Source organism: Athene noctua, chromosome 16 (genome assembly GCF_965140245.1).
Source record: "Athene noctua chromosome 16, bAthNoc1.hap1.1, whole genome shotgun sequence".
Taxonomy (NCBI): domain Eukaryota; kingdom Metazoa; phylum Chordata; class Aves; order Strigiformes; family Strigidae; genus Athene; species Athene noctua.
The window spans coordinates 14176957-14319325 of record NC_134052.1 but is presented as its reverse complement, the minus strand read 5'-3'; the positions used below and the strand labels follow the sequence as shown (position 1 = coordinate 14319325).

General features: G+C 41.2%; 5 protein-coding genes and 1 long non-coding RNA gene across 8 annotated transcripts; 3 read left to right on the top strand and 3 right to left on the bottom strand.

Annotated features, from left to right (window-relative positions):
* Positions 1–3033: 3033 nt before the first annotated feature.
* Positions 3034–58411, top strand: DIDO1 (death inducer-obliterator 1). Its single transcript, XM_074920133.1, has 17 exons — positions 3034–3130; positions 16840–17041; positions 19157–19267; positions 19591–20488; positions 20806–21124; positions 23977–24189; positions 24927–25152; positions 38984–39446; positions 40357–40516; positions 41076–41192; positions 41418–41525; positions 41992–42127; positions 42249–42792; positions 43659–43812; positions 44851–44940; positions 45608–45803; positions 53264–58411. Exons 2-17 carry the CDS (start codon positions 16945–16947, stop codon positions 56653–56655), a joined length of 7224 nt encoding a protein of 2407 aa, XP_074776234.1. The 5' UTR covers positions 3034–3130; positions 16840–16944; the 3' UTR covers positions 56656–58411.
* Positions 58412–61579: 3168 nt separating this feature from the next.
* On the top strand, positions 61580–66648 carry TCFL5 (transcription factor like 5). 2 transcript variants are annotated; one of them, XM_074920368.1, is made up of 6 exons: positions 61580–62397; positions 63096–63282; positions 63849–64008; positions 64583–64823; positions 65221–65362; positions 66043–66648. In XM_074920368.1, exons 1-6 carry the CDS (start codon positions 61664–61666, stop codon positions 66160–66162), a joined length of 1584 nt encoding a protein of 527 aa, XP_074776469.1. In that variant the 5' UTR covers positions 61580–61663; the 3' UTR covers positions 66163–66648. The 2 variants fall into 2 exon arrangements, with proteins under 2 accessions (XP_074776469.1, XP_074776468.1); XM_074920367.1 differs by having other exon boundaries at positions 64580–64823.
* Positions 66649–66794: 146 nt separating this feature from the next.
* Positions 66795–107689, bottom strand: COL9A3 (collagen type IX alpha 3 chain). The gene is made up of 32 exons (XM_074920366.1): positions 107504–107689; positions 106177–106245; positions 101669–101704; positions 100991–101062; positions 100170–100223; positions 94741–94776; positions 94100–94123; positions 93532–93585; positions 92814–92867; positions 92012–92053; positions 90613–90669; positions 88880–88933; positions 88357–88410; positions 87783–87836; positions 86976–87029; positions 85804–85857; positions 85317–85370; positions 84983–85036; positions 84325–84378; positions 83530–83574; positions 82528–82581; positions 82071–82124; positions 79075–79128; positions 78248–78319; positions 74739–74774; positions 73365–73409; positions 72801–72833; positions 72283–72429; positions 71457–71511; positions 70540–70722; positions 70198–70275; positions 66795–68202 (listed from the first exon to the last, which is right to left on the bottom strand). Exons 1-32 carry the CDS (start codon positions 107567–107569, stop codon positions 68027–68029), a joined length of 2028 nt encoding a protein of 675 aa, XP_074776467.1. The 5' UTR covers positions 107570–107689; the 3' UTR covers positions 66795–68026.
* A 1949-nt stretch (positions 107690–109638) lies between these two features.
* Positions 109639–121601, bottom strand: OGFR (opioid growth factor receptor). 2 transcript variants are annotated; one of them, XM_074920390.1, is made up of 10 exons: positions 121320–121601; positions 119204–119257; positions 116673–116717; positions 115877–115939; positions 115475–115559; positions 114986–115064; positions 114420–114486; positions 113968–114116; positions 112816–113239; positions 109639–112752 (listed from the first exon to the last, which is right to left on the bottom strand). In XM_074920390.1, exons 1-10 carry the CDS (start codon positions 121536–121538, stop codon positions 111799–111801), a joined length of 2139 nt encoding a protein of 712 aa, XP_074776491.1. In that variant the 5' UTR covers positions 121539–121601; the 3' UTR covers positions 109639–111798. The 2 variants fall into 2 exon arrangements, with proteins under 2 accessions (XP_074776491.1, XP_074776490.1); XM_074920389.1 differs by lacking the exon at positions 119204–119257 and having other exon boundaries at positions 109639–113239.
* Positions 121602–123423: 1822 nt separating this feature from the next.
* Positions 123424–129170, bottom strand: MRGBP (MRG domain binding protein). Its single transcript, XM_074920454.1, has 5 exons — positions 128948–129170; positions 128242–128363; positions 127544–127625; positions 125795–125869; positions 123424–124728 (listed from the first exon to the last, which is right to left on the bottom strand). The coding sequence occupies exons 1-5, from the start codon at positions 129168–129170 to the stop codon at positions 124538–124540; spliced, it is 693 nt and encodes a 230-aa protein (XP_074776555.1). The 3' UTR covers positions 123424–124537.
* A 2846-nt stretch (positions 129171–132016) lies between these two features.
* On the top strand, positions 132017–137405 carry LOC141967085 (uncharacterized). The gene is made up of 3 exons (XR_012634652.1): positions 132017–132169; positions 136401–136489; positions 136582–137405. It is a non-coding gene; the product is annotated as an uncharacterized LOC141967085 (long non-coding RNA).
* The last annotated feature ends 4964 nt before the right edge of the window (positions 137406–142369 follow it).

Below are 142369 nucleotides of genomic sequence, written 5' to 3'. Positions count from 1 at the left end.
GGGGATTGCTTTATTTATGTGAATATAATTAACTTTCAGTAAAGTATTTTTCTGTGTTCATCTAGTCTTTATGAAAAATGAAGTATCAGGAGCCTTGGAGAATCAGGGACCCAGAAGATACACTACGTTGACACCTGATGTATCTGTTCTGAGTGATGTGCTGACCTCTGAGGACGGAGGCCTTTTTCCACAAAAGAAGGTAAAACTGGAGCACAGCCAACACAAATGAATCTCTTCTGACTTAAAAGGATTAATTACCTGTTAAAAAAAAAGAAACACCAGACACAGAGGAGGAGAAAGAACTTGCTCAATTGCTTTCATCCTTAATCTTTTCATAGGCTAACTCTGTCTCTAATTTTTCCCCGGTTGCTGAAACTGGGTCACCAGAACATCAGTGAGGAAGAACTGAGAGAAAGGGTGATCGTAAAGTAAGTATTATATTTAAGAGCTTTGCATCTTCAAACACTGGAAGAGGTTGCTATCTTGGTGAAGGGAAGGGTGGGTGAGAGAGCAGAAGAGACATCCCAGATCTGGGAAGACCATCTCAGTGCAACACAAAGCTGATGCCTTAGTGCCTGTCACAAACAGCAGTTTTATGGGTCACAGCCTTGGGTGAGACACTGCAAATATAAGGGCAGGCAATTTGTTGACACTCAAAGTTTAAAAAGGACTAATTAGGGGAACCCAAGGGATAAACAAATAAAGATGTGTCAGCTGCAGGCGAAAGTCTCGGTGTAGTGACTGCCTAATAGCGGAAAAGGTTTTGGGAAGTAGTGGAAAAAAGTTTTAAGGAGGGTTAGTGCTAAGGGATTTGTAGATAGCTCAGCATAAGCTTCTCTGGTGTTTAAGAGGGAGAGATAAATAAGGTGCTTATTAGACTGTTTTAGAAGCTGATTGATAGTCATTAATCTCTGCTTGGATTTCCCAGCAGTTTTCAGGTCAAACCAGTTAGAAACTATCATCATGTTATATGAGAGAAAGCCTCAACTGAAACAAAACTGCCATTATATAGATCACCAAAAAAGCTCCTTCTGCTTGCTGCCAGGGCAATGCAGATTCAGACAAGTAACCCAGGAGGAAATTTCCCAAATTAAGAGAAATTAGCCTCTAACAGGAAAAGAATTCGGAAGGGAATGAGGTAGGGCAAGAACTGAGGTGCTGAGGGTACTGTTTCAGTGAAGGTGATGCAGGTGTTTTGTCAGCAAAGGTGGATACTCTGACTTGGGCTTTAGCACAAAGGTGTAGGGTTTTTTGTGGGTTGAAAGTGTAATGCGCTTTAGACAGTATTCACTGGGTGTGCAAAGCGAATCAGTATTACCTTAAGATGGTGTAAGCCTCTTACCAAACGTATGTAAGAGGAATTTAATAGTTTCACTGCTGATACCCTGTTGTGGGCATCCCCTGTTCGCTGTTGGTGTGCAATTCCTTGTTTTGCATGTTCCCTTTGTCTTGGTGTGTAATTCCTGGGTTTGAGCACTCCCTAAATGCTCAATTTGTCCATTAACATGTTGTTAGTTTTTCCCAGGGCATAAATCACAGTGGAACTTGATCTACAAAATCATTAGGTATTTCCCCTCCATATGCTTTTAATTTATTGTAGCTACAGAACAAAAACTTCTGTTTGTCTTGAACTGTGGTGTCTTGTACTTTTGCACAGGAATCTGTTGGTTTTGGTTTTTTTTTACCTCTGGGTGTTCCTCTGTGAAGTAAGTATTAATACTGCTCAGTTTTACAGGTGGAGAAAGAGGCTGGCCATGCTATCAGGCAAAAAGCTAATAGTAGCTTCTCCAACACTATCCTGAGCTTTTACCCCCAGAATTCTCATACAGAATGTAGACTTCTAAGAGATGTAATCAAATTACTTGATAGAATCCTGCAATTCTGAGGAATTGATGCTAAATATGTTTTTATGTTTCCTCATGTTTTCATTCCTTAATCCACTTTAGTAAACACCACACTTGTCCGGAATCCGGCTGAAATCAGTGTTGCCAACCCATGAGGGCAAATGTGCAGCATCAGGGTCAGTCAAAGAGCCAAACCTCACACCTCCAGCTGCCTAAAAGGTTCTCCAGATGTGCGGGTCAGGAGCGTGCATGGCCTCAGGTCCTGTAAACTTTGGGACCCCTCAGGGATTGTGAGATGTAGGTGTTTCTGTTACTAATATTGCAAATAACAAAACGTGAGTAGGGGTTAGCCCTCTGTTTATCGCAGCTTGGATCCTGGAGAGTTGTTTTGAGTAGCCTAACCATTTTTAAAGGGCGGTTACTGGGAAGCCTTCCTGCAGGGCATGAGCTGATCCAGTAAACGCTTCCGCAGCATTTCTGCAGCAATTGCTATTTGATTTTTTTCTTATAAAACAGGTGAAGCTGAATAGGAAAAACAAAACAAAACCCCGATGGAGTAAGCGCGGGTGGGGAGCATAGCTGATGTGAGCAGCTGGGTCTACAAGCAGTGGACGAGCTCCTCTGCCATTTTAATCCTGTGACAAAGCTGCGCTTGTCCTGGGAGAGAAGTCCCTGTAAGCAAAACAGTATTTAGCACTGCTACTGTGCGGTTTTGCTTTGGCACTCGCTGCTTCACGAATAATGAATAAAACTGCAGTTCCTGTGAGGTAAGATCGCGCTGTATTTTTAATAAGAAAACCGGGAGCAGGCGTTGTCGATCCCGCAGAACTCGTCTGCAGAGGAAGCCCTGAGGTGACCGGGCCGGCCCGCCTCCCGTTTTCCTCAGCGGCTGCAGAGGGGCGGCGTGCAGCGGCCGAGAGCCGACGGGACAGGGACTCGGCGGGCAGCCGCGCCGCTGCGGCTTGTGCGGGGCAGGGCTGAGGCTCCCCTCGAGCGGCCGGAGCTGAGGGACGGGACCGGCCCCGCCGCCGCTTTCCCGCCCAGCGCCCGGCCGCGAGGGAGCGCGCGCCGCCGGGCCGGGAGGCGGAGCCAGCGGCAGCCACCGGGAGCCGTGCGCAAAGCGAAGCGCTCTAGGCTGCTGTTGGGCGCCATGTTGGTCTCTATGGTAACGGGGGCGGAGCGTCCCCGCCCAGCGCTCTGGAGCGGTTGCGAGGAGGAAATGGCGGCTCGGCTCGGCTGAGACCCTCGGCGGTGGCGGCGAGATCTCCCCCCAACCCCTCCCCGCGGTGAGTGAGGGAGGCAGCCGGAGGAGCACCGGGACGGGAGGAGAGAGCGAGCGGGGCCGCCGCTGCGGCGGAGGGGTCGCGGGAAAGGGGCGGCCGCCTCCTCCGGCCTGGACGCCTTTGGGCTCGGCTAGAAAATGGAGGCGGGCGGGTGGTTGCGGGTCAGGGCGGCCGGAGGGACCCCGGGGGGTGGCGGCGCGGCCTGTTTTCAGGGGACCGTCGGTGCGGCTGCAGGGCGCGGGCACGCCGGAGGCCTGGCCCGGTTCCAGAGGAGGTCGGCGACTCAATGCGGGGGCCCCGGAGGAAGCTAAAAGCCGCCGCCCCATAAGCTCATAACGTGGTTGGGCCGGAGCGGAGAGGACGCCTTTCCCGGGCGGAGCGGGCTAGAAGGCGGGCTCCTCCATTTTGGGGGGAAAGGAGAGGACGGTTTTTGCTCGGAGGCGATCGACGTCATACCCAAGCTGACGCCGGCAAGCTTCTCCGTGACGTCACGACCGACTCTAAGCGTCTTTCTCGTTGAGTTCCACCGTTGCCCTGGTACCGCCGAGGCGGCCGCGATCGGTGGTCGGGTGCGGAGGTAGCTCCCTTCCTTCCCCGGCGCGGTGCTCTTGGCAGCTGGGGACTCCAGAAACCCAACCGAAAACTCATTCTGGGGCTGGGAGGGGAGTCTTGGGAGGGTGGGACTGAAATTTCCCTGCCTTGAGGTGCCGTTTGTTTTCTGTGGCCGATGGATGTGGTCTCCTTATTGGTGAGTTAAACAAGAAAAGTTGAAGTTTATCATGTTCTGGTGACTTGTCGGGGACAAGAGGAGGGGTTGAATTTTTAGACAGTAGTAATTCTTCGTTGGCTTTAAATATTCAGTAAATTCCGTGTCAATAACTATTCCCCATCCATTGCACTAATGTACTTAAATACTGTCTCTTGGAGGTGATGGTAGTTTGGAGCTGCTTATTTGGCTTGCAAAAGCCATTCTTTGATGGTGACCAAATTTCGTTTCATACAGTTAAGTAGTTTTCAGTTTGTACCTCCAAGTGATAGCTCTATTTTAGCAGTGAGCTAAGGAAATCTTTATCGTTTTAGCGTCTCCTTTTTAATTCGGAACATTACAATCTTTTAAACGTCTTACAAAATGTATGTGTTACACTGTTTGTACGTTCAGTACTTCGAAACAGCGAGACATGCTGTTTCTCTTGCATGGTATTTGATGTTTTCCTTCTAGGAACTTCAGGGAAGACAAAAAATGCTGATTCCTTTTATTTAACTCAAAAATGTATGTAGCATTCCTAACTTACTTTTTCCCCCCCCCCCCGGATAATCTGTTTGAGATTTTTTGCAGAAAGAGTTCTTTTGAATATTTAATCATCACAGCCTTGTTTAAGTAAATTCTTTGGCAGCTGATATTCAGCTATAGTTTGCTTTTATTTTATGAGAACTTTTTCACTGTTAGCTTTTTTTGTCTTTCTGTTTTACCACAGTAAGTGGTAATCTGAACTGGTCTAGCTTCAACTGTCTCGTTGCTGCTTCTACAAACAAAATTTACTAGCTGTTTAAGCAATTTAATTGCTAGTCAATGAAAAAATGATAATGTGTAGTTACTGTACAAGTGTAGCATATGCTGTGTTAATTGTAATAGATATTTTGGGTTGTGCTCCACTTTTATGTATGCCAGCTGCTTGTTACCATTCTTTGACATTTGGAACTTTCTATAGGAATAAATATAGAAATGCTCAAAATAGCTGTTCAGTTAGGCCTTAATTTTTTTTCCCTTGATAGTTCCAGAAACATATTGCACATGAAGGTTTTCTAATGCACTTTGGTGGAAGAATGAAGGCTCATGTTAGCTAACTTCAGCCTACTTTGAGACTGCATGACTCCAGTGATTTGCAAATCGAGTAATTGTTGATTTCAAGACTAGCTATTAAATATTTTTTTAATAAGTTTGTGGGTTTTTTTAAGGGCTATTTTAGTTGATTTCTATTGCTATTCAAATGAAGTTTTTGCTCTGCTGCAAATTTATGTACCCTGCAAAATATTTATAGATTTTAAAACTGTTCAAATATAAAATAATACATATAATTTACACAGTGCTTCAGAGGGTGCTTTTCATATAACTAAGAGATGTCTTTTGAGTTTAAAAAAAACTCCAAAAGCAATGCTAATAGAATTGTATGAGTCCAGATTAATAAATAAAATTGAATAAATATTTTTCAGTGGACTCATCAAAAGGCAGGGTTTGCTCTACTTAATCCTGCTTCACTACTAAAATTTTCTGGCAGTAGATTATGTTATTTGTTTCTGGTTTAAGATAGTAATTGTCTTTATAGTTGTAATTTACAACTGTGGGATTTTAATTCTTTACAGCCTGAATCTTCAGCTAGAAATAATAAGTGGGGAGAGGAAGGGCAAGGGTTACAGGGTTTAGGCTGAGAGTTTATAGAATTTAACTGATAAAAATGAAAGAAGGGACTGAACTCAGGAATAGTAAGATTAGATGGGTTTTAGTTGACAGAAGTGGTAGTGTCTATCTGCACTAGTTTTATTCTCTGGTGCAGTTTTTCTGTCTAGTGTATCTCGTAGTGCTACAAGTAGTAGGACAGTGGTACGAGATAAGGAGAGAGGTTTAATATAAGTAAGATTTATGTAGTTCATGCAAGAACTGGTTGCTTTTTTATGTGCTGTCAAGCCTCTCTGCTCACTAGGAGAATCTTCAGTCAACTGTCAGTTAATGCTTGGAGGGTTGTCCTGCTATTAAGTTTTTATCTAATACAGCTTCTGAAATAAGTGGACACTTCACAGTTTTTAATGGTGATAGTCTCAAAAGCATTGATGGACTTTGAGGTTAAGAAAAATCTTAAATTTCCAGTTAGGGAGCTAACACACAAAGGTTTAAATGTGTATTATGTGTGTTCTCACAGTAAACCCTAATCAAAATTGGGAACTGAACTGTGTTTGCTCCATTTTTAATACCATAATCAGTGTGCTGTTAATTACTGTGTTTCACTAAATTCTGAAGGAGAAATTCGTTTCTGTTTTACTTCATTTAATGGAGCCTTTTTGATGGAATAAGAATGAAAATGATAGCTGGTTTAAAATGTATTTTACTTTTTACATATGAAATAAGGGAAAAGAAGCATAAAACCACAGTATTTATTTTTCTTCAACAGCTGTGCTGGTAGGGTCAGAAATTATAATCCTGCAGTTTGAGTCGGTTTCTGTATACACAGTTTGACTGACAACAATAAGTAGACAAGCCAGAGGATATAGTTTAATTATAATGTAAAACTAACATTTTTTTTACAGATAATTAGGATGTGTAGCTAGTTTATGTACTGTTATAACGGCAGCTTGACAAAAGTTGACATACAGCTTTACTAGTTTGTGTAAATCTGAGAAGAGAGATTTTTTTAACTGTTTTGCAGTTGTAGAGTTATAATCTTGTAGATTTTAAAAATAAACATGCTGTGGGATGTTGAAGAGTTAACAGCCAAGTAACTGGTGCTCTTCAGTTAACAGCCCAGTGTTCCTAAGAGCCATGATAGAGAACTAATGTCTTTGGTACTTGAGCAGAGGACTGCCAGATTGTGTGAATCCCCTTTACAAAAAGTGCATCGTTTCCTGTTCAGTTGCTGAAAAATGTATTTTCAGTGCTGCTGAAGAGGTCAAGTTCAGTAGCACACGCTGAACATTAGACAAATTAGTAGTATGTGTTTGCAAAAAGTTTTAATTCAGGGTGATGGAATAGGAATGGTAAAAGTCTTGTATATTGAGTAACACCCAATAACAATTAAAGTTTGTAATTGATATTTCTGTGCCTAAACTTAGGACCATGGCTTGTAAAATTAGCTTGTGCTGGGGCCTTTAGAAGGTTTCTTGTACAGAGATAGTTGTTTGGGTTTTTTAATCTTTTGACCACAGAAAGCTGCCTTTTTTTTCTTAATCTGTATAAAAGGGAAAAAGAAAAAAAGCTGTCTACACCGCTTGTGATTCTGCTCACAACTGTTCGTAATGAGCAAAATCTAGTTGCTGTCTTTATTTTTGCTCATACTGTTCAGACCCGGAGAGCAGCAGTAAAGCTGACCAAAAAATTAAATTTTGTTGTCTTTGGGTAAATTTTCATTGTTAGGGCAGATACAGGATTAGTTTACACAGAAGAACCGTGAGTAAAGGCTTCAGAAGGTATTACAGGAGTAGTAAAAAAGCCAAACGTCAGTCTGTTAGTAAGCTAGTAGAGTGTATCTGCCTAGTCCTTTAAGCACCCGTGAAGCTCTGCACTAGAAAATACCAATGGCATGTGTATAATGCTTTTCTTTCCTCTTAAAACACTAAACTGAATATGAATTTTGTTTATCAGACACAATTATGGGCCTACAAGTTGGAGGATGTGCATAGTGTAAGTGCCTTACGTTAAGGTTTGACCTTCACTAAAGCTCCGTCAGTACAGTTGACAGTTACAGTTCTTTCCTCAGCCACTAACAGAGCTGTGCTGGCAGAAGCTCTGTGTGCACAAATACCCTGTTCACTAATGTAGATTTTTCGTTTGGGGAATTTGAGTGAACTTTCAAAGTATTGTTTCCTCCTGAGATAAACTGCTTCCCTCCTTGGAAAGGCCTTTACTCGTGTGTTGACAGAGCGGTTGTAGGACATGTGCAGCCACGCTGATAAAGCTCGGCTGCACCAGGGTGGTGCACGCCTGCTGCCCCACCATGCAAACAGAACGACTCGTACAGGTGAAAGTACAGTTTTGCAGGTGTAATTACACCAGTATGAGGTGCTTATGCCGGCACAGCTCTTGATTAGAGATTGTACCCCTTAACATTCCTGACTTGTGCAATTGTGAGAGTGAACCTCTGTAGTATAGGTATGATCCACAGTCTTGTCTGTTATTAAATAAATTTTTCATGTTTGCCAGATCTCTGGTGGGCCTGCTGCTAAAGTGCCTCGAATGTTTCTATGAGACATTGCTCTTTAGCTGTGGGAACTTCACTCTGGTCCAAAGAAGCACTTTTTTGCTACTTATCCAGAATAAAATATACTTGAAATACTTGGTGCTGTTCTCATTCTGTTGCTCTGCCTACTGAGCGGTCCATCTTGCCTTTCCTTGATTTTTTTCTGACTGTTCTGACCCTCTGTGATGCAATCTGAAATAAGAATTTTTTAAAAATGTTTTTCTTGGGAAGATGATCTTTTAGGCTGAAAGACATCAAAATAAACTTCAGCGTGTGTGTGTTTTGTTTTGCATAAATGAGGGAGTTACTCTATGCTTTTTTGCTTGGAGTAGTCAAGCCATCCTGTGGAGTTACTCATTGTATTCTTTAACTGCTACTGTGCACTAGGCTGCTGTGTGTGCCTGGTAATCTGATTCTGTGCATGCACATTAAATTCAACACTTCCAGGAGATCCCACTTGTGCTGCAAATGTGCAGGATTGCTGTCCTGTGTGTGTGCAGTTTTCCATCATGTGAGGCAGTGGCCTTCTTAGGAGGCTTATGTAAGGTAAGTGAGTTGCCTGACAGAAATTGTGGGAAGGATAATGGTGTATTTATTAGTGTTGGACATAGAGAGAGGTTATAATAATGGGTGACTGAAGAAATTTTAATTTGGAAAGGTTCATTTCAAGTACAGAGACTAAGTAAATATATTTATTATTTTTAAGGGAAGCTATTTCTTTAACTTCTTTGAATGAATCCATTTGCTTAATCATTTTGAACTAAACTGTCAGTTTGGTTTGCTATGAAGTTTATTGTCAATTTAGAATATTTCTTTAATACCTTTCTCAAGTGGAAAAAAGTAATCTTGTGAAATTTGTAAATGTATTGAGTCATCTCTGTTTATGAGAAAAAAATCTGGAGGAATTGAATACTTGTTTCTCCATCTTTGGAAATTAAAAAAAAAAAAAGTTGTTAATGTTTACTACATCTTAAATCTCATTAATTGATCGGCATCAGCACTCTATATTGGTAGTACTTGGTATCATGTAAATGTGCACTTAATGGGCTCTCCTGTACCAAGACAGGACAAGTATTTTGCACTACTCCCTGTATCTTTGAAATAATTTTTCAATGCAAAACAAAAAAATGCTGCATTCAAAGTCAGAAAGCCTGCAAACTTCATTGAAATGATCTGAGTTTCCAGGGGTGTCTTGACAGTAGAAAGGTGGTAGGTGATGGATATTACTGAACTATTTGTGATACCACATCATGACACCATGAGGTCTTATAGTACCTTCAAAGATTTCTTGATAGAATGTCAGTAAGATTGAGGAAGGGGTCTCAACAGAGGTGCAGAAGCCTCTGAACTAATTCTTTTTCTCTCTTTACTTCCCCTCGTCTGGGAGATCTGGTCACACTGGTGTGCTAAGGTGTCCCTGGGGAGCTTTTCCATCGCATTGGAGACCACAGTGGGTACCATCACACACTTTTCTACCATCTTCAAAGAGTGCAGATTCTCTATCCTTCAGTGCAACCATCTTTATCCTGGGGCAGCCTGACCTCCCATGCTAATCACATCAGTTCTTTTCCACTACTTTTGGTAGGAGCTTACAGGGGGTACTACCCAACACTGAAGAACGAGGCTGTACAAGTACTAGAACCTGTCTTTGTACAGGGAGATGGGGTGGTGAGGCAAGAAGTGTCAGGTCTGAGTGGAAGGGTGGGATGTGAGAATACTGTGGATGTCAGTGGTGCCACCCCTGACTAAAACCATGTTGTGTTACCTGTATCTGGGATTAAAATACTGTTCTGATAATAAAAGCAACCTTAAAACTAGATCTTGATGATATTTTGTCCTGATTTGGCCATATAGCACTGTTCCTATTTGCCTGGAATTATTACAGCTTCATGCAGTATTTCAGAATTAGAGTAGACATTTCTTAAACTAGGATGGGGTATTTCTGAGGAACATGGCTGTACTACTGAATCTACATCATGCAGATTTAAAAGCTAGTTAATGTGTTATTTTTTTAAAATGAGAATAATATATTGACTCTAGTATAGGAAGTAATTAACTTCCACTTTTAAGTTGTTAGTATTGCAGCTATATGCGATAGTAGGTTTCTCTATAATTAGTGTGTTTAATGATAGCCAGAAAAGCCTTTACAGATAAGTGTTACAGTTTTTTGTAGTATTATTTGTCTTTGTTTTTATTCCAGGTCCAACTACATAGATTTTATGCAAATTTTACTTTTAACATGATCTTTCAATTGTAAACTGGTATAAAATCTTTGTATTTATCAGGGATGTTTGGACTTTTGACCTTGAACTGCAGCTTATCTACAGCAGTCAAATAGTGAGATACTAAATTGTTTGGGGTGCAGGGGAGGTGTTCAGGATCACAATTTCCTTATATATTCCCCATCTAAACTTGAGCCTTACAACTGCTGCCTCTCTCTCTGCAATTCTCATTGCACCTCATCACAACTTTCCCATTTCACAGCTTTTGAAAGGTGTTTTCCTTCTCTCAGAAAGAAGGCAAATCAGGAAGCAGTGGATATGTTTTCTATGAAAATAAAAGACCGTATACTAGATGTAATTGGTCATCTGATTTTCTGTTGCTTCTCGTGAAAGTAGCCTGCTCTTGCATCTTCCATGAACGAGCAGGAGGAGGGAACTGCACTGCAGCCCTGGGTGTACGTGGCTTTCTCCAGTGCTAGTGCAGAACCCGTTTCCTGCTGTTCTTAGGGGTCAGTGGATTGTACCTTTTGTCCATGGTTTGAATGGAACAGCTCATTTCTGTACAAAGTAGGTTTTGCCCAACTGACTTCCCTAGAGCTGCTTTTGTAATGCTTGTTGATGCAAGGGATTCATTTTGCTGCTGTTTAATAGAAAGAGTGCAGGTTTCCCAGATGTCATCTTTGACAAATAGGGATGCAAAGCAGTTTTCAGTGGAATCAGTGTTCTGAGTAGGAGTGGCATCAACGAAGCCATACCAACATTTATTTGTATCAGGAATGATGTCCTTATAGTGTCTTAATATATTTTTTTCCTCCTCTGATATTAATATTTTTGCTTAGGAATTTTTTAACACTCAAAGGAGACATAAGCCAAGCCCAGTGCCTCTTTAACATGGAATAAAATGAGCGAACAATGTGACTTGTGATTGGAATCACTGTGACCTCCTTCTGGAAAGGATGCTTTCTGTCCTGTTCATAACATCCTGCAGTTGCTTGATAACCTATCCTGGATGTCTTGGTTCAAGCCAGATACCTTTGTTACAGTAGAAGTGAACTTTTCTTAGGTAACAAGTCACACTGAAACAACTCCTGCAGGTACTAGAGACTTATCACAAGTCTTAAATACGAGGTGAACCTTGCTTTCCTGGATGGTTATGCAGGGGTTAGTATGTGTGAGGCCTTTCAAAATCAAGGACATCATTCTGTAGGGTTCTTGGGTTGAGTAGGGAATAAGAGAACTAATACACGCCAGATATTAATCATTTGGACTAAAGTATTCATGTAAGGTGCTTCTATAACCTCTAAATAATGAGATATGAGAATTTGTGCAGATTACAGCAAATTGGAAGAGTGCTGACATCCAAGAACCACAGAAAAAGCAGCAGCAGATTTTGTCATCTAGCTGTTGACAGTGAGGATTAGCATAAATGAGAGGATGAAAATCACTAGTCTTTCATATATACTCCTCAAAAAACTAAGTGAAATAGTTAGTAAGCTGAAATTGAAGAATTTACCCTGAGTTCTGACAAATTTTTTCTTGTACACTAAGACCTCAGATAAAGTAGAAATTAAGTTACTTCTTTTGGTTGCTTTTAGCTCTTGTTAAAAGTTTTATTACTAAGCTGTCTTTCAAGATTCTTTTTTAGAGTGAAGTCTTCTCAGTTAACTGAGGCAGGGAATTCTTAATGCAGTTAACGATCAGAGAAGACAAAATCTTTATGCAGTCAGTGGACCCATTGAATGTTTTATTACCTCTTCAGGGAAATACGAGGGAAAAAAAAAAAGTGGAGATACTGATCTGAATGTATGTTGGTAATTTGTTGCATTGGCCTTTGTCTAAAAATATAAGCACAAAAAGATGGGAAAACGTTGGTGTTCTTTAAAAGCTTTGCTCTGTCATCATCAGATTAAGGTGTTATATTGAGGCATCTTTAAAAGGGTTTAACAAAGTCAGTATCAGCAGATCCAGGTGTCTTCAAGCTGCCTGTCCTGCAGTTAACATCTCTCAGCTCTGTGTTACTGACACAGATAATTGCTCTTCCTTTTTGCCTGAGATTTATAAACTGTTGGGTTACAAAGATGGCAGTAGATAACGCTATACTTTTCTTGAGGTTTTGTCTGAATGTGAGAGGAATAATTACAGAAGAGTAGAGTAAGATTAGAAGCTTTCTCTTTTTTCTTATTTAATGAAGGCATATTGGAGAGTAGATTTTTAATATGTATTGCGTGTTTGTAAACAAGTGGTATTGCAGCAGCAGCTTTTGGAATTTGGGAATATCTTTTCTGTCTCTTGTTAAATTGGCTGCTGATACTGCTCTGGAATTTCTTTGAAGCCATGTATAATGAAAACCCCACAGGCTTGCAGTAGTACAGAATCCACAGGGATGCTGAATGTGAGCGATGGCCGCTGTAGTCTTAAGAGTGAGCAGCCCTGTGATTTTGGGTTTGTCACTGTTTGAGAATAGTTGGCTGAATTGAAATTAAAAGCTTGTGACGGTTTTGTGATTTTTTTTTTTTTTATTTTATTTTTTTTTCTCTAGGATAGGATGCTTTTGTGCTTTGTTAGCTTCTGAAATTTAGGTCCAGAATAATTCAAGTGCCAAACTTGTTTGGGGAAAACTGGAGAATTTTACCTGCAAGCTAAGGGGAGGAAAAACTTAGAATATTCAGCCAAGAAAATATTTTTCTCAAGCATTGTGCATCAGTTTTATGTTCCACTTTTAGAGAAGTGACTGTTGCGTTTCACTGGAATGCTCACATTATCGCAGCTGGCAAACTTCAAACAGTCTTGACTGAGGGGACAGTTAATGAAATCCTGCTGGCTAAGATCCGATGAGCGCTTGCTGCGTGGATGACAGCGTGCTCGTGTTGAATGAGGTAGCAGCAAGGTGCTACCCCAGCTCAGCCTGCTTAAGAGGGTCTTGTTCTCCATCCATGGTCTTGCACATCTTTACACCAGTTCTGATGTTGGGTTTTTTGGATCACTCTTTGAGGCAGGTTCATTTTCTGCTGAATTCATAAGCTGAGTGTTTACTAAGGAGTCGGGTGATGATTTCGGTGGCAGGGGTATGTGGGCAGGTGTGGTGTAGACTGTGTGACTGGGCATGTGAGACAGCAGCAGAACAGTAGCACCCAAGTAGCGTTAGGGTTGTACTTTGTTCTTCGTAGTCCATAAACTTGGATTTAGTAAGCATTGTGAATCCTTTGTTTCATAAGGACCTGATATGTAACCATTAAAATCAGCCTAGGGTTTGTATTGGCAAAACTGACTTCATCTGTGAAAGGAGAAGAGATTTTTACCTTTAAGAAACTCTTAATTTTTGTTTCTAACTTTAATTATAATTGGTCTTTAAAGCTTATACATTTTCATAGTGGAAATTGCTTCTCACAGAAGTTGTTAACCTAAGCAAAACCAGAGGACCTTTGAATAAGCAACACTATATATGTTTATTGTTTACATTTGTCATGTTTCTGTCCCATCATTTATAGAGATTCTTGCCTCAAATTTTTTCAGAGGTACATAATGCCCTTTCTGAAGGAACATACTTTCTAAAGGAAATGTGGCAGAAAGGCGAGGTGATGCTGATGGGAATTGTCTATTAGGGGAACTACAATAATTTTCAGTTTCCAGCTAGAATTTCCAGTTTCAGAAATGTGATTAATGTACTGTATCAGGAGGAATAAGATTAAACTGATCACAGATGTTCAGTTCCTTTAAAGCACAATAAACAGTTTGCTGCTTCCGCTTATGTTTCTGTTAGTATCTCAGCTGCAATTGAATAGTTAACTTGGGAACAAACAGAATAAAATGAACAAAAAATCATACTTAATTGGGAAGAGAAACAGATATTTGAAGACTTCCAAAGTTGCCTTATGTTGTAGTAAGTATTTTTGCAGGCAGTTAGTAGAATGTTTGCTTAAAAGTGGCAGCAAGCTTGCAATGTTTAAAAGTATAATTGTGAGTTAAGGCTCTGTGCTTTTTTGTTTGGATAATATTTGATTTTTCAGCTGCTTTTAGGCATTTAACTTTAACCTGTATTAAGATGCAGTTCTGCATCAAGAGCAGATACATGAAAAATAAGCTTGAAACTTAATCTGTTTTTCATGAAAAATAATTTGGATCAGATGGGAAGAGGAGAAAATGGAGATACTAAATAGTGATAAGAAACAACCAGACATTCTACAGCAAATGTAGGGGGTCTGCAGTTTTAGTTTGTGTACTGAATTTTTATACATCTCATATTTGAAATTATTTTAAAATTGCAGTTCTGTTACAGTTTTCTCCTGTAGGTAATATAGATAATAATAATGAATAACATCTACTAATGAAAAAAGAATTGTAATTCCTTCATAGAATCTTGTAATTTTCAATTATTTGTGTTAAAAATGCTGTTTTATGTTAAATCAGAGCTGCATATTGTGCACTGTGCAGCCTTTCCACTGGGTGGGGTATGACCAGTATAGTAAAATATTATGTTCAACGAGCCAGAATGTCTCCTAAGAAGAGGAGAGGACACAGATTCTGTTTTTTGAATGCCTCAACAGTGTTGGCTCTGTGACTCACACATAACTGTAAAGAGCATGTTGCACACAGGGCCTTGAACTCACAGAATTGTGCACTGTGAAAACAATCTTTTAGACAATTCTTTCTCTAGTATGTTACTGGATACATTATAGAAACAGGATCCACTTTTCGCATGTTCTAGAGACATAGTTTGTTTCATAGTTTAATATTGGAGTTGAACAAGAAGTGATTAGCTGACTTTCCCTCTTCCTTTAGGAGTATCACTAAAAAATTGCAGGATGTGTGATCAGTTGGAGATTCTGAACAGAGAGATTGAAAGGTTATTGCAGAACAACAGCATGGAGGAAGGCACTTTAAGCTCAGACAGTCTTCAGCCATCAGTGACTGACCTGGATATAATCACTGATTCAGACAATGGAGCCAAATGCGTATTAGAGCAGGTATTCAATGACATGAGATATAGCACTAGGGTCTTTAGTTTATTGTACTGTCTTTTTTTGTTGTTTAATATTTTCCTTCTCTTTTTGGAGTGGGAATAGTTAGTTGTGGGAAAGAATGTAGATAATTATGTAATTTCCTATGCAGAAGGTACAGGGGAAGGAAATCCTGATGTGGATCTCGCTACGTGCTCATGGTTTCTTTCCTAATTCTGCTTTGTCACAGTCATGCAAATTTTGAGATTTATTGTTCATGAATTAATAGTGATCCATAGGTGAAAGCCAGATTTGAGGAGGGGTTTGTCTTTTCCCCTCTCCTTATTTTTAGGATGGTGACATGGCATAGGAGAACACCTAGAGATGATGATTGTTCAGGAAGTAAAAAGTGTTTCTAAACAGCAAAGATGCAGGGGCTTCAGAGACTTGGAAAAATACGACTTATTCTTTAAAAAGAAAATTCAGACTATGTATTGACATGTTTATGAAGGATTACCTAATCTGTGTTTAAATTTGTCCTCACAATTGGAGTGTAACAGCCAGTTTTTACTCCTTTGAAAGAATTGTTTTAGTTAGTTCCTACACCTACTGGGGCAGTTCCCCTGCATCTTTAATTGCAGAATGCTGACATGCAGAGTCCGGGTCCAGTGTTGTTCTTTTGTCTTCACTAATTTATTTTATAGGCCAGTTCAGAAGTGACTTTTTCTGTCCTGTCTGTCTGGTTCTACTTTTCCTCTGAAATTCTTTTCCAGCATTCTTGTAGTTTGGTAGACTATTTTGGGTTAAATGCAGGCATTTTCTCATGATTTTCAAGCTCATGTGCAGATTGGAAGCAAGCAGTGTTGATGTTCCATTGCCATTCCGCATGTGAATTGGGACACCCGGATTAAACAGTTGTTCAGATGCCTTGTGATTTTTTTGAAATGTTTTCCAAGGGTTAATTTTTGGGAAATGGTGGTGTTATTGATATAGTTTGCTGTCCTTGAAATAAATAAATCTGAAATTTTCTCTATTGCAAACCTTATTAGCGAAAGGGACTGTGATAAGGAATATGTCTTAATTCTGAAGCTGAACTACGGATCTTTATTATCCCACCTTGCAAAACCACTGAGTAGCCAATTGGATTTAAATCCTCAATGCTGCAGATGTCTTCTGTGATGAAATTTAGTACAAACTGCTAAATCTTCCCTTGGGCACACTGATGGAGTTTAAAAGCATTTCTACATTTTCATTGCACAATATATGCTTATTAAATTTCACACTCGGAATGCTTTTAAATACTGTAAATGGAGTAGACTTGTTGATAACAGTTTGTTAGTGTTCTGGAAGTCCTTAATGGGATCTAAATGAATTGATGAGAGTACAATTGTATTTCGTACTTATTTCAAAGGTCTCAACTGTTGGTAAGTGGTGGAGGGTGGACTTTTCTTTCCAGTTTCAGTGTCTTTCTGAAAGTAGAAAACTGTCAGAAGGCAAAATAATGAAATTTGCTTTATAAGGTAATAAAGGTAAAACAATTCTAAATTTTGTAAACAATAAAAAGTTCATAAATATACTGGTGCCTTATTTTGTCTCTTCTCTTGCAGGAGCCAGCAGAAAAAGAAGGATTGATAGGATTTGGTCCTGCTGACAGCTCCAAGACTCAATCTGGCACTTCTGAATCAAGAAATTCAACATGTGCTGGAAGGATAATGCTCAATGACTCTGATCCTTTGCTGCCCTCCTCTGGCTCTCCGTTTCATTCAGCCGTTCAGGGAGAAACCATTCGAACCTCTAATGCTGTGTCAGGTAAAGCATATAGAGGACATAGAAGTGAATTCTTATTTCTTTACATTTTATCTGGAATTTAAATCTCAGAACTTGGATTACCTCTGTAGTTCTTCAAAGGTAAACAGGGATGTTAACTTTTAACTGTTTTGACTTGTTCCCTTACTGCCACTGCAGCCTTTTTCTTGTGTAAATATAATTTTAGTGTTGTTTTTTTAAAAAATAATAAAAATTATAGTTAGTAATTTTTTATGGGGGAACTTAATGGAGTTTCATATTCGATTGAAGCAGTTTCAACTTTTTACCTGCCTACTATAGGCTTAAAATTAAATTAAAATTACAGCCTGTAATGTTGGAAGTTATCAGTTACTATTTAAACTGATGTTCTGGAGTCTGCTGTTTTTGCAGTATCTCCCTGAGGTGATTTTCAAGTTACGACTTCAGTGTTAATATTTTTAACATATCTGCATCGATGTTTATGTTTCCATAGCTTTAAGAGTTACCTTTCTGTGGTAGCATTGTTAAATACAGTACTGGAAAGCAGAGGAGTTGCACTATAAAGAGATGGTGTTTGATAAGGCAGAACAGTAATGCAGCTGGTGCAATATATGAAATAAGGAGGCATTTATCAGTGTACGCTGCAAAATTTCTGAAAACTTGTAGCTGTAATACGTGCAGCCGTTTAGAAATATCTCTGATTCTTTCAGGAAGTACTCTTATTTAGAAATTCTGTTAATGTTCCCTTTTGTCTTACCTGTGCAATTCTTAAGCCAGGAATATGCATATGACTATTCCAAAAACATTCCTGGGGGAGAGCTGGGGGGTGTTTCTTCTTATTGTACTGTTTCTGTTTACCCAGTTCATTGAGGTATATTTACTATTTCATGTTACAGTTTCACGTGAGCAATGTAATTGCAGTGACTGCAAAACATAGTTTCTGCATTGATTTAGGAGAGCATTTACGTAGCATGCAACCCATTTAAAATGTTGCTCCCTGGCGTAAGCGTCTGTAATACTTGTTGAAACCAGGTTATTCTTGAATTACTCACAGTGCAGTTTCAGGTCTTATTTATTTCTCTCATGTGCTTCTGTCTTCTCAAATAAGTGAGTCTCTAGTATGCTGGAAAAGACTTGAGAAAAAAGGGATCCTGGTTGTCAGCACAGATTTATTTTTTACTGTGGCTTCATCTGTGATAATTGGGGGTTCTTTGACTTTTTTTTTTGGTCATTTTGGTAGATCATATAGACTGAAAACCTTTTTGTAAATAACCATGTCAAGGAGCAGCCTTTCTCAAATTTCATTCAGTGCAGAGGGTTTTTTTCCAAAGAGACATTAAAAAAGATTTTTATTTTGTTCTTTTCTGTGTAATTTCTTCTATCCAATAAAACTTATTGGAGAAATAAGGAAGTGTGTTGCTTTATCTGGAATACCCACCAGTGCTTATGAAACAACTTAAAAATAGCAGCTAAAGTATTTAATAGACAAGATACAGACCTAGTTTATTTTAACAAGGAAGATGAGAGTATTTCTCTGGTTCTACATTTATTTAGAATCCAAAACCTCATTATTCTTTGAATAACCCTGTATTATCTAAAGAACAGTAGCTCTGAATTTCTTTAAACTGGCTGTTGTTTTTACCTTGTTTCTTATCCTGCTGCAGGTTATCAGTAGTCCTTTCTACAAGAGAATGTTATTGATATCAAGCACCATCCTCATCTTTAAAACAATAACTGTCTGGACAGTATGTCTGGATGAGCCCGTGTTCTTCTCTATGGTCTTTTATACTGTGCATTCATGGGTCTTGTGTCCCTGTAAGGAGTGGAACTGCTTTAGGTTTTTTCCCCAGAGAAAACCCAGGGAATAAGTTGCCATGAAATTATTTTTTTGAGAAATACAGAAATCCTAATGCTATTTAATAGAATATGTCAGCATAGTGTCCAAACCCATATATTTAACTTAGTACTTTGGAAGAATTCAGTCACCTTTTTGTTCATATTCAGTGACTACTAGCAACTTTGAAATTCTAGTTAAGTATTTGTTACAATAACATAATGAGATTACATCGGAATATTAAATAATTACTTAGGCTATGAATTTTTTTGAATCTGAGTTTTGAGCCTTATGTTTCTGTTCAGCGTTTCAGGGTGGGGACAGTGGTGTCCGTACTATGGAACAAGCTGTAAATTCACAGCCAGTGCCATTAGAATCTGAATCTAATACTGACAACATGGAAAATAGTTCTCCTGGTAAGATTTCTTTCTTTTAAATTGAGCAGAAAATGCGCGTATTTGTCCAGTGTGTGTATGTGTGTGTATATACATATATTTTTAAATCATGGAAGAATTTGTAACAGCTGGATTATGTTGGCACAGTGCCTAGTGATGTACTTAATTGCTACTGCTATTGGATTACATTCACAGAAAGCATTTTCTCTGTCTTCAGGGTCATAAAATGAGGTGGAGATAATATATTATCACAGAGAAAATAATACTATGTTAAAAAAAAAAAAGTAATTAAGAAAAACAGTCTCCCTTCACCACCAGTTTAATAACTATTTCCTTGTTTTTAGCATCAGTTTTGGATGATAAAGGTGAGCAAAGCAATGAGGAGGAACAGAAAACTATCAAGCCTACAAGTAAAGAGTTCAGGAAAACTTGGGGCTTTCGAAGGACTACAATTGCTAAACGAGAAGGTGTAGGAGATGCTGATGTGGACTCTAGTGAGCAGCCACAACAGCAGCAGCAGAGCTTAAACCTCAGGCGTAGTGGACGGCAACCAAAGCGAACGGAAAGAGTGGAAGAATTTCTGACAACAGTAAGACGCAGAGGAAGGAGGAGTGTTCCTACTGCTCTGGAAGATTCAGGTGAACCAGCATCCTGCCCAGCTACAGATGCTGAAACTGCTTCAGAAGATAGTATTGAAAGCACTCCAGATATAAAACCTGTAACTCGGAGGATTGGCACTAGGAGTAGTAAGGACCAGAAAGCCTCTAAAAGCAGACACACAAAAGAGGAAGAAGGAGAGGAGGAGGAAGAGGAAGATGATACTTCCGATAGCGATAGCGATGGGTTAACACTAAAAGAACTGCAGAATCGACTAAGAAAGAAACGGGTTGAACAGAAACCTGTGCAGCTGACACTGAAGGATATACAGAACCGCCTGAGGAAAAGAAATCCAGAACAAGATCCTCCAGAAACAGGTGATGTCCAGTCTGAAAAACAAGATGAGTCTGAGCTGCCTGTCAAACAAGAGCCTGAGACCACAGACAGCACTGAGATTGCAAGTCAAGTGGTTGTGTCCGAGGAAGACACTGAAGATCTTCAGGCTCAGAAGGAGGCAAAGCCTGCCCTTGGCACAAAAGGGATCACAGAGGAAGAGCCTGAAGAACTGCCCAAAAGCAAACCTGAGTCTGAGATTTATGACCCGAATGCACTTTATTGTATTTGTCGTCAGCCTCATAACAACAGGTAGGCAAAGGTTTCAGCTAAAAATGCAGTGCAAGTAGTTGGGATTTTTCTGTGATGAAACATCAAACCAAATGCTAATGTTTACTTTTTGAGTATATGTAAATAACCTGTTGGGTTTGTTTGGAGTTTGGGGGGGAGTTTATAACAAATATTTAAAAGGGGATAAACAAATAAATACAGAAATGAACAGTGAGGCAAAACAGTATATTGGTACGTTAGCAGGGTATTAATAAGATCTGTTGTTGCTTGAAATATGTGTTGAGCATTAATTGTCTTTTCATTTCACAATGTTTTACTGTTCCTTGGCTTTTTTTCAGGTTTATGATCTGTTGTGACAGATGTGAGGAATGGTTTCATGGTGACTGCGTGGGTATTTCAGAGGCTCGAGGGCGATTGTTGGAAAGGAATGGTGAGGACTATATCTGTCCAAACTGCACCATTCTACAGGGACAGGATGAGCCTGTTTCAGAAATAGACCAGCAGGAAGCTAAAGCGGGGCAAATAAATGTGGATGGCACAGAATTCACAAGCATAGGAACTGTTGAACAAAAATCTGTTGAGGACCAAGGAATCAAGGGTAGGATTGAAAAAGCTGCAAATCCAAGTGGGAAGAAAAAACTAAAGATATTTCAACCTGTAAGTATTTTAATTTCTTCTTTTTTGTGTTTTACCGAGTACATTGAGAAATGGCTTACTTGTATGGATATAAATCTCACTTGTTTTTTTAAAGCTAAATATAAAGCTGAACAACCCCCAAAATATTACTGTTCAACAGAAGTTTAGCCATAGTACAGGAACTAAAACTAAGAAAGTGTTATTTTGAAGTGAGGGATTTAAAATCTTTATGTAGGTGTAAGGAAATGCTTTATGCTCTTCTGCCCTTTCTAAATACTGTTTTGGAAGTCTTTGAATAAAAATATTAAAATTCTGGACTAGTTTATACTAGCTTTGAAATAATCTCAAACAATTTTGGACATTTTCAATGATAGTGAAACTTTTCACTTAACACTGACATGTATCTGGAGTTAATTCCAGCTGTACTTCCTCTGTACTTCCAATTAGTCTTTGAGGTTCTGATTTTTGTCCTGCTGCTTCTTCAGTTTAGTGGTATTAGAGAATTGCTTTATACTGACTTTTTTAACATAAAAGTGTGTATTTCAAATTATTGCCAATTCTGGCATAAAATAGAAGTTTAAATTTTGTAATGGCAAGTTCCATGCTCAATTCAAAATACAGGCAAAATGTACAGTTTTAAAAACTTCATGCTACAGTGGTTGTCTCTGTACTGCTTAGCCACTGTAGTATTGCCAATGTCTTGAATATTTTCCTTCTTACTATGCCTTGAAGAGCATGTTTTAGTGTATTTGCTCTTAGAATGCTTCAGCTATTTGTATTTTTTCTGTATGGATTTGTTCTTCCTCACCTAATCTTTAAACTTGGAAATCATCCCTAAAACAAGTATTACAAGTTTGAATATAAGCATTTCTCTGGAGGAATCTTTGTTGTACATTTTCAACAAAATGTTTATGGAATGTCCACCCCCACACCCCCCAACTTCTAGTCAGTTTAAATAGCAGAGCTGTCCTTATAAGCATAGTGAGTTTAACTTACAGATCAGAACAGTTCGAACTTAATATATAAATATTTATTATTTTAAGATAAATGTGTAAAAAAAACTATACAGTTCCAAATACGTTTGTACTTCTTTGTACGCAAAAACATTTTTGAGAGTCTGGTTCTGTTGGCATTGGTCTGCATTTCAGTGACAGTGTTAGTATTAATTTTAAGTTCTTCTTTGACTGTCACCGATTACTCTTTGATATTAGCATGTTAACAAGTTACTTGAACGTATTAGGCATCTCTCCTTTAGTGAAAGAAAAACATAATTATCATTAACTTATTTCCTCTTGTGGATGAACTGCTTATATTTTAGGTGGTATTTTGGCACTTGGAAATGGAATGGTACAGCTCTACTTGTGTTTGCCAGGTGGTACCATGTTTTGGGAACTGAACAGTCAAGTCTGTTTTAGCCCCCGCTGTCCCTAATCCCTCGGTTAAGATCCCTCTATGGCTTGTATAAACGAGCACCACTCTCTCTGCAGAATTCCCTGCTCGTTCTAGGCAAAAAAATCACTGCTATTTCATATGGTGATGTGCTGAAATCACGTGGCTGAGCAATCTCATCAATTTATCTGTTCTCCTACACCAATATTCTAAGGCCTTTGAGAAAGATTCCTTTTTGTTGCTGTCTGAAAGCACCTCTAGCTGTTGAGTTTTGGTTTGGGATTAAAACTCCTAGAAACTGTGTAAGTACAGATACCAATACTGAAAGCTTTGTCATCATCTGAGTCAATGCCCTAAAATTCAGCTCAGTTAACCTGGAGTTTGAGGTGCTTCTTAGGGAACATGAATTGATAACTTCTTTCTTGTAACTTCAGTTAAGTGTGTACACGATAGAAGAGTATTTTAAAGCATAAACTTAAATTTTATGGGAATATTTCCAAACCCAGGTTTTATCAGACTGCAGCAGATAATGCTGTCTTACTGACTAGACTGGGGAAAAGTAAGACACACTATGCAATTAAAAAAAAATATTTTTTTTTTACTAGAAGTATTCCTGAAAAACTTACTTTTGGTAATTACAAATTGCATTTATTGGTAGGGGAGAGGCTGTCTAGAACTGCAGTAGCTGTGAGGGTCAGGTCAGTTGTGTAGCATTTTTAGGAGTAATCTAGAAGAGTGAGACTAAAGGCATAATACCTAGCAGGGATGTGTTGGAGCCTAAAGAGCTTTCAGATATTTCTAGACTTGGACCTAACATAGGAAGATTTGAAGGAACGTGCTATTTTCTAAATCTTAACATTTGAGGAGAAAGTGCTTTGTAACATTTGGAGATAACATGGAGAATCATTATGAAGCAGAGGAAAAAAACAGATTGTGTATGCAAAGTTCTCACTGTGTGTGGCAGAATTGTTGAGGAGAAGGGTTGGGTTTAAGTTGAAGACTTCTAAAATTGAAATTGTTAAACCTCTAGAGGAAGAATTATTGTAGGCCTGAATCCGAGTGCTTCCTTTTGCATGGTCAAGGACAGCAGCTGATGGTGATAGATAAGTAAAATGTGTGTTAAACCTTAGTCTTGAGAAACCAGGTCTGCATTATTAAGGAGATTTCTCACATGATGTAGAGGATCAGAAAAAAAGCATTTGTGTGCTTATGGGATCTGAAAATATAGGAAACCAGCCTTCCTTAGTTCGCTGCTAGCAGACCAACATTCTGAAAATAATGTGTTGCAATAGTGAAATTCTTACATCTGTATAGGTTGTTCCTGTTCTATCACGAAAGTTGTTTTCACGCTGGTGACTGTGCAAGTCACTAACAGTCATAGCTGTGGTCTGCACGTGTGATGTGTAAGCATTTCTTCATGTTATAAAGCTGTGTTTCTCTTGCTTCCTCTTTGAAGCTTGAACTCGCTCCATTTCAATCTATAGGTAATTGAAGCTCCTGGCGCATCGAAGTGCATTGGCCCTGGCTGTTTCAATTTGGCTCAGCCTGATTCTGTGTATTGCAGCAATGACTGCATTCTCAAGCACGCTGCAGCCACTATGAAGTTTTTAAGTGCTGGCAAAGATGCAAAACCGAAACCTAAAGAGAAGATCAAACCAAAATCTGAAAAACCTGGCGCGCCAAAATCTCAACTGCAGGTAAGTGTTTATGTTCAGGGTCCAAAACAGTTGTCCTGAAGCACAGTGGCTTATTTCTGTGCTCTCATTTTGAGTCAACTAATATTGCTAAGTCCTGCTTTGAAGAGGAGCTTTCTATTACATTTTTTTGTTCTCTTTCTGTGGTAAAAGCATTGTTTAATTCATAAAATCTTAATAACTGCCTCCTAGATAGTTTCTTGCAAGGGACTTCTAGGTGGCAGTGCACTTTTTTTAAAAAAAAATCCAAATTAATTTACCTTTAAAAAAAAAAGTGTAAGCAATACCTATTTTTTATTTGAATTTCATTCCAAATGAATTTTACCTTTTTTTAAACTCCAGATTACTGGGTTTGGGGTAGTAACTTGGAATTGCTGTGAATTGTGAACTAATGTTGACTGCATTGTGTCTGTGCTTTGGGAAGCAAAAAGTTGATATCAAAGCCTCTAGTTTTCCTTTTGAAACCGCTATAAGATGGGTAATAGTTTTTCAAACAAAACCCACAACTTGATGATAAATACTGTTGTTTTGAGGTGGTTTCTTTACCATTTTCTTTTCCTGAAGTTACGATGTATATTACCTTTGCTTTACAGACCTGAGTGTGAAACTGCATCATTTCAAGTGTATTTACATGAGCTTTCCTTAAAAGAAACTGGTGTACATGTATGTAACTACATCCCTGCTTGTTTGTGAAATATATTTTGCGATTATTAGTAATTAAGCTTCTTTTAATGATACAGGCAGGTAATAAGCCTCTTTCAAACCAAAAGAGACCACTTCCTGAGAAAAGAGAGATGAATATGAAGAAGACTGTTTTGACAACTGCCAAGACTGAGGCAAACACTCAACCTATTGCTAAAGAGCCAGCAGCAGAAAACAGCACACCATCCTGGGCAAGCGATCATAATTACAATGCTGTAAAGCCTGAAAGGACTGCTGCCATTTCATCTTCACTGTTGTTCAAATGTATGTATCGCATAGGGATATTCCTGAATAATCATTTACATTTTCTTTGAATACCCATCCATTCTTGGCTCTGCAAGACTAGGGAGATTAGGGTTTGGGTTTTTGTTTTTTTTTTTTTTTTCTTAATATGGCACCAAACTACTTTTCTCCACCTTCAAAGATTCGTACAGAGATACACACAAATGGGAGACACTTTTAGAAGTTTCACTTGTATCATATGACAGTTTTATGATTAAGAGCCTATCAATCTACCCAGCTGATTTCTGGATGAAACTACATGATTAAGCTTTAAATTTTTCCCATAAAGACAATAAGTGTTGCTAATCTAGATAAGGTGAGTATTGATATGTTTGTGTTAAGTTTTACAAAAAGGTTGCACAGTGTGCACCGTGAATCAGCAATTGATTGTACTAATTTGAATTGTATTTTTGTAATTTAGATTTGGCACCTGTCTCTCAGGTCTTGCATTTTCAGTGCTAGTGGCAAGAATGAAATCTTCAGCGTGGTATCCAACGATACTTTACACTTCTGCAAACAGCTTTTAACTGTCAAGTTATATCCAAGTTCTTCTGCTGCTTTTCTTCTTTACATGAAATAATTTAAGGACCATTCTTTACTTTTAAGTTTGGGGGGAGGCAGTACTCTGTTTTGTTTGGTTTTTTTTTTTTACTTTCTATTTATATGTTCATACTTCACACATTATCCACACACACAAGAACACATCTTAAGTGGATATTAGGCAGAGATATTGCCTTGCATATTTTTGCAGGTTTTTGAATAGCATCCTTGTAACTCATGTAAAGGTAAGTAAATCCTGCTTTGTAGCCTGAACAAGTCTTTCTGCTAATGACGTTTTTTTGATTGACTCCAGCTAACTAGTTTTATAATGCAGTGGTGGAACTTCAGATAAAATCCTACATTTCACATTTACAAAACACATGACCTGGTGTCTAAGCTTACTCACTTGAAGATTCAGAAACTCAGTTCTCACAGCTTTCTTAACCACACTTTAGCCAATTTACATTTTATTTTCAGAAATAAACTTAGTTGTTAAATGAATTATATGTAAAGTAACTGATAACTTAAGATGAGATTTTTTTTAGATGTAATTTTTAGAGGGAACACCAGCAATCCTAAATTACTGTTTATTATTATTATAGGAAATAGTAGACTTAGTAGGTGTATTTTAATTGTATTTACCACTCAGATGTGTAAATGGTTGTCATTTTTCTCTGCATATTTTTCTTGCATATTTTGTTACTTGGGCCCTGTGCCTTTTTTATAGTGAACTCTTAGGACACATACTTTGATAAAACTGCCATTTTTTAAGCTGCTTCTAAAGAAACTGTAGCTTTTTTTGTCAGAAATAGTAGTATTTTAAACAACTAAAATTAGGCGAGAAAGATGTAAACAAAACTATAAGGGTTTATTTTACATGTCAAATATTTATGACACTTTCTATCTCAGTATAATTGTAAATGTCCATGTAACTACATCACTTAAAATGTCCTTATTGCTACAGGTTTTTTCTAGGGGACAAGAATGAAGGTTTTGAGGCAGCAAGTTTGGGTTATTTTTAAGGGGGGGGTTGCTCTTAAATTTTACCACACTGGAGATGATGCGGATTTAACCAATTCAGTAGAAAAATTGGATTCCTGCAGCTAAATTGTTAAATTTGTTCAAAAATATGTGTATATACCAGACTTAAATAATGAATAGAAAACAACTTAGTTCGTGTGGTGAAGAACTCTCATATCAAATGCAAGAGCTTCAGATTGCTGTTACTAAGGTAAGTTGTACTAATATGTCGGGTCTCTGTGCCATTACTAAATTCCCAGGTAAATTGTTTGTGTATTTGAAAAAATTTGTCCTGCTTTTTGATGGATGGGTTTGATCCATAACCTTCCTGAGAAGCTGCCATTGCATCATCTTTAACAGTATTCTACAAGATTTTATTCATATAACAAATCTTTATATCCTGTTCAAAGCATAGAAGTTACTGCATTAAGGAGATCTGTGAGAGTCATCTCACTTCAGGTATCTAAAGTTAGAACTCTGAGTCTGAGCTAGTCTGTCAGGAAAACCACCTTCAATGGACAAAACATATAATCTGTTTTTAGACACTAATCTTAGAACCAAGTGACTCACTGTTTAGAAATGCGTGTTTCTGAACACTGATTATGAAAGAAGTTTAAGACGACTACTTCAGACATCTGGGTGTCCAGTATTTGGACTTCAGGCCGCCTAGAGAAGGCTGAGGGTGGGATTCTTCCATATACAGCATTTCAGAAATAACTGCTCGTGTTCTCCCAGAGCTTGAAGCCGTGTTCTGCAGATTCTTATTTGTGACCTGGGTGCATGAGGCCCTTTAGGAATTAAGGAAAGTTAACATGATTAGCAGAATTTCTCTCCGTAATACTCTTCCCATCAGTCGGTTTATCATATTTCAGACATGGATTTACTTTAAACATTTACTCTGTACTTGTCAGACAGAAGATTTTGTTGTTACATATGACAGTAGTTTTATTAAGCAGTAGCAAGAAGAAAATCCATCTGCTTTTACAGATGTACTGGGTGATAGGGGCATATAGTATATTTACATCTAACCCTGCCACCAAGCCTCTTTTTCTCCTCTAACTTGTTCTGCATTTAAAAAAGAAAAAAAAGAACATATTTTTTTATGCTAGTAGTATGCAGTTGTATAGAGCAGTAATTTCTTTTCTATGTCATTGTTTTGTGTTTCTTCACTTCCTAACTTTTTTCTTTAGCTTTTTTTGGGGATGAAGTAGGACTGTCCTTGGAAGTGACTTTGTACACCAAAATCTGGAGCCTGATTATGACGCTGTCTAACATCTTGATGTTCCCAGTGAATATAATCCTATTTATTTGTTTAATAACTAGAGTGGGACATACCTTGAACTTACTTTGATAAGTGCATATTAAGTACAAGTACTTGTAAAATTGCAGGCTGTATTTGAACTACACATATAAGAGGAAATTAGGTATGCGTCACATCCTTTTTCAGAAGTGTTGCTTTTCATTTAGTTAGGAAAATTGGTATTAATTTAATATGCAGTGCTCAACTTTTATATTGAATTTTGAAAGTAATCCTAGCTTCCAAATTGGAACAAATATAGGGATTGTTAAGATTTAGGAACGTTGTTGTTCAGAGATTCAGGTTGTGATAGAAATCCTGAATTTGTCATGTGAGCTAGTGTTAACTATCAATATTTAGGTCATATCAGAGGAGAATACAAAGTCCGTAATGAAACCAAAAAACCGAAGCCAACTCTTGTTTATCTAGTGAGATCATCTAGGTGTTTGTGGGGAAGCACCACCCAAAATAATTGCTGAAATGTTTGGGTTTTGTTAGCAGACTAACATACATCTTACAATAATAGGAAGCATTATTTTGAATTATATTGGAGGAGGACAGCCTTTAAACAGCATAATATAAGCACTCTGTTTCCGGAGGAAACCACAAAAGCAGTTTGTGTCCACTGCTTATTTGACTCTGCTGAGAACTTTTATACATACATGTATTGCATTTGTAACAATATTTGTCCATTATATTCGCTGCTGCCCTGTAAAAAGCGGGTAAAGGAACACCTCAAACATGAAGTTTGCTGATGCAAAGGTTTATCAGCAGGAACAGTGTATATGTCTGTAGCACCTGAACTCGGGTTTTCTGCTTGATAGAGCAAAACTTTTTTTAAGAGACTTTTTTTTCTGTATTCTGCTTTTAATTGCCAAATAGAAGTCAGCAGTTTTAAAATAGAAAATTAATCCAGAAGGAGGGGAAGAAGATAGACGTTTGCAGTATCCGAGTTCTTAAACTGCCCAGTCATAAGTTTTACTAAAAACTCATCAGTGCTTCAAATCTCTGTTGAAGTCCAGCAAAGAAATACATGAACCAATTTACTAAACTCAGGTGCTAAAGCTACTTAAGCATCTTAACTGCATTTATTGATAAAAGTAACTAAGCACAGAGGAAAGTGAAGAGGGTTTATTAGATAAATAATAAACATTAAATGTGTGGCTTATTATTGTTCTTGTGGTAGAACTTCCTGAGTAAAAAGCACTCATTCTGTCACACCAAGCCACTAAACCTCTGTTTACTTAACTGCAGGCAGATAAATACTATGAGTTTATAGCAATCTATTATAATACCTTTTTTGATAATAGCATTTCATAGAAGTTGTTAGTGGGTGGCACTTGCAGGGGAAGTGTTTCACTAAGAGAAAAGCACAATGTTTGTGGTACCTCTCCTGCTTTACAGCAGTGAATTATGGAGAGCAACTTAACACTGCCACCTCCTGGAAGAGGGAGACCAGCTTTGAGGAGCCCTGGCTCTGGTGATACAAATTTCCTTTTATTATCCTTTCAGTTTTCTTTCATTTCTTCTGCAGCTAAACTCTTCTACACCCACAACCTAGTCACAAAGTGAATAATGTTTGCTTATGTAGTTAAATATCCCACATACAAAGGACACTTGGACTGCTTTGTTCCTGTACGCCTCTAACAAAATATGGAGACTTTGGAAAGGGAATACAGTGATACTGGGAGCCCATGAGCAGAAAAAGTGATGTGCATACCAAAATGCTTAGATTACAGAAACTTACATATTCTTTTTCTATGTCCTTTTTTTTTCTTTCTGTAATGACAGTATGAATGCAGGAAAAAAACAGCAAACATACCACTATAAAGAAAGCAAGGGGAAAATGTAGTACACTCCAGACATAGAAATTATGGCTCAGGAGGTAAAAGTGATGTAGGAAGCTGTAAGTACCATTGTGAAAAGAACCAAGTAAGGCCCTGTCTGTACACAGACTGGTGCCAGTTCAATACCTTAGGCAAGATTGCAACAGCTTAAGTTGTGACTCAGTTAACTGAGTGCAGTGTATGTGGATATACTGCTGTTGGTTTAGCTTAACTATTAAAAAATGTTTTACTTAAACTGAGGAGCTGTTCTTAAGTCCATAAGTGTGTTTGTCTGCAAGGACTGATTGTAGTTAAACTTGATGCCTTTATTTTGGTGTGAGTGCTTCCCCATAGGGAAAACTAGCCTCTGCTAAGTTCCATACTGTTATAACTAAACTGCTTCTGGCATCTGAATTTAACTCCTTGAAAGCTAAGGTGTCTGCTTAATGCTGTACTCTGCATCGTAGACCCATACTAGGAGGCACTAAGTATTGAGTAGTACCAAAAGAATAAAAAGAATTATTTATTTCATGTTACTGGCCATTTTTCTGGGACATGTGGCTGCTGTATATGTAGGTCTAGCCTTAAACCTTTGTAACTAGAGTAGTTTTCAGAGAGGCTGCTGACAGACCAAATAATGCTCAGAATACCTAAGATGAGTCTGCCAGAACTTGTGAAAAAAGTGATGTTGGCGATCTGGCTTTGGAAGGATTATAGTACAGGAGTGGCTGGTGTAATGCAGCTCCAGTGCTGGACTTGCATCCTGAGAATGGCAGGGGCTGTGCTGGCCCAGCGGCTGGCACGTGGTCTGTGGAGGGAGGCAGACCAGGAGTGGCTGCTGAAGCCAACGTCCCCTGGGACCCAGCTAATTAAAAGGAGCAGTGGGATCCTTGGGGAGCCATTATCATCTCCTGCCTGTGACCTTCTGGAGCTCCCCTTCTCTGCTCTACAAGGTATGTTACATCTGTCCTGTGGCTGTCAGCCACATGAAGATTTTTGCCGTGACTCTTTAAGTTAGGAAGGCGGGTCCCTGCTGCTGGCATGTTTCCTGTTTGGTTTTTCAAGCAGCTAGCCACCCCCAAGGCACTTGGACAACAGAACGCCAGCACTCCTGCCGTAATGGGTGCTTGGCTTCAGTGTGAGGAACCATTGCTGAGGGGAAGGGTTGGGGGCAGAAGCCTGGTACAACTTCTGAATGCACTATGAATATTAGGGTGGTTTATCTCTTGTCATCAACACTGAAAGTGATGAAAGTTTGATTAAAAAAACTCACCACCCTCTATTGCTGTTTTGCTTTCTTTTACTAATAATTAGTTCTTTGAACTTGCTCACTTGACTGCATAGCCAGTGGAAAAGGTCTTTCTCTGCTAGTCCCCAAATAAAAGGGGTTTTGTGAGGTGATCACTTGCACTTTGGAGTCAAGTTTTGCTGCTGATCTTGGTGATGATGATTCGCTGTGTCTGGTCTGTACTGGCCTTGGAACCTGAAGATGGTCTGTCCCTGCAAGGAGTGATGATACCAATCCCTGAACAGTCTGGAAAATAAGGAGCCTTTTTTTTTTTTTTCAGCAGATAGTGCCTCTCACTCAGGAGTGGTGTAGTTGTGAAAATGCAGTCAACTAGGGTAGATCAGATAAACCACTGTAATTTCATGTAGATTAAAACAAACAAAGCTTTGTGTATGTAAGCTACACAGAAAAGGCCTTTGTCTCAGTTTCCTAAATTAAAGACAGGTTTACTTAGTGTGCCTGAATGTAAAGGCTTGGCACACAGGCAGCTTAATTACGAGCTTCTTATTGTGGTGCAGATTAGAATTGATAGAGGCTTTTGAAGAAAAACAGCAGGGTAGGAGGCACACCTCTGAAACACTGGTGCTTGATAATAAAGTTTGATTTGGTCTTGAAAGTGGAAGAAGACACGTCGTTCCGTAGGCAGTTATCAGTGAAAACTAACACTATTTAAGACTAGTTCAACACTTCTGAATTACTTAGAACTAACTAAGCTATCTTTGAGGGAAATGACAAAAAGTCTAGCAAAAACAGGTTTCAGGAAAGCAACAGTTGAACGTCCCTGGAACCGAAGCGGTTACAAACTACACCTCACCTTCACAGCCTTGGGCACTGAATGTGCAGTGCCACCAGAGGGTGCTTGTGGCACCTCGCAGGAGTGGCTCTTCGGCAAGGTTCTGAGGCTCTGAGATGTCAGGCATGCATCCCAGCAGTGTGACTGCAAAGGCTGCTCTTGAGGAACGGCTTCTACCTGGTAAGTAACTTCCCATTGTCGAGTGCTTTATAACTGACATCTAAAGCACCAGCTCACCCGTGTGTATTTTTGTTCAATTTTTTTAAAGTCGGATAATGCATCGAAAGGTTTCACTTCGGAAGAACTCGCAGATTAAAGTTTGGTACCGGCCACTGCATTGGGGTGGAGGGGTTTAAATTCTGCTCTGTTAGGATTATTTCTATCACGAGTCCTGTAGAATGGTCATACCACAGCCGCATCGGAGAAGTCCATTTAGGACCCAGGCTGAGTGGCAAAGGAAAGCTGTTGGAACAGCACCAGTTTTAAATTGGAGAAATCCTGCCCGTCCTCTGTTGCAACAGTTTTACAAAGGGGAAAAAAAAAAATGCAGTTCTTAAATTTTCTGATAGTGGCAAATAAGGGTGAGATAATTCATCTGTGAGCCAAGAGCCCGGCCTTTTCTACTGTGATACGTGCCAGGACGGGTTGCCCTCACCTTTCCTAACGTCCAGACCGGGCAGCTGCAGCACGCTGGGACGACCGCAGAGAGACGGATGGTGCAGCTACCTGCATCCGAGCCACAAGGACCTGCGGGACCGTACAGAGCCTCACAGTACAGTTTCACAGGCCAGTTTTTGAGTGACACTCAAAATACTGGCTGGAGTTTTTTGGTGAATTCCTAAAAAGATGATTGCTTCTGGCCGGTGTTTTCACATCTGCGTTCCTATCGGATGTTTAAGGTGGTGTAAAGGCCAGTGCTGTTGCCTGTGGTGAGAGATTAGCTCTTCTCAAAATACATAATTACTCAACTCTGGCCAGCCTTCACGCAGGCTGTTGGAGAATACCTTCTAATTTTTTTTTTTCTTTTTTAACAAGTGCGAAGCTGCCTTGGTGTGAATGATCTTCCCTCTAATTTGACATTAGGGTTGTTTTATTTTTTAAAGGATAAAAAAAACCATAAGTGTAGTAAAGGATCCACTCTAAAAGGTGGATCACAAGTAGCTGTATTTTGCTTCTTAGCTTTTATTATTCACATTGTAGAACTTTACAGAATTTATTTTATTTTTTTTTACAGAAAAATGTTATCAACCAGCTTTCTCACTGTTGGTGCTACACAAACTTGTATGCTGTGCATACAATTGAAACTTAGTTGTGGGTTGGTTTTGCCTTTTTTTTTTTTTTTTTTCCTAAAACTGTTTTAGTGACAGAAGAGCATGAAAAGTAGCTGTAGAACTCACACGTGCTTCAGCAGCCTCTGTGCTGTGGGCTCACGAAGGCTGGCTGATGGGCAAGGCAGCACCTTCTGAAGGGTTGGATTGCTGACGTCCTGCTCCCACGGTGGAAAGTTCTGTACAAGCTGGACAAGACAATGCAGCCATCAGCCTGTGCTCCCTACACGCTGCCATGGGGAATTCCATACTGGGGGGAAAAAAATTAGTGTAAATGGAGAACATGGGGAAACATTAAGACAATACCATACATATCAGACACCGGAGGCAATAGTTATGGTGTATGAACAGCCTTATGCCAGACTTTTATTTCTGTAGGAAAACTTCTCATAATTAGTACTACGTAACAGCTTCTATGGCTGCAGGATATTTTTCACAAAAGTTTTCAGTGTGCTGTAGTAATAGCTGTGAGGTTTTGTTTTTTGGTTTTTCCCCAAAAGATTTTACAAAGACAAAAATCTGAGCCTTACAGACTCATTACAAAACAGACTCTTCAAGTATAACTGCCAATGCTTTATCTGTAGCATTGTTTAAAATTTTTAACATTAGCTAGAGCAAGAACTTGAAGATCATCGAAATGTGATTTAAATAATTTTAAAACTAGAAAAGTAATAGCATATTTCTTCAGGTATTTAAAAGTTGGGAAAACTAGATAATGTCTCCAGCAAAATAACCTGTCACAAGTGAGATAATTTAAACTAAGGGGGGTGGTGGTGGTGTATTTTTGAAATGGCTTTCTGAAGCTGCTATTCCCAAGAAAGATTGGAGAGGAAAAGGGGGAAGAACCAGCACAGGCTTGACTGCTGTACATAAATATTTTTAAGAGATCAGAGGATGAGCAAAGTTTCATTTGGCTAATTTCTGTGCTGGTGTAAAACACAGCTTTCCAGTGTAGGTGAGGAATTATATTACGAGTGCATCCTGCAAATCCTTCACGCAAAATTAAACAGTGCTACGCTGTGGAAATCAAACTGGGCCTGAGCAACCACATTACAGTGCTGAAACATCAACGCTGAGATGCACAAAAGTGAAGGACACGTAACCATCAGGCTTTCGACAGGCTCATCTGTAGCACAGTAGATAATGTGGCAGTTGTGCCCTCCACCACGTACAGAAGTTTCGTTCTTAACTGCATGTTGCAATATTTGGCTTAGCTTCACGGGGAATTTCCTTAGGGGGAGGCGTTCTGTATCTGATGGCTTCTAGTGGGAGAGTTTATAGTTAGGTCTGGAGTGAACATAGTATAGTAAATCTATTTCTTAAGCCTTGCACGGAATTCACTTTTTTTTTTCTGCCAAAGGATTCATTGGATTTCACTCTGGAAACGAGCTGCTCCTTAGCTCCATCTGAACCTCTCAGCCTCTTCAGCCCATGCCTCTTCAGTCAGTAGGAATCCTGTTGCTGTCCTAAAAAGCGGCTCACGGGACAAAACGGGAAAAACAGGAATTAATGTTTTGCTTTCGTTTAAATACATTTTCTAACATTAAGCCAAGGGAGGTACACCTGTGTGTTCGGAAGTGCCGAACAGAAGAACCACTAACTGCCTTATTCTGGCACTAATCTGTGGTGGAAGTCCCCGTTACTCTCTTCGGCTGGGTAGGTTAGTGTGCAGTAGACATCTCTCATTTTACTTTAAATTTGTTTAAGAGCATTTATTGTAGGTACGCTGGAGCTACTGATGGAAAGGGCCAGCAACACCACAGTATAAAATACAGTAACCAGCACGTATAGTGGGCACTGACTGCATCTTCTCCTCCTTGTTCACGGGCTGCAAGGCCAAGCCATTTGAAACTCGTGGTCTGAGAGAATACCTGTTCTGTTACACATCCCGTCAGTGTGCTGAGCCACTGTGGCATCTGTTCAGAAGTGAAATTCCACATATGCTGGCGTACTGCTCTCCGGGGAGAGTACATATTTCTGTTAACTCTTCCAAACATACACTTGCCGTAGTTTCATACCCATCAGAAGATAGTGTAAGCTTTGGGGCGTGCTCGTGTTGCAGCTAAGGCGATAGAAGAGCGAGCTGCTGCCAGAAGAGGCAGTCCTGCTCCTTCCTCAGCTCAGCTGGGTGCTCCTGTGCGCTGGATCCAAGACCCATGTAATGACACAGTGAGTTGGTTCAGCTGAATTATGTGGCAGCACATGAATCTTGTTGCTAAAACTCAAAACTTGATAGGACAAAAAAATCTGGTTTCTCATAGACAAAATAGGATAAGAGGTTTTTTAGATTAGGTTCATCTCCAGCCACTGTAGGTTATTTACAGAGGTAGGATTTAAGTAGTCTTGATTCTTTGTGGAAATGTGCACACGATTTGAGTGCTCTTCAGACATAGTGATGTGTCCTGTAAATTTGAGAAAATAGTTGGTAATGTTCTGAAGCATTGAATGACCTACATGTGGCTGAATTAGTACATACAAAATCTGTACCATCAGTTTCTCTGATCAAGTACTGCTAGGTTAGACAGTTTTAATTGGTATAAAGTATTGTAGTTTTAAACTGTTAAACTTTCATGAAATATCTGCACATTTTCTGTTGACAAAGCACAGAATTACATGCCTTTGGAAACCTTTCTAAATAGTCATCATGTCAACTTGCAGAATAAAGGATGCTTCTGCATCTTTCTTCTTGGACACATTGATTCTGCTGCCCTTCAACCCTGGGAACATCAATCTACCTTTGTACTAGTACCTTTTATTTATTTTACAAATACATATTTTTATTATGATATAGCTGTTTGTAACATAGAAAGGTTTGTGGTGTGGATGTAGTTCTCACATGTACATCATCTCATTGACACAGAACATCATGCTTGTGCTATTTTTAGTTTTATCCATGCAGTTCTTGTTAACTAATTTCAACTAATCATTAAAAAGATAGCATATAGAGGATGAAATACAAATTTAGAATTTCACATTTTGTACTCTTGCTGTAAACCGAAAGAACTAAATGTCTTAGCACCGAGGACTGAATTTTGCTGTCGTCATTTTGAAACCCAAGCTGTGCTGTCCTGCCTTTCCATGATGAGTCACAGAAACGTGCTTCTGTCCTACCTGCCTCAGAAAGGTACAATTCTGTTCAGAGGATGCAATAAACCAGGAAAAAGAGAATGGAAGTAGAATAATTCCTACAGCCTTATCAGCGTGCACATTTTGGATATTTGCCTTCTCTCTATTCAAGACTATTAACTCCAAAGAGGTTGGCTTTTTACCTCTCAAGTTCTGGGTGGTGAATTTGACCAAACAAAAACCATCAACAGTTCCTGATCCCCTTCCTTCCTCCCTCCCTCCCTCCCGGGATTGCCAAAGCCCACCTGACAACTAGAATAACTAGAATAAGTGTTAGTGGGGTAGGGGAGGGCAGAGACATGAGGAGAGACAGGGTGGGTCATGTGGAAGGGCTCCCCAGCTCAGTCTCTGACAGTAACCAAGACCAAGCTCTAGGGAAAATGGGGGGGGGGGGGGAGGGGGAGGCAGAGTAATCATTTAAATCTATTTTATAGCAAAATCTTCACATTTTAAAAAATTATTTAATAGGGCAGGTGTTTTCATTTTACACTTTAAATAGTTAAATCTCACTCAGAAAAATTCCTCAAGGTGCCTACTTGCAAAATACTTCTAAGAAAAAAAACCAAACAGGGTCATAGGGATCCTCTGGTGGCTTCTTGTGTTCCAGCAGGAGTTCAGTGCACACCCTTATACTTAGCCTTGCAAAAGTTCAAGTCCAGTATAATTTCTTGGGTCATCTTAACCACCAGTTTCTGTATTTGTGGTGAAACTGCCAGCAGCAAGAGCCCATTTAAAGAAATGAGGGTTAGAAGCATCTTCTGCTGGAAGCATACGCCGACCTTCAGGGGGTGCCTGAACCTGAAGGGTGTGGACAAAGGCTGCAAGGCTCTTTCCTCCCAAAATGAGGGAATATTACATTGATGTCTCCTAACCATTCCAAAGCTTCCCCAATTTGAGGGATATTTCCAGTGGAAGCTTGTGCTGGTTTATAGGGTTTCTTTGAACCAGACTTCACCATGGGTGCTTTGTCCCCTTCAAGTTCACCTCAGAACAGATAGATTGGACCGTTTAGACCCTTCCTGATCACTTCTGCTCTCATTTTAGCAGATCTGGAAGGTGAAGAGAGTCCATTTGGTCATAGAATCACTGAAGGGTTTGGGTTGGAAAGGACCTTAAAGATCAGCTAGTTCCAACCCCCTGCCACAGTCCTTGGTAAAGTTATCAAAAGTTCAATTCCTGGATCTTTCCCAGGAAGTGTCCTGCATTTTGCAATTAGGGCTTCTGGGCTAATTTGTCTACAAACCTTCACTAGTTAAAAACATCAGATTTAAAATTTTGTTAACTGATTGGTGGTTATCTACAGATTTGTGAGGAAAAGGGTTTTTCAGGAGAAAACTTGGCTTTTCTAATTGAAACAATTGTATTTCAGGAGTTGTTTTTCAGTAGTTTCCCTCCTTGTTTGAGCTGTCAGGATAAATGTGCTAGTGTGAGCCCCCTGTAACTTTGATGTCTTGTAAGTGATGTTTTGTTTGCTGGGAGTGTGTGTGGTTTTTGTTTTTTTTTTTTTTTTTTTTTTGCTATGCTGAATTGTTCCTGTCAATGCCAGAAGGTGGACAGGTGAAATGCAGTTTAAAGAAATGCTTGTTTTTAAAGTCCCAGGCAAGTATAACTTCAGTACGTGTGAAAACCGGAGCCTTTACTTACAATTTGTAAACTTTCTTGTGTATCGATTGTTATATTATCGTTAAGGGAAAAAAAAAAAAAAAAAGAAAATGGAAAATCTGAATATTGTGAATGGGATAGTTTGAGAATGGTGGGAATTAGATGGCTACTGCCTGAGCAGCAATATTAATGTTTAATTATTTTATAAACCTAGAATTTAGCTAAGAACTGAATAGGAAGATCTACTGATAGTTTATGGCAGTGTCATCAGTATGATATTCATGCTAGCAATCAAATAGATATGTATTTTTTATTAAGCAGTCTCTGTGCTACATAATTTGTCTGTCTTTGCTCTTTAAAATAAAAAATCTGGGTGAAAGGGTTTATTAATTTTCAGTAATATTAAACAAGGTAATATTAATGCAGTTTCAAATTCATGAGCTCTGTCATCAGGTCAGCTTCTGTAATAAACCAGTGTTCTAAGGTGCCATGAGAATTTTTCTGGTGAAATCTAAAATGTGGGAATATAAATTGTATTGTGGGGTTTTTTTCTGTGTGGTTTTTTTTTTTTTTTTTAATATGTGGAAGTTTGGGATGTTTTTGAAGCTTGACCATAAAATCCCATTCAGGAATCTTTGAAGGTGGTGCCTTTTTTTTTTTTTTTTTTTTTTTTTTTGTCCTTAGCTTACATGAGTAGATTGCAAATAAAATTTTCAACCTTTACAGCCAAAGTGGAACCCTTAAACTCTGGTTGGCCTCAGAAGGATCAAACACAAATTTATTTTAAAAACCCCTATGTCAACTTCTGCATGCTTTAACTTTTTAAAAATTACTTCTTAAAAGTCTAGTGAAAGTAAATAGCTTTAATTGCCTACCAGATAGTTCTTCTCTGGAGATGTCGTTTTACAGATTTTTCTTTATAGATTGGTACCTGGTCTTTATGAATAGGAAGTTATGAAGTTTAATATTGTGTTTTCTTTTTTGTTTTAACAGCTCAAAGGGAAGAGAAAAGGAATGAAGATAGAGCAGAGCCGGCATCGAAGAAAGCTGTTGCATCTGTAATGGAGAAACAGACACCTTCTCTCACCAAAAATCTTCCTTCAAAGAAGTCCCCATCCTTCTCTAACGCATCACTAACCAAACAACCACTTAAACCTTCTGCTGGAAGTTTCAAAGGTGTCATTCCCAAGAAACCTTGGCCTTCATCGGGCACTGCTCCTTCATCAGGCACTGCTCCTCCAAAACATTCATCTCTTTCTCACGGCTCATCAGTTTCCAAAAAACCAGCCACATCTTCCAGTGTGGGTGGAGGACTCAAAAAGCCTTCACTGTCTTCCATTCCTACCGCATCTGGAAGTAGTCAAGCAAAAGTATCAATTAGCCCTATCCAGTCACAACCCAACTCTCAGATTCGACAAAATATTCGACGATCCCTAAAAGAAATTTTATGGAAGAGGTGGGAATTCAAAGCACTTATTTTATATAGGAAGCTACAACTAGAAGTAAATGTTTAGCCTGCAGAGTTTTGTTTACATCTTTATAAGAGATGTTGAGGCATTGAATTTATACTGTGGAATACTACAAGTATAATTGTAATTTCAGGTTTATATTAAAAAAAAAAGAATTTAAAATCCTGATATAAATGTGCATGTGAAAAAGCTTTTTCTTTTAAAAAAAAGAAATCTTACTATTCCATTTATATTGAGGCATTTAGAGTTGAAGAATTAAATTACAGCACAGAAGCTTTTATAATGCAGGTTATCTGAAGTTTTAAAATCTGGTGATGGCAATGTTTGGAGATGTAGAGGTTGTAGGGAACATTTATAGGAGATATCACAGTGGAGGGTTAAAGGCTTACAGAAGCAGAGACTCCCTCCCATCCCAACATCAAAATCAACAACAGCAAACCCTCGTCTGTGAACAGAAAGAAAAAAAAAAAAAGGCAAATTGTCCCACATTGGTTATTAACCAATAGTTATTACAGATAGAGCACTCTGGTGTTGTCTCTGAAATGGAAGTGCTGTTCACAGTGGAGAATCTAGGACTAAAACTCAAGCACTTGGGCTCCCTGTGTCGTTCCTGACAGAGAAGCTCCTGACTTCAGTGCCGTGAGCAGGAGTAGTTGTAAAGGCTGACTTGATTTCCCAAAGGTCATCCTCCCTGGCTGCCTGCAGACACTGATGAGGGGTTGCTGTAGTCCACAGCTGGAAGTCCTGATAGCCTTTGGCTTTGCGGTGTCATTTGAAGGAGTCTTGAGCCCTCACTGTGTGTGGAGGATCTAGGTTAGCTCTGAAAAGTTTTTATGAATGCTACCTGAAGATTCCTGCCTAACATAAATGCACGTACCCTTTTTTGTTTTTTAACAGAGTCAATGATAGTGATGATCTGGTCATGACAGAGAGTGAAGTAGGGAAAGTAGCACTCAATATTGAAAAGGAGATGTTTAATTTGTTCCAAGTTACAGACAACAGATACAAGAGTAAATACCGCAGCATCATGTTCAATCTCAAGGACCCCAAAAACCAGGTTTGGAATTTCCTTAAACAGTTCAAAATCTACTTTAATTGGTCATGTGTCTTTATGAAGTTTGGGTATTAGTTGTGAATTTTTTATTTACAGAATGGCTTTCTTAAAATAAACACAGACTTTATTAATTCCTCCTCTTGTGGCATTCTGTAGCGTGTGTTGGATACTGCCCATGTATGTGATCATATTTATGCTTTAAAACAAAGAAACAGATACTGGTGGAGATCAAAATATTCACTAGAGAACACCTGAAGCTTCTTTTTTCTTTTTTAAATTTCTACAATAGATATGAAACAGGAGAGTGGCTGTTCAAGTTCTGACATCCCTCTTCAGTTAATATTGACAGTTAGTGATGATAATGAGGAAAATTTGTACTTAGTGTTTATTTCATCTTTATTTTCTGGTTGCCGCACCTTTCCAAATTTGCTTATAAGTAGACTCTATTTTTAATAGAAGGTTAAGAAACTGGAACAGGTTTTGCCTGTTAAGCACTGCAAATCTCGTTAGTTACCCAAGCAGGTTCTCTTCATCATGGCAACAAAGTCTGTTCTGTTTTCAGGGACTTTTTCATCGTGTCCTTCGTGAGGAAATCTCACTGTCTAAACTAGTGAGAATGAAACCAGAAGAACTTTTATCTAAAGAACTGTCTGTGTGGAAGGAGAAACCAGCTAAAGCAGTAAGTAACATAATTTCCCCTTATCTCCTTCGATATGAATTAAGAGTGAGTTCACTAACCCTTACCACCCATATTAGGTAATGCACCATTTTCTTCCTAATGAAACACTAATGTTAAATTTCAATATACTTTTTCTCTACCACCAGTCAAATGATAACAAAATATGGAATAAAATTACAAAATAAATATGTGAACTTCTTTCCAAAATGTTTTTGTTTCTTTCAGATGGTAGAGTCAAGAAGCAAATCTCATGAAATCAAGAAAACAGCTGTAAAACGGGAACATGTGCCAGTTGTAAATATGGAGGATTCTCCACCAGTGTCTGATTCTGATGTAAGTATTGGCCGTTGCTTCAGCGTGAAGACATCAAGGGAGATACATGGTAACTAGGGTCTCAAAGTTTTCATCAGAAGTGCAGATTGTTTCAATGAACCATGAGGATATTATTACCAAGCAGGTGTGCTATGAGAATTTTTCCTTTTAGTTTGAAGGAGTGCAACAACCAAATGGTAGGCATATTTTGCATGCAGTTCTAAAATGCTGCATATTTTTCATCCCTTGCTGTCAATGTACAGAGAAATCTTTTATTTCTGAAGGTTAGCTATCTACTTCAGAACTTTAGAATGGAATGAGGACAAATAGTATTTGAGAACTCTGACATAATATACGTTAAACAAGGCCTTTAGTATTTTTTTTAAAGAACTGAAGTTCATTAATGGCTTCCAAAGTTGTTGGGTTTTTTTTATGGTTGAAATTAATGATCAATTGGAATATTTTTTTTGTGTTTATTTACTTTTAGGAACAGCAAGAGTCAGTCCGAACTGCACCAAATTTACACAGTGCTCCTTCTTTAGATGTTTTTAGCAGTATGTTGAAGGATACAACAAGTCAACACCGAGCCCATCTTTTTGACCTGAACTGCAAAATCTGTACAGGTATCTACAGTGCTGACTTTGTGCAGAGTAAAAGAAGTGTTATGTTAAAGAGTGTCATTTGTTTATTTGCTCCAAACTATTTGTTAAATAGTAATCAAAAGCTTTTGAAATAAATTTATAGGTCAGATTTCATCATCTGAAGATGAAGTACCACCTAAGAAGATGAAGCCAGGGGCTCCTGTTAAAAAGGTGGAGTCGAAATCAAAACCAGAAGTTCAGCCAAAGTGTGAAAGTTCTGCACCAACCCCAGCAGCAGAGCCTGCCAAAGAGGCCGCCTCCGAAATCCCCATGGAAACTGAAGTTGTACCAGTAGCAGAAACAGTTTCTCAGTCAAGCGTAGAAAGTACTTACATTTCTACAACCCAGGGCCATAACAACACAGATTCTGCTGTACCTGAAGAGGCTTCAGCTTTTCCTGCCTCTTGTGCTGGCGGAGTTGTCACAACCGTGACGGTTTCTGGCCGAGACCCCAGGACAGCGATGAGCAGCTCTGGTACCGCGGCGCCAGCCCTGCGTTCTGGTCCTGCAGCTGACAAGATTTCAACAGGGGAAACAAGACAGGAACCTTCAAAACCAATTATGACTGTCCCCAAATCAATATTAACAAAACCATCATCCTCACCAGATCCGAGATACTTAGCAGTTCATCACTCACCCAATATCAAGTGCGTATATTTAATAGTAAGCCAAGCTAACGAATCTCTGATGGGGTTGGTTATCTTCAGTCCTATGAGTCCTGTGCCTCATTCTCCTCCCCCCCAGTCACAGGACACGTTCCACTTTAAAACAGCCTGATTCAGAGTTTTAGTTTACCATCTCATTTACCTTCTCTAGTTGGTAAAATTTTCAGAGCATCCATGTATGTTGGCAGCAAAGATTTTACAATGTGTTTCAGCAAATAAATAAAATTTGAAGGTATTGTGTAGACTTAGAAGTCTGCATGTACATGAATATATAGGAAGTGTATGTGAGAGATGGTTTAAAAGCATTTCCAGATTTTCATCCTGTATTATAATACAGTTACATCTGAATTTATGAATTAAAATTAACCAGTTGATCAGTTTGAAAGGAAGTGGAATTCTTTCATGTTCTGAGTATATACAACAGCAAAAAAATGTTGCAAAGTAAATTCTTGTGCAGCTGCAGCTAAAAGATTTTTGTTCATAACAAATTCTATAACTTGGGAATAGCTTTCAGATGCATATTGTTGACTCCATTAGTGGGAAATATATAATTCAGATTAGTTAGTTATAGAGTCAGGATTACAACAGTTAGTGCTAAGCTAATTTTATAAAGTCGTATCTTTTGGCATCTTCTTGCCTCTGCAGCTACAAGTTTATTTTTTGTTAGTCCTTGCTTCTTCCACTAATACCGACCTAGCGGAAAACATTAAACGAAGCATTTAGTAAAAATTCTGTTGTTCGTTTAAGATAAAGTATTTGATCAATAGGAGGAGGGAAGAAAAGAAAAAAAAGAAGGGACCATTCTCGTTTGTGTTCTGTAACCATTCTGTTTTGGATTTGTTTTACAGTGTTGCAGAGCCACGCTCACCTCAAGACAGCGACACCTCCCTCTTTCTCTCTCGTCTCAACACCATTTGGAAAGGATTTATTAACATGCAAAGTGTGGCCAAATTTGTCACTAAAGCATATCCTGTCTCCGGGTGCTTTGATTATCTTAGTGAGGTTAGCACTGACATGTTTATGTGTTTAGACTAAATCTGTACTGTAGTTCCTGTTGCTAGAAAGGCTGGGGTCACTGTGTATATTGTTATATTAGAACTGTAGCAGTGGTAAACGGCATCCCTTTAGTAACAGGAAAAGTAGCTCCAGGGGAAAAAAAAAAAAAAAAAAAAAGGCGTTCTAAAAATTCCTCACAAAATTGTGAAGAATTGTCATGTCTTTAACCATGTTTATACATATGTTAGGATCTGTCGTGGAATAATTGCTTTATTTCAGCTTCAGAAAAGAAGTTTTAGAGCCAGTGTTCTAAAGCAGATGTTCTGTTCTCAAACTACATGGGTCACTGATGTGATCTCTTACAAAATTTTGTTTGGCCTTTTATGAAAAATATCATCCTTTTTACTTATTTTCAAATAAAACCAGTTGGATGATATTATTCTGGGAGGGTATACATTCAAATAATGAGACAGTATAAAGGTTTGTGTTAAAACAAAGAAGCTTTTTTTTTTTTTTTTTTCTCTGAAGTGCATTTTGTGTGACCGGTAGGAAGTTTCAAACACAAATGTGTGGTTTAGGACTTTTACTACTAGGCTTGGTGGTTCTTTTTGGTATTGCTTTTGCAAAAAAGAGTTTTACTGTCTTCATGAAAGGAAGCTCACTAGAATTCATGTGATTTGCAGTCACGAGGGCAGCATTTCCTGAGAAACTGAAAGTGTGGAGAAAATCTATTTCAAATAGCAGCTTCCCTACAAAAACAAAGCCAGTAACGGGCATACAGACTATTTGACATTTTGCTGCTATCCTTGTTTGGGTGTGCCTTTCCTATTTAATGTCTGCTGTTAGGCTTTAGGTAACATGCCGTAATTAAGCACCTTGAAATCGAGCAATAGCCTGTCTGAAATTAGAAATGTGTGTATGAAATTCACTAAAATATAATAATGCATTATCCACTGGGCTGCTGGGATGGGGCAACCTGCACTGTTTTTAAACATTAGTCTCTTTTGGTTTTTCTCATACTACCATGTAATACTTCTTGTTTAGGATTTACCAGATACAATTCATATTGGTGGGAGGATCTCACCGAAGACAGTCTGGGATTATGTTGGCAAACTCAAATCTTCGCTTTCTAAGGTATTCACTTAAAATCCTTTGCTAAACCCAGAAGAAAAATACAGCAATATAAAATGACAACTTTTTATAATATAAATTAGTAAACAGCAAATACTGACATAGCTCGCAGCTGGAAAACCACCACCATCACTTATTCCTTTGAAATTCCTTTGGAATTTATTGAAGGAACATGTTTGTTGAGCTGCAGCTCCTCTTGATCTCTCTTTCTTGCATAATAGTTAAATCATCATACTGTTTATTAATCGTTAATGATTGAACATAAACTATTTATTCAGTATTGAAGATTGAAATTCAAATTTTAAAGAAATGTATTTAATTATGTAATAGATTTTGCTATTAAAACACTTCAGAAGTGAAAAAATGATGCATAGTTAAACAGATACAATCATGAAACTAAGAATTTTCCATTTCATGTTAATTTGAGCCTCAGGTGTTTGGTTTGATGTAAGATACACAAGTAATTTGTATTTCTGAAAATGAGAAACCTAATTCTGTTTTAATATTACCAATTGAACAACAGTACTCTCTTAAAGCTAGAGCACTGCCTTGAAAACATAGTTGGAGAGATAAACATACATTTTATTTTTACCCCTGGAATTTGCCCTTTACCATTTTATTTGCAGGTATGTTGCAGGTTGAATTTTTCCACTTTGCTTTTGTATTTCAGGAATTGTGTTTGATTCGTTTCCATCCTGCAACAGAAGAAGAAGAAGTTGCCTATATCTCTCTCTACTCCTATTTTAGCAGTCGTGGTCGTTTTGGTGTTGTAGCTAATAACAACAGACATATCAAGGATCTCTACCTGATCCCCCTGAGTTCTAAGGACCCAATTCCTTCCAAACTCTTGCCCTTTGAGGGACCAGGTAAGCACAAAACAGGGGAGGTTAAATGCTAGGTAAAACCACAAACCAAAAGTCAATCTGAGACAAATCGTTATTGAATGTTTAAGCATTATTAAATTCTTTTACATAAAACCAATTTTAAAGTATGTAAATAGGGAAAAATCGGAAATCAAACTCAGTACAAGATAAAATGGTCTGAAGTTTACATAGCCTTTTCAACAAGATGCTTATATGCTATTAGGAGGATGAGTTTACCTGTAAAATCAAATATGTGGAACAGCCACAATATTGAAAAAACCCCAAAACAAACCAACAAAAAACCCCACCTTCTCTTCACAAACCCATCAATTCACAAAAACTAGGCCCTTACAAGCCATTCACCATCACTTAAATCAAGCAGGAAACAGCCCACAGAGGAGTCAAGAAATCTATGAAGACAAAGGTAATATTTATAGTGGTTTCACTACATTATGCTGTGTATGAATCTGTACGTGCAATAAGGTGCACAAGGTGTTTGAAATGTTTTGTTCTAGGTGGTGCAAACTCTAGCCAAACCACTGACTTGTGAGGATTGGTTTGTTGTGGGGGGTTAGTAGATAGCAGACAGCAGTCGATATTGGCAGGCTACATTATAATCTTTTATTTTTAGATAAAATTACCAGTAGTAATGTTTGGCTTGAGTTTGCCCCATGTTTGTGTGTTGAACATGGTAACAGAAGAACTGAGAATTCAACCATGAAACATTCTTCTATTAAAAAATTTGAAGTCATCTGAGGATGGAGGAGGTGCATATGCTTAGTTTCCAAATAAGTATCTGGGATTTTATATAAAAGTAACAGATTGAGAAACTGAAGCACTACAGGTTACAATGAAGGCAATACTTTGTCGTCAATAATAATGGTTTGCAGAACACCAAACAGTGGGTGTGAAAGAGCAAACACACAAGGAGCTGACCTTTCTGAGAAGCTGACTGTCCTCCTCTCCTCCCTAAATACAAGTGTAGGACTAAACTCAATAAAGTGTTCTCAGAGCAACAGTGCCTGGGCCAGGTTTTCATCTGTTAATGGCATATGACTTCAACGACGACAACAACTGATCCATCGTTAGTCAAATGCTCTCTCCCCTCCTGGATGAGATTGCAAAGGGCAGTTGCTCTGCATCCTCAGACAAGGTTTTTCTCATACACTCCAAGTCTCTTACCCGTCTTTGAAGAGTGCACAGTCGAGGTCATTGTTTTTAGGCTCTAGCTAAAAAGGCAGTATTATTGCTATCTGAATGACAACAGCATAGCTGATAATTGTTGAATCTCAGCACCTCTCAGTCTTGAACTTACTGAATTCTTGAAAGGTAGGCAAAAACTGTTACTCATGTTTCATAGCCAAGAAACAAAACCACTAAGTGCAGAATACTTTTGGCACAGGGATGTAGGCAAAAGACTCTTAACTCACAGACTAGTTTTTTTCCAGCTGGAACAAAATAAATACCCTCCTTTCTGGCCATGCAGGAATGGGATTGGCCATTGAGTCATCTGCAAATGTCCTCAGTCTCACGGGACTGTTAAATGCCTCCCTAAAGCATTTATCTTTAATATAATAAATATCTGAAGTTATTTATCTAATCATTGCCTATATGCATTCCTGTGGAAATACCAGTTTTCCTTTTTACATTTCCTTTTAGTTTTCCATTATAGGTTTCATTTTAAATGGAACTCGTATTTTACATTGGAGGTTGGCAAATGTAGACAAACTACTAAGTATTAGTACAGAAATTTTTAATGTCAGCCTGGTTTTGCTGAGTTTAAAGTGGAAAAGTTTTTCAAAACTGGAGGGAGTTGCTCAGAAGAAATACAGGTGTCATTTGCAGGTGTTGTTCGTGGAGGCAAATTTTATAAGTCAGGTTTTCAAATTGAATTTGAAATACATTTGAATAGGCAAAAGATTAAAGAATAGCAATAGAAACAAAGTTCCAAAGGCAGAGAGGCCATACGAGGTAACAGATTCATAAAAGACCAACTTAGACTTCTGCCATCAACTCACGTGTCTTAGAAACTTCTGTAGCAGCCTCGACCTCGTACTTGTGCTAAGTTGTGTTCATGCTTTAAAACCAGAATCCAGTATGGGGGGCAAAAAAAATCAGGTAAGCTGTTTTTCTGTTTTTCTGTATGTATTAAAACCACAGCATACAAGACATGTAATCCATACTTTTTAATGACATCTGATGGAATTTACCGCTTCTTCTTTCTTTCACAATCAATAAAAATATTTTATGGAAAGTGATCATTGTCTCCTTAAATTTAATCGTGTTACCTCCAAACAGAGTTTAGCAAGGACTCAAAAAGCATTATGCTTTAGATAGCTTAAAATTATTTGATAAATATGACTGGAGGGGGGTTGTGTGGGGTGTGGGGAAGAGGGAGAGGACAATAAAAGCCTGCCACTCCAGAAATCCTAGTTAGAAGATATTCCAGCTGTATCAACCAGTTCCATCAGGCACATATGGATTATGAATTTCTCCTGTTTTCTGATGAACTGGATTTGGAACACAACTGAGGACTTCTGAACTGCGCTAGTACCTAGAAGATCTACAAAAAACTTTGACATGGGCGATTTAAAAACAAAGGAAAATGGAAGGTTATCCGTATTTATACTTAATTAATCTCAGACTTTTATCACCAGATTTTCTGTATCAGTGGGCTCTTCTACATTGTCTTTTTGCAATGGTTTACTGTACGTGAATTTACTTCCCTGTTTCACACACACACATTATTTAGCACTTTCATCTGTAGATCTCAAAGCACTTTGTAAAAAATAGTATAATCAGACTTGATTACCAATAACAAGTGATCTGTTGAGGGATTTAGAGGCAACGTTGGGAATGTATTTTACATAGTTAAAATAAATTAATTTTAATAAACCCACTATATATCAGCAAAGGATTCCATAAATGTTGGTGTATCTCTTGGTAGTTTGCAGTAGGAAGTGGGTGTTAAAAGTATGAAGGCATGAAATCTCCTCGTGCTGTTTAGAATGCTCTTAAAAATTGCAACGAATAGCACAAGATTAGTACTCTGAATGGAGTTTGGTGTCTTCCTCTCAGCAGATATCATTATGAAAAGTAGCAGTAGGAGAAGAACAAGGTGTTAGGGACCTTACCTTCTGTGCCAGGCACTTCCATTCAGCAGGTGCACCTTAATGTGCAGCAGTGTTCCAACGCTGGAAGTGATCTGTACCCCAGAATTAAGGGTGCACAAATTTGATAATAGTCGTTCTCATGATTCATTGGGCCAAATATTTAAATGATGATGATAAAATTGAAATAATATCTTGTATCGGTCTCTGCAGTTTAAAAAATGTACACCATGGGGATGCTTAGTCCATTCCCGTGGTTTTTGTCACCGATGTACAGAATTTAGGCACGTATCTTTAACAGTACAGGTAACTTCTTATCAGCTGATGGTGATAGGGAAAGATGTGGCCATTATATGCATAAATATGGTAAAACTGACTTCATAAAAAAAATGTGTTTAAGGGTAAGAAAAACAAATACGCATCCAATACTAATATTTAGTATATCATGTTTTAATGGCTTTAGTTAGAGGATGTAACTCAATAAAACCAGCATGTGGACTTAAACGCATAATAGGATAATAACTACTTTATAAATAATTTAGCACTGAAAGCTACTAATTCTGCCAGCACAGCTTGCAGCCCTTTTAAAATGCTTGCTTGTGAAAGAGTCATTGAGCTGTAGTTGGAGACTGCAGCCAACATTTTCGCTATTACCTAAAATTAGGCACTTAGTGTATTTATGGATATTGAAATAGAATGGGACTGACCTTGAACTGCTGGTCTAGCTGTATGTTTCCATTCAAAAGAAGCATTTTAGTATTTGATGGCTTTGAACTGAGTAAATACGGAAGGCAGGTTAGGCATAACTTCTAATATTTGTGTAAAATTACAGTATCAAACTATAAAATGTTAATGGATTGATTCTACGATGATTAAACAGATTAAATTATAACTGATGTTATTAATTTACTACTGGAATTTATTAACTTGAAAGTGTATTAAAATTTTACCCTGTTTTAATTAGTGACTTGATCTCTGTTTTTTACAGGGATTCAAAACTAATTTTTGTAGTAATTGCTATTTATGACACATCCTGTCTGATAGATTTTTGAAACCTGTTTATTTCCATTAATCAGTGTTTGAGATTCATTGTGACTAACTGCAGAAATGACAAGTCTCTACGTGAAAGTAGAGAACCAAAACATTAACAACAGAAGAACCACAAATACCTACCAGGAGTTTTTGGATGAACACCAGTTCTGTGAGATACGCTGCACTAGTCTACACCAACCAAATGTGGAGTCGATATTCATATATGATAAAGAAAAAATATGAAGCAAATTCACACACAGTGAACCATTTCTAACCAATGAGTCTGACTGTAAATTGTGAATGTTTTTCTTTCCCATTTGTTTTACTTTTGAACTATGCCTTGATCTTATATATTAGTATAATTTAATTTAAGGTAGGGAATTATTGTGAACAGAAGTGCTAAAATTGCTTTTAGGCTGTGGGTGCAAACGAGTGTTTGGATAAGTCAAATATTTATGTGGTCCTTTTTGAATAATCTTAGATTCACTAAAAATACTTGGTTTAGTTCCTCTCCTGCCTACTTTGTACATCTCAGCATCCCTGCCCCTACTGAGGGGCAAATTTGTGCATGTACTGAATTATTAGCGCATCTTAATTCTGGTAATGTAGCTGGTTAATTTTCTTCATGTATTTGTAATTTTTATAATTTTTTCTAATTATGAAGGTGAAAATTGGCAACACTTACTAGCACAGAGTTGTACCTGGAGGAAAAAAAGGTTTTGGCACTGAATTTTAGATGTACAAATAGGAAATAATACGTACTCCAAAATGAAGAATAAAAGATTCTTTAAAAGCAGCATGTCCTCTTAACCACAGAACTATGTAAAACTTGACCACTGAACTATAAAATAATATAAATTCTATTCTGGATATAGAATGCATTCTACAGAATAACTGTTTTCGGAAAGTTTTCACTCAAATTTAATTATCGTTTCTCAATGTAATTATAATGTGAGCCATTCCTGATAGGAAATCTCAAGCATATATTTTAGATTGGCCTCAAATTTTCATTATAATTTTGTCTTGTCTTTTAAAAAGATTCTTTCTTGGGTGTAACCAGACTTTGCTGGTTTCTTCATTAAGTGATTAAAACAGTTTCACTGGACTATTACCAGTTACAATCCAAAGAACACAGAATTTTAGAGGAGGGTTTTTTTCCCTCATTTGTCAAGAGATTGCATAGAACTTTGACATTAACTTCATTTGAAAAATTACTGTCTTTGTCTTATTATCTGTAGTTCATTATTTGAAAAATAAGGTTTATATGGGATAAGACTTGAGTGTACAAAGTGAGTTATTTAGGAGAACATTCTGTGAACAAAAGTTATTGCTTAATGAAATATATAGCAAGTAGTGAAATGAAAAAGTTGAAAACATAAAGCAGCTATGGTTTTGGTGTGTTATTTAGCAAACTAGGTTATAGGCTCTCATTGAGGAAGAAATCTTGACTTAATCGGTTCTAATACTTGGCCTTTCCCTTGGCATCAATTCTGAGAAGTTTTCATCTTGTACTTAAGTAGGAACTAATTGAATTTAGCTTAAGCTGTAAGAGTGATGGTATCGTCTCCCTGACAAAACCTCACATCTAAACTAAAAATGCACTAAACTTTTACTGATTTCTCAGTGTGAAGATAGTAACCAGCGAATTTAGAAAAGGTGAAGTTTATTACACATGAGCATAAATTTAGGAGAAGAGCTGATGTTATTTTCTCATTAGATGATAAATTTAAAGAGTCCACTTAAAACTTTTGAGTTCAGTTGTTTCAGCAAAGTAATGTATCGGTGAACACGGTTTGCTAATGGAATATATCTGCAGCTCTGGGGTTTGGGTTTTTTTGTTGGTATCAGAAAGCTTTCAGTGCTATAATTAGATATTTTAAAATTGTTCCTTAATGAGCAGTTGGTTTGGTTTAGTAAGAACAAGGAACATAGATATATATATAAAACTCTTACTTACAGGATCATGAATAGAAGGAACAATGTAGGCCAGAGTCCTCGCCTTGCCATTTAACCACAGTGAATATTATCTGTTACTTCCCAGATTGTTTGTGTTTCTATATTACTGCTTCCTAGCTGGATGCAAATAAGAGCTGCTAGCACATATGGGGGAAAGACAGCAGCCCTCAGATGAGGGCCCTTCTGAAGTCGTTAAATCCAGAAATTAAAAAAGCCTCTCTTTAGACAGATTTCTTACATTTGCCAGCAGCTGTATGTTAAAGGATTTATTCCCTGCCCTTCGTTCTGGACGTGTTTATGTTCCACAAGTGCCAGTGGGAACTGTGCACGTAAAAGGAAGCAATACCGTAACATGAAACAGACCTACAGACCTTTGCATTTCTCCTCTCTGTCAGACACTTGCCCATCCTTTCTGGATAGACTTCTACAGGGATTCATTCAAGTCTGAAGCTTTCACAGAGGAGTAATTCTGCTCACAAATGGTTTTTTTACTTACAGAAGGGCCTACAGCATCAGAGCGAGTCTTGCAAGAGGGTTTAAAGTCACCTTGCCCTCTGCACACCAGGTTCTTACCCAAGCACCCGTTTTCTTGCAGAGAAAGCAAACATGTCTGGCGCCCCTCCCTCCCACGTCCTAAACCCGTGTCTGCTCAAGCAGCTCTCCTTTGCTGTTATCAGTTTCCCCGCTTCTATCACCTTTTAAAACAAAGTCTAGCTGAAAAAACAAACAAACAAACAAACGGGGAGTTGGTTCCAAGCTTTATTACTGTTTCCAAACACAGTTTGTTTGAGCTTATCTTTTTAGCAATTACTGGTATTTGTTTAACTTGAGATAGACAAAATATTTATAGGCTGGTGTAAATGTCAGTGTAGTCTTTTAGCACAGATTGTAACAGAAATACAGTTATGAAGTTTAGCCCAGTGTTTTTCACTTTCCAGTATCTCTGTGTATACAACATATTTGCAGACTATTTAAAAGTAAATACATGATTTTTCAGGGGGAGAGGTTAGGGGTGTTTGAACAACAAAACTGATGTAAACAATACAAAAAAATATAAAAACGTTCCTTGCTTTGAACATTTGCAGAGACACTTTAACAGTCATACCTGTTGCTGCAATCTTTTATTAAAAATATCATGGAATTAAAACATGTCTCATCATAAACAAATCTATATAAAAAGTAAAGAAATATAGATGCATATGCTTATGAACTAATGAAAATTGCCAATAGATCATCTAATGGAATTTAGAAAAACTGTTACCCTTATGACTTTTGTAGCTGCCGCTATATAAAATAATAAGTTTCTAATGAAAGCATAAGTAAAAATTAGTTTTTTACAAGTACAATCTTTGTGTTTCTTTTCAGGTCTTGAGTCATCTCGGCCAAATTTAATTCTTGGATTGGTTATCTGTCAGAAAGGGAAACGTCCCGCCTCTGTTATTGAAACAGAAAAGTCAGAGGAAAAGCGAAGCAGACTTCAAGCACATGAGGAAACCGAAACATCCCTGTTCTCTAAAGTGCCACTGGCTGCTTCGCAAGAAAAGAAAACTCCGAAATACACACTTTATTCAGGAGATTCAGCTCTAAGTACAACACCACCTGGATCTCCTCCACCTCCACCTCCACTTCCCATTCCAGACACCTCAGCAGTTACACCTTCAGTATTAAAAATACTGTCCTCAATTAAAAGTGGAACCACAACTGCTGTAACACCACCAGTTTCAACTGCTGCTTCTGCCAGCGTTACTGCCACGCATTCTTCATCCTCAAAAACTGCCACACCTCTTGAGCACATCCTGCAGACACTTTTTGGAAAAAAGAAAACTTTTGAGCCTCTCGCTAAGGATTCTGAACCTGTCCAGTCTTCAAATCAGGAGGGTCAGGCTGCTGCCGAGGGAGGAATGTCAGCTGTTCCTTTGTTAGATCCCATTGTTCAGCAGTTTGGACAGATGTCAAAAGACAGAGCTATAGAAGAGGAGGAGGATGACAGACCATATGATCCTGAAGAAGAATATGGTCCAGATAAAGCTTTTGAAATGCAAACTGGTGAAAGTGAAAAACGATATAATGTGGAAAAGCCGTCAAATACGGCAGAACTAGAGGATGAGGCCTACGATCCAGAAGATGAAACTATCTTGGAAGAAGCAAAAGTTACTGTTGACGATTTACCTAACAAAATGTATACGGACACTAAAAGCAATTCTTCGGAAACATCTGCTTCATATGTGCCTGATTTATCTGCATCCTCATCTTTGGTAGAACAGCAAAAAATGTTGGAAGAATTAAACAAACAAATAGAAGAACAGAAAAGACAACTAGAGGAACAAGAAGAAGCCCTGAGACAACAAAGAGCAGCTGTTGGTGTTTCAATGGCTCATTTTTCAGTGTCCGATGCTTTAATGTCACCACCACCAAAATCTTCCCTAATGAAGACTGAATTATTCCATCAGGACCATCAAGCTACACAGAAAGTAGATTTACCTTCATCTTTAAATCAGCAAGCACAAGTTTTAAACCACGGCTGTGACCCAAGGCAGAATAGAGATCCTCGACAAGCAAGAAGAATGGCAACAGAGACTAATGACAACATTGATTCTCGATTAAAGCCACAGGTGGTACAGAATGAGATGTCCACAAGAGAAATTCCTCCAGCAAGTTTTCCAAATGCTTTGCAGACTTCCCTTGGTAAGGAAGATAAAACTTTAATTTCTGCTACACAGCCTGGTTGTGCTGGTGATAGTTGGGTTCCAAGTGAAAAGGCTTCTGCAGTGTCCCAGAAAGAGGCAAACAGCAAATTTGAAAACACCGTTCAAGTTAATTTGGAAAACATGAGTCAAACAGGTGCTGGAGAAATGTCTACACCCAAACCTTTACGTAAAGTGCTGCTTCCAACACCTCCAAGTACGTCATTTCAGCCTAACTTTTCCACATCAAATGACAGTCAGTCTTTGCAAGATATGCATAAAGTACCATGGTCAAATGAGCCAAAGGAAGTAATGGGAAGGGATTCTTTTTCAAATACAATGTTCACTTCTCAGGAAAAGGCAGGTGGTCACTTTGAACCAGAGAGGGGTCTTTCATCAGTGCAATATGACGAACAAAGAAATCCTCAGTCTCATCAATTTGTAGAACAAACTGAATCTCCATCAGTTCAGAGTGAGGGTGGACCTTCCCCACAGCACTTTGAAGAAAACCGAGGTGGAGCTCCATTTTCTTTGTCTGGGCAGAAAGGGGGGCCTCCACCAGCACTGATTCTCAATGCACCCGGAGGACCTCACGGACCTAATTTTAGAGGACCGGCACCACAGTTCCCTGAGGAGCACGGTTCTCAAAATAATGATGGGCAGAGAGGACCTCCATCTGGAAGATTTGGAGGTCAGAAGGGTCCCATTCCTTCCTTATTTTCTACACAGCATGGACCACCATCTCTTTTTGGTGATAATAGGGGCCCTGCCCCTTCTTATCATGGTGTTCCAAGAGGAATGTCACCATCTCAGTTTGAAGATCGTCGGGAACCTCACATGGAACAAAGGGAATTCTCAGATTCCCAGTATAATGAAATGATAAGACCTCCAGGACAGTTTGAAGGACCAGAACCACCTCAGTTTATGGGAAACAGAGGACCTCCACCTTTTCCTTTTGGAGGTCAAAGACGACCTGCACCAGCTCAGTTTAAAGGACAGAGAGGAGGCCCTCAGTTTGCAGGGCCAAGAGGTCCATCCCCAAGTCATTTTGGGGGACCAAGAGGGCCTCACCCAAATCAGTTTGAAGGGCAGAGAGGTCCAGCTCCAAATCATATACCTGGTCCGAGAGGACTTTTGCCACAGCCATTTGAAGAACGGAGAGGGAGTCCACCACCCAGGTTTGCCAACCAGAGAGGTCCAGCACCGCTTCAGTTTGGAGGACCACGAGGAGCCACACCTGCAATGTTTCCAGAAGAAAATGAACCTCCCCCTTCTAGATTTCATTTCCAAGGCCAGTCACCACAAGGTATGAAGCCAACCCCAAGACCACTCCTGGACCTTCCAAGCCATCCACCACCCCACAGAAAAGACATGTGGGAGGAAGCTGGACCTTCTCCATCTCTTTCCAGTATTTCTGGACAAGGGGCTGAGTCGGAAGGACAGTGGTCAGCATCTGACTTCCGAGAAGGCAAAAATCCTGAATTTAGAGGCCAGACATTTGAAGGGAGACAGAGAGAGAGATACGAGGGAGGAAATAAAGACAAGGGCTTAGATCAACCAGAGCCCCAGCAAGCAGATAATCGACAAGGTAGACCCTTTGAGGAAAGACGAAGGGATCGAGAACATGGCAGACCTTGGGAAAGAGACCGTGGCAGAAACTGGAATAGAGACAGGGACTGGGAGAGACACAGAGACAAGGAATGGGATAAAAATAGAGACAGAAACCAAAACAAAGATAGAGACAAGGACTCGGAGCGGGCTAAAGAATGGGAAAGAAACAGAGACCGAGAGAGAGCAAGAACCAGAGACAGAGAATCCTACAGAAGACGTGACAGAGAGCGATCAAGAAGCAGAGACAGAGATCGCGACAGAGAGAAAGACAGGGACCGGGATCGAAGCAGGGAGAAAGAAAGAGATCGAGAGAGAGATCGCGATCGTGACAGAGAAAGAGGAAAAGATCGCAAAGATCGCAGTAAGAGTAGAGAAATTGGTAAAGAGATGAAGCCAGAAACACCGAAGGAAACTCAGAAACCAATGGAAACAGAAGCTTCATCTTCTACTAATCAGTCATAGATATATCATTGAGACCATTATTTTACATAAATAAACTTTTAAAACACAGCATGGACTGAGCATCTTCTGTATATAGTGTATAGTCTCATCTTTACAAAAATGCTGTTGTAATACTAGCCTTACAAAAAGTACTGACGAATTAGCAATTTTTGAACAACTGTGAATGAAAATAGATAAAGGGCAAGAACATACTGGACTTTCACTTGCTGCATTTTGTGCATAATGTTTTTCTTATAAAAATTCACAGCGTTACCTGTACTGAAATTTTGTTTTTCTACTTGCATCTTTATCTTAAAATTTCCATTTACAGTACAGAAATGGAAAAAGTCTAAGAAGAGCATATTGCTCTTTAAGATTATAAAGTTATGTTTTCCAGTAACTTGAATTGTAATTTTATAAGAGAATCCAGACTTTAGGAGCCATACCTTTACATCTCATTTACGTGATATTTTGGTGTCAAAAGTTGTTCCTACAGCACACACTTTAAAAAAAGGAGTCCAACCTTGCTGTCTTCTTTATTTTACAGCGGAAGGGTCACGTGTATTTAGGAAGAAGCTGCAGAAGAACAGTGTTATTAATTACTTGTGACTGATGGAGGATTTGAAAATAGAATGTTATAAGCTTAAAGTGCACTATCTTCCTTTTTATTTACAGGTATTTCGTGTTTCAGAATCCATCTGTTAAGTGTCCAGCAAAGAAGCAAGTCGTACTTGTTTTTTTCATGAGGCTAAGGGGTTTTCAATGTTGAATTTTTACAAATATATAATTAAAGAACATACAAGAGTAGCACCTTTATAACCAGCAAAACTTACTAAAACATCAGACATTTATTTGAAAAAGGCTAAGACTACAAATGAATTGGTATACCAAAGGAAAGAAGAATGAGTTGGTTAAACAGGCCACTGAATCTGTTACTTTGAACTGATTTAGTGGAGCGTTTGTTTGTTTTGTTTTTGCAGAATTTTGCCACAGACTTTAAGAAATGTTCCCGTTTTATTGTCCTTTTCATTCTAAAAGTGTTTTGCTCCTGAAAAAAAAGTTCCACTGTTTTTTTGTTAGACCTTACTTAGGCTGGTAGTGTATATAAAACTCTCCACTGAAAAAGGTATAACTGCATTAAGCTGGAAAAGAAGAGCGGTGGTCCTTCACGTTGTGATCCAAGAGGGAAGTTTTTCACTGTGAAATACGTTACATGGCTACTTTTCATGTATTCTTCAAGTTTGTAATTCTAAAGTACGAAATAAAACCCTGCTAATTTATTTGACTGTGTAAATTAACAGTTGGGTAAATATTTTGATATTTTTATAAAATAGTTTTGGAAATGTAAAATTAGATTCCTATAAACATTTTCATCTTGAAGACTACATTCCAAGTAGCGTGTATGCCATGTATCTCACTACAGATTTTACAGTTCGTATTGGTGCATCTTTGAAGTCCTTATCCATCAAGGATCTGCTGGCTGAAATGATCATTCGTATCTGAACCTGTAAACAAAAGGTTAAAATGCAGAGAGGTGGTATTAAATGCAAACATCTACTATGGTGTAAGATTTTTTTCTTAATGAGATGTTTCTAATTTAAAGACATACATAAAAGTATGCAAAAAGTTAAGTGTGTTTGTTTAGGTTTACTTGATAGAAATTTCTGTAAATTGTATTTTATATGGCAAAATATATTACTGTACATTAAAATATGGGACTTCACAGGTTTTTGTTACTGTAAGTAGAATAAACATCTACAGGAAACGGTTATCCATTTCTTAAGTCAGTCTGTGTATATTATTTTCCAAATATTGCTACTTCTCAACAAACCACAAGAGACTGATGGCACAGACTCTTCATTTCCTCATTGTTTAACAAAAGATGATGTTTTGCAGGACATCATTACCAACTGCTGTTTTAACAGTAGGCATTCTAAAAAGCAGATGAAAATCTGTGCTTTTAATTTTTGAAAACATCCCCATTTATTCTAAAGGGGCTTTTTAATTTGAATTAGGAAGTTTGTAATTTGCAGATTTTACACCAAAAAATCTAAAGAAAGTTTAAAAATTAGGTCAGCTTTGAGCTTAAGAAAAACTCTATTCACATTATTTATGAATTCCTTGACTTTTACATTGTTATGAAAGTGATGTGTAGCTTTTCATCTTCTAGGAAGCTCTCCTTTATCGCAGACCAGTTTGGGGAATCTCTTTATGATTTAGGATCAGTAAATGCATCCTCCCACAGATGTAATGGCGAAAAAATCAACAGCGTACAGACAAACACTAATGACTTGGTTTTTTTAACCACAGCTTTATATAGTTTATACCTGGACTTGGATCTCGTGGCAAGGTTCCTGTGTTCTACACTGCAGCAGACAGTAGAAGCTCAGCTGAAAAGAACATAACGATTTAACTCAATTTACAGAGTCTAAAAATGGTACTGAATTATTATCACGCATTGCAAGAAAGAGAAAAATAAGCAATTCTCTGGCTTTATTCAAACTTCTGATTAACATGAAACGACACTATTTTGAGCTTTTATCTACGTTTGTACTAAGCTAAATTAACTTTCCAAAGAGTATTTTGCTAAATGTTTATGTAAAAGCCTCTGACAGGTTTAGAAATAAAAGCAGAACGATTATTACATCTATAAAAGATTAATATTCTGACTTTATGCATTCTAAAGGAGAGCATGCAGAAGGATTAAAGGAGGAGGAAAGGGTATATCGAGTCCAAACTGCACAAAACTGCTTTGAAAATCTCGTGCTTTTGTTTCTAGAGGAAAATCACCAGTGAGTATTAAGATTTGGGTTACACCTCGAATAACATGGTACGCTTTAACATGAAAATGTCTGTGCGTGCTACTTTGAATATGCACGTCGTTAAAGAATGAAGTAAACAGATTTCATTTTTTAACCACCTGAAGGGAATAAAGATTTCGTAACGCATTTATGTTTAAAAAATTTTTACTCTGTTTATGACCTAGAGTTATATTTTTGTGCCTTTGACATTCTGGGTTGTTTATAGAATGTGTTTTCTGTAATAAGCATCTGGTTTTAGTACAAAAATACATCACGAGTAGCAGATAGGTAACTGAGACGGAATGGACAAGCACACTGCTCACGGTCGTGAGGTGCCTGTTGTGGAGAGCGATTCTGCATGGATGCATTCAGATGGCCTGGGTGGGAGACCTGGCACCCAAGCTCAGTTTCATAAAATCACATAATGGTTGGACTGGGTGATCTTCAAGGTCTTTTTGAAGAACCTGGACGATTCTGTATGATAATATCACTTCTATGTTGTCTGGACAGACAAGTCCAGAAAAATGGAACTTTTTAAATGGGCTTTGGATTAACTTTCTATCAAAGAACTGTTTTTAAACACTGGCAAACTACTGAAGCGTTTATAGGTTTGTAATTTAATCTTACCATAGGCAGTTCAGGGCTACGGACTCCACTGCAGCTGGGAGCTGGGTGTAGCAGAGCCTCCTGCCTCCAGTGCCTCACAGAAGCATTCTTGGGGGGGAAAAAAGGCAAAAAGGGAAAAGCCATTATTCTTCAACAACAAAAGATAACATAAGTGTTAATTTCAAACCCCTGTGGGTTTTATTTTACAACTTTCCTTCATACTGTCTGTGCTATAGGATGCGAGTACCAAAATCACAGGAAAAGGTGACAGACATGACATGTATGATCAATCACCTGCCAGGAGCCCTGGCCAAACTTTTTTTGGGAAGGATTTTTCAAATGCTAGGAGTGACCATTCAACAGGCCTTGTGCTCCCCAACGGCTGAGCTCTGCTGCCCTGCTCTGAAGAGAACTTGAAACAAACACAACTTTCTCCCGCAGGCTGAGGGCTGACGAATTGCCAAGCCTTGTGTTGGTGGAAAAAAAAAAAAAAAAAAAAAAAATCCTGTCGTGTTCATATTTAACGAAGAAGCGTTATGTGGAGAGGCGGCGCCGTGCTGCTGTTGAATGGCTTGGCGTGCAAAAAGCCTTTTAACGGGCGGGACACTTCGGGGGGTTTCAGGGGCCTCCCCCGCCCCTCTCGGCGTTTTCCCGCCCTTGGCAGCTCCCCCCGGTTTCCCTCCCGGACCGCGCTCGGCCGCCCCGCCTCGCCGGTTTTCCGCAGCCCGAACTGGACGAAAACACAGAAGCCCACAGCCCGGCCGGGAAAGGCGAGCTGGGCGCCCTCCGCTACCCTCCGCCGCGGGGGGGACACGACACGGGGGTCGGGCAGGAACCGCGGCGCCGCCTGAGGCGAAGGGGGGGAGCCAGGCAGGGGGCGGGGCCGAGGCGCCGCCTGAGGCGAGGGGCGGGGCCAGGCACGGGGCGGGGCCGAGGCCGCCTGAGGGGCGGGGCGGCGCAGGCGCGCGGCGGTCTCGCGGGCGGCCGTTGCGCGCGGCCGTTGGCCGGGGCTCGCGGGGCGGGGCCGCGCCGCCGGGCCGGGCGTTGGGCCGGGCTGAGGCGGGGCGGCGGGCGGCTCCTCTCCTCCTTCCTCCGCTTCCCTTCGCCCTTCCTCCGCCTCCCCTCCTCCTTCCTCCGCCTCCCCTCCTCCTTCCTCCGCCTCGCCCTCGCAGCCCGGGGCCTCCTCCGCCCGCCGGGCCTGGCGGGGAGGTTGGGCCCTTCCAGCGGAGGAGCGGCCGAGCTGCTTTCTCCCCCCCCCCCCCCCCGCCTTCCCCCGGGGCCGCGCTTGGGGCCCACGGGCCCAGGGAGGCTCCTCTGAGGGGGCTTTGGGCAGCAGCGTCCCCAGAGCCGCCCCCCGCGGCCGGGAAACGCGTTTCTGGTCAGCAGTTGTGTTGGAGGGGGAGGGAGGGTTTCACCTGGGCTCGGCGGGGGCCGCTGGAGGGTGAGACACGGTTAGAGAGGCTCTCAGGATCTTGGCCCTTGCTTGGTTACCTCGCCGTGGTACAGAATCGCTATTAAGTGCGACTTCGGCTTTTTAAAAATAGATAGTCCTGATCATTCTTGCGGGTTTTATAGTTTAGTGTTGAAAGAGACATTGGTAACTGATTAGGTTTACTGTAGTCATGTCAGGATCAGCCCCCGAGGAGCCTCAGACCTCCGTCCCTCAGAGCACAGCTACTGTTCCTGATCCTGCTCCGGTTGCTGTCGGACCTGGAGGCTCAAGTGAAGTTTCCTTTGGTGAGCAAAATCTTAGCTTCACCACCACAGATGTCAGCCTAGTGGAAATGATGGAAATTGAGTACACCCAGCTGCAGCACATACTTTACGCACATACGGAGGCACGAGCTGGTGAAGGGGAAGTGGAAGCTAGGCTCAATTCTTTCTCCTTGACTGGTAGTTCTGCAGACCCCGCTCTGCACCAGAGCTCACAGAACACCAGTCAGAGGGAGTGTTCATCAAACAGCACTGGGAACCAGTTGGTTTACCCAGTTACCGGTCAGTCAGGATTTCCTTTGGACAGCAATTTGCAAAGTTCAAACCCCCGTTCGGGCTACGCTGACTTTCAGGAGCTCAGAATGATGTTACTTAGCGAGTCAAGCCTCTCTTTGAACCAAACAGATAAAACACCTAACAATAGCTCTGTAGAAGTCTCGGGACACAGTTTAGTAAAAGTTAAACATAGTGAAAATTTTATTGGGATGAATAAAGGAAGCGTACTTGCTGAAAATTTGGCACTGGCACCTGAGCCTAGATCTAAATCTGCAGTCAGAGTTCGGTTGGAAGACAGATTCAACAACATCCAGACTGAAAACCCCAGATGCCAAGAACCCCAAGAATCTGGAGTAACTCTTAACAAGTGCGTTGCAATTAATTTTAGTTTATGTTGTTAAAGTATGTATCATCATATAGTTCAAAACTGATTTTCTAAACCGAAGAACAGCACTTTCTCTAATACATGAGAATGATGGGTTGGGCTTTTTTTTCAACTCTGCCAAACGTGGCTGCGACTCCACTGACCTCAGATTAGGCCCCTCTGTGTATTGCACAAATCCTACAGCATGTAGTGCCAAATTTAATTACTTTACAACTTTGTTCTTGATAACAACGTGTATGAGAGAAGAACATTACGTAGTTTTAACATGCAGCTTGCTAAAAGTAATGTAGATTTTTGATCATAACAAAATATTAAAAGCAATGGATCGATGTTACAATGTAGAGGCCTGACTGGTGAAAACTTTGAGCAAAACTGCTCTTTTACAAGCTGGCCCTGTAACTATAAGTGTGCTGATAAATGATTTTATTGAGGCATAAAGCTGAATTGTTACTGCACAGAATAAAATACTTTCTCAGCTGATTTTTTTTTTTTTTTTTTTTTGTCCTTGGAGTAGGCAATGTAGTGATAACAGTGATTTCTGTTTACAGTAAATGAGTTTCAAAAGTGGTTTATTGGTGATAGTTTCTAGAAGTATGTGTGCCTGTAAGTTTTTCTGTACTTGTTTTCAAGTAGTCACTCTGGTACGTTTTCTGTGTTGTTTGTTTTTTTTTCTTTCTTAGTTTAGTAACATTGATGCGACCGCCATCAGAACTGATAGGTGTTCCTGTTCATCAGCAAGAAAACAAGTGTGCTGTATTAGGGAAAAATAAGACTGTACCTGCCACTCCTACTTTACAGTTCACGTGCCCCTTATTTACTGTGAATGCATGCTCTACTGCTGGAAGTGCTAATCCTTCACAAACACAGGTAGATAACGTATTCACCTCTACTTGTACTCTGCTAATTCCAAATGCTCGTGATGTTAACCTCTTAGGTGTGATATAATTCTACAGGTTTGTCTTAAAAGTGTGACTTGATTTGAATAGGGATGATCTGTAATGCAATTTACTTATGTTAGTCTTTAAGACTCCATCAAAAATACTCCAATGTGACATTTGTAATAACATGCATCCGGGTAACGATCAGTGGCCATTAGATTTCTTACTGGAAAGATTTTTTCCTCGAGTTTATCAGTGTATCATCACCTTCATCTACACAAGAAGATACTTAGAGTACCATTTTATGTGGTTCCTGGTTTTTCCCCCCCCCCCCCCAACTCGCAGTAACCTCTGAAGCAAGAGTGATAACGTTGGAAATGTCAGCAGTATCCCAAAAATATTCATCAGTCTGTCCAAATCCCGTGGTTGTGTGCGGAATTAACTGGGATTTACTCAATCACGGGGCTAAAACTTAAGAAGTTAATGTGAAGATACCAAAACAGGTTCTTTTTGATGTTTATAGTCCTCCAAGTATTTTCTTTCTGGTTTTCCCAGACCTCTGGAACGACTTGCACTATTTTGGAAGCTGTCAAACATCAGGACCTTGGGATACCCAAGACATTAACTTTCTGCCATCAGGAAATGGAATCCACAAAACAGACAGTAGGTGCTATGAATAAAGCTTTGCCCGAGGAAGGCTGGATTAAAGTTGGAGGTAAACCATTTATCTTCTTTTCACTTAGCTTTCTCTTGCCCTTCAAATCTACAATTTTCCCTGAATTTTTGTGTTTTCTAGAATGAGTATGATTTTAGTGAATCATAAGAGGTGTGGTTTTTATGTCGGAGATGTGCTATAGATGATAATGGGACTAGATTTCTCAAAAAAAGTTCAATACCTGTGAGTTTAGCTATACTTCCAAAATTCTTTAGCACTTCTAGCTTGAAATGCAAAAAGCTGACGTTTCTTTCTACACTTTTTGACCCCAAAGTCGATACAGCAGATCCAGTCAGTATCCAACTGAAGAATATAAAAACTGCCTCATGTTTATGAAAGGGAGGCATGATCTCGGTGGGTTCTCTGAGAAAATAGAAGTTAGGTGGATTTTGAAGCAGCAAGCAGTGCTTTAGGGCTTCTGAAGGACATGCCTTGCTGTAAGAGTTGATCTAGGTTGGCAATAAACCTTTGAAGATTATTCCACGTAAATAAATCCACAAAAAAATATTTTTTTTCCCCGTGATAAGTGGGTTATAAATAGGTTCTTCTTTTCCTCTTTATTTTTTCCAAGAAGACACCTTATGCAAGCAAGAGGTGAAGAGAAGCTGCAGCTGCGTAGGCCCATTGAATCCTAACGCAGATCGCAAACCTCTTGGCGAAATTCAGAATGTATGTGACAATCGCCAGAGCAGCACCTCAGCCCAGGGCCCCTGGCAGCCAGCACGGCCCCGGCCGAGCTCACAGGCACCAGCTGGCACACAGGAGGGAATCACTCAGCGGAGGGAGCGACACAACCGCATGGAGAGAGACAGGAGGTAATTTCTGTGGAGAGTGGCAACGCAAAGTTTTTGAAACTGAAAATATTCAGGTCATTATCCAGAGTGAAAATGTAAATATGACATGCTTTGTTTTATCTTGAAAAAACAATGCGGGTGGTGAGGGTTTGGTGTTTGTTAGATGAAAAAAAACATAACATATGTTTCATTGTGGTAGTCTGCAGGGGGTTTTTTGCACTATAAACAAAAAGATTTTCAAACATTTAACCAGTTCTATAAACTTGCATATAACACGACTAATATACAAATACAAAGCTTGTGGCAAACAAAAAAGAAGTCTCCATGGCTTGTAGCACATGTGAATAGTCTTCCTTTTTTTTTTATTTTTTCCCTTCCTTCTGGCCCATGGGTTATAACCTTTGGTATTTGCCTGCAGGCGCAGAATCCGGTTTTGTTGTGACGAACTGAATCTTCTAGTTCCATTCTGTACTGTTGATACTGATAAAGCAACAACTTTAGAATGGACAACCTCGTTCCTGAAGTACATTCAGGAACAGCACGGGGATTCGCTGAAACAGGTTTTAAATCTAATTTCATTTTTGTTCTTGATAAAAATGTGAAGTGCTTTAAAGCTATCCTAACGTAGCTAAAAGTCTGGGGAATGCTTCTGCTTCATGCTGTTTGTGAAGGACCACTGTATCCTTGAATGTTCCTTTACTTTTTTTTCTTAATAGCTGGTTCAGTTCAGCAGTGTGACATCATAGGGTGTCCTCAGTCAGGGTTTTCGTTAAGATTTTAAATTTTTTTTTTTTTTTTTAGTTAGCCCAGTTCCTGTGTGTGTTACTATCTGAACAGCAATGTAGAATTGAGGTCCTCTTCAGCCAATCTTCCCCTCCCCTTCATTTTCTCTACTTTCCACCCGTTTCAGAGCTGCCTTCTAGTTAGTTTTCATGAACTAGTAGTTAAGGGATGGGATTCATGCTATCTCAAAGTGGGTGAGAGTAGTAAAGGGTTACGTGTGCCTTTTAAGCAGCTCCTGTGCTACCACACCAGCAGTTGCAGCCCCAGAGTAATTCTGGCTCTGCTGAGTATCTTGAGGGTAGCTGGAGTGTGTGTGGGAAAACCTGCTTGCCCCTCAGCACTGCCTGCTAAAGGTCTTTTTTTTTAAATAAGAAACTAGTGAAACAAAAACATAGAGCTCAATTATGTTTAATGTAGATACTTACTTGTTATTTGTCTTTTGTATGTTGATTTTTAGGAGTTTGAGACTGTGTTCTGTGGTAAAACAGGCAGGAGACTAAAAATAGCAGGATCAGACTCATTTGTAACGCATCCAGTGCAGGAAAACAAGCGTGGCTTTGGAGACCAAGTAGTCTGAGCTGACAGCCTTGAACTGTACAACAAGTGTGGCTAACAACAGGCCAAACTGTATTTTATTTTGTCTACAAGCTGAATATGAATTACAAAATATAACTTGTAAAAATATATAAATAGCACTTTAAAGAAAATATTCTCTATTCAAAATGGAAATGAAAGTTAAGTGCCAGCAACAGAAATCAGTGCTGTCAAAGGAGCTTTGGGACTAGAAGCTACAAGAAAATGTCCTGACAGCTAAGTATTTTTCCCCTTTAATTATAACAAATTTGCTCTTTTTCTGTTCGTCGTTCTGCTTTGGGGTTTTTTTGTTGTGGTTTGTTGTTTGGTTGGGTTTTTTTAAAAGATGATCCAGTACAGTTAAAAATAGGTGTAGAACTTCAATCTGTTATTTTAATGACTAGATGCAAATGTACTCTTCAAATGTAAAAAGAAATTAAAGTTACCATAGTATAATGCCTATTTTTTTCCATTAAAAATTTAAGTTCGAGTAGTTAATTGAATAAGTGCATAGTTGTTAAACTATGCTGATACTATGAAGTTTACATTTGCCAGAGTATTTTAACACGCTTGGCCCTGAAGAGTGGTGTTAACATTTTTTTAAAACAGAGTACTACTTTTAATGTCTATCACACGACATTCCACAAGTTCGTGTATTATTACTTTAGTCCAAGAGTGGCATATTGTAAACAGTAGATTATTTAAATGCACAAACTATTTTCATATTTAAAGATAAATAGGACTCCTTTGTTCATAGGCTTTAGCATATAGGGCAGAAATAGAATAGTGTGTGAGCTGAGAGTGGTTTTACTAATTTTTTTAATTAGATGATGCTAGCAGGTTTTAAAGTACAAAAAGGTCACTGAAAATAAATAATGTTTGGAATCACGGATATGGACAATTTTGCATCAATTTATTTCCAAACAAGCCTAGTAACACCAGTTCTGGAAAACAGAGTTCAGCTGAGTTAATCTGATGTGTATAATGACACTTACAACATCACAAAGAAAAGGTTAAAAAAAAAATCTCATTTTATTTTTACAACAGTTCATACAGGTGTTTTTGGCTGGACTCCAGAAGAGCATCCTTTCTTACTTGGGGTTTCATTCACAATTACTGTGCAAATAGCTTAAGTAGAGGTCGTGAAAATGCTGTTACTTGATTTCCTTTATTATCATATGGAAATATACAAAAATTCTCCCTTGTAAATTAAAATATATACATTACACCTTTTGCAGAATTAGATTGCAAGAGGATTACTATTTACTAGTCTTGGCAAGTAGTTGAGGAGCAATCTGAAAACTGATAACTGACAGCATATACATAAACGATGGTCTTTACTTAAGCCAGAATCTTAAGATAATAAAATACTGGATGTTTAAATACCTAATCTCACTGATGAAAGCAGCAGTTAGGTGCCTGAATACCTTAAGAACATGTGTTTTAGTGCACAAACCTGCATAACTGAAGTCAGGGGGGCAGCACCAAGGAATTCACTTGACAAGGCTCAAACGTTTATAGAAAAAAAAAAGTCGTGATCTTTAGTACACTGTTAGGGGGGTGATGGTAAGAAGGAACAATGCTTCCTCTTGCAGGTCTCTCAAACAAAGGGAGAAAGGGAAGGTGAGGTTGTTTAGCAGTAAAAATGCTGGAAAATAATTGTGGGGGAGGAGAAAATACTCATAAAGCATCTTTTAATTAAAGTTTTCATCTGATGCTTTCTTTTCCATAGAACTGTGTCAAAGTCTCCACTTAATACAATAGAAGGAACATCTGTCCATTTATCACTAGGAGGATTCTGTCTGTTTTCTTACAATGCACCGTTTATTTAAATATTCAGTCACTTCTCCACTTCTTGTACTGTTTTCTTATGATTTTTTGGAAGTCGATGCTCCAACAGCTCCCATGCAAGCAGACGTGTCACATATTCCTGGAGTTCCCTGAGCCCCAATAGCACCAGGAGTCCCAGGATCCCCGGGAAGACCGGGTTCACCCTGAGCACCGTCCCGGCCATTTTTTGTAATTCCAGGCACACCAGGTGGTCCTAAACAAGAAGGGGGAAAAAGACGACATGAATTATTTCTTCTTTTTTTTTTTTTTTTTTAAAATATATGTATATATGTGTGTTACTTTTAGAGTTCTTAAAATACTTTGAGCGTCTGTACATCAGACTTGTTCTGGCCTGTTGAATACAAGGTGTTGAATAAACTTAGTCTGAATCTGGAGTATGTGCACTGGATTTTTTAGAGAACCTCTGGCTTGACTGGAACTACCTCGGTATGGCTGAAGGTGGATGTTTATTATTGCACTTTTGTTACCACCTGTGTCTGCTTTGACTTTTGCTGACACCTGCAGAACAGGATTCCTTCTCAGTACTGCCTCAGTTAGGATCTGACACCATGAATAAGAACAAGTCATTTGTGACCGGAATTATTTTATATCATGCCTGAATAATTTGCTCAAGGGATGTCCTGGATGTGTGACCTTGCAGCTTCCTTCTTGTGACAAGAGGAGTGCTCACAGCTGTCCCTCCTCCACGGCCACCAGCTTGCTCCTCAGGCACCTCCTGAGGCCCAACTGTCATTAACATTCCAAGGAAGGGGAGTCAAGAGAATAACCACGATACAGAACATCTCCCTGACATTACAGATGAGTTTCCTTTATATCTGTGTCTAATTTCAAAAATGTGCTCACTGTGAAATACATAGTTGGTTTAGTGGCAAAAAGAATTTCTGCTTTGAGTGGACTCAAGCTGTTATTATTTCCTTTTTCCTTCAGATGCCAAAATAATTCACAAAACACTAATTTCTGTAAGAGCAGTTTTCTCAATTACTGTGTATGACTGTGTCTCCCTGAGGGGCAGCTGTAGCAGGTGGTCGATAAACCTGCATTTCTGTCTTAGTTATGATGGAGAGATGGTGCCTGATTCTTTTTATTCATGTAAGTGATGAACTGTGTCTGCTGTTCCTCTCCTTTACATTTCAGGAGTAGGACAAATGCTCTCAATACCTAATATGTGAAACACGGTGTCTTGTTACATGCTTTGGAAAAGAAAACATTTATGGATTAATGCATAATTATTTTATGGAAGAATCTGACGACTGGGTGCAAATATTCTGGTTTTAGGAAGTGATATGGGTGCAGAGCCTGCTGTTGGTGCCTATAGCTTATTTATTGTACAGATGTAATCACAATTAGAAAAGCTGCTTTAAGAGGTAAGCAAAATAAAGAATATTCTTCCAAGTTTCTAAGAGATACTCATTAATTTGCACAAATTAATCTTTGAATCTTTTGAGAAAGCATTTGTGACTTGAGGAACTGGGATTATAGGTACGGAGCAGTGACACCACTGCCTCTCAAAATCATTACACTAAGAACTTATATTTGTTTCTGGTAAAAATTAGATGTTGTCCCTGATTTCTCTTGTTTGATCCAGAAACATGAACTGTATTTTGGAGGACTGTAGCTGGTGGCCCAGGCCGCAGCTTTCACTGCAGCTGTTCTTTAAGCAGAGCATCAGAGACATGTCCATGAGGAAGCAGGCAGCAGGCACAATCCTTTTGCCTTAATCTGGAGCCAGAGCCTCACAGGTGTCACACACCTTTAAATGAACTGCTACACTACTTGTTAATTAACTAGTTAGTTACTGCATATGAAGTACCACTGGAAAGAATAACCTCCAGCCACGTGGGAGTAGTTAAGAAGGGTTCTGACGTCCCAATCTATAAAAGCTCCTGACCTTTCACAGCCATTAGTGAAAGAAACCAAGAACAAATGAAGAGCCTGCCTGTCCCAGCAGCCTTTTCTCAAAAACAGCCTCCAAAACATTTAGGACTAGACAGGAGTGGTGTGAAGAGGGGATGTGCTAATTAAGTTCTATTGTTCAAACCGTCTGTACCTGCTGTACCCACAAGGAAAACCACTTGCAAAATTGCAAATCACAGGGACAAAGTGATTATAATCACCACCAGTATGCAGAGCTGTCCCTTGTAAGCTTTTACTTTAGTCATGGTTTATTAAATTATTTGCACAACCTTACCTTGAAGTCCTTGATCACCATCAGGCCCATCAATACCTTGACCAACGGGTCCTTTATCTCCCTTCTCGCCCGTGTCACCTTTAATCGTAAACAGACAATTTCAACAGTGAGTTGTGTGCCGCAGCTGGAGCCAGGGACAGGAAGGGGAAAAACAAAAACTCAAAATCCTCAGGACGTTGCCAGGATGTTTGCTTACACTGCATCCCTAAAGATGCAGAACTGCTCCCTGGAACTCCACCCGCTGCCCAAGGCCTCATCTTTTCTCCTCCGCTGCTGAAATCGGTACAAGTTTGCAATTTATTTCAGTGGGCGTCAAAGAGAAGCAGGTTGCTTTAGTCTTACCTCTAGGACCAGGATCACCAAGTTCTCCTGTCGGGCCTCTGTATCCGGGGGGCCCACGAGGACCAGGATGCCCAACACTTCCCGTGGCTCCAGGAGGACCCGGGGGACCAGCTGGGCCAGGACGACCCGTCATTCCCGGAGACAAGGGCTTTCGCAGATTAGCAGCTAACTGTGCAATTTGATCTGAAAAGAACAACGAAAAAAAACTGCGTGTCTGACCTTCTCAACTCTTTGCTTGGCTGTCGTCTGCCACCGCGTGTGCTTCGTCGAGCGAGCAGCTGAAAGCAGCACTGCCTGCTTGTGAGATCTCACTCCCTGCCGCTCCTACACACCTACTGCTCCTGCAGAAGGAAACACTGAATCTCTCCTCTCAGCTCATCTGTGGCTTTTAGGTTGGGTGTTTTTTTTTTTTTTACATTTCCAGAAAGGGAGATTTTGGTCAGAAATCTGCAGGTTTTTAAGCCATCGATACTTCCTAAACTACTTTAAAAAGATGTTGAGTATTCTAGAAAACAATCAGTAACAGACATTTTCTGAAACAAGCTTTCAGAGTTTTAACTTCATCCCAAATGGCAAACGTGACCCCTAAACACAGCACAGTAACTCCAAAGGAAGATGAAGAACCCCTGGGAGCCAGCCCGGATCGTGCCCCAGGAGAAGGGGGTGCCACGCGGGGGACAGCTGAAGTTCAGAACCACCCAGGCTGGGGCAGATGCTCTCCCCGCCCGGGCCTTGGCCACACATGTGCACGATCACAGAATCACGGTGACCTCCTGAAGAATCTCCTGACATTAAATATATTTTTTTCATATTAAGAAAGAATAATAACAAATCTCAGGAGCCACCTTATGTTCAGGATCTACTCATCTTCAGCTAAATACTGTAATTAAAGTCAGTTTTCCCTCAGTAATACTCACCATTTATCATTTCCCCACAGAGTTCTCTTATATGTTGTTCACTGGCCTCTTTGCCCTGCAATTCACAGAAGAATCTGTCCTTACACAAACCATGTTACCAGTAATCATCCCTGACAGAAGCTTCAGGACACAAAACACCTTTCCAGCAGCTCAGTAAGCAGCAGGGGATCCTGCAGGACAAGGAGGGGGTTTTCCCCTCTTCAGAAAATGACAGCTTCAATTCAGAAGCTCTGTCATACTAATGGCAGAGATTAATTTTAATATTAGGCCAGTTTCATGTTTTAATATTAGGCCAGTTTCATGTTTTAATATTAGGCCAGTTTCATGTTTTAATATTAGGCCAGTTTCATGTTTAATCTGGGGCTTACAAGACAGAGGTCTAACATTTGAGGTAGAAAATGGTATTTTGAATATAACGATGATTACTGATTGATTATTCATCATTACTGATCAATATTAATCATGATTACTGACGATTAATGAATAAAAATTGTATTTTTAAATTACCAACTTTTAAGTACTTCTAAACACTTCTTTAATGAGAACAGTGACTCGTAGCCTGTTCCAATGGACACAGATAATCTGTCTGGATATCTCTGCGAGAGAAGATTAATTCTCCAAGTCACGCATTCTGGGGGACTTTAATTCTGAAGCTTGCAAACTTTTAAATCTTTTTGCAAGACCGTTAGCTTGCACCGCACAGTTACCTACTTCTGCCTGCTCCAATGCAGGACCTTAGTTTTTTTAAACATGCACCTAAACTCCACGATCCATTTATTTCCTTTGGAGACTCCGTGATGGTGTCCCAGAAGCTGATTGTACTTACAGGAGGCCCAGGTTTCCCCGTGATGCCAGGAACGCCTCTCTCCCCCTGATGGCCCATGGGCCCTGGATGTCCTGGGATCCCTGGTACTCCAGCTGTCCCATTAGGTCCTTGGACACCTTTGGGACCAAGTTCTCCTCTTTTTCCTGGCTGTAATAAAGAAAAAAAACCCCAGCACTTAAAATGGAAGACACGGTCCATTCTTTTCTCATTGGGATTAGTTAAGCCTTTCTTCAGGTCTTCCCTAACTGCTCTGGCTGACCATGGACATTTCTTACATCGCATCAGTGGTTTTACATACAGAGGTCACGATAACATGAGTCCTGGCTGCATCAAAATTATCAAACACTTTTGAATGTTTCAAATGCCACAAAAAGTTGTCATTGTCATAAATTTCACAGCATGACCATGAAAAAAACATGATTCTAGGAAATGATGCCAGAACACAGCATCAAAAGATGCCATGAGCACGTTTCCTCCCAAAGTTTTTGGGTCGTGAGCCCGCAGTGTCTGACACATACCTCTCCTTTTTGGCCAGGGGGACCAAAGGGACCCTGTTAGAAAGAAAAGGGAAATAAGAAAGAATGTTCCATTCAGAAAACACATCTAAAGTCAAATCTCCCAGGCTCCAGGAAGCTGCGGTGACACGTACGTGGCACCTAACGGGCTTTTCTACCAGAGGGGCCAGGAATGGCAAGAGGGTGCTGGAGACCAGATTCAGCCCCGGCACAACAGGGAGAGGACTCTAACTCCCAGACTGAATGTGGTCCAGGCAACCTGGTGACTTCGTGAGCTGGCCCACACACCCCGTGGACAGAGCAGTGTCGTGACAAACGAGTGCTGACCCGCCACAGCTCTGCGAAGGCCACGCTGGCCCTCGGTGCTCGCCAAGGACAGGAGGAGAGCTGATGCACACCGTGAAAGCGGCGGCGGAAAGGCTGGGGTTGCCTTCTCCTGCTCCCAACCGGCAGGGTGGGACCTCTGGGATGGTTAATTCTGACTGACCACGTTAGTTCTGGACACGTGGTTCTCTAGACTCATCTGTTATTTGAGGAGTCAGTTCTACTGAACGTAAGGACACCTACCAGTTCTCCTTTGTCACCTGGGAGGCCATCTGCTCCAGCAATGCCCTGAAAGGGAGATACTGGAATTAACCCTGCACCTACTGGTGCATAAAGATTATTGGCAGTGAGGCTTGGATAACCTCAGCTCCCGAGGGAGATGGGGCCACTTAGCAGCTTTTACAGCTACTCCAGCAAGAGGAAGTTCTCCCTTCCCAAAGCTGAGCTCTACAGTAGCTGTTCAGCCGTCAGTGGCACTTGTTGCTGTTGAATTCAGCCTGTCATCCAAGTTCCAGCTTGCACAAGGACAAGGTGCCCTTTGCAACAAGCCAGTACTTGGATGAAAGGCAGAATTCATACAAATGACAGCTCTGATGGGGTGGCCATAAAAAGACATTCACGGGCTGGCACTGGCATTCCTCGTACAGGGAATCTAAATTTCAGGTTCCCCAGCTCTGGGTCTCACAGGAAATGTGCGTTTGCAAAGTGTTCGGGGTCCAGCTATGTCCTCCAGGCTTCCTCGGTGGAAAGTCACCTGCAGAACAGCTTCATGGCACCCTTAAAGAGAAGCGATCATCACTGGGTGAGGACCACCCCCTCGTTATTTTCAGTAGCCGTGATCCATTGGCTGATCAGCTCCATGGAGCCGACAGCACCGAGTGCGACTGGAGCATCGCTGGGGACCACATGAACCGCCGAGTCTGCTGGGCCACACGCTCTGCACCAGAGCTGGCTTATTACATGGTAATTAGAGCAGATAATTAACATTGTTATGGTGACTCTATGGCTTTAGAGAGGAAGTTATTTCAAGACAAACAGAGATGAAGTTTGGTCTTTCCCTTAGCAACAGAGACCACACAGACACGGACACCGGTAAACAAAACAAGCAACGCTTGCTGGAAAGGCCCTTGCTTTCTGCAAAACCAGTCTTGCATTAATGAAAGTCATGAATTTGATGAAAACTGGCTCAAAAGCTCATCGCTGAGACTAATCCAGCTATGGAAGTTAAGCAGCAAAAAGTAAAAGATTAAAATTAGTCTATTAGCATGTCAAGCTTTGAGGCTAGGATGAATCCTCTTCATCAGGCACATGATGCTGCACTTCTAAACTGAACTCAGGAGGAGTATGATGTGAGGAGCTCATACACGGCACACCTCGTGGTTACAAAATGCACAGCAAGAGTCTAATATTTTTATCACAGCATTTTCACGTGTCTCCACTAGAACAGACTACATCTCTTTCGCCAACACAGGAAAAACAGGACCACAGAGGGTTTTGTCGGTGCCTGCTCCACAATGTTTTCATTTGAGGGAAGAAAAGCAGTTGTGTGTCAAAGGCTGAGCCTAAGGTACGGTTTAAATGCCTCTGCTGACTTACAGCATGAAATTTATCACTTACCTGGTTACCTTTGGGACCAGGAACACCAGTAGGACCCTGAGAATAAATAAAAGAAAGAAGGAAAATGAACTCAAACTTATTTTCCTGTGGATTCCTGGTGCAGTCAGCCTTCCACTCAGCAAGGGGTTGGGAATTAGTCTCCCAACTGCCAAGTAGGAGGGTCCGAATCTCATTCACACTTCTAGAAATAAGAAGAGGTTTTAAGCATCCTTGCTAGGTTTGCAGCACTCCACAGGCAGCAGTTTGCGTTGCAGGACAGTTTCTCAGGCCTCTTGCCATGCCAGCGACAGTGCAGAGCAGCTGCCAGACTAGGCAGAACCTCCTGACTCGGGCCTGGTGGTCTTCTGCCCACCAAATCCTCATCCAGCCAGAGCAGAAAGATTTTCCTGGCATGGCTCAGCAATGCACTGCTCCCCACCTGCCTCCACGGGTTACCCACACGGGCCTTTTTCATACCATCCTCCTCAATTTCCTAAATAAAACCAAAATGAATTCTGTGATTTTAATCCTAGTCTTTAAAAACCTGTTTCACAAAGGTCAGCTTTCACATCCCTCCCAGGGGTGGGAACTCTGTTTTGCTTCTGCCCCTCTGCTTTTCATTATTGTCATCTCACAATCATGACCAAAACAGCAATTTTACAAATTCACTAATTAAAGGAAGAGGTCCAGGATGAGACTTGGTGGAGGATTGATCTCTGCCTTTCACACCTGAAGATGTGAGAAGCAAATTGAATTTACTCATGGTATGAAATGGACAAGAACATTTTTGTACTGCAAAGGCCAAAAGCCAGGATTGTTTTTCAAAGCTTTATTAGACTGTCAGTTTTCCTGGGGATTTAGGTGCTCTGGGCTTTGAGGTTCACAGAACAACACAGCCACGGGAATAAAATACATTTAGATGATGAACTGATGATCACCCTATGAATAATTCAGGCAACTTGAAAAATCCTTCCAATTTTACCTTCCTGATATTCACAGAGACGTGAGACATTTTCAGACCTATTCATGACTTTGGGTCCATATAGCAGAGCCGATCAGGAATTCAGGAGAACGCCAGATTTTTTTCTCTCCAGCAAAATCTACATGGGAAATTCAACCATGTTCCCCTCAAACAGGATTTCTACAGCACATTCATCAATCTGGCACCTGCAAACTGATTTTTTTTTTTTTTTAATAATTAGATCTGGAGATGGCTCAGTAGAACAGAATCTTTGAGGAGGACTAACACATATAACAAGGGCATGTCACTTTGCTCAAGTCAAGCACTGAATAAGTTAAAGAAAGGGGGGATTGTATTAAAGAAAAAATAATTCTCAGCAAAACAGAAAAGTGGAAATGCAAAAATGACTGCGGCTATTTATAACTCCCATCTTATGTTGGCTGATGGCAAAGGCAATATATTCTTTTCTGAACATTATCATATAGATTTATACCGCTGGCTTCACAGAGTCCCAAGGCTCCATGAAAGTTTATGGCAATAAAACACAGTTTAGTCACCGGAGACCATATCCTGTGAGGAACACTCCCTTAAAGAAAAGCTTAGCCCAAAAGATTCGGATTGAGAACTGTAATTTACAGTTTCCTAGTGGCAGAACAAGTGACAGGACTTTAGGACCACCAGCTCCACGTCCACCAGCCGTCCTCGTGTGTGTGTCACTCTCTCAGTTAAACACAAAAAACCTTTTTGGCCAAACATCTGGTGATGCCAGGATGGAGCAGAGAGAGACACTGCCCCAGATGGCTGCCAGCATCCAGAATTCTCAGGAATTGGATCATAATAAAAATCCTTAGGAAAATATATTCGCTTATTGCTACCTCAATCAGAAATAAGTCAAATCCGTCCCGTCCCCAACATCCGACTCCAACAAGATGGTTTATATATCATCTCAATGCTATTTTATATCTTACAGTCAAATGCACTAAACCACTTGTGTTTTTCGTGCCAGCAAACACACTGATATGCTGGTTTATATTCCCAGCCACAGTCAGTCCAAGGACTGTGAAAAAGCACATCAGGACCTGTTAACTCGGACATGCAGGATTTTTATTTTTTTTTTTCCCCAAAAGAAAAAGCCCCAGTTGATTTCAGGAGAATGTGGTGGGTTAACCTGCAGCTGGGATGCTGTGATTTATTGCTCCTGTACTTGTAGTTCTCTTTCCACACGCCAGGACCGGCAGGCTGGGTGGGCAGTGAAGCAAACCCAGGGCAGCACCTGCTGCACTCTCTGTCCACCCCAGCGGCAGAGGGTTTGTTTAAGCACTAAAGACACGGTCTGCAGGGTTTTAGGGTCTTCCCAGCCCAAATCTTGTGCCTGGTAGTAAGTGTGGAAATCTGCAGGGCTGCTTGCTTGCACAGCCCTCGCCGCTGCCCGCGCGGAGGAGGACTGTGAGCACGCGAGGCTGTCACAGACACCAGTGGGACAGGGTGGGCAGGTGGAAGTTACTCAGCTGCATACGAGGAGGTGGAAAAGTTTCCAGCATTACCCAAACCTGCTACAGCATGCTTTCCTGGGGAAAGCTGTTAACGAGCTGGGGTGTTAAGAAACAATCAACAATCACATCTTAGAGTGATACCCTTAACTTGAGACCCAGAAATAAAACCTAAATTTTTTTTTTTTTTTGCTTTAAGCAAAACATTTTCCCTCTCTCTGCTTGGAGCAGCTCTCTGGATACCATGCCGCTCTGTGCAGGGGCCTCTTCCCCTCCTGACCGTACATTTTTCACCACAGCAAAGCCCTGAGTGCAGTCAGAACCCTGCAGCCCCACAATAACTCTCCTGTTTCACACTTCCAGGCTCACAGTCCCTCCAAGCCGGCACAGAAGGGCCATTGTGAAAGCCCCGTGGTGCCCCTGCGATTGCTTACACAGAAACTTCACCTTAAAGCTGGAGTCGAGGGAGCCAGCAAACACACAGCTACTGTTCTCCTGCGAGCCCCAAACAAATGTCATTCACTTTGCCCTGCTGGCTTCTTTTAAATGAGAATTAGTTCATTTAAATAAAAGACTCGCATTTATTCTGAGGTGTGGGGCCCAGGTACGTTGCTGTTCGAGAAAGAAAAATCACTGAGCAAACTGTAATTTTAAAAAAGAAATCCAGAAAACCTAATCAATCATCTGAGTAACAAAAATGCATGAACGGGGAGCAAGGCTTTGGTGAAATCAGCCTACAGAGCAGGGAAAAAAACCAAAACAATCACCTATTCTGGCTGGGATAGGGTCCCAAATACTCTTTTAAACAATCCATCCTGCCTAAAAATAGTGGGAGTTCCTGAACTGAAACAGAAACAAGGACAGGAACAGACGAGGCGGGATGCACGAACCGGCTGTAGGGTCTGTCCTGGGCATGCAGCAGCCTCAGAGGATGGACGGGGACACCCGATGTACCCACCCCTCTACCAAGCCCCCTTGTGTTTGCTGGGGTGAAGCATCTACACCGTGTCTGGGGGCCCCATTACGCTCTAATTTCATATCTGCCAAACAAAAATTAGTTACAGATGTCTCCTCCTTACCCTGTCCCCTAACTCCCCACGAATTCCAGTTGGGCCAGGAAGGCCAGGTTCACCACTGGCACCTTTGGGACCCTGTTGGGAAAACAAAACAAAACAAAACAAAACCAAAATCATGCTACAGCTTACAATGCCAGGAAACCCCATGTGCCCCAAAGTTCATCAGTCTTCATAACATAATCATAAAGGTCATTTGTCTTAGATTCCCTCTTTCCTTTTTTCCCCCAGGACTTAGGGACCACTTGCTGGCTGCTGGTGCCACTTGTGTAGGTTGGTACAACTCACTCCCACTTCTGCCCCATTTCACAACCGAGGTCCCCCCACCCTGCCGAGGTGCTCCAGGCAGTGTTAATGAAATCAGATCTGTAACTCCTGACCAAGTGATGCTCCCAGAAGGCAGCACCGTACACTGGGTTTCAGCCAGTTTCACTGGGGAATGGAGAATGGTTTTGAACGCTCCCTTGGGGAGGTGAGGAGGAAACATGAGAGTCGCCAGTGCAGCAGAAGGGAACAGGGGTTCGCTGAAGATATACATGCTGGGGGTGTCCAGATTGAGGAGGAATTAAGGCATCTTTACATAGATCAAACTCAAACCCTTCTTTTGCAAACAAATATCAAATATGAATCGTTCCAGCAGGCAGCTTATCTGGCCTTATGCTCCTTCTGCTGTACTGTGTTAATAAAGGTGTCAGACTGGTTCTGGCAAACAGAAAGATGTTTCTCTTCCTACCACTTGTTGTCATCATGCAAATGTCGTGCCAGAGGTTTGCAGAAAACAGTGGCCTGCCAAGACACAATGCACATTAAATTACCCTTGTCAGCATACCGACCTGGAAACCTCGGACACCGGGGGCTCCTATCGGGCCTTGAAGACCAAGTGGTCCCTGAAAAGAGGAAGATAAGCTTTGGTAAGGAGAAAATTCGGGGCCAGGTAAGTCGCTTGTGTAATTAAACTGGCTCAGTTCTAAGAGTGAGAGCATTCAACTCTGTACTGCAGCACGCTTTGCCTGCCCAGTGGCATTGCTGATGAACCTGGTGAGCCACTGCAGAGCTGTGCTTGGTGTTTACTGAGCTTTGTTAATGTTGTTATTATTAACAGAAATGCTTCTTTGTATATATTAATGCTCAAGAACATACCACACTTAGGAGTAGTAAAGATCAATGACAGCAAAAAGTGGTAGCATGATAGAACACAGACAATACACATTAAAGGGGATCTGCTAGCCCAATATTATACATTTAGTTGATCCAGTTCTGCAAGAAACTGCTGTAAAACATGTGCTGCCCTCACTTGGAAATGAAAAACAGCAATTGCATCCACCTGCTCGGACATACTTGGTACCAACAATACAGAAAAAAAAGCAGTGTCTGATGCTGATAGTGCAGGTGCTTTTCAGAGCCTGGCTCGCTAGACAGAATGTGAACGTTACCATTAGGAGTCTCTGCAGCTTTCTACTGAGAAAAATCACATATGCGATAATGATCTTGGGTGAAAAAAAAAAAACCAAACTAAGTAATTTAGGCATCTAAATCTCATTTTGTAAAGTGTCTTCTTGAAATAGATGCCTTAGGCAAAGTTCTGTCACAAGGTGGGACTTGAGTTTCGCCTCCTTTCACAGCCATCTCTGTTAAGGGACACAAATAAACCTCAAACTGGCCGCCCCAGGCAGAGGATCAGCCAGCACGGGCTGTCCAACGTACCCAAGAAACCAGCTGTCTACCGGATTGCAGTGCAGCTGTGCCAGTGTTAAAATGGCATCTGCATTTTTTCCTTAAGTATTTTGTCTCTAATTGTTAGGCCTACAAATTCTCCCCAGTATCTGAACATCCGCTTTCTCTCATCATTTTTTTCTGGTTGTCACGAAGAGGAAATCCTCGTGTGATGTGTGACTCAAGGTATGATCCAAACCAGGTGCCCTTATCCCTGTCTGGCTCTCAAGACCAGCCCCGTGGTGCACAAACCAGGGGCTGCCCAGAGGAAGGAGGCAGAAGTCTGCTGAAATAAAGCAGCATTGTCTTCAAAAGGCTACAGAACGGCTCAGGTTTTTTTTTGTGGTTAATGTTTCCACTTCTGTTTTCTGCTTGTAATTCAGTAAGGAACTTTGAGAGTTACAAATCCAGAGATCTAGGGAATTTAACATTAAATTGCATCCAAAAATTACTCTGTTGTGCTGTTGCCTTCAGGTGATGGGACCTGATAGAACCTGACAGCCTCTGAATGGGAAGAAACCCCTGGTAGGTTATGCTAAATAAAGTCCAATTGTTTTGAGTCAAACAGCCTTAACACTAGACAAATCCTGCAACTCTCAGAATAGCCCAGGCTTGACTATATTTCATATAAATTAGGACTTTAATAACACAAATCAAAAATTAGAAACAAAGAAATAAACATGGGTTCAGCTGCTATTGCACCCACGTCAGAAGTCTGCACCAATGCAATTAGCTTGACTGCATTTGATTTTTGGCTATAATAATATGATACCTTTTCTGGGGCCAGCTATTTTGATGAAAAATTGCAGACATAAAAGCAAACATTATTAATTCAGTTTATTTCTAAGGCTGATTTCCCTCTCCTTGGAAGTTTAAAGAGCAGCTGCTCACAAACAATAAATCATCATACAGTTCAATTTCTTCCAAGTGGCACATACCAGAAATCATGTTAGTCTTGCTGTAGGCTTCTAGATTTCAAAATGAGATTAAGAGGGGGAAAAAAAAAAAAAGAAAAAGTAAAAAAAGCCCAACAAAACCACTGGAAGGTCAGGTCCAGCCACAATGGCAACACTAGTTGGAGAGTGACAAAATAAAAGGTATCCTAGAATTTTTAGTAGTGTGAACAAAATCAGGTTTTTATCATCCTGATACCATTTTTTATCATCTCTGCTATTCAGCAGGGACACAACAGGTAGCCATGCAGTTATTTTCAGGTTTGCATTGCAACTCCAATTGATTTCTCGGGCTCTGAGACAACGAAGGGAACGCAATGAAAGCAGGAAAAAAGATGCTCCACTGAGGACCTCAGCGGTTTCTAACACAGAAGTTTCCAAAAGTTCAGTTCACAGAGTAAAAGTGAAAAAACTGCGAGAGCTGTGTATGGAGTTTCATCTCCTAGGGGCTCATACCTACAAGCTCCCTGCAAGATAACGCTGCTGCAGTACCGGGTGAGAGAAGGGAACGTGTGAACAGATTCCCACGTGAAATCTGTTCTGCTTGTGAACTTCAGGGCATTTTCAAGCCGTTGGGGAAAGCATGCAAACCATGTGTGAGAACGGCAAGAGATTCCCAACAGGTCCACCAACTTTTTTAACGCTTTTCAAGCCCTTTTTGTTTCAGCAGGGCAATGTGCAGGATTTCCAGTTTTGTTGCCCGTGTGGCTGCAGGTTTTGCAGTGAACCTCTACTACTCCAAGGAAAGAGATCCAGGAACAGCAAAGACTTCATGTTTCACGTGGGGGGAGCAACGTATAGTTGCGATAGTTTAACAAGAGTTTTGCTTCATTGATGACTCACATTAAGCGTAAGCTTATTATTATTGTCTAATGAGGAAATTGCTGACTGTCCAGTCTCCTCTGTCTGACAGTAGCAGCTCCACAAACCTCTTGGCCAACTGCAGCTTCCTTTGCCAAAGGAGGAATCACTTTGAGTTTGCACGGAGCTGTCAGGGAGAGCAGGATCTGACCCACTTATGGGGGAGTAATTCCTCTGCTGCCAAAGCTCCCCAGAGACAATACCAAGAGAGAATGCAGCCTTTTACTTTAGCCAGAGAGTAATCCCCATATACCAAACTCTACTTTGGAATCTATTTGATTTACAAGCAGCATTGTACTTACGGTTGCTCCTCTGGGGCCCGGCAGCCCTCTCTCACCAGGAATACCAACGTCACCCTGGCAATAACACCAAAGTCAGCTGTGCTGTTTAGAAGCCACAAATCCACCCTTCCCAGCCCACTGCAGAGCCAGAACGTATTCCCAGATCGCAGACTACTTCAATCCCAAACTCCCTGCCCCGTTGGCCCATCCACTAGGTCACCCCATGTGCCTTGGTGGGCTCTGACCTCTGCCTGCAGTGCAGTATTTGTGCCTGGAGGTGCCCACCCACCCAGCTCACATCGTGCTCCACGTGGGGCTGCCTGGGAGTGCTCGTCACCGTGGCCTTGAGCACAGCCCCTACTGTGTTACCGAAAGGTTTATTTGTACAGGGAAGCAGCATGAGAGCTCCAGCTTCACAGTTTGGTTTAAACCACACTCAGCAGAGCTCGTGATAAGTGTTGATGATGGGGATACGTACAGGGATGCCTGGCTCTCCAGAGGGACCTGCCTCCCCCATCTCTCCAGGGCTGCCCTGCAGAGGAGAAAGAAAACAGTCAGGGCATAACTTCAGAGTCATTTCTGTCCTGCCTAGAGCAACAAACAGAGAGAGAAGGGAGTTAAAACCTGGATCAGGAAATAAAAACAACTTTAAACTTTTACAGTTTTAAAACCAAGGCAACAAAACTCTCAACAACAGACATGTAAAGAACAGGTGAGCTGTACGGCCTGCCCTGGAAGCAGGGACTAGGGAGGGTTGCCCACCCCAGGGCAGTGCCACCACCTTGGACTGACGTGGACCCGTGAGACAGGGATGCTCTCTGGGAGAGGCCTGCTCAGACACCCCAGTTCAGTCATTTCTGCATCCCCTTTATGCAAGGTGAAACACCTTCCTGCAGCATGCTCTCATGTGCAGGTGCAAAGGGGGAAATTCAGACAGGAAGGGGCAGAAAAAAAAAAAAGATGCTTTCCAGAACAGCTTTGTGCTGGAATGCTTTGGTCTGACTGAAATTTTCTTTTACCACACAGGTAAGTGCCCATCTAAAGCTCCATGGAAGCTTTTCTCTTGAGATGGGGGGAAAGTCTCCAAAAGGCAAGATGAGGTAATGCTGCTCCTGCTTGCAGACACTCAGACTTTTAATTCCCAAAGGTAAAGCCTGCTCTTGGGACTCTGACAAAAGGGGGGCTGCTTCCTTCTGAGGTTTCCTAAGCCACTGACAACTCTTCTGTGTATCTGCTCTGTCTTCACTGAACCAGGTGCGAGGGCTGTCCCAGCAAGAGCAGGGCCATCTCAGCGTTACACCTCCCGCCTGCTCCTCGCCGCCAGGGGAACCAGCCCCGGCAGGAACACCGACACCATCACTTTGGAGTAAGTCCTCCCAGGGTCTACTTGCAGGCACCAATCCCCAAAAGCTGAAAAGCTTTGTCATGACAAGCCTAGTAGCTTTCACACCAGAACCCATCATTAGAGAGATTCACTTACCGGTTCACCCTTTGAGCCTTTAATACCTGCTCTTCCAGGCAGCCCCTGAAAAAAAAAAAACCCACCACAACACATTAAAGCAATATCAGAAGTGGAGTTACTAAATTTGTAATTCTGGTCTGATTTGATATACAAGGAGCAGTGTTTGCTTGAAGCAATGGAGACTTTGCATTTCTGCACACTTTCACCATGAAAATTATGGCTTTAATTTCCCTCTTGCTCACCGCACTAGCAGCTCTACGTACACTAATCCTTGACAATTAAGAGCAAGGAGGAGGAATATACACCTAGAGCAGCAGCAGCAACACTCTGCACAGCAGAAACCTCTCTCCAGGTGTGTTCAAAATATTCTGTAAGACAAGGAAGAAAGGAATTCTCCACCTGTATTTGCATAGCTGGGAGACTGGAGACATGAAACATTTTGCCAATGAACACTAGTAAGCCAGGGACAGAGCTCAGACTATTGTTGAATTGTGGTCATTTGTATCCCAGATTTTACATCCCTGCGTAAGGGATGCACGTCACCGGGATGCGAAAGAGAAAATCCCTCTCAAATTTAAATTTTTAACAGAGTGGCTAAAAGCCAGGGTATTACTCTATTAGTATTTGGTGCTACTCCTGATGTTTTCCATTCTGCCTTGTACACTGCTCCCCTGTTTGCGTGGTGGGAAAAGTGCATTTCCTCTTGGCTTAAATGGGGCCCCGCACACGGAATGAACTGCCCCCTCCCCAGGAAGGATCTCTGTAGGCAGGCCAAGCTGCTGTACCACCCCCAGGCCCTGCTGCCATACTCACAGGCAGTCCATTCGGTCCCTTCTCTCCAGGAGCACCCACACGAGCTGCATCACCCTGTGGATATCGAGAGGTTAGGAGGGACCCTCCGGTACTGGAAAATGGTCGGACACAGGTAGGGGACACGTTCCCAAACAGGCATTTGTAATCTTCTCCCTCCCTGTATGTGCAGGACCAAGAACCTCTGTGTGTCTACAGGAGGTGGGGACCCAGGGGACACGGGGTGCCCAGAGCTCCCAGGTGTTTCCCTGGTCCCTGTGCAGCTCCCAGCCTCCCCCAGCAGCACACAGGATCACCGTTCCAAAACCAAGCAACGAGCACCTGACAGCACCGTGTCTACAGGCAATTGAAATCAACAGATGTCTCTGTCAACAGCTCTGAAAAAGCTTCTCTGAAGGCCTACATTCAGCCAGTAGGAACCACTAAGTACAGGGACACAGTGGAGTTTAGACCACACGTGCATCTTCTTTAAGGAATTTTCCTTGGGATTAATTAATGAAGCAACTTCACTCTTCTTCATTAGCTACGCTATCAGAAAGCTTTTTTTAGAAGCAAAAGCTTTCCAGCCATGCCCTTTCTTGACAAGCATCAGTCGCTTTGCAACGCACACGGAACAGTAACAGAAATCTTTCCTGCAGTGTTTAAGTAAGACTTTACAAACCTTCTCACCATCGAGTCCAGGAGCTCCATCCCGTCCATCCTTGCCAGGCATGCCCTGCAGCCACATACAGCACATGTTAAGGTTATATAAGGAAACTCTGTGGTTTGCAAAATACATTCACATCAAAGAACCTTTTGGCAATAGGTCCAGCTCCAGTTGTACTGGGAGATTTTTCATTAATAACAGTACGACTGGGATTACACTGAAGGTTACAGAGACCCACAGAGCAGAAGTTTGACAGCAAAGACTGTAAGATGCAAGTTTTTTCTCATCATGTTTTATCTCACCATCTGCAAGCAAGACAACAGTGAGACTTGCATCCTGTTTGACTTACAGGTTCTCCTATGAGTCCACGAGCCCCTGGGTTTCCTTTTGGTCCAGGTCTACCCTAGAAATCAACAATAAATCTGGCGTTATCCAGGACACAACCCTTAAGAACAATCAGTCAGCAAAGATAAACTCTGTAGGGACAAGGGACAGTTTATTCAGTTTGTGCTGGCTCCTACCCTGTTCACATAGGTCTAACAGTTCTTTAAGGACACACCAGAAAACTGGCCCAATGCTGGCTGGAGCAACTGGGAAATTTCTTGATTGTTTTGAGAGATGCAGGTGTAAGATCTGATCCCTCTGCTCCAGGCTGTAAGCAGCACTTAGGCACCTTATTACTTAGGCATCTTTGACATCTAATTTTTTGAGAGGAATATTTTCATCCCGTTCATCTCCCTTTCAGATAAACCAAGTGGGGACAAGCCACAATAAACCTGTGAAAAAGGTTCCTTTGAGTCCAAAATTTGAGCAGTTGGGTGTTTTACTGCACTTACAGTATCGCCTTTGGGCCCCCTGAATCCTTGAGGTCCTTTGTTTCCTTGGTCTCCCTATGACAGAGGAGGAAAAGCCATTAAGCATCTTCATCACACAGTGACAAAGGCTAACGTTTCGCGGGTGTGAATGATGAAGGTGTTTTTGTGCTGTTTGCTGGCGTTAGCAGAGCCGGCAGCACACACGTTCCCCCAGGAGCTCGGCCACACTTTCTCAGTTACACTCTGTAATTCCTGACACACAGATGAATTGCAGCAGGGCCTTTGCCAACAATCCCTCGGGGCAGAGACCATCTTCCCCTTCATTTAACAAAGCTTTTTTTTTTTTTTTTTTTAAACCAGAAACAGAGTGGGAGAAAAACTTTAATATTTACTGTCTAGATCCTGCTTGGCATAACTAAATGTTTGGTGGACGGACAGCACCTCATTTTATTTTAGTTCAGATGAATTTCTTCTAGAATTACAAAGACTGGGGAAGGGTCCCCAGAGGGTGGTGCTGCCTCGGGGACAATGCAGACAGCGGTGTGTTGGCTGGTGTAGGTGCCTGCTACAGAGCAGATGTCATATTACCCACATGAAGGGTGGGAAATGCTCTTAAGAGAAGCCACGGGGCTGCAGATGCAGCTCAGGTCTCATTTTGGGCACAGTAAGGAGGGTACAGGACTCTGCCCACAGGTAAGCGTGCGCGTTCAGTGTTCCACACTTCACCCCAGAGCTCTGCCAAAGGAGGAGGACCGCATCTTTAAGACACAAATACTTCTGCTTGTAGCAAAAGTCCTTGCAAGCTGCGGGCACTTGGGAATAGACCAGGCTCAAAGCGTGTAAACCCAGGATAGCGCTTACTGATCCTTCCTCCAAACTCTCCTTCCCAAGAACACCACAGATGCCCCTCAAGCGCTTGTCTGCAGCTGCTGATGTTCAGGGAAGAGCAATGGAAATGTGGGGTGACCTTATTCTGGCACGGGGCACAGCCGAGGGAGGGACAGCGTGAGATCTGGGTCAGCTGAAACAACATCGCTCTAGGTGGAGGGAAGAAGGCAAAGGGAATAATTTGATGGAGACAGTCAGCACGCTCCTCCTGTTCACTGGCAGTAGAGTTTAGTGCAGGAGGAATAAACTTTAGGCTTTGTCTGTGGCAGGCAGGGCCACGGACATGCTGAGAAGCAGATACATACAGCTTTCCCTGGAGGTCCTGGGATTCCAGGTGGCCCTCTGAAGCCAATGTCACCCTGCAAAGAGTAATACATTATTGTAACATGGGTTAGCAGAAGGTGAAGTAGCAATATCCTCACCTTACACTGCAATCTAAGAAAACACAAAAGCCCTGGAAAGACACCCCGTATTTCTTGTTAGTTTGCAATAGTCTTGCAAAAGGTCCCCTTCTGAACAAGGAGGTTTTTACTCTGGATCTCCCCACCAGTACCTCTGGTGATACACTGACAGCGTTCATGGCCTTGCTATCTTGATAACACACTTGTTTCTAAATAAATGCATGACTATCAAATTCAGAACCATTCAGCCTCTAGGCTGACAGTCGAGGGACCTTGGCAAAAATCTAAAGCCATGATGAGCCAGAGACTGACCCTGTTCTCACCGAGGATATATTTTTTCGTGTCCTGAAAAATCTTTGTCCGTCAGTGATTCTTTGTTTTTTTCTTGTCAAGAGATAGAAAGTGAAATGTTCATGAAACGTTTCTCAGTTTTTTTGCAAGACTTTCGCATTGTCAGTCTTTCAGAGACAGCACTTTGGCCTTCTGGTCTGAATGCTTAAATCAGACTGGGCTTGACCCTGTCCATCCCTCAGGTATGTCAACTCCTCCTGCCTTTGGAAGGTTGTTCTGATGGGGGGGTGCAGGAAAGACCCTGCACTTTAGATCTTTACAAGTTCCCCAGTGGTCTTCAGTAAGGACAAATGACACCTCACGTGAGACAAATTGGTGATGGAAGCAGGGGTGGGGGTAAAATCAGAAGGTTTTTCTTACTCTGTCGCCAGCTGGACCCATTGGACCAGGGAGGCCTCTTAGTCCTCTTGGGCCCTAATTAAGAAAACAAATCAGTTAAAAACCCAATCACTGTTAAACATAAAATGGCAGAACAGTATGATGTAGCAACTCATCAACACAGAAAACATTAAGAAACAGTGAAGAGTGGCGAAAAGCTCAGCCTTCTGATGCACAAGACATTTTTCCCTTTGGTGACAACCTCTGAGCAAGCGACACCGTGCAGACACCCCATGGAGACCTGGGTTCAGAGTGCCTGCACCCTCCAGGCCCCCTGCCCAGAGCTCAGACCCACCCAAAAGGTGCCCAGTGCTCTACTGGGGTACCAGTGACACAGCAGCCATCACCTGGATGTCTCATCCAAGGCGAGGTACCAAAAGCAGGACCTAAATTAAAGCTCAGTGAAACCAGCACGATTTGTCTTTTCACCAGGATCAACTTTCACATCTGTTCTTCTGCAGAGGCGAGAGCTCTTTGTGTATCACAAGGTGATTGATGGCACCGATGAGTTTCACAGTAAAAAGGTCATGGGAAGCAGTCTGAGGGGAGGTGTTACCTGCAGGCCAACGCTGCCGGGAACGCCTGGAGGACCAGGAGGGCCAGGGTTGCCCTGGGAGAGAAAAAATTAATTAGACAAGAGGAGAGACAGCATGGGCCTGCCAACACAAAGACAGGCACCTTTCTATCTTATTTCTCCTTAAGGTCTCTCCCACCCAGATTTCTGCTTCAGAATTTGCTTCTACATTATAGGCAATTTCTTCTATGTGCAAAAACACTTGCTCAGTCAGGAGTTCACTCAGGTGATTAATGCAAGGCTCTTTCCTGAGCTGACATCCCTGCATGGGAAACAATAGGCGTTCACTTATCAAACTGATCTTCACGTTGTGATTACTGGGAAGATGAATTTTCTTGACATGGTCATACACACAGCAACGGGAGCCAATGCGCTTCAGTCATAGTAACTTCCCCTTGTTGTTCAGCTAGTTACCTCATTCCTCCTTGTCTTTGTGAAGAAATCATTTATTATGGTGCTTTTAAAGAGAAAAATCCTCCCCCACCCCCTTTTAATTGAAGTTTACCTTCTCTCCTTCTTTTCCTATTTCGCCAGGTTCTCCTTTGTGACCAGTGTGTCCCTAGAAATAAGAGCTCCAATTACCAACATTCCAGTACAATCTTGTTTCAAAACTTGAATTTTGGGAGATAGCTGGAAGACCTAAACCCACACAACACAAACGACTTACTGGGAAAATAATCTGTGTGTGAGCTGTAACGGTGTGAAGGAGGGTCACTCCTGGGGTTAATTAGCCACGCACCATTCCCCTGTTGGGCATCATTGTGTCAGAACTGATCTACTTTCAGGAAATGCCCAGATTTGGTTTTCAGGAGTGATTTGAGGTGAGACTAGGCTACAGGTCTCCGGTTGCAGTTCTCAGTTACAGGTCAGGGACCAGAACTCAGTTCCCATCACTTTTGAAAATGGGGCTGAGATGCTTCTGAAAACCCCATTCTGTATCTTTAACCTCCCTTCCTCTTTAAGTTGTCTTTAATGTCTGCATCAGCCAGCTTGCAAAGAAATCCATGTCCCACCGAAATCTTTTATATAAACACAGATTCAATTTGCTTCTTGGCTCCCTTCCTATTATTGTGGGAGAGACCCAGACTAATTTCAGCCATGGCAGATGTTATTCCTCACCACGCAAAAGGTCCTGTGCATCATTTGCATCATAATTGGAGACCTTCACAGGTTTTTCCATTTCATAAGCTATGAATTTTTAATAGTTATACCCTAAACGTTATGTATTTCTAAGGATATTTATGACTCAGCTCAGAGACCAAACAGACCTGAAAAAGGTCAGTTCATGAGGAATTGAGACCATTTCCCAGGAGATGTTCCACCCGTTGCCAACTTCTGCTAAATCCTGCTAAAAAAACTCAAGTAACTTATTACACTCTAGCACTGAGCTGAAGTAACATACTGCACAGAATTCATGTGAATCATAAAGGGGACAGAGAAGATGTTTAACTGCTGAGTGAGATTTCTTGAGGGTTGCAACCTAGAATTTATGTACCAGAATCAAACAACATAAACAGAAAGCTGCCCGGTGCTACACTGGATATAAAATGGCAATAAAATGACAATAAAATGACAATTAAATTGTATTTAAGCATGTAAGTTATGTCTTGCCACAATAAAATGTGTACCTCTGTGTTTACAGGGTCTGTGAGCACAATTTAAGAACGGGTGAGATTTTTACAGCTCTCTCAATCTGAAAAGGCAGCACATGGTTCTTGAGGCAGCCCTGGACCGCTGCTCTCTGGTTCATCACTTGCACCTCTCAAGGCTTGCTTGGTGTTTTAACTTTTGGGCTTGCCCTATGCAAAGGGTTAAATTTCACTTGTAGGAATAAATGACCGTAATTAACTCTTCCATCTAACGAAGGTTGCAATCCTGCAAGGGATGAAGCTACAACGCCAGGCAGGCAGGTGAAGGAGCCTCTTGCTGAAGGCAAAGGGAGAGTGCTCACACTTTGCAGGACTGAGTTCAGTGGTGAGCAGCTACTGCTGCGGGGCTGGGGTGGGGGGAACAGCATGCAAAGAGGGGAGGATCAGGTCCTTCATCTTCCTCTTGTCTCATATTTGGCTTCTTTAAGGGTTTTCTGTTCTGACAGCATAAACACATGGCTGTTTTGGAGAGGTGTGGAGCCTGCAGGAGATGTGTACTGTATATAAACCAGCTTAATATCCCAGGGGTTCACAGTGGTATTTATTTTGGGAGACAGACCCTTGTATCTGCAGGTGGTATTTTTCTTACCTTGAATCCTGGCATTCCGGGGGGACCTGGAGGACCTGGTGGGCACAGGGCTGGGCACTGCAAGGAACAGAAAGACTCTTTGGTTTATTGAGTACACAGAGTGCATCCACGGAAGCGGGTTTCATGAGTAGGGAGAGGTGAAAAGGTCATGTAGGTTTTGGCTCTAATCCACTGAATCCAATTCATTCACAGCATCATGTATTCACTGGCATTTCCCTAGGGCAGAGGGACCTAAACAGGTCCTCGGGACCCCAGTAACGCACAGAATAATGGTTTATGAATGGTCTGCTTCACTTTGCGCATGAACTGTGAGAAATTCTGAAGGCTGACAGTGGTCCATCATCCAAAATACCGGAGAACCACAGCTCCCCAGCGAAGCTGGATGGGTATCTTGTAAATTATTAGGAATATACTTAAATCGATGCATTCATTGACCCCTACTGATTTCCATTAGACTACCCACCTAACCAAAACAAGGGCAAGCATTACAGTTTATCAGAAGGGGACCTACAAAAAATTAAACCAAATACCAATAAGCTGGTATCTACAGATGTCCAGGGGTGGGTGAGCCCCTGGTGGGAGCTCTAGTTTGACTGGGAACAAATCAGAATGTGCATCAAAATTTAATGGCGACTTAAAAGACCATACTCAGAACTATAAATAGGGAATGAGATTTTCTTCTGCAGCTTTTCTTTCGTTTGTTTTTTCTTTTAATAAAACCTCAGGCAACACCTCTGTAGCAGAAATTTAATTTTCTAGTCTATTCCACAGGGTAACTTAAATTAAACTTACAGAAATAGCATCAATTTTCTATTAACTTCCACGTGACTTGCCATAAGGCATTCTAAACTGACTCTGAGCTTTTTTTGGGGCACGCCAATTACAAAACTAAAGATGCTGTCACAACAACAGCTGTGAAATCTGGAAATGTCACCTCCACTGTTCATGGACTTAACACTCCTTTCATTCCCTTGAAAGAAAGGAATCAAGAGTTTCTCATAAGGAAGGAAGTCTAAACAAAGCATATGCCCATAGGAACCCAGTGCCACCATCCATGGAAATAAACAGTGCTACACGCACAACCTTGTCTCTTGCAAAGCAGGACTGGAAACAGATGCATGGAAAGCTGTTGTCATTTACTAAATGCTAAAGTTGTTTTGTAAATGAAGAATGTACTCAAAACCTGCAGTTTGAAAAGCAAACTGGAAAGCAAAGATCAAGGGGAAAAAAAAAAAAAAAAAAATCAATCAGCGCTAGCGTTATCTGCCTTCTTGAAAGAACATTTCAGCCTTGTAAATACGCACGCAGCATTCTGCACTACAGCAGTTTAAACCCACTGCAAGTCACCTCAGAGATTAAACCAAAAAATATTTTCATGCTACATAAAGGAAAAACCTACCTGTAGGTCCCCACCGCCATCGGGAAGGGCGCCTGGAAGACCCTGCAATTCATGAAAGGTGGACTTGTAAATACATCACACGACAAACACCGAGAGGAAATGCAGTTTCTAGAAAATGCACGTTTGCAGGCTCAGCTCAGTTGGATCAGCACGAGGCAGGTACCCAGCCCCACAGTGTAAAATGCAGCCCCTGAACCCAGAGCATCGTGAGCAGCACCAGTCCTCAAAGCAGCCATATTATGGGGTGTGATTATCTTCTGGAGATGCACTGATAAGCTTGGGGAGGAGCCTTGAGCCTTAGGTGATGAAGGTACGATTTGAGAAGAGCAGCTGTGCCTGGCCATCCCCTTTGGACCAGGGAAGTTCCTTGGGAAGGAGCTCCCTACCCCTCCAACCCTCCAGAGATAGCGCAGCAAACCCAAAACAGAGACTTGCTGGCTTCAAGCCCCTCTTGCTGACCCTACGAGACCACGTCATGATCCAAGCAACCATAAAAACCTTGAAGAGAACACAAAGCCCACCCTGCGATCCGTCAGTGCCATAAATCCTGGATGTCACTGGGTTCCTCCACCCACACAGCACAGACAAGAAACAGGAGACATTCAACACACCAAAGTGCAGCCAGGGAAGTCACTGCTCTCCTTGGGGCACAGTGTTTACAGCCTGGTGAAACTTAGCCCGGAAAGGAAGCGCTCAAGGCAATCACAGCAAATAAAAAGTGCACATTCTGGCAGCGAGAAGAAAATTCTGGACTCCCTGTGGGAATTTTCTTGCATTTATTTATTTGCAAGTCTCAACTTACAGGAGGTCCGGGTGGTCCAGGAGGCCCTGGGAATCCTGGCAGACCAAAAGGTCCCTAAAAAGAGTAAAAAATAGTAAGAATTCCTCTTCTTAACCATTTCAGTGAAAATGCAAAGGAAGAGGAAGGGTGACTAACAAACACCATTGCATATTTGTGAACGTGGGGCAAGATATCTCTTAATGGGACAGAACTGCACCTTGCTTTCTGCAGAAGCTTCTATGACTGCAAAGAGAACAGGAGATGCATATGGAAGAATAAGGATTAGGAGAGAAGAATGTAACCCTGCATCTACATCCCTGCTTCCACTGGCTCTGTACCTCTCCAAGTGGAGCTGTGGCACCCAAAACTGATGGCACGTTCCTGCAGAATGGGCTCCCTCAGATCGGACCCGTTCTGTTCAGCAGCTTCTTTTGAAGATGCTGAAGGTACACACCATTTGGTACCTGACCTCTGTTCTCGTGACACTGGCTGCTCTTTTGTCCTTACTCATAGTTGGTAAAGGGAGATAAGGCTGCACACCTTTGGCATTGCACTGGTTGACTGGGGTGACCCTACACAAGCTGATACAAGGAACAGCATTGCCCGTGGGCATTTGTAGAGCTTGTAGTGTCTTGTGCATCACACTTCCAGAATGGGGTAGGAGGCCAGTAAGGAGCCTCATTCTTCTGTGGTTGTGGCATGATCAATAAGGGAGGATCAAATGGTAGGAGAAACTCACAGGAGGACCCCGAAATCCATTTCCACCTGGGAGCCCACTGGGTCCTGGAGGCCCCTGTTGAAAAGAGAAGAGCCCTTAACACCCACGGTGACCTCACATAGCTGACAAAGCCCAGGCAAACAGTCTGGCTGTACTCATTTGTCTAACCCCTCTGAAAAGCACAATCTTGTCCTCAGACAATCAGTTTACCCATGCACATCTTTCTTTTTGCTCCACGCTCCCTCGGGGCACACTCTTATCATCACCCGTTGCCAACATTTGCATCCCCTCTGACACAGGGCAGCTCTGAGATGCTCCAGGAACCCACCAAACGAAAGCTGCCCTGGATTTGGTAACATCCAGAGACTACAAGGCTGCTGTGCCTTGAATTTACATCAGTGCCAGCTGCCCTGGGGTTAGGGTAAGCATAAAAAACCCACAAGGCTGATGATCTGCAGGACTCCACATCCCTCTGCCTGGCACAGGAGAGGGACTCAAGCCCTGGGGTGGGTTTGTAACACTCAGGGTATCCAATAAAGCTAGCATAATAATTTAAAGCTCTTTTTTTTAAAAAAGTCTCATTACTTACTGGAGGTCCTGGTAGTCCTTTGCCCTGGAAAGAACATTTAAAACAGTAAAAGATCTCTTAGAAACTGAACATACAGGAAGAAAAGCAAACCTCAGAAAATGTCACCGAATGATTTTTTAATTCTAAGTTTTCTTAGCACTCCCTTGTCCCCAATTATCACAGTTTGCAATCAGAGCAGAGCTAGAGTCTTGATGAATCTTTTTGTTGCCTCTAATAATTTGTATTCCCTTAACGTCGCCGTTACCTATGAGACATCTCTAAGTAAAGCCATGTACAGTGATGTGACAGTGGGACACAGTTACAAAGACATTCTAGTTAATCTACTTTTCCTTTTTTTTTTTTTTTTTAATTTTCTTTTTTATTAGACATTATCTAACATCTAGTAATTTTGATAGCAGTTGATATGCTAAGTCTTTATCCCAAGCTGGCTTGCTTGATAACATCTAAGAGACTAAAACCAGGCCCTGTGTTATCAGAATGTGTCATACATACATATTTAAACATTTCAGACAATATTTTCACTCATTCAGGCTTTGATCTCTTTGTTTGGAATACAAGGCTTCCTGTCTTTTCTTGGTGATGGTTCTGGTATAACATTACACAGCAGCACCTTTACATATGCTGTTCTAGGAGTTACTTACAGCTGGCCCAGGTGGCCCGGCAGGTCCTAATGCACCCTATAGGAATAAAACAGAGTGCAAATTAGCAGGAATAAACCAGAAACCTCCACCTGGGTAGACACCAATCTCTGCCTGAAAACTCCAGCAGTGTCTTGCAGAAACAGTGTGCAGCTGGAGATGCTCGGCTGAATCCACAAATATAAGAACAGAAGCTTATGGATAATGACTCTGTCATTCCTGACTAATTACTTGATTAAAGAACATTTTAAGATAGTAGCAATGGATGGTCCGAACTGGCCCCAGCAACTTTCTTCATCATTTGCTGGTCAAGAGAGAGTAGAGACTAAAACATGAACTGCTCCTAAAAGACTAGATAGGCACTTCTGCAAGTCACAGCTGGCCTCAGATTAGTCTCCATGAATATCTAAACGTTCATAAATTGAATTTCATCCATTTGAAATATTCTCATTTATAATCCATTCATATTGTAGATCAAATGACTAAATTATCTGGAGCTATTTACAAGGTTTGGACTTGTCCTAGTGAATTTTATTAATTCATACATTCTCCTTTCAAGAAAAGACAAAGATTTGGCAGCTTCTGCCTCTTCACTAGCTTCCTTGGCGAATCCCCAATCTTCTTTTCCCAATTTGTATGCTTACTCTTAAGCTTGGCTAGAGTTTGGTGATCTTATGTCTTAGACTAGAATTAAGTAATTCTTGAAGTTATGTTCCTGCTTCACTGAAGGTAGTAAGACAGACAGACCTTCTTAATCCCTTTGTTGCACTGCGAGGATGCCAGCATTGGCCAGTAGACTATAAAATTAATTATAGGTAGTAATTTTGAAACCTTGGCCAGCAGCTGTTAAGATAGCTCTAAGAGATGCTGGGTGTGCATTGCTGAGTCACGCTCTTGGGCCTGAGAGGCTCCTCAGAAAACACCTGTTGCTTCAACAGGGAAAGGAAAAGCAGAGGGAGGCAGCTGATGAGAGCAGACCGATTCTGTCATTCCTTTTAAAAGGAAAGACAAAAAAAAAGGAAAGACAAAAAAAAAGGAAAGACAAAAAAAAAGGAAAGACAAAAAAAAAGGAAAGACAAAAAAAAAGGAAAGACAAAAAAAAAGGAAAGACAAAAAAAAAGGAAAGACAAAAAAAAAGGAAAGAAAAAAAAAGGAAAGAAAAAAAAAGGAAAGAAAAAAAAAGGAAAGAAAAAAAAAGGAAAGAAAAAAAAAGGAAAGAAAAAAAAAGGAAAGAAAAAAAAGGAAAGAAAAAAAGGAAAGAAAAAAAAGGAAAGAAAAAAAGGAAAGAAAAAAAGGAAAGAAAAAAAAGGAAAGAAAAAAAGGAAAGAAAAAAAGGAAAGAAAAAAAAGGAAAGGAAAAAAAGGAAAGAAAAAAAAGGAAAGAAAAAAAGGAAAGAAAAAAAGGAAAGAAAAAAAGGAAAGAAAAAAAGGAAAGAAAAAAAAGGAAAGAAAAAAAGGAAAGAAAAAAGGAAAGAAAAAAAAGGAAAGAAAAAAAGGAAAGAAAAAAAGGAAAGAAAAAAGGAAAGAAAAAAGGAAAGAAAAAAAGGAAAGAAAAAAAAAGGAAAGAAAAAAAGGAAAGGAAAAAAGGAAAGAAAAAAAAGGAAAGAAAAAAAAGGAAAGAAAAAAAAGGAAAGAAAAAAAAGGAAAGAAAAAAAAGGAAAGAAAAAAAAAGGAAAGAAAAAAGGAAAGAAAAAAAAGGAAAGAAAAAAAGGAAAGAAAAAAAGGAAAGAAAAAAAGGAAAGAAAAAAAGGAAAGAAAAAAAAAGGAAAGAAAAAAAGGAAAGAAAAAAGGAAAGAAAAAAAAGGAAAGAAAAAAAGGAAAGAAAAAAAAAGGAAAGAAAAAAAAGGAAAGAAAAAAAAAGGAAAGAAAAAAAAAGGAAAGAAAAAAAAGGAAAGAAAAAAAAAGTAAAGAAAAAAAAAGTAAAGAAAAAAAAGGAAAGAAAAAAAGGAAAAAAAAAAAGAAGCGGTGGAGATGCAGAAATGCTTGTGGTATTTGGGGTGAATGATAAATAAAATAATAGTGTGCTCAACAGCCCTGATGCAGCTGTCACAGCGAGTTTCTCTAAGCTGTGCTGACGCTCGGGAGCCGCAGAAGAGCCGCGTTGCTCTTCAGGCGCGCCTGCTGACAGCTCTTTGCTTGCATTTGCATTGTTCTCGGCTGATGTTGTGCTCTGCTAAAGGCAGAATTTAAAATAGTAAGCGAGAAGGTGACAGACTTAAACACAGAACAAACCATGTTGTTATTTACGGACTGTGTTAAACTAGTGCCAGCAAAATCCTCATCCCCCTGCGCAGGGGACAAAAACTAGTTAGAGCACAAGGTTTCCTCAGTCTCTCCCCAGCCACATTGCACAAATCTGTTTTCCAAACCTTTTCAAAACACTGCACAAAAACATCTCGAGAATGGTGCCCTGAGCTGGAATTAAATGGTATCTACCCCTAAGACCAGGACAGGGCAGACGGGCAGACCTGGAAAATATGCCAACACAGTACTACTTATTGTAATCCCAGGGATGATGCCAGCCCTTTCCTAATGTTCTGCATACCAAATGAGATTAGAAATATTTTTCCCTTGTTAAATTTAAGGGAAAGATATAGAGGACCTGAGGCCTCATTAAGAGCCATCTTGTGAGGAAAGGGCTGTAATCCAATAAAAAAAAAAAAAAAAAATAAAAATCAACTCTTGCTGCAAATGTCAGCTCATTCATTTCTCTTGCTTTCCTTCCAGTCACTTTTATCTTTAGGCTGAAGCCCTTACAACTACTGTTAGTTGTAAGGGACAAGCTGGGATCTCCTCCTGCAAAGAAAACACCGAATTCCTCACACCTACTGATTTACACCCTAATCCTGCCCACACTGAAAGTGGCTCCACAGCCCCTTTCTGCTTTGGCCAACATGCCAAAAGGTTGGCAGAGTAGCTAAAGCACCAAGTGTTGGCACTTTGCTCTCCCTAATTTTGTTATCTTTGAGGGTGTAGGGTGCAGCATGCAGCAGTGAACATTCCCCTTATGGTAAAAGATCATCGAGTCGCTGAGCAAACTGATGTGACTCCATTAAGTTTAAAGGAAAGACTCTAATTTACACCTCGATTTTAATTACATTGTCTGACTCAACTCATTCTCCTGGTAACAGTGTTCTTTCTCTTTTGATTAGAAAACAATCTCACCATAAGTTTTCACTTTGAAGTAATATACAATGTGGAGCTTAGTAAATACTTGATTAATATGACATTTATAATTATACATTATATATATAACAATTATAAGTGTTTTCCTCAATGCTTGTAGTGTAAAGCCCCAAACTTCAAAATGGCCTTTGAAAACTTTCCAGTGAAGGATACTAGTACCTAGCACTGAGGTCAGGACCCACCTCATTTCTGGCTAAAAAGAAAAGATTTTTTTTAAATTGGAAAAATGATTAGGCTTGATCTAATCAGTCTGTAAGCAGAACAATGAGAAAAGCTAATGGATGCTGATAGCAACAGGAGATATTTAAGAGAAAAACCATTCTTTGTATGCAACATTCTCAGTACTCTGTTCTCTGGTCAGACATGAATCACTGTTGGACTGATGAAACGTGGCATATAGAGGAAAATAAATATTTAGCAATAATATATCACTAAAAACTGTCTTCCGTGAGCCCACTTCCATGTGCTAAACACCTTCACTCTCAGAGACTCCAGTCCAGAAAAATATGCTTATTTAGAAGAAGTCATAGTGTTAAGCATGAATTCACAACAATAAGCAGACACCACCTCATTTCAGTGATTCCTGGGAGACAGAAATATGTTCTAAAAGGTGGGGAGAAGAAAGCAAGTCAGAATAACAGTGCTGTCCTTTTAGAGTGTTAAAGCTTTTAGAGGTTTTTCCTTTTTCCAGGCTTTTATTAGACCAATTAAAACAATTTTCCAGATGGACCACTGACCTTGAAAAGCTCCCAGAAATTACAACAGGTCCTGGGTTTGCCCCATGCTGGCAGATTGAGTTACAAGACATGGGAAAGCACATCAAATCAGAGCATGTAGTTACGGCAACTGTGTTTGTGTGCTTCTACTAAAGAGCTGAAGAGGAAGTTCTTGTGCCCAGAAATTATCTGCTCAATTACCCTGCAAACCAGGAGCTTGTGTGCTAAAGTGGGCATGGGCAAATACTCCCACTGAACATAAAACAGAGGCACAAAACTGCTCAGTCTTGTGCGTGTGGTCCTGAGCTTTTCTATTTTTAAAAATCAGGGATCAGTTCCCCGAAGGTGCTGGACTCTTGCCACAGGCTTTCTCAGGGTGGTGAGGATTTTGCAGCCCTGGATCTCTGGAGAGAAAGACGGGCACGAGGAAAAGCCAAGGAGATGATTTTTAGCGCAGTGCCAATGGACGGAGGCTTGGAGCTGTGACCAAACTTCTTGGGTCCTGCCACTCAACTTTCCCAGTGGCCAAGCAAATTTCGTCTTGCACATGGGAAAGGAAGAATTGAATATCAAAGATACATGGCTCTACCACTCATCCCTTTAACTGAGATGACTCTCAGAGTTTTGAGCTTTGGGTAACTCTTAGGGCAACAAATGGATTATTGAGCTATGCTGAACATGTTAGAGAAGTCCACCTTTTTTAACCTCTGCTCACTGTGATGTGTGTTCAGCCCATCACTGCAGACCCCGAGTTCAAGAGACCAGTAAACCAGCTGTGGATACAAGCCTTGTCTTCCCACGCTGGGAGACAGGAAAACATCCATGCTGGTTAAAAATCTGTGGTGAACGCCTCACTAATGTCTGGTTCTTAATGTCACAAGGAGGCCTAAGTGTCTTTCTGGCCCCATTGTAGATGATCTGAAGGACATCTGTAACATCTCAGGCAGTCATTTCTCTATCCCTGTGGTGCCCCTTAGCAGAGCTGTAATATGCAGGAAGCAAGAAAAAAACCTCTTATTTCTCGCTACACTGGCTGGGGAAGTCTATGCCAAAGCAACTAATAATGTTAACCATATGGACACCCTCAGAATTAACAAAAGGCAAAAGTTTAAACAGTTAATACAGAGTAGCAGCAATTATAAACATAACAGAGCTGTGTATTCAGACTGCAAATAAAAAGCCAAAACAGCTTCACTTTGTTAAATTTCATAATTAAGTCTATCAACTGCTTCAAGGAACTTTTTAGATACTCAAAATATCACCAGAGCTGTTCTGCACTGGTACTCCCACCACTGAGGCTATCCAAGCCCACTCAAAGCCATGTGACAGAAAGATGAATCTCGTGCCCTGCCTAATAAAAAGCCATCTGGGCTTCATTTCAAGGGTCCAAGTATTCTGCAAGGGTTTATGGATAAATAAGCCATCGTAACCAACGCTTGAATGTCACCCCTTTACAAAGGAATGAGAAATCATCAATACAATCAGTGACAATGTTAATTTAAAGGGACCTAGGATCTAATGTGGTACTCACACGGTCTCCCGGAGGCCCATTTGGGCCAGGGGGGCCATCAGTTCCTGTCAAACCCTGTGAGACAAAAAAAAAAAAAAAAAAATAGCGTGAAAATAGAGAAGCATTGTAATAAGGGCTGTAAGAAGTCCCTGTCAGTGTCACCAACACCAAACATCTGGATGCCAAGCTCTCAGGAAAGCTTAACCATTCTATTTCTCTCTGTAATTAATCACAAAGGACCAGAAGCAACTTATCAATCCCGTTCCTGCACACTGTAAGTGTGTACGAGCACCACCAAGCACCTCGTTACTGGGGTTTATGGAGTTGCAGCTTTTCCGAATGCCTCCTCTTGCCCGATGCAGAATGAAACGTGCTGCTACAACCTTACCCACACTCAGCTCCCACAGCAGTAAGCTGGCAGCTGGGAAAGCCTGACTGTGTGCAGGCACCTCTCTAGAACTGTAGGGCAAATCCCAGGCCAGTGAGCAGCAAGCCTCAGCTAATAAGCGTGACTGGATTTCTGAACTGAGGCTCAGTGGGTTTGCTCCAGAAACGTCCACTGATGCCTGTATTTCTGCAGACTTGCCCAGTGCACCTCTGAAGAACTGCAATGTTTCATTGTAGAGTGCTGTCCTATCAGTTATGCATCTCAAAACTGTTCTCAGACTCCTTAATTCAACAAAGAGATGCTTTCAACTCTCAAAATTTCTCCTGATAAGCAGATCCAGGACCCACTTTGCTTCTCCAGTAGACACAGAGAAAGTTGGTGAGATGCTTCAGGAAAGCACCCATGCCTCTGTGAACTATTTAAAAGATGTGAGAGAAGATGACAAAATACTCACATCCACTCCAGGAAGGCCAGGCAATCCAGCTTCACCAGCTGCTCCAGGCTTCCCTGGTGCACCTTTTGGCCCCTAAATCCAATAAACAGGCAATTATTTTTAACATAGCAATAAGAGGAATATGATTTGTGTTGATAAGGGCTAGGAGATGGAAGTTCATTTGCTGATGTCTTAATTTTTACTCCATGCAACATGGAAGAATTCCTGCAGAGAGATGAAACTTGCCATGAACCCATATACAAATCCTAAATTAATTTCAGTGCTTTGGCTCAGTTCTACATACTCATAAGCTGCTTCCAGTAGAGGGTTAGAAAGGGATGGGATAAGCAGCCCAAAGCAAAGAGCTGTGCTACCTGGTACAAATTTGAGCATCCCTGGGCAGACTGAGGAGCTGAAGCAGACTCAGGCCAATACCAAAAATAACCACGGACACGTGGCTTGGTGCCAGTTTTGTTACACTGGTGATGAGCGAGCTTTATTTCATGCATATCCTCCACTAACAGTGAAGCAGGAGAATGTGTTTGTCCCCAGGACCAGGGCTGAGCACCTCCACTCCTGTGTAACCCCCATGGAAATTCTGCTGCAGATCAAGAGGAAAGCGAGCCAGTAAGTCTTAGTTCTTACACTGTGTCCCTCTCAAAAGGATGAGCAAGTCAATGTCAACCAGAAAATACTTACTGGTGGGCCTGGCAAACCAGGAGGGCCCGGCTCTCCCTAAATTAAAAAAAGACATCAGTGTTAGTGTTGAACCTCCTTCTGTCAACTTTTTACAACAACGGTGTTCCCAACTTGTCAAGTCTCCCTTCAAGCCCATTCCGAGATTTACCACGTTTGGTCTTACGAAACTAATGCTCTAGATCCTGCTGCCCCCTAAAGCAGGATGAACTCGGTCAGCCTTTTCCACACCAACACGAGCAGATTTGGGGAAACCCACATCTTCAGCCTCCCAGGGTCAACCAGTGCTTCTGAATGGTGCCCAGCACCTCCGATTTTTCCCAGATATACTTAGAAATTATTTGCACGTAGGCTCGTGGGGCAGAGAGGAAGCTGGATGGATCTCAAGGCTTTTAAACATCTTCTTGATGAAACAAAGGGATATGGTTATAAGCTCCAGGTATCCAGGACACTATGAAACTGTGGTACTGCCAGGAGTTGGGGGCTATCATAAAGCGAAGAAAGAAAAAACTGTCTACAATGATTTTCTTCATATGACTAAATTTTGACAAGAAAAGCAAATGAACAAAGCCCCCAACTGGTTTCCACCTAATCCAATTGCACAATCTCGATTAAACCCAATTTTAAGAAAATATTTCAAAAGCATTCACTTTTTTCTGTCCTAATGAAAAGCAACTTTTAAGAGCATCATTAAAGGTGTTTCAGAGAAAATATTTAAAAAACCCTTTGAATCACTCCTAGCTCAGCCAGCTGTAACATCATTCATGAGCTTGCGTGGACCCCAGACAAGAAGATATTTGTGTTTTGTTGTCAGCCCCCAAAAGAGGCAATAATTTGTGAATAGCAGGTGCTTCACTGGAGCTTGCTTTCCCATCTCATCCAGCAGAAAACCACTTTGTGTCCCTATTCCAGGTGTCTAGATGGTACCCTCCCCTCCTGGCTTTTGGGTAAGAACACTAAATATTGTGAGAGGCTCGGGTATTGTGGGTGAGCAGAAGGGAAGGGGCATGTTGATATCCTGGAAGAAAAACTATATGGCAAAAGGGTGGTTACTGACAGAGCAAGGCTAGAAATAACACCAGCCCCACTGTGGGCCTGATAATTAGAGGAGTCAGAAGGCAGTAAGCAACGGCGTGGAATTTATAGCATGTTTCTATATTTACCACGTCGGCAACTGTGAAGTCTGTGGGCAAATCTCTCAAGACTGGCTGCCTTGATTCGTGCAGGCAAGGATGTATGTACTGCGCTGGGGACAGATCAACGCACAGACCAGAGGGGCACTGAACAGAAGGATCTTTATGCTCTGGCTTGCTGAAGCACCTCCTTTGCCCGCAGATTTTCCATAAATAGCTATCATTATCATAGGTGGGGAAGGTCCCCTGCCAAGGAAATGAAAGGAGCAGTTCTTTCGCAATGAATGGTTTGAAAAGGCAGCTAGAAATGGCAGTAGAGGTGGTTTGCTCCCTCCTCCATCACTCGAGGTTGCCAAATTCTTGCATTTTTTTCTTGCCTGTGCGATGGCAAATCCATACAGCGAGGTCACAGCATCAGCAAAGGCTGTTTGCGACCATCTTAAACCTTGACCCTGCCATCGTGGACCCCTGCAGGACTCTGCAGGAGAACCAGAAGTTCAGTCAGCTGAAGCAAAAGCCTAATCAGTGTTTATACCCCTAATGCCAGATCACTGGGAATTAGAGGTGAAGGCTGTCAGCAAAAGGAAATGCTCTCCTGGTGTTACACGAGAGGGAAGCAAGTTCACTCTTTTTTAGCAAGCCAATCCAGGGGATGGAAACTGGAGAAAAAAAAAAAAAAGCGCTCGATTTTTGAAAAGTGACAATTGCTTATTAGCAATTTGGGGAATTACATCCCCAGAAATAATTCACAGGAACTTGTCGCCAATTCTTTCGATCATAACATGCTGTTTCTATTCTTGGGAGGGAGAGATTTTGCTTGTTACTGAGTGTGAAACGTGAAGCATGTTAAAGGCTATAATTATAAAATATTTCAGAGGGACCTAATGTTGCAGCTCCCGCTGAAAGGCAGGACTGAAAGCAGCAGCTTCTAGAAATTGCGCTTATGGGGTTCCTCCAAGGTTTGTTCGGAGATATCCTGAATAACTCAGCTCTATGTTATGCCTCGCTCACTGCTCACGGCCAGCACTAAGGGACTGATGAACACCTTGGCAGCACTCAACCAGGTCAAAAACCATTCAGCGACTCTTCCCACGCAGCCTTCACCCAAAGCCATCCGTGAAGACGACCCTGCTGGAGTGGCTTACAGAGTTCAGGACGCTTGCATAGATACAGTGCAGAAAAGTTCTGATTTAAAAAAAAAAGTCTCATCACTCAAGAAAAAAAATAAAACAATGGTTTCTTTCTTTGTAGTGGTAGAATTGACACTACACTTGGGCTCCACATGATCCTCTCCATGCAGCACTATGAAAATGCAGAGTAGTGCTGGATTTTGTGTGTCATAATTTTTTTGAGGGTACTGCCAGAAAACCAGTAGCCTTTAAACGGGGAGGCTGCATGACCGTGATCAACACCAGCCACAGTCCTGCATCTCTTTTTTTATGCAGTTCCTTAAAAGACTCATGTCCTGCTGAATAGCAGAAACCATCTCAGAGCCTGTCCCTGAGCAGCTGGACCATCTCACACGAACAGGGCACCTGACAACCTACATCCACAGGAGGGGTGTAGATCAACCCTGTTCAAATGAGAGACTATTCCTGCATAGCCAAAACTCCAGACTCAAGCTGGGACTGCAAGACTTAGCACCTTAAATACTTTACTCAGCTGTTTGATTTATTAAGGTCAAGTTCTTCATGTGATTTAGATGTTGCTATTTGGTCCTGTCCCACAAGGAGCTTCCAAAACTTTTAGAGCACAGGTTCATGTGATCAGCATCTCCTCGGGCTCCTGTTTCCAAAAGCAATCAGAAATGATGCTGGTGCTGTTCCAGAATTAAGGTATAAAATATCCTGTAGAAGGCAAGAACTGAGCAACACAATTCCAGCGATTTGTTTCTTTCCAATTGCCTATATGCAGAAGTTGATTACAACTTGAAGTCTGAAGGGCTTCATCTCTCCCATATTCTTCTTTTTCACTCCGTACAGAAATGCAGCCACCCTTTCCTGAAGCCACACTGATGTCCCACTGCAGTGACTCCACAGGCTCCCTGCTGCGAACGTGAATGTGTGTCCTGGGCCCTCTTCCAGGGTGTCCTCTTCAGCCTTTTATCATCTTGTGAAAAACAGCAGAGAGAAACCATCGAGGTACCAGCTCTGAACTTTTCGTGCTACAAAACCAGGGTGAGATTTTCAGTAAAACAGTCTCCGTTAGTCGAAAGGACACTTTAGAGGGACTAGCTGCAAATCAATGAGGTTCTCTCTTCAGACCAGCCTTGCTCACAGAGCCACTATGAAAGCTCACCACTGCAGACAAAAAAGCTCCTTGTTCACCATAAACCAGGGAACTCATATATTTTTTTTTTTACTTTCTTATCCAAAAGAAAATGACCTGCATGGAATGAATAGATTTTTTTCAAGGTTGCTTAAAGACCCAATTCCAATAAACTTACTTCAGAGAAGCTTTAAAAAAACCCTATCCTATTCCATAGGCAGCTTGGAGAGACAAGCACTACTCAGAGTATTGAAGCAGGAGTCTGGCCTTCTGCATTTGGTGTGGTCTTGTTGAAGGTCCATCTGATGCTCTTTTTATCCACTGCCAACTGCAGGATACAATTCAGTCCTTATCCAACAGATGTACAGAAGTAAAAATTTTTCACTTCTATGGAACCACCAATTAAAAGTAACAGGACAAGTTTTTCTCCTCCAGTAAGTCCTGTGGTACACAGTCTGCTACCTCTGCAGGAGGTGTACGTATAAGGAACTGCCTGATGAAATAAAGTGTGCCCATTTCATTTTGTGCCACCGAATGCAACTCGTGTCTGGAAACACACAAGCCAGATTCTGACCTCGTATGTGCCAATGTAAATTAGGGATAGCCATACAAACAATGCTGAAATAAAACCAATATAAGTAAAAGCAGTGTCCAGTCCTGCCTGTTTGAGTTTCTCGGGGCCTCTCTAGAAATGTGGATGCCCTAAAGTGTCACATAAGCCTCTCTCTGAACATGCAATGATCCCGAGGCACATCGTACCCATGCACTCAACTGTATTATGTTCCCCCTCCTCCCTAGACACCAAAAAGAGAAATACTTTGCTTTGTGAGCAGGGTCACAAATTCCTGGCTCTGTCCCCAGCTCTCTCCTGAGACAGGGGATTGACCCTGCAAAGAACCTGAGGCCACTCAGCACCTCCACTCACTGTTCTGACTCTTGCAGAAGAAGGTCTCTTGTGAGTAGGCTGGTTCTCTAGGTCCACCCACCTCTGAAGGATGACCCAAAGGCTGGGGGTCTGGAGAACAAGAGCAGCTTCTCTGCTCCGTTGGCTCTGCCTCTGCTCCACCCCTCTCCCTCAGCCGAGCCTGCCCTCTGCCAAACGGCACTCACGTCTATGCCGTCCTTGCCAGACGGTCCAGGGGGTCCTCGTGGTCCAGGAGGGCCTTGTGGTCCTACTCTCTGAAAGGATTGGGGAAAGAGAGAAAGAGTTTATTTTTGCATTAGAAGAAACCTATGGGGTAAATCAGAAAGCAATGGCAAAGTCCTACAGCTTAACCTTCAGTCTGCGCTAACCCTCCATCCCTCAGGGCCCCCCACCATCCTGGGTGGACTCAGAGGAGCTCAGGACCACTGCAAGGCTCTTTGGAAAACCTTTTTGACTGAGCACATCCTCAGGGCTCCCAGCTCGTGTAACTGGTGGCTCATGCTGGAAATCGGAGCTGGTCCCTGGAGAGCAAATGGGTTTGGCTGTATAGGAAACAGTTCTCACTGCCTACAGGCACGTTTCTTTTTAGGCAGAGGAGGAAATGTAAAGCCTACAGAAAATAGGTGCCAAGTGCTTGGTATTAAAAATTAATTTATAGTCCCAGTCTCATGGGGTGATGGAAGAACCAGGTGGACACCACTGAAGACAGAAGGAGAAAGGGAAATTCTCCTCTCTGAACAAGATGCCATTTGAAAATCTGGGATTTTGGAGGTTTGAGGTGGGGGGAAGGAAAAAAAGGTCCAATAAATGACTTCTGTATGGAGAGGGCTCCAGAGAGCAACTCGCTGTAGCTTCAGTGAACAAAGGTTTCATTGTAGAAGCAGCTCTGCCCGCAGCAGATGAGGGCAGCTCTGAATTCCCAAGCCAGACGGCAAAAATTCTTTACTAACACAATGAAAAAATCTCACTGAGGAGTTACTTCCCCAGGCAATAATATTAACACCATAGAGGGAAGTTCAATATAGCTTCACGTCTGAAGTGAACACGGATTAAATATGCTATTTTATAAATGTAAAATTGATTGAGGGAAGGAATAAGAAATTGTGATTCAGATGAAGACCCAGATCGGGAGATCGGTCTCGTTGGCAACCTATTACTTGTAAAAGAAAACCGTTCCTCTTACATCAACAGGTCTCCCCTTTCCCAAGGCTTTCTCTCTCGTAACTGCAGTCCTGAATGGGAAGATGATACTTTTACAGAAAGCATAAAGCAGCAGTTTCTACACGAGGAGACGATCTAAAAGTCTACCTATGCAGGTACAAAACCAGATGTGTTTGCTAGGTGCTCTCTGTATAACAGCACAAGTTACACACACATATTTTTAATAAACCTTTGACTCTAATAACCTGCCTGTTGCCACATCTCATCCTGCAGGTATCATATACACAGATAATCATCTTTTTCCCTTAGGGACTTTTTTCTCGAGCATAAGACATAAATGAGGCTTCTTACCTGAGCTGATGTTGTGGCTAATAGCTGACATAGGAAAAGAAGCCCAAGAGCAGAGAATCCAGCCATGGTGCCCAGGTTCTGCCTCTCTTCGTTCCTCCTGGGTGGCTAAACTGTTTCTCCTCCAGGGTCCAAGCAGATCCCTCCTCCTCCTCCTGGGTCTCAGCTTACAAAGGAGAGACTCCTTGCCTCCAGATAAACCTGCGGCTCCAGCCGGAGGGGCAGAGCTCAGGAGCACAGGCAAGAGGGGCTGAGCTGGGAGGAGAGAGGAGGTTTCGGAAGGAGGTGGGAGAAGGAGGGGGAGCAGCAGGCAGTCAGGAAGAGAGGCTCTCATTCATGCCCCGCTGGGCAGCCCCAGCCTTGAGCAAACAAGGAGGGAGCTGAAGGAAGGGCCGGACTTGCAGACACGTCGCAGGAGGAAAACTCAGCTGCTCCAGCTGGAGATACAAAGATGTTCCTTAGGTCTCACCCAGGCCACTTCTCAAAGCCCTCCACCACCTCAGGGCTGGAGGGGTAAAAAGCAACAGTGTGAGAGTTACTCAGGGCCTGAGACTACCTAACTTCACTAGAGAAATTCATATACCTGCAACCAGTGCAAGATACACTAGAGAAACACTTAATGCTTTCCAAGATGGTTTATCATCTCTGGAGATGTATTCACATCTAGTATTTTTTTATTTTTTTTTTTCAGGGACATCTAAAGAATGCCAACTCATTTCTTGAGAAAGTAGTGAATCCTGCCTAGAAAACAGATGATTGCAGACAGATACAAGGAAGAAGAAAAAAAAAAAAAAGGAGAAACATTCTCAGAGCCACAACTAAAAAAAAGGAAGAACTGCCTTTGAAATATTTGCAAGGAACGGAAGGATGACAGTTCCCAGCTATGTGATCCCAAAAGGCAATACATTCATGAAGATGCATCTTCTGCAAACAATTTCATGCTTCCTTTTATTGATTAAAGACAATTTCATTCAAAGCAGGGCTTGGAAGTGGAGAGGAACAGTGGCAAGATTCATCGGGACTGAAATGTCACAGCTCATTTGGTCAGCAAGAGGAGAGCAGAAGTGGAAAAGCAAAGCTTAAAAAAAAAAAAAAAAAGAAATACCAGGTTTGTTTGGCATCCTTACACCAGGAGGTTTATATGAGCACACAGTGTGTGCCTGTCCAGCTCCCCAGCAGCCAATATTCCACCAACCCTGACGGATGGATAAAGGGCTCAAAGATTTACTAAGTTCCTACAAGATCTCACAGAACAAGCAGCTGGAGACAAAGTGAGTGTGTCTGTACATCTTCAGATTGCTTTAAAGTAAATAATGCTTTACCAGACACCACAAACCCCGCAGAGGGAGAGCAGCACAGCTGCACGAACTGCTTCGCACAGAGCTTGTACCTCCTTCTTCACTCCGAGGCCAACCGATGGCAAGAAAAAAGGTGAAGCAGGTCCAAATTCCTTGGCCACACATCGCTCACAGCAAGCCAGGGCTTGGAGGGCTGCTGCAAGCAGAGCCTGCTTATGATCAGCAAGGGAAGAGCTCCGGGAGCATTCACCTTCAAGCCCACCCCACAGAACAAGAGGACGAGTCCTCCTCTCCTTCCATGTCCTCAGGCAGATGGAAGCACAGCTGAAAGGACACAGCGACTTACAGAAGTCATTACCCCAAAACCACCCCTGTGCTCATGTCCTGAAGCAATAGCGCAATAAGGCCCCCATATGCAGGCTGGTCAGCTGCCCTCTTGCCCGCTAGCCCTGAGAATTACTCAAAAGCAAAGTCCTTGTTTGCTCTGCAAAGCATCACAACATACTTCTGGGAGGATGGCAGCACAGAGTCAAGACGGGGAATACCGAAACATTTCAAAGTGTATCATTAAACAAGAAGTATGTGGAGGGGGGGTGGGTATTTTCACCAGAAACATTCACTGGCCACGTTTTATAGCAGGGGAGGAAGACTGAGCATCGCCTCCCCCCAAAACAAGCAGCAGCTTTGGCCCCTCCAGAGCTCTGCTTGGGAACGCTGGACACCCCGTGTACCACTCACTGGAGGTGCCCGAGCAACAGCAGATGGCTATGGGGTGTGGTGGTGGTGGTGTCCTGCCCTCAAAGATGAAAAAAAAACACATAAGTGGAAATGGTATGCATTAAAGTCATGCTTTAATAGGTGACATCAACATAACAGATTCTGTGATACAGCTCAGTGCTGGAAAACATCCTGTGAACTCACTGCAGACCCCTACAGCCAAAACTCTAAACCTGATCATGACGGGGAAGGGCTTGGTCTGAGCACTCCAGACTGGGGCTCACAGTGAAATCCCAGGAAACACAATAATGAACCCCACATCACCATAACGATATATGATCTATGCCCCAACTGAGCACATATTCACAATGAAAACTTCATTAAATAAAAAAAATACTATACATCTGTACAAAAGCCACAATTAACAATTTCTTATGAATCTTTTATGAAAGAATTTTCACTCAACATCTTCAAGTATTTATATCTGTAAGTGTATTCTTATTGGCTGTTTAACTCCATTTGTTCATAAGAAGAGAAAGAAGTGTTTTTAGAATCATTAAAGCCTTTTTCCAGCACGTGTGACCATGAACATTAGATGTTAAGCTTGCAGGCTTTTACTCCCACACACAGGTATGTGGCCTGCTGGATCAGGACCTACAGTCTGGAAAGGCGAGTCACCAAGCAAATTCCTAGAAAGATGAAGCTTCTTAAGAGCTGTAGCAGAGAGGAAAAAATTAACATTGCACAGGCTACTGCATCTGCTCTCTGGCAAGGCGGGCAAGCCTCGAGCCATCTCCTACACAAAACAAATAGCACCTAAAAACCCCCAAACTAAAACAAACAATCTGAGCAAACAGCAAGTCCAGACCTTACGGCTGTTGGAAAGTTTCCTCTGCTTCATGAAATAGATCCTCTGTTGTAAATCTCTAGGAGTGAAAGTGCTAAATTGTTTAATGCTCCTTCAGACTTGGCTGAATAGTGTGTAAGTCAAGCAGAATAGCGAACAGGGAGGTCAGCAACATTAGAGCAGGCAAATAGCTGGCAAGGTCTGAAAGTAAATTCTTGAGAGCTGTAAAGAAATGAACCAGACAAGCGTACCCCTTCCAATTAAACCTTCAATTAACTGCCCCACAAAGCCCCGTGGTTTCCAGACATGCTGCACTCGACCGTGCCCTCACTGTCTGACACACTGATCGTTCACGGTAAAACAATCCTGCCCTAACTAGGAAGTGGGTTAGATCCGACTTCATGCAACAGGCCTGCAGAAAAGAGTCCTACAGGCCACTGCAAATTAACGGCAGAGTCTGAAAAAAAAAAAATAAAAAAAACCCGCAGTGACAAATATTTGTCCTATTTTGGCAACTGAGGCAGGCAGGCCTCTGAATCAGTAGTGGATATAAATATCTGTGGGAGACTATCAAGGGTCTGAAAGTGGTGGAAAAACCCAGGGAAGAAGAGCTCTAGAGCACTTTATGCAAAGTCTGAAGGTTTTTTCCTCTTAGAAACCAGTAGACAATTCACCTTCTTATCAACTCTAACAAGCACTACAAAGCAACTTCTTCGGGGCAGGGGGGGTGGATAAAGGGAACAAATTACTCGGCACTTTGCACCCCGGAGAATGGTGTCTGTACACAAAGGTTAATACTGGTCAGAGCTAGGTTTTGACTATGCATTTTATCCCAGCCTAAAAAGTCAAACCTATTTTCTTTGTAGGAGGAGAGCTTTTACATGATGTGAAATTCACAGACTCATCTCTTTCAGGAAAACAGCACCTTTGCCAGGAATAAATCTCCTGGGAAGGTACAGCCTTCCAAAATAAAAAGTTACATGGTAATAGAAAGGCCTGGCAAATTAGGTCATGCTGTCTTATATTAAAAATCATGTATTTAACAAATACTTGACTAGTTCATTCAAGGAAACAAATCACTTTTCCTCTTCTCTTTAAGAAGGGACATACCAGAATCAAAGCAAAGTGCAAAAATCCCTGTTGCTCCAAGATAGTCCTGATCACCACATAAAAACCAGGAAGAGGACACAGCCTGTCCATGAAGACAAAGACGACTAAAATATGAGTTTTCCTCTTTAGGGTAACCAAGGACTGGATTTCACTGAACTTACTACAGATGATTAAAAAAAAATGTGAAAGTCAGACAGGGGCTTTCCTGGATCAGCCCAAAGGAAGTTTACTCTTCCATGTATTTCTGCTATCCAAATCACTAAAGCTGGCTCCTAGCACTCAGGGCAGTGTCATCTCCACTTGCTCGAGTGTTTGCTGTGCTGGGCTCACTCTGCTGCTACCTGCTCTTCACCAGGTTCTGCTGCATGCTCAGAGCTCTCAGACTTCTGTGTTCCACCCTCAGCACTGTCTTCTTCAGGACAAGTGGATGCCATGTTCTGCTCAAGACTCTCTGCAACTTGTTTCTTGCCCGTGACTTCTGCTTGCCCTTTTTCACTTGCATTTTCTGCCTTTTTATGCTGTTCTACCCCATCTACCTCTGTTTTGCCTCCCAAGAGCGTGCTGTTGCAGTAGTGCTGTTCACTCTTTGCTGTGACTTGATCTCCACTTAACTCTAAGCCATCACCTACTGGAGAAGTCCAGCCAGTCTTGGGGAGCCTGGAACCAACTGGGGGTCTCACAGCCCCACCATTTGTATCACCATCACCCTTCTCACTTGTCACTTCCACAGTTGCATTTTCCTCACTGACATTTTCTTTTTCAGCCTCAGTGTTTGCAACAGATGGATTTAACTTGGCACTAGAGGCAGCAGGCCCCATGTTCAGGTTTATGGCTAAGTTGATCCTTTTTAATGGTTTTTTATCAACTTTCCTCCGTTTTACAGCTGCATCAGCTGTCTCCGGCACTGTTGAGTCTTTGGTGCTTGCACTGTCTTCTTTCAGTGTTTCCTGGTCCTCTTCTGCTTGCGAGAGTGGAGCTGAGGAGGGGATTTCTGCATCAATTGCACATTCTCCCAGATTACGGGAAATGTTTTCAATATCAGTAGGGCTTTTCAACGGTCCACTCTTTTTAGTGTCTGTCATATTTGCATCCAGTTTTCTCTTCTTGCTCTCCTTTGTGCAATCATTCTCTGCTGTACCCTGCACTTCTTCAGCCTCGCTGTTTAAATCCTTCTCCTCCTGCTGGGAAAATGAAGCCTCTTTCTCCTCTTCACCATCTCCTCTCTTCAAAACACATTCACTGATCTTCTCTTTTAGGTCTTCATCGACACGTTCGCTGATCTTCTCTTTTAGATCTTCATCGACACGTTCGCTGATCTTCTCTTTTAGATCTTCATTGTCCACTTTAGGCTGAAAGTCTGCAGCATCTCCAGCTTTCTGTTCTTCCTCTAGAGACTGGTTCTGATCCTCTTCCACAGAATCACCACAGTTTTTACCCAGAGTTTCCTGTTTATCTTCAGCCTTTTGGTGCAGCTGTGACTTGGCAGAGCGGGGCCTGTACTTCAAGAGTTTATCATGTGGCCCCCACACGAAGCTGCCTCGAGGTTTGAAGTGTTGCCAAGCGTAGTGGACTAGTTCTCTTCTCTTCCGTTTGCTTCTGATGGTGAACAGGAAGTAATCCAAGGCACTTCTCCTGACGTTTGGTAATGTCTCCTTAACAAGAGTTTCTGTTAGGAAAAACTTTACCAAGTGCACTTGATAGTCTTCATAACCCATCTCCCCCAGGCACTTCAGGATGCGAGTAATCCGCAAATTGTTGTGGCTGAACCTGAACGAAACACATAGGCAAAATTGTTAAGTTTTTTGTTGTTTTGTTGGTTTGGTTTTTTTTCATACTTGACAGTCTTCAAGTTGCTTTTTCTTTTGTGAGTATGCCCAGCCCTTTCAGAGCCCTTGTTAGTATCATTAAGGGTACTAGAATATGAAGCATCATTACTATCTCTGGTAAGACCTGCAATAACATAAAAACATTACCATCAATTTGCAGAGAACTTTTCAACCAAGGATTCAAAGGATTTTACACGTTAAGACACTTTTATAAACAACTAGGGAAGCATACGGGAACACTGTTTTGTAGTTTAACAGAATACTACAAAGACAATTCGGCTACCTGTGAAAACGTTTCAGTGGTTCCTGCCTAAAACATGGTTTGAAACACAAGCTGGTAGAGCAAATATTAATACCTCCAAGTCTGTATTTCATACTTCAGGAAACCAACATGAAGAATGCCTGCTGTTAACAGTTGCATCAGATACAAAAGAAAACCAGTCTCAGCTGGTTTACTTCTTATACTTGTCACTTGAATTAAAATCACAGTGTGATGACCTACAATCAAGAGGCTGAGCCAAGTTAAAACTCCTTTAGCTAGCTAACTTGTTTTATGAACAAAAGCCGACGTTCCTCAAGGGCTGAGGATTTTCTTGACTTTGGCTTTTATTTTTTTCTTCTCAAAGAAGTGCCTGGCTCTAGTAAATGCCCAGCAGTATAGAGACTCACCGATTCAAGTTTTTAAATCGTTCAACCCAATTTTCTGCTCTCTTAAGTTCTCCAGTTGCCTCGTTGATCAGAATGATTCCATAAAATCTCAGCATCAGCTGATAAGCACGTATAAACCTCCGCATAACTTCCTTGGACTTCTTAAAGGCCTGAAAACAAGACAGACCAATGAGTACAAGGTGTGATTCCCTAATTACTTGCATCAGTTTAAGTGGCACCTGAATTTTAAACAACACTTGATTATATCACTAAACATTTCATTTGCTGATATACCTACTGGCAGACACAAGACAGACAAATGCTTAACAGTGCTGGAGAGCACTCCATTCACATTAGGGCCCCAAGGAAGCAATGTAAAAAAAAAACCCCTAGACTTCAAATATAAAGAGTTAGGGAACAATCCTAGCATCCTTCAGATCTCAAAAAAAACCACCCCAAAAAGCTTTAAATACCTGGATTTCTTGACATGTGAGTGGTTTGGCACGCCAGTTCATCCCATGTTCACGTAAAGGGAATAGCCTGCAGGGAAAGAAATTTTCAGCCTAAATAAGGAAAGATGACATCCCACCCAGGGTACCCATTTTGATAAAACTACAAAAAGACTCCAAAAATCATGATATCACAGGCATCTCTTGGAGACTTCACATCCTTATGGACACAGAAGTAGTTTACTGTATGACAAATAAGTCCCTCCCATAAAAGCATCATCTACACCAAAGATAACACTATACTTTGCTTTCATAATCTCTCTTGCTGCCCTAACACCTCGTTCTGCAGTATCCTGTAAGATCAAGCATGGCAGATAGATTGCCACAGCTGTGCTGGAAACCCCTGTCTTCATGATTTCCACTGCATTGTTTCCAGAAGAAAATAACTCAATAAAAATAAAGTAGACACAGATTTCACTCCAGCGTAATTCCAGGCCTTTTGGGAAGCTGATTTCAGGAACACAGACACAACTGACTATGAAAGAGAGGCACAACTAAAGCGAGGGACTATATTCATGCAAACAGTTTACCACTGTATGTAAGAATGGTTTTCTTCCAGAATTTCATAGTTGTCCCACCAAGATTCAAGCAGATTTTCAATGTGCAAACCTGAAAAGGAGAAAGTTAGACAAGAAGAAATGACACCAAATGAAAATTAAAAGTTAGCCAGTCACCCAAGGTGGCTCGTTACCCAGAGCCAGGTGTTCACATGAGGCATTAGCTTCTCTAACAAGACAATCATCCTGGTAAGCCAGAAAAAAAACTCCTTAACTTTTGACAGCCAAAGAGAAAAACGAGGAACATACAGCAGGAACAAGGACATTTTCAAAATGGAAATTCTTGTTTGGTGGTTTTTTTTTTTTTTGCTTTGGTTTGGGTTCTTTTGTTGTTTTGGTGGTATGCTTTGTTTCATTTGGTTTGGTTTTTAATAATTGTCCTACACAGATCAAGCTACTCCTTCACCAATTCAACCAGCTGCAGCAGAGTTGCATCAAACAGTCATTACACAAGCTACTTACCCTGAGGCAAAAAGCGAATCTCATTTTTATAAAAGCTTAAATTCCACATCTCTTCTTCCTCCTCATTTTCTGATTCTATCAAACCCTGGAGATGAGAACAAGAAATCAACAAGCAGCAATCTTTTAAAAGGCAATATTCACTTTAACACTTCTCCTTGCTATCTCTCATGTTTCCTAAACATTTCAAGCTAAATCCTTGAAATGTGTTTTGGGAAGTAACAGCTTGTTTCTGATGCACCCACACGCACATCATCCCTTCCTCCTCACAAATGAATCCTTTAAAGGTTCTGAGCCTGTCAATGTAAAGACAAAAGGGTGCTTTCACATCTAGAAAGTGTTCTTAAATTTAGCACACGATGAGGAAGAGCCACAAGAGTATGTGCATCATCATTTAGTCCATACCGGGTAACCATGTCTGTATCTCTGCAAGTCCTTTGCTGCATTCCAGTTGCGCCTGCCTGAGAACTAGAGAAAAGAGACAGATTAGAGATCCAGAACAAGGTTGTCTTCTGGAAAAAAAAAAAAATTTAAAAAAATATATATACTGACTGAATTTAGCATCTCTCACACATGTTCTCCTGCCTGTTGGTCTCCTGTGCCCTCCACTTTGCACTCCCAAAACCAGCCAGTTTGTTACTGCAGTTGTTTCTCTGCATTCCTGAAGACAACTTCGGACTAAGAGAGGTTCACAGCATCTCCTGTAACCAAACCATTTCTTTTTCTTTCTAGTCTTATTAATCAGGATCTTAATGTTTTATGCATATCTTTTATCCCAGTTGGGTTTTCCTGCAGAAATGGTCAGAACTAGCTGGAAATATTGAATAATAAAGTGCCATTTTCTTCTTTAACTCAAAGGCTTTAAAACAAGACAAACTAAGCCCTGTCTGTCCGAGTCACTAGGGCCACCAGGGTATCCTGGTCAGGACAGAGATCAGACCTTAAAATTGCAAAATTTAAGATGCAGAAATATCCCTTAAATTCAGTATTCTCGTTCGCTGTAGACATTATTGAAATAGTTTTCTTCACCTTCACTTTATACTCAAACGCAGCCTTGCTGACTTAGCATCATGCTGATCTAGAGAGTGGATAATAGAGCCAAATGGTCACATTAGGTATTTATTTTATTGGACTTCCATTCCAATCATCATCTTCATTATTACTTATCTCTCCTAGTAACCAAACTTTATGTCAAGCCTACCTGAAAACTCCTCTGAGACAGCGGTGACGAATTTGATCTTTGCTCCTACAAATAAAAGGCATTTAGCTGTAAAAATTCAGAAACCAAACTTCACTAATAAAGAAACACATATGAAATGAGAATACCCACAGCAGTGACTCACATGATCCCTATTAGTTGCCAAGTGACAGATTTACCTAGTTACAGCTGAATTCACTTGATCTTACTCATAATTCAAATTTCTAGAGAAAAACCTGTGGTACCATGTTCACCTGGCAATTAGATGTCAATTGTTCTGGCAATTAGATGTTCTCTTCATTACACAGGTGTAGTTAGATTTATTCCAAATGTAGCATTTGGACAGAAATCACAAAACCCAGCTTCACTTCCTCCTCTGAACTTCATGGAAATAAAAGTTGCAAGGATGATTTGATTTAAAATGCTTTTTAACTGAATTATATATATATATATATATATATTTTTTTTTTACAGTAGATTACCTCAGTAAGAGATTTTGTTACACTTCACCAGCAACACAGACAGGTTTAACCTTGCAGAGTGCTGAACCATCTTGTCCCAAACCATGAAAGCACTTAAAAGCATTCTGTCAAGGCAGAACCACCAAAATGAACAAGACTGCTCATGAATAAAAGGATCCGCCCAATGCGAAGCACAGTGCAGTCAAGTGTTCAATGCCAGCTCACAGCAGGAGCAGCATCTTTGTGAAACAGTGATAAGATGTGCAGACTGTTGCAAAACAAGCATTTTCAGAAACTTAGAAGCAGCAGCAAATGCTCTCCCAAGTTATTTTTTTAACTTCATTTGATACTTTCTAACTTCATTTACCCAGAGAAAAAAAAAAAACAAAACCACTTTCTAGTGAACATGGATCACTGGTTCATTGATTATAAAGGCAGGAACTGGATTAGAATTTTTTTAACACCTCATTGTAACGAAATCATCCATTCAGCAGCCCTGTTGATTGTTAATACTTAAATTTTATGAAGCATGCACAGCATTTGAGAGATCAAACCTTTATCCACAGAGAGAAGTCAACAATGCAGAAGCTTTTAAAATTACATTTTAAATGTACATTTGCACGCGACGATTCCCCCGTACTTTGGTGACAGGAATTAAATAAAGCTGAAGTTGTTTTTCAAATGTAATAAAGTGTGATGACCTAAAATAATGCCTGTCTACATTGCAGCACATTTCCATTTTATACATGACAACATAGACCAAAATAGGTGGCAGAACTTCCCACAGCCACATGGCCCATACGGGATTAGAAATCCAAGCGCTGGTGTCCATCCCTGGAATCTACCCAGACTGCAGAAATGCACACAACTATAAAAAGCTTTGCTGCACAGCTAACATTTGGAAAAAAAAGTTAGTGGCTGCAAACACAAGACTAAGAAATATGTTCAGCCAAAACAGACCAATATTATTCTTTTATTCAAGCTGTAAGCAGACTGGGATTTAGCACTTTGAAATTCACTGGGGATTTTGACTATAGCTTTTGAGCTCCAAGGATGTAATTCCGATACATGTGGAATTCATGAAAATTGTGATCTAAATTAGAGAAGAATCCATTTCCAGATACTCTTTACACTTAAGGTCCTAAAATAACATTCTTTAACACAGTCAGGTGGGACAGGCTAACAGTAGACTGGCACCAGTTTTGAAAAAGAACCAATTTGCCAAAGAGTAAGTGTAGATACAGAGACACGTGCAATGCCACAGCACAAGGTGCTGTAAGGCTCGTCTAGACAGAAGCTAGATCCAGGAGAAAGGCATTCTGGAGCACAGCATTAGACAGAACAAGATGGGGAAGCAAAGAGAGCAAAACCCAGCCCTTCCTCCAAGCAGGCGTCGTTCCTGGGTCTTTATAAACTTCTATTTGACACACAGAAACATACCCTTCCCTTCCTTTCCAGGGTAGAAAGACAAACTAAACTGCAAGATTGAAACTCGCACGCATAAATCAGATGCCCTTATTTCTCACAACTGACAGGCAATCTAAGTGGGTTTCTCCCTCCAAATCTGCAACACATCAGTCAGAACGTGCATCGCTGCGCAAAGAGCACGAGGAACGCAGGGAACAAATTTAGGAGAGGGTAACACAAACGATATTTGGCTGAAAACTGGAAACCAGCTGCAACTGAAAGGGATGAAAGAACGTGTGGATTGTGAAGAAGACACAGGAATGAGAAAGATGACAGAATCCTAGAAGAGCGATTGAAACTTTTTGTTGATAAAGTTAGGAGAAGGCAGAGCTGCAGGGCTTGTTATTAAGATACAGCTCTGAGCAGCACAACATGAATGCCATGCATTACAGCAGACTAAGAGGTCATCTTTTTAAAATGAGCACCAACCCCCAAAATTTTCAACACTCGCTCTTTGAAGCAAAAGAGCTGCAAAGACACACCTGCAGGAATTTCAAATGGCAAATATGGAGTATTTTCAGAGATGCAAGTGAAATGCAATGATAAAAGTAGAATTTTCAGTTGATTTTGAAAGTGCATAGTGAAAAATAATAAAAAACCTCTAACCTCAGTATTGAATAAAAACATTAGCAGCTTCAGCCATAAAGTATAACATCCAGACTGAGGGGAGAAAAATGGGAATTAGTGTAACATAAGCAGAAGTAGGAACTAGCTCTGGAAACTGAATCATGCCTTTGGCAGGTTGTAAAGGCATAAATGGATAGCAGAAGATTTGCTGTTTCTTTTTGTATTCATTATCACTGCCCTTAAAGATTTTTCATGCACTGTCAGACCGAGGTGACTACACATTCATCACTGAAACTCCTCTTTAAAGTTGCAGAACAATATTCTGGGGCAGTAAGTCTCAGGGACAACATCCTCCTTTGTAAGGCAAAGTTCAAAAAGTCCACTCCCTGGAGTGAAAAAATGGTCCTTGTTTTTACAGTTGTCACAATTCAGAAGTTGCTCTTGGGAGGAAAAAAAAACCTCTCAGTGTATCTGAAGAACAAATGCATTCAAAAGGAATAATCTGAATGTTCTTGAGGCATTAAAACTGGTGAACAAAACCAGAACTCCAGCCATGTACAAAAGAAAATTGACAGTGTGTCCTGAACTGATGCAAAACATTTCCGAGGAAATCCCTGCCTCTTCCTTTAAGAATTGCAGCTATCCTGCCTAAAATACCTGTGACCTTTCACAGACCTACCTGCACAGCTCAGGCCTCCTACATTCCCTGCACCAAGATGCAGACACATGCATGGGTGTGTCCATCCGCTGTATTGCAACTCTGATTTTGTTTGCAAAGTAAATTTTTGCAGGAAGTCATGAGTATTTGGAGTATTATGTTGCACAGAATATTTTTTTTTAAATGAAGATTATTTTAGTATCTTAATGCTTCTAAAAAAGTAAAGTTTAGTATTAACTTCCTTTAAAAGTGCATTAATTAGAAATCTTTATCTGCCTGTTGACATTCGAAGAATAGTAGATTCTTAGTAGAATCTGGGTGAGCTGCTGAAATGAAACTCAAGAGAAGATTAGTTTCCCTTTCCCCGAAAGAGGAGGAGTTAATAGTTAACTGACCCAGGAAATACTGAAAGCAAGAGACAGTTCTGCATTTGCCAAAGCAATGCAGTAGAAGAAATTACTGACCCTCAACATCAAACTCAAAACCATTAATGCTAAAGATAAGAACCTCCAATAAGACTAACAAGCTCCTTTTATTTCAAATGAGCAGCAATTTTAAGGCACTAGACACAAGCGTTCACCTTTTGCAGCACTAGCTCACTCATCATAACTACACACACACCTGCAGTTTTTAAAAATTAGTGTGTATTTGTTTGTTTTCAGAGTTGCTCTAAATATGCTCCCTAGAGAAAAAACCCACATGTTTAAAAGAAAGATAAAGTTACAGCTCATTTTTAAAAGTGAGCAGATGTTACGTGACAGCTTTTTATCGATGGCCTGAAAGAGCATATGGAGGGCCACCATCCAAAGATGAAGATACCAACAAAAAACTTAAAAGCCAGGAGTTGCTGAAGAACATCAATGTCATAACATCCAATCCAGCGGCCATCAGGACAGGCAGGTGCTGTACAGAAAGCAGAATTTGTATTTATGGGCTGAAGTACCCAGATCGCAGGGAACGGTGAGGGGAAAAAAAAATAATTTAAAACTCAGCTCACGGCAGCCTAATGGAACCTAAGGGGTCACAGTCAGACCTCTGCCTTCGCCACCCCCAGAGCTCATCTCCGAACGGGCCTCGGCCTGACTCCTCTCTTTTAAGGTTTGCTTCATCAAGGTGAGAACAGAATCACACACCAGCGATCGCTGCCAGGACAAAACCCCTCGGGCCTCCTGTAAGTATTTTAAGCTGCCCCAGTTCCGACACAGGATAGCGGCGAGCGCCCAAACCCGCTGACAGCGCACAAAGCGGGTGGCCCGGGGAGACCCACGCGTGCACGTCAGTGGCACACACGAAAGTACCCGAGACAAGGCCAAGGGCCACGGCGAGCCCGGCTGCACCCACCGGGCCGGGAGCGGAGGCGGCGGGGAGCGGCACCGGGCGCGGGTCGGGGGGCTCGGGGAGGGCAGGGCAAGGGGAAGGGGCGTCCTCCCCACCCCGTCCCGCCTCGGAGGGTCTGCTGGGCGCCCCGCGGGACCCCCGCATCCCCCCGGCACCCACCTGGGCCTGCCGACAGACCCGCATCCAGCTCGGCGTCGGCTGCTCCCCCGCATCCTCCGGCTCCTCCTCGGCTGCCGCCTCCGCTCCCTCCGGCTCGCCTTCGTCGCCGCCATCCTCCTCCTCGTCGTCCTCCTCCTCCCAGGTGGAGTCGTACCCCCAGAAACACGCCTCGTCCTCCGCCTCGTCTTCCTCCACCCTGAAGCTGAGCCAGGCCGCCATGGGAGCGGCGGGGAGGGGAAAGGGAAACCGAAAGGGGCGGCGGGGCCGCCCGCCCGCCCAGCACAAAGCCCGAGCACGTGGGGGGGGAACGGGGAGACGAAGGGGGAGGAAGCGCGGGAACGCCCCGCCCTCTTCCTACGGCGCCGCACCCCATTGGCCGCCGGCCGGCTCGCCGCGCGGTCCCTGCGCCCGCCCGCTCGCGTCGCTCAGCCCCCTCGCTCCCGCAGGCGGGCGCTGAGGCGGTTCCCGCCGCTGGCTCCGCCGTTCCTCCGGGGACCCTGCCCTCGGCCGGCCCGCCTGAGCAGAAAAAGAGGAGGGAACGGAATTCTGCTCTTTTCCACCCACCCCGGCGCTGGGCAGCAGCAAGGGGTCCCTCAGAAGGCTGTATACCACCCCCACCCCCCCCCAGCCACACAAACTGACTGGCGTTGGGAACCAGATCCCGGAGTAACGGGAGCTTTTCTCTTTCCCTCAGAGTGAAGAATTCAGCCAGACTTGTGTATTTCACTTCTTCACGCGTTAAAAACCACAATCCTTCCATAGGATGAGGTGATACTCCTCTTACAGGAAAATGAATACAAAACCAGTCTTCCCAAGGATCCGGTGAAAGGGGAGACAAAAATTGCTGCAGCACTCAGCTCATTTAAAAGCATTTATACGTTCCAAATATCAAACCTGGCAACCCGTAAATTCCAAAAAAATTGGTGGTGTTGACTATGAAATCCCAAGTGGACTTTCCCTGCTTCAAGGATGGCGTTGAGAGATTGCACCAGTACATGTTAACCTTGACACATTTCGACTTTAAGCTACACAAACCATTTCATTGCTATAGCAAAAAAATTTAGACTAGAATCCTTTGGATGAAAGGATTTACCCACAAGGCCATGAGATTTCAAAGTTACAAAATATGCACTTTATGGCCAAGATTTACATAGATCACAATGAAGTAACCAGCACTTTTAATTCTTAAGGAAACAGCAAAACTTAACAGAGGCATTTATCTTTCAGCACTCGCTTCAACATATCAAGGATCCCTGAGATATGATTAGAACTTCTAGAAACTTGATCATACCAAATGAATTGAGAATTTTTCTTAAAACATCAAAATTAAAACCAGGAGCTTCCTCACATAAGGTTCTAAAATTTTGGTTTCTACCCACCTAGAAGAACTTCTGAGCCACCTGTATCATCCCTCCTGCAGCCTAGTGCTCTGGAGCTCTCCGACTGGCAGGTATCTCACTGGGCCTTTTGCAAGGCACAGCACGAAATCCATGGCACTTCATACCTTCTGGTTTGGAATTTATGTCCCCTTATTTCAGACCCTAAACCAGTGAGCTTGCATCACGCTGTAAAAGCAGGTAACAGCAGCCACGCTGGCAGAGTTCCGACCGGTGCGTACAAGAGGGTCAGGAGGTGAGCTTCCAAAAGAGCACAGCAAAAACTTCATCTTCTCAACTCAGTCCTTCACAATTGCATTATGCTACTTAGAACAGAAAAAAATCCTCTAGTTTGGAAGCTTACAGCAACCTGTTTGTTGAGTTCAGCAGGCCAGGATTTCTTATCAAGTATCCTACAGAAATAACAGGGCAGTAGTTTGTAAGATCCAGACAAAATTAGTAAAAAAACCCCAACAAAACAGGTAGGCACTTTAGACCAATTTCACTAAAGGCACAAGATAACTAAATAACTTTGAAAATAAGTCAGGCCAAATTTTAATCAAGTTACGCAACAATTACCATTTAGTAAAATAAAGGCAAGTCAAATTTATTCTTGGTATAAAACAAGGGAAGCAAGTAAGTCAGACAAGAACTTGGCTATGTAACTAGAATAAAAGCAAAAAACTAGTAGATTCCTAGTTCCTCACCTTGAAGGCAATACTGACAAATTAAGAAGTAATTCTTCTTTTTATTAACTGACAGTTAATATGGTGAAACAAACTCAGGAACATTTCAGCCCGCTTCATTCACCATTTAACACGTGTTTGTTGGTTGCAGTCCGTCTTTTCACAACACAAAAATAGTAACTTCATCAAATCTTAATATTCTAGCATATAAAAGATAAGCATTACAATGTCAGATTCTGAAGTTGTAGAACAAAATTAACATTTTGGAATAGCGATTCCATTAACATCTACTAAAAATGCTTTAAAAAAATAAATAATGAAGTACAAAACCCACCGTTATATACTACTATATTACAAATGGATGAAGCAACATCTCCAGGTTCATGCACAGCTCAGCTGATCCCTTACAAAACCATGCGACATCACTGGCTATTTTATTTAGGACAGTTAGTAATTATTCTGTCTAGGGGCATTATCAATTTCACTTCACTTATGGTGTAGAAACTTAGAAAGACTGAAAAATGTTACATCACTAAGGATGAAAGAAATAAAGGTTCGTCTGGCAAACAGAGCAAAAGAATACTGCAACTCATTTGTTATCTGTATTTAAAAGAATTTGTTTTACTGAACTGATGAATTCAGACATTGGATACAAACGCTCTGTCTGCAGTAAGTAAAATAGTAAAATGGCCAAACATTACCCACAGAGGGTCTGTAAAATTCAAAGACAGCAACAAAGCAAAAGCAGAAAAAACGATCCAAAAATTTACAGAAATACCCTATGTTTGTCATGAACTGGGGCTCCGCGTTTCGCCGAGCACTTGTTTCAGGAACTGTGCTGACACGGTGTGCGTTACTCGTTTGAAATGCAACCACCCAACTCTTAGGTACACAGGAGCTCTGAAGGCTGCCAGCTTCCTCCCCCAGCGCCCCGAGAAGGGCAGCAAGTGCCCGGCTACTTGGTGCTGACTAGAAAAAACACCAGGAAAGACGGACAAAGTCTTGCACGTATGAAGTCAATGTGCAGATTCTTCAAATACCTGGCTCAGATATCTTTTCCTTTCCCCAAAAGTTTATGTAGCGACTATCTTGCTACTCGTTTTTAAGGTTCCCTCCTCACGTTCCATAGTTTATTACTTCTCTTTCACAGCTTGCTTTATGTTCTGCGGCGTTTTGCAGCACTTGGACTGGAAGGATTACTGTTTGCATTTAAGACCTTTTCAGTGACTCTGTTCCGCTTCCTCTTATCAGATCCTTCTTTGGACCCAGAATCTGATGAAGTTTTCTCTTTCTCTTTGCTGCTTGGCTTTTCAGTTGTTTTTCCTAAACTTCCAGAGGGTGCAAAAACTGAAATAGGATCAAAGTAATGATTCGAGATCAGAGTCATACACATAGGCAAACAAGTAGTGTATCAAATTTCTTTATATTACATAAAACCTTTCAAACCAATCAATTCTCAGCATATTTAACCACCATTTAAGTATTACTTTCACTTTTAAAGGAAAAATCTTCTGTGAGAAAGGCACATCTTGCTTTTATTATTTCCTTTAAAGACAGGCATGTATTTTGACAGGCTAAAAGTGAAATTCATTAAGTGGAATTAAACAGCACTTAAAAGTAAAATACTTAATAGGAACACTTACAGAACATAGGACCAATCTATGAAATTTATAATCAGCAACGGTCATTACATTTGGTATTATTGATAGATTTTAAAACTGAACACCCAAAATATGGAATTTAATATCTTTTAAAAATACATTTTTAGATCTTTTATTACACTCAGTCTTAAAACACCACTTATTCTGTGATATAAATATTAAGAAATTATATAGTTAACAGTTGGCTTGCTCTGTTAAGATAAATAGCAGAATCCCTACTGTTCACATTTGACTTTGTTCTACAGCAAAGTGTTAGGAAAATAAGCCTTATATTTAAAAGAAGCAGGATAATGCAAATAAAATAAAATAACCACTCTGCCCGCCTTCCCATTTAAGCATACAATCTTACAATCTTTTTTTTATTTATAGACCCTATTTTTCCCTACAAAGGACTACAAAGATCCTAACACAGAGTATTTAGGTTCACTAAAACTGGACTCAATTTTCTTTCAGAGATTCTTACATTACTTCAGACCCGCAGGGTTTTGTCAAGTGCATATTAAACCCAAAAAAACTCCACAGCTATACAACTCTGTACATATGAATTAAGAAAAAAGGAGCAATCTTTTGAAGTATGAGATATTGGCAACTGCTTACTCTGTATATTATTCTAGTTCTCGGCATGAGCATGTGCTAAGTCTAAACACAAATCACAATGTACACCATATTTGGGATTTACATTTTAACATTATTTCACAAAGTTACAGTTGGTTTTTAATCTCGTATTACACAGTAGAGAGTTACAAATTTACCTTCTTCTGGACCTGCATGCGTTTCCATTTCTTCTTTTATTTCCTCTTTCACTTCTTCTTCTGTCATTACTTTTCCTACAGAAAGAATTGGTAGGCCATGGTTAGATGGTTTTAAAGAACTGTATGTATTTTTTCTGAATTAGCAGCCTCAGCATAAGTGTGTAATGTTGATGGATATTCAGTGCAGCATTCAGCAGTAAAGGTTCTTTAGCACTGACAGAGAAACACAGCTAACAGTCCAGGCATCCTGTGAGCTTAAGGTAGGGTAAACGCACTGAACAAGATGATGTCACATGTCAAAAAGTTCCACTGAAATCATTAGCAGGAAGAAAGGGAAATGCTAAATAGCCAAAACATACTGCAATGTCTTAGCTATACTACGATTTTATACCGAGTTTTCAGCGTGAAGTTTTGTGTATCTAGTAACTGAGGAGCTGTTGTTTAAAATACTCCAAGAACTCCTTTGGCAGATCCTTGAACCTCCTAGCATCTACCTTGGGTAACAGTAATAAGTAACACACATACAGCTAAACTTTGAAAATCCAGTTCTCGCTGCTCAACCTAAGATTTCTGTCAAACTGCTGCATATTTCTATTAGTTTAGACAATATTTAGGGTTATCCTGACTGAGAGAGATTTGGAAGAACTAGGTAATTGAATCCCAAGAAGGTAAAAACACAGAGATGATTTCACAGTGCAGTGAAACCACCGTGAATCTGTACACATGCCTCTAAATATTTCACGTTGTTTTTATTTTCAATCAATTTTAACATAACTACTGGGAAAAAAAACTTCATGAAAAATCTATCATCAGACATTAAAAAACAGTAATCCTTTAAAAAATAAGACATATGAACCATATTAAAAATAGTAATAGTATAAAAAGAAGATGGTTATACCAACATAAGGTACAAGTCCACGGCCAAAAAGCAATTTTCTTCAGCTATTCAGTAAGTATGTTCCTGGCGTACATTTTTAAACATGAGCTGAATTGCTATTTAACTGCTTTATATCATCACTGGGACAGAAAATTTTATCACAGAAATATTATTAGATGCAAACTATATGCAGAAAATGTTATTTTCATCAGCTCCATAGCTGCGCTACTCTTTGTGGAACTAGAATAAAAGCAAAAAACTCTTCAAAAAATTATATTGCTGCAAAATGAACCACGTTAAAGCACGCAGATCATCTATTTTACCAAAATTACAGTTTGTTGTAATATTACAGCCGTCTCAACAAAGTGCAAAAAAACCAAATAAACTGCTAGTCATCTTGCAAACAACCATATTTTGCCCTCCACTATGCAAAGTAGTATCAGTGAAGCACGCAGTATATTCAGAAGGAGAAGATGAATTTAAATGTTATAAATAGTATTATATAAAAGCTACTAGCATCCTGTCTACATTATATTTAAGAATATGAGAAATGCTGTGGGGAGTCTGACCAAAGGTCTTCCTCTCACACCAGCCTGTCTCCTCCAGCAGTCAATCACACAGGCTGACAGTGAGAATACCAACAGCACAAGCAGTGTGATCCCTTCTCCAAGAGTTTCCTTCACAAAGCTGGTTGAAAATTCATGTCTCTGTTTAGCACGCTCTTTTCCTGATACACCTAACACAGCAGTCCGAAAGAATGGCCTTGGACTGGCATGTTATGTTCTTTTTTGGGGGGGAGGGGGGGGAGTTTTATTAAACGACCCACTGAGATTTGAGTGACTCAAGAGTAAGAGACTGCTATCACATCTTACCTTCTCTCACTTCTTGAATCATTTCGTCCGGAAGAACAAAATTCTTCTCTATGTTAGGAAATGGAAGAATCTCAGATTCGTGCTTAGGAAGAAAAGAAAGATCTCTATGAATGACTTTGGTAAAAACTTTAATTTAGATTCAGAAGTGCAATCTCAAGTTCTATTACACTAATAGAATTTAGTAACTATTAGAATTTAGTAACTATTTAGTTACTAATTATTTAGTTAATTAGTAACTAAATAATTCTTAACAAGACACTTCAGACATTAGAGAGCCAGGAGGCTCCTGATGTCAAACTGATTACTAAGGTCAAGATATTTGAGATCATGACACATGATCATTTGAGATAATTTCTGGAACCCAACCATGTCAAATTCTTATATAAACACACTAAAACCTCCTTGTTGACACTTAAGTAATTATGTGAACGTTTGCTGGATTAGCGTTTTGACAACTTTAATAAACAAAGTCAGAACACAGCATGGAAAAAAAAAAAAAAAACAAACCAGCCCAAACCACTGCAGGTTTTGTTTTATTGTCTCCATTCTAATGTACTTTTAGACAGGGAAATGCCCATCAGCTGACTGGAAATACACGAAATTCTTCGTAACGTGAAAGGCATGACAGGCCCAGTGATTTTGGCCTATCAAAACTCCTGGACTGTAAGAAATAAGAACGTGACTGCCTCTATACTCACAAGAGCTTGCATATCATACATGGTGCTCAGATGGTCCCAAATCACTTTGGAAGAAATCTGTCGTCCAATATTCTGACTGAATTTATCTCGGATACAAATCATGTGGAAATGGCGATTCACACCTGGGGGAAGAACTCAGTGCAATTAACACTACTAACAGTTTTATTTGTGTCACACAATTTAAAAAAAAAAAAATTAAAAAAAAATCCTATCGTTACAAAGAAATCATACATTCCAGGAGCAGCACGGGGCAGTCCGGGCAGCCCTTTGTTACAGGTGCTATTCTGGAGAAGGGCTGAGGCTGCCCCCCCGGGGGGACGCGGACACAGGGCCGCAGCCAGAGCTTTCGGTGGCCCCGGGAGAAAAAAACAACGGAAGGAAAATTTAGAGCCGCGGGTCAAGCAAGGCGATGGCACGGGGGAGTGAGGAGGGCCGGCCCCGTGCCCCCGGGGAGGCCGGCTGAGGCGACCGGGGGGGGACACGGCGCCTCCTTCCCCACAGGCCCCGCCGGGCTCGGGAGAGGCCCCGGCGCCCTGGGCCGGCGGCGGGAGCGGGCCCGGGAGGCCGCTAGGGGCAGCACCGCAGCGCGGCCGGGCCGCCGGCCCCCACCCCGGGGCCCCCCCGCCCGGCCCCTGCCGCTCCGGGCCCAGCGCCCGGTTCTCCTCGGCAGCCAGCGCCGCTACTCGAGGCCGCGGCCTGCTCTCACCTACGGGCTTGTGGCCCAGCATGGCGTGGAAGAGGCACACCTCCACCTCGGGGCTCCACACCACCACCGCCTCCTCCGCCGGTACGCCGGCCTCCGGGGCGCCGGCCGCTGCCGCCGCGGCGGCTGCAACGGCGGCGGCGACCGCCGCGGCAGCTCCGGGCCCGGCCGCGGGCAGCGGCGGCTTCTCCACAGCGCCCGCCGAGCCGCCCTCCGCCTCGCCCATCGCCGCGCCGCCCGCCGCCCGCAGCGGCTCCTGCCGGCCGGGAGGAGGGAGGGGGCGGCGGGCCGCGGGCCGCTCCTCGGGCGGGGCGAGGCGAGGCGAGGCGGGGCGGGCGGACCGGCCCGCGGGGCGCCTCTTTCCCGGAGCGGGGCGACCTTCCGAGGGGGGGTTTACCTCAGGTTGGGGCCGCGCCGCGCTCGGGGCGCCCGAGGCGGGAACCGGGCACGGAGCTCGGCCCCTGAGGGCCGGGGCGAGGCCGCGGGGAACCGCCCAGACGTGTCCTGCCGACCCGCGGCAAGCTTCAGGGTTTCTGGGGCCACTCCTGGAGGCAAGCGCACGGCCGCCGGCCCGAAGGGTCTCCGTGGGCCTCTTCTGCGCCCGAGAGCACCACAGCGGAGGGAAGGCGGCACCGGGGGCCAGGGCGCCTGAGCCTTGGCCCTGCCATCACGGCAGCCTCGGCCGCCCCGCACTCGCCCTCCCTCCGCCCTCGTTGGGCACAAGGAGCTGCCAAGGTGGAGGCTGGCGAAACCCCCCGAACCGCTCGGCCTTGTCACAAGAGGAACCTTTGAGAGCAACCTGACCTTGATGCTTAACAAATAACTACGCCCGGCATGTTTAAAAAACACCAGCTTTGCCCGTCATTTAAGGCGTAAAAAAACCCCATTTTGGGAAGAAAGAGAATGTATCATTCCCTCGGTGACAGGGTTGTTTTGCCTTCTTAGGTATAATTAGACACACAGGCATGAAACAGGACTTCTGTTGCTTAGGTGATCAGGTTTTTCCTATTGCTCACTCCTCGCTTGAAATTTTAATCCTTTTTATGACATTAAAATGATTTCAATAGCAAATAACAGCGACATCATATGCAAAGAATGACTGTTCTGAGGGAATAATAAAGAAGTAGGGGCAAAAACCCACAAGCAAAGAGAGATTATTTTCGTGCAAATTATCCACATAATTAAAAGCAGGAGGGAAAAGACGCAATTTTGTGAAATGGAAAACATTCTGTACCTTTGATACCCAAAGAATTGACTTGTATCATTCATTGGTTCTCGATGTAATGCTTATACCCAAACCAGATTAATTTAACATCAAGTAAACACTTGAAATGAGTTAAACGCAAAACTTCACGTGTGAAGCTTTGGGAAGTTTGGTGGTGCGGATCCTGGATACGGATGCCTGGATACAAATCCTCATTTCTAGCGGGGTTCAAGCTGGCCTCTCGAAATGGAAAGGAGTCTCCCCCTCCAGTCTGGATTAGATGCTGTTGAAATTTTCCAGGAAGAAATCTTTCCGTGAGAGCTCAGTTCTGAGTGACAGACATCTTGCTGGAATGACTTTTTTTTGCATCAAGACTACAGGAATTTCTAGAAATATTTCTTCTGCCTACCATCACCTTTGTACTTATGTCCTGGTTGTTCTGAACCTGCCTTTACACAGCTCAGGCTTCACACTGCTTTCCTCATTTTGAGCTGAAGTTACCCATCAACAAGATTTTGCCGATCTCGAATACAAGTCTGCGTGTTTTTCCAGTTAAATCCAGTCCTAAATCCGATATTGATTTCAGACCTGTTTAATCTTCCATGTTTATTTGATCTATAGTGCTACATAGTCTTAAGCTGCTACCAAAAGAGAGGGTTATGATTTCCTGTGATGACTGCACAGCAGGAGTAAATGAGTTCCTGAACAACTAAATTCCTGTTTTCATACACATATTTCTAGGTGTAGAAAAACGAAGGAAGAAAGAAAAGCAAATAAATTACAGAGTATAAAAATTGTTCCTCTGTAGAATAGTTTTCAAAGTTTTGCAGGAATAATTTTTTATTATTATTTTTAAGCCTGTGTGAAACACTGAGCTTCAGCACTCTCATCTGTCACATTATGCTTCTACTTAAAGACTATTATCAAGAGGGAATAACCATGTCAACTCAGATAGCAATTTTTATGTCATCAAGTTCTGATGACTAAAAAAAGTAGCGAGTGAAACAGAATGTGGAAAAACATATGGCTACCTCTGAAAGTACAATAGCATATGAAAATAATTTAATTCAGTAGAATAATGTTAATTTAACAGGAAGAGTATATGCATAAACTGACCGCTATTTTGTTTCAATCACAAATAATTACATTTCCCTTGGTATAAATTTCCTTGTCTCTTTCAATGCCTCTAGGAAACATATGGGAGATATAATAATGCTGCATACAGCCTCTACCTGGATTTGGACCAGAGTTAAATTTTTCTCTCTTTACATTTTAAAGGGTTTTTTCCCCCCCCCCCACCAAACAGATTTTTCAGATTCTAAAAAATTCACTTTCTTCCTGTTCAAGTTTACAACTTTTGGTTTTAAGCAGTTAACAACCGTATAAGACATGCACGGTTTTGTTCCCCTCTTTTTCTTCCCACTCTTTAGGCTGCTTTCAGCCTTAGAAACTAGAAACCTGGCTGCCTTATAGATCAACTAAGGGTGCTCAGCCCTTTACTGGATCAGGTCGTGACCTCCTGGAGAGACAATCTGATATTTCATAAGACATTGCAACAACTGAGAAATACGCCTAGCATTTGGCATTCTCTCTAGAAGCGTTGGATTTCTGGGATAAGCAATATGTCTACAACTATTTCTGTCATTATTTTAGAACACCATGTGTTAGTGCCCTTAACAAAGTAAAAACTTCATTCTGATTCCTGGCTAACTTTTGGTATGCCACATGAACGTTTGTAAAAGAATGTAATCTGCGTACTTCTGCATTAAAACCAGTCACTTAACCTTTGATGGGGGGTTTTAGTACATCTTTGATATAGAATCTAACACAAGTTTTTCTTACACAGGTGAATGAAACCTCCTGAGATCCGCGGAGAGCATTACCAGCTTTGTTCTACAGAAACTGAGAAGGGGAAGAGCTGCAGTTTGCTGGAGATCATGGACGGGGATCCCTGCTAAAGCTGGTGGATGTGCTCAGCAGCCACTGCCGTCCCGATGCTGAGTGTGTGTCACGAGCCATAGGTGGGTTTAACTGTTGACAAACTGGGTAATCAGCTACTGTATTATGCCATTTTCATTGCATGTGTAGTTTTTACGTGCAAAAGTACATACGTCCTGCACCAAATTACACTCAGGTCCATAAATCCTCCTACAAGATAAGTAATCTCAGTGCCTTGGCATATTTTACTATTTCCAAATATAATATCCTTTCTGGCTGATGAGAACCTTCTGAAAAGAGGAGTTCTGATCTGATTTGTAAGCTTTAGCCGTACTTTCAAAACCTGTTCTTTCAGTGTGAAATCTGTGAGAAGTTTTGCTTTAACAGAGCAGCATCAGGAATTGTCCAAACGTTGGAGCTTGATCATCTTGCATATCTTTTAATAAACCAGTGAAGGTAGTTTGATATAGACATGCTTTTCTCCCCATTACACCTGTCAAGGAGGAAGAACCAAAAAGATTTGTTATTAGAGTTGTATTACACAGCACTTCAGAGCAGCATTGCCTCTTCCAGTAGCTAGCAAGGAGATACTTCCCAGGTTTCTCCCAATTCCCTAAGTTCTTAGCAAAAAGGTGTGTTTTATTTTAAACAAGAACATTGAATAGGGAGTTCACTCTGAGATCTGGCCTGCATGGCTTCTTACAGGGGTAAAAATATGGGAATTAATTCAAAATAAGGGGGTGGGGGTGTGTGTGTGAAGCAGTAAAAAAGAGGGAGGCAGCTGTCAGACAGAGAATACGTTCTGTTTGCTGAGACATATGTTCTTGAACTGAACTTTTCCCTTGTGATTGGTTGTGCTCATTCTCCCAGAGGAGAGAAGCTACATACTAGATGGGCATCAGATGGCAAGCCTTAGAAAAATAGATTGAAAAGTGTGCAAATAATCATCTCTAAGCACACACAGAAGCGTTCATTACTGCTACTGTTACGGTTCAAAATATCCCAGTGCAGAGTGGAGATTGGGGAAGGAAAAGCCATCTTACTGATTTTTCGGTTTAATAAATCCATCATGTCCCAGACTTACAAAGAAGCACCAGGAAAACCCAGTGAATTTAGAATTTAGAATTTAGAACTGGTTTATTCAAGGCGAGCTCAAGAATCAGTTCGTGAATCCCTGGCTATCCCAAGCCAGCCTCAGAAGACCACAGCATGTTTTACCAAAGACCATAGCATGTTTTACTGAAGGTGATTTTTACTGAGAATGCCTAAAGTGCCTGCCAAACTAAACTCACACTAGCCCAGCTGGTCAGTATAAATCTAGAAGGGATTTCCTTTCTTGGCAGTTTCAGTGTTGTTATTCGGATTGTTCAGATCATAATTTTCTTCTCTGGGGACATTTTTATAACTTCATTTTTCAAAAACAAAAATACTACTCTTTAAAATAAAAAAGAAGCCAGCATAAACAGCAAGGATCTCCAGAAGGGAAGCAGACAAGCAATAAACCTTTTGAGCTGACATTAAAATGACAACCACACTCAGCCTTTCGCTGTGGCGGAGGGTGGCAGCAGATTTTCATAACGTACGTGTAGTTCTTTAAGCACACGCAAACCTTGACGGAACTATGTAAATCAGGAGTTTGGGAGATTCTGTCAGGGCCCTTTCTTTGCATTTCAACTTTGAATGCCTGAGGGTATTCCCAAGTATCCTTTGTCATCATCATCATCCTTTAGACTACAACATTTGGGTGATGTCTCAGATTGCTTCCCAGGATGGACCCTATGCACTAGCAAACAGTGGTGTGTTAGGAACAAATTGCAGCTGCAGCCAGCCAGGCAATACTGTTGCAGAAAGCTGAGAAAACAATAGGTTAGTTTGAAATTTGGCTTGCACTGGTGATAAGTCAATAGCACCATCCAGGCCTAAGCCAGGTAACTTGCCAAAGAACATCTGAGCTTGTCTGATTTGTAGAAATACGTCTCTAGATTCAGCATGTCTCTGAAACAAGAGTCCACAAAGTGCTAGTAGCAGGATTTTTTTTCTTCATTTGTCATGGAAAACAGGCCTGTCCTGTCTTCCGTTTTGTTTCACAAACACTTCTGTTTTGGTTCCAGAATTTCAAGCCTGTGTTTGATTTACAGAACCAAACCAGAGCTGTACAATTCTGGATTTATCCTCATGTGCAAAGAATATAATTACAGTAGGAAATTCTTGATAAACCAACGTATCTGATGATGGAACTTGATCTGTTGAGCCAAATTCCTCACTGGATGTGAAGTCTTTCTCAGGAAGAAACGATTCAAAGAAATCATCAGTATATTTGCAGTGGTTCTACTGGTAGGAGATGCTCTTAGCATGGGTCAACCAGATAGATGCTACTGTCCTGGATCAGAAGCGACTTCCACCGGTGTTACCTAAAGTCTCTGAGTTTTTTCCTTCACCATTTTTAATGAATCCACCACTATCTTCAATAATCTTAAAACAGACCAACTGAAAAAAAAAAAAAAAAAAAGTTATGCTATGATTAAGTGTTAATCAAAGGGGAAAAAATCCATTGATTTTAGTGAAGGTGGAATTTTATGTAGACTGTGTTCTTGTTTCTATTTATGTGGCAGTTTAGGAGACACCTGTAAGAGGAGACAGGAGATGGGTACAGTATTTCAGGCCTGCAACTATTACTTTTTTTTGCTGTAATTTATAGCACATATTTCAAAGCCAGTTATTCTAAACAACACAAAAATGACAAAGTAACTGTATCAGTAATTTAAAGTATTTGGATTAGATCTGAAGCATGAAAGTGTTTCCATCTTCATAGCCAACAAAATGTCAGTTTTCACCATGTGCTTGCCTAGGGCATCTCGGGAGGGAAAAAACCCCTTCAAATAAATAAACAGGTTTAAAGAAAGGCTTCAGGCAACACTGTCATGACTGACATCACTATATAAAAATATAAATATATATATATATAAAAAACTGTTCCTGTAAAAAGGATCATATACAGCTAACTATCACCAAGGTAATGTGTGCAGTTCTTTTGGTTATGGGCTGATACACTTAGCCCCGTTTTGTTTTCTGATTCAACAGGTAGAACTTTATTTCAGTGCATTTCTGCTTGTCTACCATAAACTCAGTAATTTTATAAACTGTACAGAGATGATATAAGTTGCTGTAAAAGTCAATGATGCCAATGAGCTATTGCTTAAGAAGTTTGGCAAATTATGTGTTACCTTCATGAGAGACTTAATTGCATAAACCTGCCCACTGGATTGGCAGCTCTCTACTGCACCCCAAAATTCTAAGTACTGTCTTCTGCACTGCTTCCTACTAGCAGCATCACATAATTAAACTCTGGTGTTGGAGGAATTTATAGTGGATTGATACAGGCTGACCTGGCTGATGTGCTCTACTACTTTGCTAAGAGCACTGTCCATCTTTAAATTAGTGGTCCTGCTGTATCCCTTATTCATTTTGCTCAGTAGCCTCTACCCCAGAGTTGCTATTTCAAGCTAGCAGAAGTGAGTGTTCACTCCCAACCCCAACTCCGATTCCTATCAGAATGCATTCTTTGCTGGGTCAGGTCTGTAAGCAATTTTACACAGATATCATAATTCCCATCTGAACACATATGTTATTCTGAGGCCAGCTGTGATATGCAGACCTCTTGTTTAGAATAGCCTCATTTTTTTTTATTTTTTTTTTTCTGGAATGGAAGTAACTGAAAACTTGCACATTTAAATAGATTTTGTCACTTTGCATTTTTGGAATAATCTTCCTCCCTTTGCATAATGGATAGCAGTCTTAACACTTCCCATTTCTTCAACTGCATCAGTTGCTTAGAATAAGGATCTCATTTTCACATGAATCTTGTGGCAGGGCAACCTGACGGACCTAAATTCAATGAAAATTACATAAAATTGAAAGAGAGCAGATGTCATTGTAAGTGATGGCAGGGCAGCGCTATTACTATCATCTACTTTGCATAATCATGTTAGCAACAAAGCCTGTTAGCACATTTCACAGCTTTTCCCAGCAAGCTGCGACTGTAAGCTTTTGGGAAAGAGACAGAGCTTCTCCTCCTATTCAGGATTTCTCAAGTGTCTCAGCCATTCATGCTGGTTTTATGCTCCTTGAGACAATATCAGAGGTGAAGTATCAAATTTAAATGATTTTCTAAATGGTAAGAAGAGCCCAATTTCTTTCATAACGGATAACTTCATCGTTTAACTATGTGAAAAACTTAAATAGATAATATCTATTTGGTTTTATCATGTGTGTTGGGGTTATACTTTTAAAAGCTTGCTAACTATTTTTTTATAGATTGGAACAGGAAAGTGAGGCATGAGAGGCTGATACTCACCTCTGGCTGGCTTCGGATCCAGGAGCTACTGAGTCATTCTCCAGTCCATGTAAGAGTAATCAAGTACCTCTTGCTCTTATCCCATTCATGAAACTGTCTCTGCTGATGATCTGAGTTACACTTTTCTTAAATTCCCATTAGGAAAGGACCTCCACTGTCCAAAGGAAGCGCTGATACAGAATGCACCGATGTCTGTGGGGGTCTTTCTCCTGGCTTCAGAAGACTTTAGATCAGCCCTTAGGAAGCCATTAGGAGTGAGGGATAGAGAAGTAGCATTTGGTACAGATTGTTCTCTTGGAGTTGGAGAAGTAATTTAAAGGGTATCGTAGGGAATGTCAGAGCTCTGTGGTTCCCCAACCACTTTATACCTATCTGTGATTCTTAGGCCCTGGAGGTCCTTTAGCACACTAGAGATGCTACTGCATGGTCAAAAGAATTAGGGAGGATAGAAAATCTTCATTTTTTCTAATCTTCCTTCACTGACTAGTTTTTAGATTTGCCAGGGTGTCTTGATCTGGCTGGATGGGAGAGAGGCAAAGGTGACCCTTCATTCACACAAAATCAGTGTATTTGTTAACTACTAATGTCATCCTGGTTAAGGGATGATTTGTTAACTCACATGCCTCATATCAGTGCCCTTCATGTTTAAGGGACTGTATATATGTGAAAGAAAATCTGATGTCTTTTAATTTATATATTGACAAACTTGCTATACCTCAGAGCTACCTCCAGGTATTTCAGAACACAGTTCTTTTCCCAGCTATCTCTGCTGCTATGGGATATCAAAACCTGAAAAAATAGAAAATTTTTGCAGCAACTTCAGAGACACTAAATTAGGCCCCAGGTTTACTAGCAGTTCTGAGATAGGAATTATTCAGTCACATTATATTTCTGACTTTAAAAAGTTTTTCTTCTTTTATTCACCGTTAGAAGCAGATGAAAGTTCATTTGGAATCCGTACACATCCTGACATATAATAGAGTACAATGTACTTTAAGAAAATAATAAGAATTTTTAAAAAATCTGTTTTGCCTTAACAGTAGGAAATTTGAGGCTCAGGTGAACTATAATGGGTCCTATTAACATTGCACACCAGAATTCTGAATTGCTCATGCGATGATAATAAATATTTACAAGAATAAAAGGATGGCTTTATTTCCAGTGTTTTATTTCCCCTCCCTGGAAGCTATTACCTGAAGTGCTCTCTACTTTTGGTGATGTTAGACGTAATCACCACAATTTTTCATTTGAATGACTAACTCTCCACTAGAAAATATAGAAAATATTTATAACTGTGGTAAGTTTAGAAGAGAACTTGCATGTACCAATGTTTGATGCTTTTAAAGGAAGGGTTGTGTGACCTTAGAAGAACCACCTGACCTTGATCAGAGGACAAAATCTGTTGAGTGCAAGAACCTTCCACCAAATCTACTTATCAGCCGAGTTTCTCAGAAATTCCCTTTTAGGCTGGCCTTTCTCATTCTGTCATTTTTTCCCTATATCTGGTTCTGCTGTCCTCCCTTTTATTTCTTAGCCCAAAGACCAAATGCTCAATAGTCAAAGTGGAGAAAGACCTAAAATGAGAGGTGGAAAAAAAAATGTTTGCAGCAAATTAAAAATGCTGGGTCATGCACTGCCTTTGTTAAACGATCCCCTTTATACTAGTCTCATAATAGTGTTTTTTTTTTTTTTTTTTTTAATGAGAAGGATTTTCTTCAGTGAAAGTGATAGAAACACAGATGTAGAATTAGCCCTGGGTCTAACATAACTGCTGTCCTTATACAGCTGCCAAACTTTCATTTTTTCATCCTCAGAGGTGATTTTGATGGTATTCTTATTTCAGCAGCTCTCGTCTTGCACAGGACAACTTTTAATCTGCCACTGCTCTTCCGAGTGTCTAGCTGTGACAATCTGTGGTGGCTTTCATATGTGGGCACAGCAAGGGACGTGGCAGTTTCTCCCCATTTTGTGTATAGCAGTTTCGAAAGCTGTTTTAATGAGTCTTGTTACTACATTAATTTAATTTCTCTCCATTGAAGGGGAGTCTGATTGATCCCATCTGAATACTTTCCATGATCAAGGGTGGGATGAAACGAGAATCTTTCCACCCTTAGAAAATAGCTTCACATATAAGGTGTGTAGCTGTTCATGTACACATGTGCAGAAATGTAATTTATCTTCAACACAGATAATGAATTTTTTCTCTATGTCTACAGTATGTTCTAGAAGAAGAACCCAAGAACATAATAAGCTGCATTCACCACTTTGAATTTTTTAAGTTATTCTTCATGGATCACCTTAGTTGAGCTGTTAAGAAAAATGATCTTATCTCATTTTCCACTTTATCTTTTATTGCTGCAATTCATATCTGTATATTACCTTATCTCTGTGCCCTGATGGGATTGTTCTAATTTGTTCAAATTCAGAACAATTTCTGTTTGCTCTCACTGTGATCAAGGTGGGCTCATGCAAACCTGTGCTCTTCTAATCAGTTTTATTAGATGGGACTGCTGATTAGGTGTCTTTATAGTTGTCTTCCAGACCAATTTCTAAAATGAATTCTGACAGTGGCTCTTTGAAGCTCCTGATTCTAATACAGATAATATTCAGGTTCATAATAGGAAGTTTGTTGAGAAACATATTTCTAGAAAATGAAAATCACAGACTTACTGGAACAATGAATACGCAGCGTGTGCTGCTCCCTTTACTCTTTGGTTACGAACAGACAGTGCTTTAAAAAACAGACAATTAAACATGATGGTGGTTGCTTGTTTTATGACAGTGGACTAAATCTGCTAAGTTCAGTCACTGGAACTACTGATTCACAGCATGCAAACAGGAGATGCTGTGTCTGCATGGCAGCACAATTCATACCATGTAGCTACTTGTTTTACACAATGTTTTTTTCTGTTTATCCTCTACTTATTCATTCATTCAAACCCTCAGATTTAGATAATTTGCTCTTCTGGGCAGTTTCATGTCCGAGTCCAGCTCCAGAGAAAGGGTTGGGAAACAGCCTTCCATGTGCATGAGAGATGGAAACCTCTGAAGTGGGCAGCACTGGAAGCAGTTTCATTTCAGTGGATTCACAACAGGGCAAGAGTTGTCCAAAAGGTTTAAATTGCTGTATTCCTCAAACATCTAAGAATATAAAACAATAAAAATGTTTAAAACCTTGTTAAGAGGTAATATTAATATTAATGATATGTCCTAATATAAAAAATTCCTTCTGTCACTAAACCCTACATTTTAATTTTCAGTTTGGAGCAGCAATTGCTATTTATGTGGCAAAAAATGACCTACCATTGAAGATAATGTAATTTTAAAACTTTGTGACCTATTATAATGAGAGGGCAGCTGAGGAAAAAAGCTTTTCATTATGACTATTAACTGCATTGTGAGTCTGAATTTTTTCCTCAATTTACTGTTCAATTGAGTCTTCTGCCAAGAGATACTATATTAAAATTTTTTTTCTCTTTAGAGGGTTAATGAAAGGTTATAATTAAGATAAGTGGGATCAAGCATCACATCTCAAATTGATGTTGTTTGATGGAAGCAGATGTCTTTTTGCTGCTTTATAAGCTCTGTTGGTCTCAACAACTGGAACTGATGTCAGCATCTGAAGAGCTGATGTTCTTCAGAGTCATCATCCGGTTTTTGTGCATTTGCATTCAGCCTCAGAATGAAAACTCTCTGTAATCCTTGCGGCTTGACCCAGTGGTTACAGAGACTTCAGAGCTCACATAACTTACAAATTCGGGTCACTTTAGGGAATGGGGGCAACCAAGGATTAATGTAGGCTAATTACTTGGCTTCTTGGTACACTCTGACAGTTTCTTCCTTTTAAAATTCAGTGTAACTTTACAAGTAATTAAACAGAGCTCTGACTTCATAATGCAAAAGTGGTTTTCTTTTAAGAACAGTCAAGTAGTTAAGTGCAGCCCTGGGGATTATACTGGGTGGTTGGATACTTGCGTTACACCCCAATGAATTCAGCACATTTTAAAGTTCTCACATCATTTCTTTCCTTCCACGACACTGTTTCTCTCGTGGCTGAGGAATTATGACCGCTAAAACCAATTATATATTTTTGATTTTATTTGTACTTGTCCCTTCTGTGATTTTATTGTACACAATAGAGCAGAGGAGTAATGCTTTGTAGCCTGATGGTTTTAGTTCTCTAATCTTTTCACAGTTACCACTCCTCTGCTCTGAGGACCATGAGCTGTTAAATCAATCCAGACTGAAAATTTTTTTTAGTATACATTGTTACATGTCTTCATTCTCCATCCACTGTCCCTGCCTTATATTCAGCAAATATGACTATTCCCTGATTTTAAAGGATGAGACTGAAGTGCAAAAGATGATCTGCAGTACAAATCCAAATGCTTAATTCACTGGTTTATAATCTGGAATTGTACTCTGTGTTCTTGTTGGAATAGATTTTAGTCAGGCAGTTTGGGTTTGGACTCAAATTTCTCTAAGATCAGAAAAAATCTGCTGTTAGTCCTGATGCTTAAATCTACCTCTAGGAAGAAATATTGTCACGGAGATAACACTTCTATAGCTGGAAGTGTTTGGAGTAAGAGCGTTTTAAACAACAAACACCACGTTTAAAATGTCTGATGTATAGAAATAAACAGTTTCAAAAGGGAGCTTGGATTGGGATTTTAGTCTCTGTACAGAGTTTTCTTAAACTTCTCATAAAACAAGAGCACCTTTGGCAGGAAAGAAGCAGTTTTGCTGGAGTTTTAGAAGCAGCAGCAGGAGTGGTGCTGTGGTAGTTTAAGTGGCAGGGGTGAATTTGAATTTGTCTGACAGCCCTATGATACGTGCAGGGTTACGTCTTGAACCAGAAGCTGCAAGAGCGGTGCTAGTGTCAACCTTTCTGGCATAGATGAAGTGCACTAAAAAAGGTGATTACATGCTATGCTTCCCCACTCTAATGAAAACAAGTTTTCTGATTTTCTGTTATTTTCTTCTCACCATAATACCCCAGGCCTCCAACTCTTGATGTATAACTTTTCCTGTATAATTAATCCCACGCATCCTTAAATGCAAGTCTGTGACTAAGTTCATCAGAGTTTTTTGTCTGAATACTCTTGTGTTTCTCTGAGCTGCATGTGGAGGGACACAGCAAGGTGAAGAGAAGTAGCCAAATCATGCTCCTGCAGAAGAACAGGCTGTTCAGGGAACCATTTAGCGTAAATAATTTTCAACAACCCACTGGACATCAGGCTTTATGGGCACTATCCTATTCTCTTCTAGTCTTTGTCAACAGCACAGTAAGATCCTTTAGGAAATGCTATTATGGGCTGCAATCATAAGTGGAAAATATTTGGTTTCACAGCATTTAAGTGGAACTGCCTGTGATCGCTGTTTTACATGCAAACCCCTTATTTTTAGGCCCTTTTGTTGCATTAGCAGTCATTTGGAAACAGCCCCCAGAGGTGCCTTTCTCTCTGTAGCAGCAAGCTGTCCAGTTCTGGGTGCTCCCTCCTCCAGCCTGGCTCCTCACACCTTGCCCTGGCTGATAGATACCGCTGGGACTCCTGTGAGTTTGGAGGTGACTCTTGCCCCCTCCTTCTGCATGATGTGTGATGGGCAGCAGCTGCTGCCTTCCCCTCGTTGCTAAGTGATACCTTACTGAAAAAAGCATCAGAGTTGCTTGCAACCGGTTTATCTGAGAGCTGCAAGGGTTTTGTAAAGGAATAGCCACAAGAGGTGACAAATCTACTTGGAGGAGACTTGTTTTAGGAGCAATTCTGCTGGGAAGGGTCTGGATTCAGACTGGTTATTACAAAATATCCCACAGCAATCGATTGTATTCCTGGTCCTGTTGGACTGCTACTGGTAGGAAGCCTGTTCTGAAGCACCTCACCGGTTTTTACTACAAACAAGTTGTAGAGAACTAAGCCTTCTTACAGGA

Excerpts from the sequence above, each read along its gene's own strand:
- TCFL5 (XM_074920367.1), top strand. The coding sequence starts at position 61,664 with ATGTCAGGATCAGCCCCCGAGGAGCCTCAGACCTCCGTCCCTCAGAGC. Across the intron at positions 64,009-64,579 it reads AGGCTGGATTAAAGTTGGAG|AAGACACCTTATGCAAGCAA; the intron begins GTAAACCATTTA and ends ATTTTTTCCAAG. Across the intron at positions 64,824-65,220 it reads CGCATGGAGAGAGACAGGAG|GCGCAGAATCCGGTTTTGTT; the intron begins GTAATTTCTGTG and ends ATTTGCCTGCAG.
- DIDO1 (XM_074920133.1), top strand. The coding sequence starts at position 16,945 with ATGCTCAATGACTCTGATCCTTTGCTGCCCTCCTCTGGCTCTCCGTTT. Across the intron at positions 41,526-41,991 it reads CACCAGTGTCTGATTCTGAT|GAACAGCAAGAGTCAGTCCG; the intron begins GTAAGTATTGGC and ends ATTTACTTTTAG. Across the intron at positions 42,128-42,248 it reads GAACTGCAAAATCTGTACAG|GTCAGATTTCATCATCTGAA; the intron begins GTATCTACAGTG and ends ATAAATTTATAG.
- MRGBP (XM_074920454.1), bottom strand. The coding sequence starts at position 129,170 with ATGGGCGAGGCGGAGGGCGGCTCGGCGGGCGCTGTGGAGAAGCCGCCG. Across the intron at positions 127,626-128,241 it reads TGTATGATATGCAAGCTCTT|CACGAATCTGAGATTCTTCC; the intron begins GTGAGTATAGAG and ends TTTCTTCCTAAG. Across the intron at positions 124,729-125,794 it reads GCATGCAGGTCCAGAAGAAG|TTTTTGCACCCTCTGGAAGT; the intron begins GTAAATTTGTAA and ends ATCCTATTTCAG.
- COL9A3 (XM_074920366.1), bottom strand. The coding sequence starts at position 107,569 with ATGGCTGGATTCTCTGCTCTTGGGCTTCTTTTCCTATGTCAGCTATTA. Across the intron at positions 100,224-100,990 it reads CTGGCCTTCCTGGAGTGGAT|GGTTTGACAGGAACTGATGG; the intron begins GTGAGTATTTTG and ends TTTGTCTCACAG. Across the intron at positions 85,858-86,975 it reads CAGGACCTCCAGGGAAAGCT|GGAGACCAAGGAAACAAAGG; the intron begins GTATGTATCTGC and ends CCTCTGTCATAG.
- OGFR (XM_074920389.1), bottom strand. The coding sequence starts at position 121,538 with ATGGCGGCCTGGCTCAGCTTCAGGGTGGAGGAAGACGAGGCGGAGGAC. Across the intron at positions 116,718-121,319 it reads GGGTCTGTCGGCAGGCCCAG|GAGCAAAGATCAAATTCGTC; the intron begins GTGGGTGCCGGG and ends TTTTATTTGTAG. Across the intron at positions 113,240-113,967 it reads CGATTTAAAAACTTGAATCG|GTTCAGCCACAACAATTTGC; the intron begins GTGAGTCTCTAT and ends TGTTTCGTTCAG.